Source organism: Rousettus aegyptiacus, unplaced genomic scaffold (genome assembly GCF_014176215.1).
Source record: "Rousettus aegyptiacus isolate mRouAeg1 unplaced genomic scaffold, mRouAeg1.p scaffold_m13_p_5, whole genome shotgun sequence".
Classification (NCBI taxonomy): domain Eukaryota; kingdom Metazoa; phylum Chordata; class Mammalia; order Chiroptera; family Pteropodidae; genus Rousettus; species Rousettus aegyptiacus.
The window spans coordinates 23,957,479-24,101,657 of record NW_023416308.1 but is presented as its reverse complement, the minus strand read 5'-3'; the positions used below and the strand labels follow the sequence as shown (position 1 = coordinate 24,101,657).

The 144,179-nt window shown below is 43.0% G+C and overlaps 4 protein-coding genes, 1 non-coding gene and 2 pseudogenes across 8 annotated transcripts; 4 read left to right on the top strand and 3 right to left on the bottom strand.

The window, feature by feature from the left end:
- The first annotated feature begins 6,300 nt into the window (after positions 1–6,300).
- On the top strand, positions 6,301–7,281 carry LOC107505948 (olfactory receptor 8B4). Its single transcript, XM_016136379.2, has one exon. The coding sequence runs from the start codon at positions 6,341–6,343 to the stop codon at positions 7,268–7,270; it is 930 nt and encodes a 309-aa protein (XP_015991865.2). The 5' UTR covers positions 6,301–6,340; the 3' UTR covers positions 7,271–7,281.
- Positions 7,282–41,778: 34,497 nt separating this feature from the next.
- LOC107521841 (olfactory receptor 8B3) lies at positions 41,779–42,888 on the top strand. Its single transcript, XM_016166901.2, has one exon. It carries the CDS (start codon positions 41,785–41,787, stop codon positions 42,727–42,729), a length of 945 nt encoding a protein of 314 aa, XP_016022387.2. The 5' UTR covers positions 41,779–41,784; the 3' UTR covers positions 42,730–42,888.
- Positions 42,889–43,148: 260 nt separating this feature from the next.
- On the bottom strand, positions 43,149–45,043 carry LOC107521842 (annotated as a pseudogene).
- Positions 45,044–93,593: 48,550 nt separating this feature from the next.
- LOC107521839 lies at positions 93,594–96,148 on the top strand (annotated as a pseudogene).
- Positions 96,149–108,188: 12,040 nt separating this feature from the next.
- Positions 108,189–114,837, top strand: DGCR6L (DiGeorge syndrome critical region gene 6 like). Of its 3 annotated transcripts, none has more exons than XM_016166959.2 (5): positions 108,204–108,444; positions 108,520–108,680; positions 112,698–112,798; positions 113,636–113,776; positions 114,452–114,837. In XM_016166959.2, the coding sequence occupies exons 1-5, from the start codon at positions 108,335–108,337 to the stop codon at positions 114,464–114,466; spliced, it is 528 nt and encodes a 175-aa protein (XP_016022445.2). In that variant the 5' UTR covers positions 108,204–108,334; the 3' UTR covers positions 114,467–114,837. The 3 variants fall into 3 exon arrangements, with proteins under 3 accessions (XP_036077003.1, XP_016022445.2, XP_016022443.2); XM_016166957.2 differs by having other exon boundaries at positions 108,211–108,444; positions 114,294–114,837; XM_036221110.1 differs by having other exon boundaries at positions 108,189–108,680; positions 114,294–114,837.
- On the bottom strand, positions 111,128–111,233 carry LOC118603270. The gene has a single exon (XR_004951151.1). It is a non-coding gene; the product is annotated as a U6 spliceosomal RNA (small nuclear RNA).
- Positions 114,838–115,427: 590 nt separating the features above from the next.
- LOC107521859 (proline dehydrogenase 1, mitochondrial) lies at positions 115,428–136,511 on the bottom strand. 2 transcript variants are annotated; one of them, XM_016166956.2, is made up of 14 exons: positions 136,471–136,511; positions 131,810–132,018; positions 127,015–127,049; positions 126,463–126,612; positions 125,302–125,366; positions 124,978–125,094; positions 124,460–124,539; positions 123,675–123,756; positions 122,221–122,313; positions 121,972–122,118; positions 120,950–121,125; positions 119,704–119,802; positions 116,145–116,233; positions 115,428–116,070 (listed from the first exon to the last, which is right to left on the bottom strand). In XM_016166956.2, exons 2-14 carry the CDS (start codon positions 131,965–131,967, stop codon positions 115,883–115,885), a joined length of 1,479 nt encoding a protein of 492 aa, XP_016022442.2. In that variant the 5' UTR covers positions 131,968–132,018; positions 136,471–136,511; the 3' UTR covers positions 115,428–115,882. The 2 variants fall into 2 exon arrangements, with proteins under 2 accessions (XP_016022442.2, XP_016022441.2); XM_016166955.2 differs by having other exon boundaries at positions 136,209–136,475.
- Positions 136,512–144,179: the final 7,668 nt, after the last annotated feature.

The following is a 144,179-nucleotide window of genomic DNA, read 5'->3' as shown; positions in this document are numbered from 1 at the left end:
ACATCACAGGGATATGAGAAAGTTGCTCCATAGCCAGGAATGCTTTCTCTGTCTCCACTCCCTACCCACAACCCCCTTAACCTTCAGACCCTGTCCAGGATTCTTGACTGAACATAGCAGAAGTTGATCCTGGTTAACCAGCAAAAAGGGGTGTTAATTAGCAAGAAATGGAGCAGTTCATAGACTCTTAGAGAAAGCTAGGGAACCAGATTTTGGAGCCAGGCAGGATCTAGGGGAAGCCCAATGGTGGAATTGCAGCCAAGTTACACCACAGAACCATCTGGTCAGGCTGTGCTGCCCACTCCTGCTGACACCACCAAAACTCAAAATTTGTCATCTATTAGTAGATTTTTTTTGTCTTCATTTTCCTTTGCCAACGTGAAATATAAATTGTTCCCATTTCTTTGTGTCACTTATCCTGAACTCAGAGTCCTGCATGGAAACATGCCTGGCTGAGTCAGGTCTTATGTACTCTGGAGAGATTTCACAGAAGAAGGCCAAGTCCTGGCTCCAACCAAGGCTCACACAGGAGCAGATTCCCAAGGAGGTTCAATCTTTCCCTAACACAGAAGTAGGTTCAATGCTGGACAGTCACAAACAAGCAACTCTTTTTATCCTACTTATCTTTCGGTTTTAACAAGTATTATCCCTACTTACCTTTTAGCTTTAAACTTCAATTTCACTTCCCTGTCTTCCAGACTCAGTAGGACATCCCTGTTAAATGGTTTCATAGCACCCCAGAACTTCTTGCTAGCACACTTATTTGCATTTATAATTAGTTATATGTAAGTATCTGTTTATTCTAGGTTTCTCCATCTAGATTATATATTTGAAAGAGCAGGTACTGTGTTTGTTTTGATTGTTACTTTATTCTTAAAGCAAAATACAACGCTGAGAATGTGGTAAATATTCTCTATATATCGGATGGAACTTTTCTATTTCTTCATTTATCAAATTATATTTCTAAATCATACTTTCTCTCCCCCTATTTCCCTCAGTTGATGCTGACTTCTGGATAATTTCTTTAGGTCTACCCTCCAGTTTATTTATTTTCTCTTTAACTGTGTTTAATAGGCTATTTAACATATTCATAGAATTTATAATTTCAACTATCATGTCTTCACTTCTAAAAGTCCTATTTTACTCTTTTAAAAATCTACTTTGTTAATTGTGATGGTTTCTTCATTATATTTTCAACTTGCTCTTTTTTCTTTAAACATATTAAGTACTTATCCTCGATAAGCCTAAAAATTTTCCAGGTCTTGTTCTGTAGAACCAGAATTCTCTGCAGAACTGCAGAATCATATTCTATTCTTGGTGACTCATTTTTTTGTTTAGTGATTTCCATTAAGAGCTCATGATCTTTGGATATTTACCTGGAAAAATTCTTTAATATCTATATTTAAATTGTATTCTTCAGGGAGGATTTTTTTTTTGGGGGGGCGGTTATATATATAATATGAACTTTTTTTCCTGGAACACAGGGGTGCTTAGACATTCTCAGGAGGCAGTTTATCCTTTGGTCTATTCTTGTAGAGTCAAGACCAAGTCAGATATGTATCTTTGTCCTCTTCTTCTGTGGACATTTTCTTCCTCAAATTTAGCCATAGATGTTTCCTTTTGGGGATTCCAGTATGATGAGTCAATAATGGTTCCAAACTCTCAACTTTCCTGAGTCCCAGGCTTTATCGCTTATGTCCTATATAGGCAACCAAATTAAATCCCTGACTCTGAACTACAGGGAATTCGCTAGTTCCCCAAGTTCAGTGCTTGTGTCCCCCTCTGGATTCTTACCTTTTTAAATCTTTTCTCTTTTCCTCTCACAGGAATTCACTTAGTTTCTGCCAGCTCAAATATTAACAAATAGAGAACTTATAGATTTTATCATTAATTCTCAGTTTTGTCATATCAGGAGAGATTTTTTGGAATATAAAGTTTGCTGGAAATAGCTGGCCTTAACAAATACTTATTGGATGATGAACAAATGAAAAAGTTAACTTCTGCTCTATTGAACAGAAATAATTCTTTCTTACTCTTTCATTGCTAGGCCATCACTACACATCTGCTAAACTGTTATTTGAGAGAAGGAAATGCAGTGGGTAAGACAGTATGTATACTAAAAAGAAATGCCTTTTTCTTTATAAAAATAAACTTCAAAAATATCATCTAAATATGAAACTGGAAGATTTCTGAGGAGTGAGGGGAAACTGGACTGAGTAATCCAGACTTTTACTAGAAATTTCCTTGGCCATTTCCCTGGAGTATTTGTCCTGGTGTCCACCCACTAGCATGGAAACCCCAGAAGGCTTCTGCTCCATCTCAGTATTGGATAAATGACTATAAACTTGATGCTCTGTGGCCTATCTTGAGACAAGGTCAGAGGGTTCCAATATGACTGTCTTGAAGACTAGGGGATGACAAAAGTAAAATAAGAGTAGGGAGAAAGAAAGAGAGAAAGAGAGAGAGAGAGAGAGAGAGAGAGAGAGAGAGAGAGAGAGATTAATAAACCTTGGAAGTCACACAGCATCACTTCTGCCATACTCTATTGGTTGGAGAAATCCCAAGTTCTTGCCTAGATGTAAAGGTAGAAAACATAGGCCCCATCTCTTTATTGAAGAAGTATCAGTCCCATTGTATCAAGAGCATGTGAGATGCAAGGGGTGTGTGTGTGTGTGTGTGTGTGTGTGTGTGTGTGTGTGCGCGCGCGTGTGTATGGCTATCTTTGGAAAACAATAATCTGCCACATACATGTACATTCTATAGTTTTTGTAAACATAATATTATGTTAGAAAACATCTAGTATCATACCAGGCACTCTGTAATTCCTTCATATGCATTAATTCATTTCTTTTTGATTTCCTCCCTTCATATAAGAAAAAGGGGGTATTATTTTAAGAGACACAAGATAGGCAAGAAATAAAAATGATATGGATTTTTTAAAATATTTGCTACCATATTGAATTGTTAGGTAATAAATCACCATTTTACAAATGAGGAAATTATGACTCAAAGATGTTCAGTAATTTTGGTGTTAGTTTCTTTATATGATTTATTAAAACATTAATTTGTTTTTGTTCTTCACTTGTTTTAAGTAAACTTTAAATTTAAGTGTAACGTAAGGCTAGAGCTTGATGAATTTTTACAAACTGAATACATCCACGGAAACAACACCCTTATCAGAAACAGAACACTATCAGCAATGCTGAAGCACCCCGAATATTTCTTTCCAGTTACTAGCCCCTAACTGCCCAACCACGAATAACTTCTATCTGACTTCTAACATCAAGAATTAGTTTCCTTGTTTTTCAACTTCATATAAATGAAATCATTAAGTATGAACTCTTTGTGCTTGAATTCTTTTGCACTATAATAGGTTTGTGATATTTATCTATGTTATTAACTTTCATAGCTGTATGGAATTCTATTTTATTAATGTCTTATTTTATTATTGGTGTATAGTTGATTGATATGTGGGTTGTTTTCAAGTTTTGGCTATTACGTATAATGGTACTGTGAACCTTCTTGGCATGTCTTAAAACACATGTACTTATTTTTATTGGACATATATTGAAGAATAGAAGTGCTGGGTCAAAATGTATGTATGTGCTCAAGACTGTTAAATACCACTAATCAATTTATTATGTCACATACAATCCTATACAACAATGCTGTACTATTGTACCCATGGTTACAATGTAAAATGGCACCAATCTTTATTCCTTGTACCCATATAATTCCTCCCCCTTTATTCCTCTTCCACCTATTTTAGGCAGGCATCTAGGGTTTCAATTCTTTGCTTTAGGGTTTTAGGCTAGATATAAACTAGCTTGCAGTTAATGCTCTTAACATTTTTGAACCCTAAACTTACTGAAGAAATAGTACTGGTTGGTGAGGAAGAACAGGTTCGGTTAATGAGAACTTTGCGGGCAAGGAGGGTGAAAGACAGGGAGAGACTCCTTTGTCAGAATGGGGATGGAGGTCAATGGATCTGGGAGATGGCAGGGTCGCTAGAGGACATGGATAGCTACTTATGCTTGTTTTTAGTAAGATAACTATATAATTCGCTATCTGAAACCAGACACTTTTGAGTTTCATAGAGTGAGCTACTAATAATTATACAGAGATAATGGATTTAAATCAGGACTTTTCCAGGCACACTGGGATTATTTTAGGCAGCCTCAGTGGAAAGTTATAAATGCAGTTGCTCACATGTCTTTGAAAATTTCTTAGAATATTTTTTAGAATATTCATGTAACAGATCATATGGAGAGAAGCTTGGTCACTGGAAAATGACAGGATTAAAACCTTTAGCTAAATCTCCTATTATACCTTGAGCCTGCACACATCTATAGAGTAACTTCATGCAGATGAGTGTGTGTGCTTCCTTGCTTACTGAGGTGATATTTCAATTATCATGTGTAGTAAAGGTTTGTCTGCGGCCCTTAGTAGAGCTGAGGGCAGGTGGCGTTTGTGGTAGTGCTGTGGTGTCCCCACTGTTCTGAGCAGCTCATGGTGTTAGAAACATGTTGTCCTAGGTGCTCTCTGTGGCACCTACAACTGTGATCTAACTTTTTTTGGAGGCGGGGTGGGGGGGGTGGGTTATATCCTCAAAACTCCCTTTGAAGATTTGGAGATGGTGGCTAAAATAAGTCTGGAGCCATTCTTTTTTAAAGTCAAGCTTAAGTGCCAAGAGTTAATGAAAAAGAGGAAAATTGAACCCCAAATCTCAGCACAGGAAGGGCTGAAATTTATGGAATAAAAGGGAAGTTTGAGTGGAACACTCGAGTCCCAGGATGCTGGGTAAACATCATAAATCTGGCTGTAAACAAAGGCAAAGCAACTTCTTCCCTGTAGGGACAAGTATGAGAAATTCCATGGGGATGTTGTGCCTAATGAAGTCCTCGAGATCATTAAATAGCATAAAGTTCTTCATGATATGCCAGCTGGGGTTCTGGTGAAATTGGTGTTGCTATTTTTATCTCCTGAAGTTGTTGTATATCATCTGGGAAAATCCACAGACAGAAATCTTGGTTTATCCCTAGACAACCTGGAGACTGGAATGCAGAAACTCTGAATCTCGGTATCAGGGTAATGCAAAGTTAGCACTTGAGGCTGTTTCTTTATGCACTAATGCCATTTTTTCCTTTGGGCTAATGGAAAAAGAGGCACATAGGGCTCAGCACTGAGGGGACCAGGTATAAGGAAAGTGAATGTCTGAATACCATCTTCCCTGAAGGGTTTCTTTTAAGCCCACAATCAAGAGATCTGGGATGTATTGATTCTTCCTCTGCTATCAACACTGACTTTGACATGAGATGGAGTAAGGGGCATAGAGGAGGAAGGTAGAGGACACTGTTGGCTTTCTCCTCAGGTGGCAGAGAAGAGGAAAGAAGACCCCTTATCTGGCTGGGAGAGGGAGGCAGAGAATGAGTGGAGAAAATGGGGGACATGAGAGCTCTCAGTATATCCTGAGGCGGTGGGCTTCAGGTTGTACTCCTGGCCCTTGGGGTGTGTTTCTGAGAGTCCTTGGGCAGCCAGTTCAGGTATTCAATCTCCTCATCTCTCAAGAGAGGACAGAATTATTGCTGTCCATGCAATAGTTCACGATCACCTAGATTCACGATCACCCCACAGGAACTGAAATGTAGTGACAGACGTATTCTCAGTAGCTCAGTTGGAGGAATAGATGAGAGAATGTTACCGAACCAAAGTCTGTATGCTTGATATTTCAAAAGGCCAAAGATCAAAACATCAGGGCTTGGAGTAAGGAAAGGTTTATTAATTGAGAAGATGCCAATAGAGAAAATGGGAGAGATAGTGGTGCCTCAAATCCATCTTGTTTGCTAGACTGTGTTAAGGGTTTTTAAGGAACTATGGGGAACAGGTATGCAGAAGTGCTGGTGGGGCAAGCGTTAATTGGAAGACTTTGGAATTTGGCCATTTATGGTAAAGAAGCATCAACATCAGATCTTCCTGGACAACAGACCCTTGGCTTCTGAAAGGGTTCTGGCATTCAAGTTCTGGTTCCATGAGCTGAAGAGAGGGAAGATGAGACTTTGGTTGAGACTTTGGTTCCAGGCACAGCTGGAAGGCAAAGTTCTCTCCTCTGCACATACTTTGGCTGCATGACTTGTGGTTTTGGTCTGTTGTCTCTAAAAAACAACTGAGCACCTTGTCAAACAAGATAGAACCATTTTGAGCTAGTTCTTTGGTTACAAGAAGAAAGGCAAAAGGGGGGGGTGGTATCCACGCAGTCTCATCTCTTCCATTAGCCATGCTTGTGCCTCATCAATCTATGCATTTTGTTCCTTGCTTACACAGATAGTTCCCGCGGAAGACAATGAGCCTGCGAAATAGCTCATCTGTGACTGAGTTTATCCTTGTGAGATTATCGGAACGATCAGAGCTCCAGCTCCCCCTCCTCCTCCTGTTCTTAGGAATCTATGTGTTTACTGTGGTGGGCAACTTGGGCTTGATCATCTTAATTGGGCTGAATTCTAGCCTTCAAACTCCAATGTACTTTTTCCTTTTCAACTTGTCTTTTATAGATCTCTGTTATTCTTCTGTCTTTACCCCAAAAATGCTGAATAATTTTGTGTCAGAAAATATCATCTCTTATGTGGGATGCATGACTCAACTATTTTTCTTCTGCTTCTTTGTCAATTCTGAGTGCTATGTGCTGGTATCAATGGCCTATGATCGCTATGTGGCTATCTGTAATCCTCTGCTATACATGGTCGCCATGTCCCCCCAGGTCTGTTCTCTGCTGGTGTTTGGTTCATACATGGCAGGGTTTGCTGGGGCTATGGCCCACACTGGAAGCATGCTGAGACTGACCTTCTGTGATTCCAACATCATCGACCATTATTTGTGTGAAGTTCTCCCCCTCTTACAGCTCTCCTGCACCAGCACCCATGTCAATGAGCTGCTGTTTTTTATTGTTGTTGGAGTGGTCATCACGACATCCAGTATCAGCATCTTCATCTCTTATGCTTTGATTCTATCCACTATCCTCCGTATTCCTTCTGCTGAAGGCAGGTCCAAAGCCTTTAGCACGTGTGGCTCCCACATGATTGCTGTTGCTCTGTTTTTTGGGTCAGGGGCATTCACCTATTTAACAAACTCTTTTCCTGGGTCTGTGAACCAGGGTAAATATGTCTCAGTCTTCTACACCAACGTTGTCCCCATGCTTAACCCTTTGATCTACAGTTTGAGGAATAAGGATGTTAAATTTGCCCTGGATTTAACCTTGAAAAGAGTGCTTTTCTGATGGTTCTGTTTGTATCAGTTAACTACTGGGAAGTATCATAGTATATTTTTAGCTACAGGTGGGAGAATTTTCATATTTTTTCTCAAGCAGAGTCTTCTTTCCACTTTAAAAAATTGGAAGTCTCTTGCTTATACTCTTCTAGAAGATTATACTATTTTGTACCACTTAAATTGGTTCATTGCATGTAATTTAACATCTATTACATGCCTATTATTTACTGATCTCTATAGTAGGTCCAAGAGATAAATAAGATGAGGCTGTATGCCTTCCATTTTTTTTGGGGGGGGGCAGGAGGGGTAGGCTAAATGGGTTTGTCCAAGTGATACTTCTGGCTAGGAGATGGGGCAGGTGGTGGTATGAGGGTCCAGGAGAGTGACTTTAACTTTTCTTTAGTTATGGAAGGGAGCATCCTTACCAAAGACCAAATGTGGATACCTCAAGCCATGGATAAGATAGTCTCCCAGTTCCGGGAAAGATCGTTTGGTTAGGAAGATTGTAAATCGTCTCTTTTCCTATACACACATAAACATACAAGAGAAGACCTCACTCAAGAGATCTTTACATGGTCTGAAATGTAAAGACAAATCAAAACTAAAATATTTCATTTTCAAGTTTCAGAAATCGTAAGCCTTGGGATGGATAGTAACCATGGGGTAGGCAGTCTGGTAATTGGACCAATTTCTTGGGCTCTGGATGCTAAGGCTGAAAGCAGAAGAAGAGCGAAGGAGAAACTCCATAGATGTTCATGATTATGTTAACTGCTACCTCTAACCTGCCCTGGAGATACTGTGTACATTACAGGGCATTTAGGAAAATTCTTGTATTGTTAAAGTAGATTTAGAATTGACTGCCTCTAAGAATGTCTGTATGTGTATGTGTGTATTACAGTTAACTATTAAAGAATCGGGAAATCATAGGAATAATATCACACTTTCCATTGTCAGGGAGACTTGAAAGAGATCCAGATTTCGAGTGCCATAGACCATTCTGTACACTCTGCTGCAGATGCTGCTATTCTACACTAAATAGCTCAGATTTTAAGGAATACACCCTCATAAACTGTTCTGAACATAGGCAGGAAGGTGAACCTAGGGCCAGTCCAATCCATGTGAAGAGATGGGGGTAGAGACTCATGGTATGATCAGAACGGGGTACTCTCTGAGCAGAGCCTAGAACTCGGAGTATATCTGTGAAGAGTATTTGGTACTTTTCTTTTGGATATGGAGAGAGTCATATAAACTACCAAGTCTATATATTTTGCTTTTGCTTATATTTCTCTAACTCCTTCATAAAATTGGGTAGTTGTAAAGTGTGTGTTGGTACAAGAAATAAGAAAGAGAAATAAAGCCTTCCTCACATTTTCTGCTCTGATGGCATGCATGTGGAAGTAGCAAGATCATACTAGGAAGAAAGATAGTTCAAGTGTTCCAGGTCAGGGCCAGAAGCAAGACATACAAAGACAGAGCTGACAGCAGCCAGAGAAGCCCTTGCAGCATGGAACTGACTAAGATGGAGACGTAAGACAAACCTTATTTTCTCCAAATATGCTAACAGGAGGAGATCTGTGAAGAAGGTGGGAAAATCTGATAGTTGGATTATGCCTAGATTATGATAATGATATATAACATTTACTGAGCATATAGCATAAGTTTGGGCACTGTTCGAGGTGCCTTACATATATTAGCTGTGTTGGAATTATGTTAATACTGTAATGAACCATGGCTAGTCAGTTCTCTGGCCTACCTGAACTCCACCCTCCAGAGGTCTGTCTGTGTCTAGGCACTGAGCATCTTGGAATATTAGGAGTGAGTCAAGAATGAGGAAGGATAAGAGTAAATATACTTTGATACAGATAAATAAAAAAACAATTCCGTTGGTATAAATGAGTAGGAACAAAGAATAAATCAGAACTATAAAGGAATAATTATGAAATAAATGCATTAAAGCCCAAGAATAACTTTCCTTATATTCATTCCATGTTGCTTTTTGGGTGAGTAAAAATGAAAGCATAAATTTGACTTAATGAAACACTGGCTAAGATCTTTTGGAAAGCATTCCCTTTGCCACTAAAGATCTGAAATGACAAAAACTCAGAGATACTTTTCTTGGTTCTTACAACAGCCAGATAAGAGTCATTTATTTCCCTGACAGAAAAGGTAACATTTTATAAATTCCAAAGATCTTCACCTCTCTCACAGACCAAGGGCAGGTCATTTTACATATCCTTTTAGGCTAATGTTGAGGAATTGCTGGTTCTCAATGGTCAACAAATAGGAACAGGTTTGGGGGACATCTGCTTTATAGTAGCTAAGAGAAATGAATTGATACTCTGTGTCAAATGTCCTAAAGTGAATCCCTCTGCCACAATATTGCATTCTATCACTTCATGACATCATGACATTTTGATTTTCAGCAAAGGCATTTTTTTCTTTAGGAAGCATTCTTATGGTTAGGATTCCTCTAGGTTCATTCCTTGTTCTACTTCTCTTCTTTGTTCTTCTTGAGGCCTCTTCCAGATGCTGTGGCTTCAATAACCATATATTTGATGGTGACTCCTAAATGCACAATTCTGGTCTTCACCTATGGTCATAATCCATAATCAGTTGTAAATTAGAAATATGAAAGTGTTATCAACATTGATGTCCACGTAGAATTATGAATAAATTAGGTGGCACAATTTTGGTGTATAAGGAAGAATAAACTGTTCATGATATCTATACATTCTCCTATATTCTGCTCTATTCTAGCAGGAATGTGAGTCCAAGGAGAACTTTTGAGTAGAATTTGGGAGGGGCAAACCAGGTTCTTTCTTATACTCTGTGGAGCAGATGAGAGGATATCTGTGACTGTGGTTCACTGCTGGCCCTCACCCTTGTGTCAGAGAAACATATCACCCTCTCTCTCCTCACACTTTCATAAACAAAATTCATAATTTACTGATTGTTTAGCTGCCAGTAACATAAGTCTGATCGCAGTGGCTTAAACACATGAGGGTTATTTTTCTCTATCAAACAGCATCTTGAGGCAGGCAGTCCAGGACTGAGATGATAATGAGAGTCGTCCAGGACTCAGTCTCTCTCTCTCTCTCTTCTCTTCTCTCAGTAGCGACTTCATTCCCATGAATGTATCATGGTTTCCATATGGCTGCTAGAGTTCCTGTAGATTTGTACACACTCGAAGCAGCAGGAAGACAAAGGGTGAAAGAAAGCAAAGGGCGCTTTACTTATTCAATGAGTAACTTCCACTGACATTTCATTAGTCACCTCTACTTACAAGGGAGACTGAGAAACTTAGCATTTAACTTCAGAACGTTGCCATCCTGGGGAAAAAAAAATTAGGATTTTGTTACTAATTAAGGAGGGGGAAATGGCTATTGGGTAGAGAATTAGCACTCTCTAGCAGAGGATAGAATTGGTTCTACTTGCTAGGAGGGAGCAACTCAGGAGTGAGCACTTTCCATGCCTATTTTTTGCTTTCTCAGTCCACTCTATGGGAGGAGGATAGATAAATCTGACAGATAAGAATGAAAAAGGCTGACAAGTTGGTTATTGATGGAATTGTGCCCAGTGCCTCTTCATCACTGACCTGTTGGTACTGAAGTAAGGCAAACTCTTAGCAAGTACAAGCCAGAGTTGTGCTATTTCATTTTTAACTTTTCCTCCTATCCCTTACTGGGTGAAGTTGGGGTCCAGTTTCTGGAAGAATGGTTTGTGTCCTGATATATAGCCCTCTTCACCTATGCTATTATTTAAGATGCAATGGTATTTTGATCCTCATCTGGCTCCTTGTACTTGTTCTCACTAGTTAAATCTCGTAGGGGATGGAGATTGAGTGATTAATATTGCTAAAACTCCCACATTATGGTTATCTTTGCACTACTAGCATGAGCTCTCATTTTCTTATGCTTTAAGATGCTCCCCCTTGATCTATAGTGGGTTATTGGAAACTATAAGGGAGGAAAAAAGTCTTTTTCCTCTATCTTAGGTTCATTGACTGGGGCTCTAAAAATTAGAATGACAAAAGACAGAAAAACAAACAAACGTATATTAATACATGCATTGTCCATATATTTGGGAGTACTCAGTGATGTGAATAACTCCAACAGGTGGTTAGAACGTGGGATTAAATAGCGACTTAACAAAGAATAATAAATTTATAGAGAAGAGCTAAGACAAAGAAGAGGGTCTTTGAACTTCTGTGTGGCAAATTGTGGGAAGGTAAATATGTGGAGCAAACTAATGGAACATAAGGACTAATTGTAAGGTCTGTTATGTAGATTCTGTAGTCTCTCTCAACTTAGAAAGGTCTCCAGTTGTCTCCAGTTGTTAATGTCTATTATTCCTGGAAGAAAGGAGGAACACCTTTACAAATGTATGTCCTGCTTTTAGGTAAATAGGGGAAGAGCAAAGGGATTACATCATACTAAAAAGTTTCAACAACCATCAACAAAAGGAAAAGGCAATCTACTGAATGGGAGAAAATATTTGCAAATTATATGTCTGATAAAGGGCTAACATCCAAAATTAATAAAGAACACATACAACTTGATAGCAAAAAAAAAAAAAGCAAACAATAACAATCAGATTAAAAGATGGGCAGAAGATCTGAATAGACATTTTTTCAAAGAAGACATACAGATGGCCAATTGGTGCAGGAAAAAGGTGCTCAAAATCATTAATCGTCAGGTCAATGCAAATGAAAAACAATGAGATATCACCTCACACCTATTAGAGTGGCTATCATCAAAAGGACAAGAAATAACAAATGTTGACAGGATGTGGAGAAAAGGAAATTCTAGTGCACTGTTGGGATTGTAAATTGGTGCAGTCACTATGGAGGTTCCTCAAAAAAACTAAAAACAAAATTACTATATGTTTCAATGATTCCACTTTTGGGTAGTTACCCAAAGAAAATGAAAACACTAACTCAGAAAGATATTCCCCCATATTCATTGCAGCATTATTTACAATAGCTAAGATATGGAAACAACCTAAGTGTCCATTAATAGATAAATGAATAAAGAAACTGTAGCATATATTTACAATGGAATATTAGTCATTTGCAAAAAGAATGAATGAAACCTTGCCATGTGAAGCAACATGGATGAACCTTGAGAGCATTATGCTAACTGAAATAAGTCAGAGAAAGACAATGTATGGTCTCTTAATATGTGGAATCTAGAACACAGACATACACAATATGCTCATAGACATGGAGAATAGATTGGTGGTTGTCAGAGGCAGGGTTTGGGGAGGTGGAAGAATGGGTGAAAGGGGTCAAAAGGTAAAAATAAAAATTTACTGGTGAAATAGCCAATAGAACCTATTGTCCTACGCTGAAATTTTCCTTATTTTCATCAAAAGAAGTATCATTAATTCAGCCTTCCTGGAGGCATTTAAATGTAGAGAAACATCTGATTTATACATTAATTATCTAAAGTGTGTTTTTATAAATTTAAAGTACACACAATGACTAGAATCAAGCTAGTAGAGGATCATAGAGGACCCACTGCTTAATTAATGAATTAAACAGCTTTATAACTACAATTTAAAATTTCCATTCTGTCAGCAAATGGTTATTGAGTTTTACTACGCCAGTTTCAGAGATAACTGTAGATATAAAACTGTACACAGATGATGGTAAGGTAAACATTTAAAGATGTTCTTTGAAGTCAGATTTATTTGCTTCATTTTTACGTATATCCTTATTTTTATTTAGTTTTTAAAGTATATTCTTTTTTAAAAAAATAGGTAATACTAATGTAAATTTACTCTAGTCTATGAATCATGATAGTTAATTCAGTCTGAATTAGTGAGATTTCAATATGTTTTCAAAAGTGTTGAGGTTAATCTTGGTAAATCTAAATATATATGTATATATTATGTATATATATATTTATATTTATCTAGAGAGTGTCTGAAAGTAAAAGAACACAAAAAATAAAATAAAATTCTGTAAATGTAAAATGAAAAGCCACAACATAAAATATTATGATAGAGTAAAGCAAACATATATTACATAAATATAAATGTCCTAACCTCTCTATTAATTGGAAAAGAATCAAGTTGGATCATAAAGCAACATACAAGTCCATGTTAAATAGAAAAACACAACTAGAACTAAGTGCCTCAGAAAGATTGAAAAAAAATTGTGGCCAAAGATATATCAAGTAAATGCAAACAAGTGAACAAATAAACAAATAGCCAGAATGGAAGAAAACTTGATAATGGCAGTAGGGTACAATTTACAACGTGTATATAAAGTCATGATCTTATATGCACCAGTAAAACATCAGCAGCTCAAAGAAATAAAACACACTAGTTGAGGAAAGATTTTTTAATTAATTAATTTTTTATGGGGATATTAATTAACAAAATCTGGTAAGTTTCAGCTGTACACTTTAACAGTAAGGCATATATACATTTACATTGTGTGTTCACCATAGTTAGATTTCTTTCTGTCACCATATTTTTGACCCCTTTTACCATATCTACCTCCCCACTCTCTCTACCCCCTGCCTTCTGGTTACCACTAGTCTATTGTTCATGTCCATGAGTCTCTGTTTATTTGTCCTGTTCATTTGTTGCTTTTAGGCTTATATATCACATATAAGTGATATCATGTGATTTTCAACTTTTTCTGTCTGGCTTATTTCGCTTAGCATGATTATCTCGAAGTCCATCCATGTTGTTGCAAATGGCAGTATTTCATCTCTTCTTATAGCTAAGTAATATTCCATTGTATATATGTACCACAGCTTCTTTATCCAACCATCTATTGTAGGACACTTGGTTGCTTCTTTGGGATAAATACCCACTAGAGGGATTGCTGGATCATATGATAGTCATGATCTTCTATGCACTTCTTAGTTTTTTGAGGAAACTTCATACTATTTTTCATAGTGGCTATACCAATTTGCAATCCCACCAGAAGTGTAGGAGGGTTCCTTTTTCTCCGCATCCTCTCCAACATTTATTACTTGTCCTGCTGGTTATAGCTATTCTAACAGGTGTGAGATGGTATCTCATTGTGGTTTCGATTTGCATTTCCCTAATAGGTAGCGATGCGGAGCATCTTTTCATGTTTGTTGGCCATTTTTATGTCTTCTTGGGAGAAGTGTCTGTTCAGGTCCTCTGCCCATTTTTTGATTGGATCGTTTGTTTTTTTGTTGTTATTGAGTTGTATGAGTTCTTTGTATATTTTGGATATTAGGCCCTTATCGGAAGCATTGCTTGCAAATATATTTTCTCATTTGGATGGTTGTCTCTTTATCTTTTTGACGGTTTCTTTTGCTGTGCAGAAGATTTTTAGTTTGACATAGTCCCGTTCATTTATTTTTGCTTTTACTTCCCTTGCCTTTGAGGTCAAATTCATAAAATCCTCTTTAAGTCCAAAGTCCTTGAGTTTAGTTCCTATGTTTTCTTTTAAGCATTTTATTGTTTCAGGTCTTATATTCAGGTCCCCAATCCATTGTGAGTTAATTTTGGTGTGTGGTGATAGACAACAGCCTAGTTTCATTATTTTGTAGGTGGCTTTCCAGTTTTCCCAGCACCATTTATTGAAGAGGCTTTCCTTTCTCCACGGTGTGTTTTTGGCTTTTTGGTCAAAAATTATTTGCCCATATAAATATGGGTTTACTTCTGGACTCTCAATTCTGTTCCACTGGTCCATGCATCTGTTTTTCTGCCAAAACCATGCCATTTTGATTATTGTCGATTTGTAGTAAAATTTCAAGTCAGGAAGAGTGATGCCCCCAGAGTTGTTCTGTTTTCTCAGGATGGCTTTGGCAATTCAGGGCCTTTTGTGCTTTCATACCTTTCTCAGTCCATTTAGATGTAGTTTACAAAAAACAAGAAGGGAAAATGATATAGAAAATCCTAAATAAGATAATCAGTTAAATTTAATTTATATATATGATTTACAGTATATATAAATGTAAGATACATAAATATATGTATGTATATGTGCATGTGTATCTCTGTGTCCTTGAAATTAGAAATTTACCTTCTTATGAAGATTTCATGACAGTTACATAAATTGAATGGATATTAGGTCACAAAACAAACCTCAATAAATTTCATATATTACAAATACTACAGATAATGTTTTTGATCACTGCAATAAATCTAAAACCTACTAACAGAAGTTATTAATAAGCAGAAAACAAAAATCCTTTATTACTTGGATATTAAAAACTCTATTTAAAGCTACTTGTGTAGGTGAAAGAAAAAAATGCAAAACTGTTAAACATTTAGAAAATAAATATGAAAATGTGACATTTCACAATATATAGGACATGTGTACAGCTAAAGCAGAAAAATAACTCATAATCTTAAATATTGTATCAATAAGCAGAACAATGAAAAGAAATGAATTAAGCACTTAATAGGTCAGGAAAAGGAACATGATAAAATTAACTAAAAATAGAGAGTAGGAATTAATAAAGTTAAAATCAAATTATTGAATTAGAAAACAAAATAAAAATAAAATTAATAAACAAATTCAACAGCTGGTTCTTTGCAAATTTGATAATAACTCAACTACTATATGTTCTAAATTCAGAGAAAAAAACAGAACAAATATTAAAATTAACAAATACAGGAGAAACAAAAATAGAGGGAATAAGTTCAGCTCTATTCAAATGAATTAAAAAGTCTGAATGAAATAGACCATTTTCTAGGAAAATATAATTTAATAAAACTAATGCTGGAACATACAGAAAATTTAGAGAATCCAATTCTATGCAATAAATAAAGTTGTCAAAGATTTATATCATGAAAACTACCAGTTCCAGTTTCACAAAAAAATTTTACCAAGAACCAAATCCGTTACTATTTAAACTGATATAAAGCTTAGAAAAAGAAGAAAAACTCCAAAATTATTTTTATGAGATGAGCATAACTTTGGTGCCAAAATCTGACTAGATCACATACAAAAAAGGAAATTACAGACCAACCTCATTTATGAACATCAATACAAAAATGCTAAGTAAAGTATTAGCAGATATTTCAGCAGCAGAGAAAAAACAGTAACTCATCATATATAAGTAGGTTTATCCATGGATGCATGGATGGTTCAACATTAGCAAATGGAATAATATGATGTATTAATATAGCAGAGAAAAATCATATTATCATCTCAAATGCTGAGATGTTTACTAAAATTCATCATACCATCTTCATTAAATTCATCTCACAAAATAGGACTTGATAGAACCAATTTGAAGTTTGGATCTCTCTTTTCCTTCCCTCCTTTCCCCTCCCCCTCCTCCTCCCTCTCACTCTCTCGCTCTCAAAACCGTATTGGCTCTATTCCATTCACTTTTATTTCTAGCCATATATGGTGCCCATCAAACTGCCTGTTGAACTATCCATGCACTCATGGATAAACCTAATTAGATATGATGAGGCGACAGTGAAAATGTTACATTTACCTAATATAGCGGGAGTCACTCAGGGCCTGGGAAAAAATTTGACAAATGAGAAGTCTGCGCAGTCGCAGTCGAGGCCAAGGCCCTAGCGCATGCTCAGTAGGCCCAAGATGACAGTGCTGCTCATTACCCCCACTCCAGGAAGGTCTTACGGCTGTCAAGCCAGGTAGTGTGCACCGTGGGATGTGAGAAATTTGGGGAAATTTTGCGGTTGGAAAGTTGCTTAGCTAAGCCTTTGAAAGTAGCTGAACTGGATGGTACTGGATCTAGCGATTAAGAGAATGGATCGAGCCCTGTCCTTATCTGTCTCCGCTCCTTTTATTTTGTGGCTGTTTCCAGGTTCTGGACAGATAGTCTGGGTTTCATAATTTTAAGAGCAAATAATAGTATATTATCCTTAGCTAAGGACAAAAGGCTATCCGCATCATGAAGTTTGTTTTCTTAATTGTGCAAATATAGTTCTAGTGAAAAAAAAAAAGATTTTATTTCTCTTTGAAAAATAAAAGAAATGCAGCAGAGAAACTTAGGAGTGAATTGAATACTTTCCCATGTAACTGGACTTGTCTTTTGCTTCTTAAAAGATAGAAGTAATTCGTATTCTCCTGGCTGTCATCTTTTACAGAGGAGTAAACTGAGTTTCAGAGTTAAATAATCTGCTGAAAGTCACCGGAATGTGGCAGATCCTATTTTTAAACCCCGCTTTACCTGGCTTCAAGTCCTGTGCATATTTTTTTTTTTTGCACTAATACATATCACCTGGGAAGGAATAGAAAGAAACAGAAATATGAAATAGAAAAATATTGAGAGGAGAAAATGACAATCTGGAGAAATAGTTGCAAATTAAAATGGAAGAGAGAGTAGACACAGTAGTGATGTCTTAAATCCCTGTGAGTGAGATATAGTCTGTATGGGTTTCTATTCCAAAGTGTCACTGTGCTGGCATCCAAAAGACCTCAACATTTCTCAATACCTAAACCTTCACAAGCTATGCTTGCTTACAGGACTGAAAAGGATTGCCAAGTGCAAAGACCAAGATGGCGATGGGCCAGGTGTGCAAAAGGACCATATGCAAAGGGGCTGAGTGCAACAGAAGGATAACTATGCATGCCTAAAAGAATTTAATCGCTTCATGCCACAGCCTCTAAATAAATACAGAAGGTTCCTTCCACTCAAGGAGGCAGTGTTATTAGAGCATGAGGTCACTTTTCTCCATTTCTTGATCAAAGAATAAAAGCTCAGTCTCATTCCACTGGTGCAAACAGCACTGGGAAGAAGGACCTTGGTTTGGGTCCTGACACAGAGAAGTCAATAACAAAAGTGGACAAATTCTTTAAAAGTTTGTCTCTGTGGCTGGATGGAGGAAGTAGGCTACAAAGGAACATTTAACTTTGGTTTATTTTCAACAATAACTCAGTAAATAAGGGAATGGATCAACCTCATTCTAGGAATATTCAGAATACCCATGGACATCGTATATAGTTCAAAATCTTTAATATCATATAACTGTACATTGAAAGTAAAATAAGTACAAATAATTTCATAATGCAGTTTAGTAATATAAAATATTGTCAAAAATACACAAAAGAATTTATCTTCTTGGCACTATTTGTTCTAAATGATGACAAATAAGGCTGTTCCTTTGTGTATATATATTAGAATCTTGGGGATTCATAAAATTTAAATTTTCGCCAAATGGTTTTAAGATGGTTGAAAACACTTGTTTTAGAAATAAATTTAGACCAGAGACTATATTGATAAGCATTTAAAACTAGAAATTATATTAAAAAAACTAATTATGTTCATAGCACTTTCTACAAACATTTATTTCATAATTATTAATTTATCAAAATTTTCATTTACTCCATAACTATTTATTGTACTCCTACTATATTCCAGGTGTTGGGAATAGAGCAGTAAACAAAACAAAAATTCTCGAGCTAACATTCTAGCAATTTATTTTATTGACATAATTTGTTTATATTTGTGTATATTATTTATATTGTGATTGTCATGTCTTATCCATGCTTTCTTCATGACACAACACAGTAAGTGCCCGATAAGTTTCACATATTGAATATATTCAACATATTTAAATTTTGCTCTGAAGAACACCTTTTTTAAAAGTTTATGTTTTAATAATGAGTTGGATTTTTATATAAGAAGTTATATAAAAATATAAGTTATATAAAAATCCATGTATACATTTTAGGGACCTAAGAAAGATGCAAAATATAACCTTAAGCAAAAAAAAAAAATTTTTTTTTTTTTTTTTTTGTTTAAGCAATGTTTCTGAGTCATCAGCACAACCTGGTGGCTGCTTAAATGAACTGCTTTGTTCAGTATTTCTTTTGGGTGATTCCATTCTTGTATTGGCCTGGCCTTTTTTTTTTTTTTTTTGTCTTAATCATATTAAGAATTTTATAACTCTTGTAATTAAAATTTACACAACTTTTTGTAAAATAAATATATGTATTTAAAATTCTCATCCTCTGATAACAATGTGATTAGAAGATTCATCTCCCTCCAAAGTTCATTTCTAAAGGGCAAGAAGAGTGTTGTACACGTTTTAATTATACTCCTGCTCCTCTATAGGAACTTAATATTTTTGTAAGATAAAAGCAATTACTGTTTTACTTCTTTGCATCATTTTAAAGGGTTTATGGGTTTTTCAGGTGATTGATGACACTTTTTAGAGCCTGGGAAAAGAACTTTTGTTAAATCTATGACATCTGTAATTTGAGGAAACAGAGACAACCTTTCCTCCAAGTGACTATGGCTAGAAATATCTGAGCAAAGCTGAATAATCAGCTGCAAGAAATGTCTTAAAAGGCATTTCACCATGGATTGGGGTGGTTGCACTGGAAGACCTCTGATTCTAAGATTTTCAAATGACCAATGATGCATTAAAATAGATAGGTTTCATCTGCTTGTGCCTCCACAAACTAATGAAGGAATTCAGATCCTGTGAAGTTTCCTTAAGAATTTCTGGGAGTCTCTAGAAGGATCTGGTTGTGCTCAAGAACCAGTCATCTCACTGACAGAACACTACTCTTCCAAGCCTCCACTGATCCTCTCCTGCAACCTCCTCCTCTCCAGAGGATACAGAGCTCCACAAAGAAGAATGACGGCTTGTGCCCCTGAGTTTCTGTCAGATTTGCCTGCTGCCCTCTCTCACCAGAACTCAGAGAGCAGTCCATGGAGGTACAGACATATTCTCTGAGGTTCTGTTACCAGCTCCTGACACAGAATTCCATTTCCTCCATTCTTCATTTCCCACCTCCTACACTCATCTGCTGCTTTTTGGATACTGGCAACTTTCCTTGCTTTTTTCTTTTTCACATATTCATGTAAAAAGCATCGAAATGAGCACCTATGATGTACTGGGCCCCGCATTTGGCACTGGGGATACAGTACTGAACTATGCAGATATAGTCCCAAGTCTCATGGAGTATCCATCCCAACAAATACAGATGAATGCAAACAGATCACCTCACCATAAATTAATGAAGCCCACACTTTATCAGATTTTGTGAATCTCCTTTGGGCTTATTTGGACTCCTGTTAAATAAGTTACCGATTTTACTGACTTTGGTAAACAACACAATCTTTATCGAGTTTTGGATGAAAATGTAGGCTTAATCTAAACAACAGCCAGCAATGATAGTAGTCCATGTGACTCACAGATTAAAAACATATTCTCCATGCTATGCTAAAAAAAATATCCATATATGTGGGCGTACATGTATATATGTATTATTGTTTCCAAGTTCTGTATAAATGCTCTTCTTTCCAGAATACTTTCCCTACCATGTTCCACGCTTCCTATCTGACAATACACATGTCTCCTTTTGTTCAGTTAACTCACTTTCTTCTGTTTTCCATGTAAATATTACTTTTTCTAGTAAGTCCCCTAGCCTTTTACCAATATTATGTGCCTGAGTACCAACATATATATTATCTCAATGTAAACAGAAAATTGCTTGTCAGACTCTATCATAAACTTTAACTTTTTTCAAAACAAGAGCCATGTTTAAATTATTTGTCACAGTATCAAGATGTCAGGGGTGTTTTTGATATGTAGGCAGCAGGTTTCTAACCTTGGAAATACTCAGAAGAAATTAGTAGAGAGCTGAAAAATGGTGTGCATTACCTGGCATGTGCTGCCTTGTTTATTAACTCTCTTCTGCTCTACTTTTAATCTTGAATAAATATCATGGGTTCCAGAGTCCATAGTGAGTAAAATGAACATTATATTGAATTTGACTGGGCACTGAATTGCCATGGTATCGCTAAATATCCTGAGAATGTGATTCGAATATAGCCCAAATTAGACAATCCAGGTGAACTAGGTCCTTTTGATGCTGTCTTCCCCATATTTTTTAATAGTAGTAAAATTTGTATGTAACTTTCCTCTAATAGTTTTTAGTGGCAAAACACCCCAAATTGTAGCAAATGATACTGAGGTTACAGGAAAGATGACTCATTATTAGGAAAGCTAATGATATTTGTTGCCAGAGTAGGAAAGCTAGAAGTTTCTCTTTCGATAAGTGAGGTACAGGGAAGATTGCAAAAACTACTTCTTTCAATTATTAATTGTGAATCAAAACACCCTGAAACCTTTCTTTTCACAATGTTTTAAACTTTTCACATATATATCTTTTGCCAGTTAGTCCACGATTTGGCTTATATGGATGCAAGGAGAAAATACTGTATCAAAGTTTATGTTGACAAGGGATAAGTGACTCTAGGGGTTTATAGAAAGAACTTGGGGATGCAGAGACTTGATGTGAGACTATAAAACCACCCTTGGAGAACAGACAGAACCAAAGCAATCCCAGAGGCCGAAAGTAGAAAGTATTTCATTAGGAACGGTCAGGCCAAAATCCCACGCCCTTGCTTCAAACAACTGACACAGCCCTTGGGCACTGCTGGAGCCACACAAATGGTTCCCAGCTGTATCATTGTGTCTGCTTCATTCCCATTGGCTTAATTTCTCAGGTGGGAGCATGCAACTGACTGAGCCTAGATTAATGTACCTATTTTCTGGGTGCCAGGGGGCTGAGGGAGGGGTTTTTTTCCTCTATGATTTCTGTAGTAGGAAGGTGCATACTGAATCTCATTAACATGATACTGCCTGGAATATTACCCCCAAAAGACATATGCTCATACAGTTGTTTTCATATTTATAGAAGGAAAGAACATACATTTTCAATTCTGGTTAGTGGTTTGTTTACATAATAACAAATATGACATTTGGAGGTGGGGTGCTTGGTTTTTCATTGTGTCATTAAATTGACACCAAGGGAATTCAGGTCATTTTCCTCTAATTTGTTTCAATTTGTTTTCATATTTTTAAAATGCTTTTTATTTCTGGCAGCACCATTGAATGTTGGTAGAACCGAAGAGTAAGTTGGCTGGCAAAGTATAAGTGTGAGCCCCAGTAGCATGAAGAAAAGTATAGAGGGATAGAATTGAACTGAGAGATGATTTAAACTTATATGAATCAAAGAAATCAGTTCAATTAGGGCAATTTGACAATGTTTATCTATATACCAACATACATACTATTAGATTTAATGATTGCACTCTAAAAACATATGCATGCCTAATGATTTATGTGTTGTTACTCATTATAACTTTGATTGTAGTAACAAAAAAGTGGAATTAACCTAGTTGTCTATCAAAAAGTGACTGATAAAAAATAATTCTTCAGACATTTGTACAAAAAAAATATTAAGTGGGTGAATAAAAAATAAGATTATCATTATGTATGAATATGAATGATCTTCAAACGATATTGCAGAAAATGTAAGTGGAAAACCCGTCTCATCCCACTATCCCAGTCTACACTGGTTGCTTTTGAGGCTAGTGGCACAGCTATCATCCTGGGACTTCACTACCCTTCTGAATTTACTCTTTCCTGGATCCTAAGTCTTACTCATCCTCTAGTTGTTTCTCAAGAAATGGTATATACGAGACAAATAGTGAGTTAAACAATAGTGCATATAGTATACTACCATTTGTGTAAAATTACTGGGATAATATATATGAATTTTATTATATATGAATAAAATATCACTGACAGCACAGATAGTAACTAATAGTACTGGTTTCCTGCTGGGAGCACAACTGGATGGCTGAGGCATGAGAGTGTAAGGAATACTTCACTGTATACCCTTTCTGTACCTTTTGAATTTTGAACAATGTAAATGATATCATGAACTCAAAAACTAAATAACTAAAAAGAACCCCAATGCTAAGAAGCTTAGATAATGAGTCCTAATCCTACTTATATACACAGACAATAAAAAAGGAGGAAAATCTAAGTAGAGGTGGTGGTGGTGGTAAGAGAATTTGGTAAAAGGAAACTTTCCAGTGGAAACGGCATCTTAAGAAATAGAAATGAAAGGTCTAAGCAGAAAGAGAAAGCATGGCATCAGGAACAGTGCTTTCATAGGAGAAAATATATATTGATGTGGCAAAAGGCTCCTGAAAGCATGTGATCAAAAATAGAGTGTGAAACAAAGGAAAAAATCAACAAAATGAAAATGCAATGTATGGAATGGGAAAATTTTGCAACCCAAGTAACTGATAAGGGATTGATATCCTAAATATATAAGGAACTCAACTCGGTAAGAGAAAAATAAAAAACATGATTTAAAAATGGACAAATGACCCAAATATTCATTTTACAAAGAAGATATACAATGGCCAACAGGTACATGTGCTCAACATCGCTAATCATCAGGGAAATGTAGATCAAAATCACAATCTTTATTTACTTTCTCACATTTGTAAGGGTGGTTATTATCAAAATGACAAGAAATAATAAGTATTGGACAGGATGTGGAAGAAAAGAAATATTTGCATACAGTTGGTGGGAATGTAAATTGTTTCAGCCACTAAAAACAGTATGGAGATTTCTCAAAAAATTAAAAATAGAATTAGCATATCCAGCAATCCCACTTCTGGATATATATCCAAATGAAAATCAAGATCTTGATTTTGATACATATCCAAATGAAATCAAGATCTTGAAGAGCTATTTGTACTCTCATGTTTATTGCAGCATTAGCAAAGACTCCATCGATAGGTCACTACAGAAAATGTGAGATAGATAGATAGATAGATAGATAGATAGATAGATAGATAGATAGATAATAGATAGATAGACACACACATAAAAATGGGATATTATTCAGCCATAAAAAGAAGGAAATCCTGCCATTTGTAACAACACAGATAGAATTTGAAGACATTATACTAAGTGAAATAAGTCAAATACAAAAAGACAAATACTGTATAATCATATTTATATGTGGATCTTAAAAAGTCAAACTTATAGAACCACAGAGTAGGACAGTGGTTACCAGACACTAAAGGGTGGGGATGTGAGAAGACATTGGTCAAAGAGTGCAAACTTTCAATGATAAGATGAATAATTCTGGGGTTCCATACTTGAACTTTGCTGAAAGTAGTTCTTAAGCATCTTGACCATAATGGATGTGTTAATTAGCTTAATTGTGGTAATCATTTCACAGCATCTCTCTCTCTCTCTCTCTCTCTCTCTCTCTCTCTCTCTCTATATATATATATATATATATATATATATATATATATATATATAAAATCATTGTGTTGTACCCCTTAAATACATACAATTTTCATTTGTCAATTTCCACCTCAATAAAACTGGGGAAAAAAGAGTGCATAACTTTGAGCCTAATATCACACCAATTTACCCCTAAATATATCTGCAGGTGCAAAAAGACTTAAAGGTAATACACCAAATTATGGATGGTCATTTTACCAGTGTGGTATCTGATACCTAACATTCTAGTAGTCAGAGATCACTTTTAAGGGCTGTCGGTCCTCAAGGAAACAAAATGCAATCAATTCACCATGGTTCAAGCCAAGCCTGAGGACTGTGCCCAACAGCAGATGTCTCTGCTCTGCTTCTGCTGCTGCCCCAAGGCAACAAAATCTCATCCACCATGATGAATTTTTGTCTTCTAAAAGTACCACACCACTTTGCATGCACGAACAGCTACTATATTTACTCGATTTTATTATCTTCTACTGACATAAGCTTTAGATTCAATTTTGAAGACTGTTTTTTAATTTCACATATGTAATAAGTAATTCAATACACCCCCATTTCATTTTAGTTTCTGGAAGTAAAATTGCATGTTTTTCCTAATTTATGTTTTAATCAAACCAAACCAGTTTTGTTGTTGTTTAAAGGAGATCCAAGTTCTTCAGACAGAACAAGTTATTCTGCAAATGAGAGTGCTTATTACTCAAAAATATTAGTCAATTTTAAAGACACATTTGTTCTACTAGAAAGGATGGCATTTCTTTCTATCGTATCAAACCAGACTCTTTTTTCAGTCTCAAAGATTTTATAGCCATGAATTTTAAAAAGCTCATTTTCTGAAAAACATGTTAGTTTTTATTAACACAAACTTATAATTTGCCTTAGTGAAAAACTAATATGAAACAAGTTCGAGCTACTAATTACATGAATTTTATTTTGCCAGATTCTAGTCTAAGCATGTGTAGGAGAAATAGGAAGATGTAAACACCAGATGGTAAAATTCTACTTGATAAGACAGAGATGTAAACACAATTATGATTGCCTGACATATATATCATATATCTCTGATGTTATTATAACAGAAGTCAGATTAAATTAATTAGGTTCATTTTCTCAGTGACTCACTGGTATTAACATATTCCATACTTATCCTTATATGCTAATACTTGTGTTTCTTTTTGACTAAGCATAAATATCTCACAGATAGCACAGAGTCTTGAGTTTTCCAATCCCTGATGCAGTCCGTAAGAAAGTATCTTTTTTTGACCCTACTAAGAATCATCAAAGGAAAGAAATTAATGTTGTATCTCTGTATATACATAAAACAAGAAACTTGGTAGAGCTCTGGTGTTTTACATTATGAAAATACTAGGTGTTTCTTTTTCCAAATATACAATATCATAATAGTTAGTTCTCATTTAAGTATTCACAGATTCTGTCATTCGTTGTCACATTATACTAAATTATACTATACTACATTTTTATAAAAAGTCAGATTAAATATTTCTAGACACATAAACATATCTCCAATTTAGCATTAGAGATTTTATCGACCATCCTTCAACTAACAGGGATTTTTGGCTCAGGGTATCTTTCCTACCCTCACTTTCAAACTGTTTCTAAAATAATTATGTGGATTTTTATCTTCCTTCTCTTTATTATTTTTTCAATTAGAGTTGATATTCAATATAATTTTATATTAGTTTCAAATGTACAGTCTAGTGGTTAGACATGTATATAGTTTATGAAGTGATCTCCCTGATAAGTCTAGTACCCACCTGACACCATACATAGTTATTATAATATTATTGACTATGTTGCCTGTGCTATACTTTACATCCCCACTATTATTTTGTAACTACCAACTTGTACTTCTTAATTCTTAATTCCTTCACCTTTACCCAGCTACCCAACCGCACCCCAATGTAGCAACCACTAGTTCGTTCTCTGTATCTGTGAGTCTGTTTCTCTTTTGTTTATTTATTGTGTTCTTTAAAGTTCACATATAAGTGAAATCATGTGATATTTGTTTTTCTCTGTCTGATGAATTTCACTTAGCATTAAAGGACTCTCTAGGTCCATCCATGTTGTTGCAGATGGTAAGATTTCACTCTTTTTAATGGCCAACTAATATTCTAATGTACATGTGTAACACATCTTCCTTATCCATTGATGGGCTTCCTTGCCTTATATTTCCCATTTTTTCCTTTAATTCCATCCTGAGAAGAAAATGATAATGTGGAAAGAACACAAGATTTGGAATTAGATGAATTGGATGCAAATCTGGGCTCTGCTATGAGCTTTTTATGTGACCTTGAGCCGAATCTCTGAATCTCAGTTTCTCCAACTATAAAATAGAACATTAAGACTTAGATTATAAAGCATTTATGAAATGATGACTCCCGGTAAGAACTCAGCAAATGTTAATTCTGTCTTCTCCAAAGTGGAAGTTATAAATTGAAAGTAAAAAGCCCTCCATGACAAGTTTCTGTCCATTCTTGTCTTTATGTCTTGAACAGAACTAGAAAGACTCTCAACCTTTGCAAAGGGTTTTTGTGTGTGTGTGTGTGTGTGTGTGTGTGTGTGTGTGTGTGTGTGTATCTGGGCAGAGAAGACTCATGTTGAACCTGTAACTTTATTTTGAAACCAAGGATACTCACTAAGCCATGAATTTTATTTGATCTGTAGATCCTAAAAATATTAGGAGAAAAAAGCTGACTAGTAGACAGGACAGTGACAATCCTTTTTGTGTTATATCAGATTATTTTCCCAACACTTTGAAACATAGCCTGTTTCTCAAGAAATGTAATTTTCCTCATTGAAGAAGGTGAGCAAGTTGGTGCCCCTCACTCATTCTTACCCATCCTCAGCACAAAAGAAGAAAAAGACCCAACAAGTTATCTTTCATATATAGTAACCATGTCTAAAATAACTCTAAAATTATGGAAAATTGTTTGCTTTATAGTTTAATCTCTTGTTGTAATACAGTAGAAATTCCTAAAAGGCTTAAAAACAGAAAGGACCATATATAATTTGCAGGGGGCGGCGGGAGGGGGGGAAGGGAGAGACAAAGATGGCATTTGTCTAAAAGATGGTATTTCACTATAATGTTTGCTTATATATTAAAAGTATATGGAAAGAGGTAAAGTGGGAGGTGGCCTTAAAAAAGAGTAGGAATTGAGATCGCGTCTCTGGAGCATGCTAAGAATGAAGGTCAGTTCAGTGAGTAAGCGTGGAACCAAAAATAATCATGTGATTCAATAATATATTTGTATGTTTAAATATGCATGAGAGAAAAATGTATTTAAAGCTAAAACCCTGTTCTGAAGAAAATTGTGAGGAAACAAACACACAGTTTTCTACTTAGTTTGCAGTTCTCTTTAGAGTTTTCCTCAGAGCAAGTCTGATATCTTGTTCCTTAGACTATAGACAGAGGTTCAACATGGGCACTACATTGGTATAAAATACTAAGAACTTCTCCTGGTCCATAGAACCATCAGAATAGGTCTCAAGATATATAAACAATCTAGAACCGTAGGAGAGGACAAACATGGGGGCCACAGATGCTGAAAACTTTGGGTCAACCCTGAGCTGATGAGCTGTGAATGATATTAGAGTGGATCTAAGCACAAGAAATGAAAATAATGAAGCTGGATATCATAACAATTGTGCTCACAATAGTGGAATCCACCAGCTCACTGGTATAGGTGCTGCTGCAGGAGAGCTAAAGGAGGGGGAAGATGGCAGACATGTAATGGCTGATGATGTTGGAATTACAAAAAGACTATCCGACTATATCTCATGTGTGGACCGTGGCATCAGCAAACAGCATCACAAACCAAACATCAGCAAAGAAAAGACCTGAGGGGACATGATGCTTACAGATGGCCACATAGCGATCAAACGTCATAGCACTCAGAAAGGACAAAGAAAGAAAAAAAAAATCTCATGATTATTTTTGGTTCCAGCTGAGTCATACATCCTGCAAAAAAAGATAATGCTCTTCTCTGAAACAAAATTCAGCAGTAATTTAGGGGTACTGACCTAGGAGTGACAGAGATCTATGAAGATGGGTTGAAGATGAAAATGTACATGGGAGTGAGTATAAAGGTAAGAATTCAGGCATATTCAATTAATTAAGCTCAAATTCCAGAGTGAACATATAGTTCAACAAAAGAGAAAGAAGAGGGCTAACTGGAATTGAAGTTAATCTGTAAATTCTGCCAGGATGAACTGTTATTGAAGAGTTATTTTCCATAGTCATTAACTACAGGAGTGTGGGGAAATGAGATAAATGTCACATTAGAAAAGAATTCAGATCCTTTGTTTCTAGACCGGGAACTAGTATTGTCACTCAAGTACAACTATCAAGACAGCACTCTGGAAAAAGAGCCAGAGTAAGGACTCCCTATCTTTTAACTTTCTTCTCTCATTTGGTCCTTTCCTTCCATGTTTTCAAATCTCAACTGTAAACTCCTCACCTCCCCTGGGCTGACAAAATCCAGGATGAAGTCTTTTATCATGGGCTCAAAGGTGATATTCACATTTGAGAGATAAGGAAACAACATCTTAAAGAGATGAATAGGCTGACCAAGTTCATACAGCTAGAAAGCAAAGAAGCCAAGAGTTGTAATTGGGACCATTTCCTATGGAAATTCCTGAAGCTCTGAGACAGTGAAGGCTTGGAGATCCCCACTGCACCCATTACTCAACCTACTCTCTCACTCTTACCTTCCAGAAATTCAGTACCTGGCTTAGGGAAAGTGCTGAGTGTCCCCTCTGGCCCTGTACTCCTCCTACCCATTCCTTTCATCCAATCTTACCTCAAAATCATAGTGAATTGTTTAGGAAAGACAAGTGGGCTCCCCACACCTTTCCACTGCTGTAGATTTTCAACAAAATCAATGTTCTAATACTTTACATGTAGTATATAATTTAACCCACATGACAATTATTCTTTTCTTACAGACATGAATACCAAGGATGAAAGAGGTTACATAACTTAAGTAAAATCTCAAAATTATGAAGTGGAATTTAAATCCAAACAGTCTGATTTCAGAGTCCACTCCCTTAACTACCTTGCCATGAGAAACCACAACTTCAGCCTAGTAGAATCATTGGCCCTCTCTGCTCTCCTGACACTGTACCATATCCACAACTATGCTGCTGGATGTGGGTACTTCCTACTCCTCAGAATTGAGTGAGCATCCTTTATCAGTGGCAGCACAGCTGCTGGTCCTCATGGCCTGCTCAACCCTTGCAGAAACTCTGTATCTACCAAGCTGGGGGTGGAGGGTGTTGATAAGAGGAGCCTTATGCAAAATAACACAGTCTCCCATTGTTCTTACATAAAGTTCAACACTTTTTTTTTTTAAAGCATCAATATTTCTCAGATCATAGTGAGCTTTGGTTGATTTCCAGAGTGCTAAAATTGTTTTTGCCAATTTTGTCTAAGTTTTTAGAACTTCTGTGAAAAAATGTTGCTGACCATCTCAATCAGCCATAAGTGGAAGATCGATCCACTAAAGGTCCTTTTATTTCACTTACCCACCTTTTCCAAGAAATATAAACTAGGTTTGCAGCTTACTTCTAATACTTATTAATGGAAAAATCCAAAGTTATAACAAATGGGTTGATGTTATGTGAAACAGGACTTGTTATTGGGAAAGTTAACTGTAACATTGTTTGCCAAAAAGAAAGCTACAAAAATTACACAAATTTCAATGATTAATTTTGAATTAAAACCTCCTAAAATCTTGTAATGCAAAGTTTATTCATTTTTTTAAAGGTTATTTATTAATTTAGATACTGGGTGAAAATTATGATTTTTTTTTATTTTGATGATAAGAGTATACATTTAAGAAGCTTTCCTCTCTCTCTCTCTCTCTCGCACCCCTGCCCCTTTTTAAATTCACTATTAAAGCTTGCTGGTTCTAAGCAATTTACTCATATTTTTAGCTTAGACTGTAACCCATTTGACAGCTATGTGTTTTGTCAATTAGTTCGTTATTTGTCTTACAGATGTGGGGAAAAAAATATTGTGTTAGGGTTTATGTGGACAAACAATAGAAAGTGACTCTAATACAGTGTTGTGTGTCAATTGATGTCTCTAGCTCTTTTAAACAGAAAAAGAGTTAACAGAAAAAATATTGGGAATTAAGAGTCTTGGTGTGAGGTTGTAAAACCAGAGTTGGAGAATAGGCAGAGCCAAGGCAACTCCAGGGGCCAGAGCAGGAAGTATTTCAGAGGAACTTGCCCTGATGCTGCAATTTCCCCCACACTATTCAATACCACAGCACCTACACACAGCTGCAGCTACACAGATGGTTCCCATCTGTCCCATTTCATTTGTGTCATTTGCTCCAGATTTTATCTCATGCAGGAGTATGGGATTGGCTGAGTATAGGTCAATGTGCCTGTCCTCTGTTTACCAGAGAATGTAAAAATAGAGTTTCTCTCCCATGTAGCTTTTGTAGTGGGAGGTTGAGAACTGCATCCCACCCAGATGATGAAAATGGGATTCTCTCTAAATATAAGTGAGCCTCTTGTCCATTACCCCCACAAAAAAATTGTGTGTACAAATGTGTTACATATTTATAGAAAGGAAGAAGTTATGTTTTTGAAAATAGAGAGGTTTATTTACATAAAATCAGGATTACATTTTTGCGGGGTGTGTTAGTTGTACTTTTTTATATAAACTTTTTATTTTAACATAAGTTTAAATTCATAGAAAAGTTGCAGATAGTGCAGAGGATTTGTGTATATACAGTTCACCCAGATTCCTCCTAGTTTAAATTTCTTACATATCCATAGTACATTTCTTAAGACTAAGAAATTAACTTCAGTACAACACTATTAATGAAAATACTGGCTTCATTTGAATTTCACCAGTTTTTCCACTAATGCCATTTTTCCTGTTCCCAGATCCAATTTAGGATGTCACATTGCATTTAGTTGATATAGTTCCTTAGTTGCCTCTCATCTGTGACAATGTCTCAGTCTTTGTCTTTTTTTATGACTATAACAATTTTGAAGAGTATAGGTCAGATATGTTGTAGAATGCCCTCATTTGGTTTTATATGATGATTTCTTATAGTGAGACTAGAAGAATAACTTAGAGTCAAGTGTCTTTACCATTGCATCATATCAGGCAGGGGCTACATGGTATTGATGACGACTTGCACTGGTGACATTAACTCTGGTAAATTGGTGAAGGTGGTGTCTGTCAGGTTTCTCCAATGTAAATTTACTATTTTTCACATTCTGTACTTTGGAATGAAGTCACTAAGTTCGAGAGAGAGAAAGAGGATTTAAGCTCTACTTCCTGGAGGGAAATTATCTAGATAAGTATTTTGAAATTCTCTAAGGAAGATTTGTTCTTTCTCTCCCCTATGCTTATAACAATATGGACTCATTGGATATTTACTTTATTCTTTGGATTCTAAAAATAGCATCATTAATCATTTTGTTGTTCAAATAGTTCCACTCTGGTCCTTAAGAGCTCTCAGGGTGGATCCTAAGAACTTTTGACCATAATTCCTTCTTCTTTTTAAAATCTATTCTTTATTTCTGAAACTACTAGATGCTTCAGAATCATTTCATAATTTCCCAGGTCCAGCCCTAAAATGAATCATTTCTAAAAGGAGCCTTGGTTCCTATTATTAGAGAAAGTTATTGGAAACCAAGATCTGGGTGCTGGATGTGTTCATTGCTACTGGTATACCACTACTTCTGGACCCTCTCAGTGGAGAGAGGTAGGGAATATGTGTATGTATGCAAACCTTTGTGTATATCTTTACCTGTCTATCTATATATGTATTTATCTGTAATTATTTCCATATCCACCTATCTTTATATTTAATGTATAAACATGAATTTATTATCTCCAATTCAATATGGCATCACAGAGTTCACTGTAGCCTTCCTCTTTTGTGTATTTATAACTTACTTCTGTGACAACTGAAAACATGGCCTTATTATTTATCATTTGTTTACTTATTTGACCATATTGTAAGGCTAAAGAAAAAGAATTGGATATAAACAATAATATATTGTTTCAAATAGTTCCAAATATATTTACATATTAATATAAATTAATATATTATTAATATTGGATATAAACAATAATATATTGTTTCACATAGTTTCAAATATATTTATATATTAATGTAAATTAATATATTAATAATATAACATAATAATAATAAATATAGTGTAAATATCCTAAATTTGTTTCTCACATTAAGTATGTTCGCAACTCTGAAACTTTATTGCATGATACTAAGATTGAATAAATAATAATAAATTATAGATAATAAAAATATCATTGTACTCAGTACCGTTTCCTGACTGATTGCTTATGACTAATAACGATAATGTTGTGGGGAGCAAGCACAACGGCCTCTAGGGCTACCTACCTGATCCACCTGCGCAACTCCACACAGCGACTGCCACAGGAGCCCCCACACTCACCTCCACAGAGCAGCTCCACACACTGGGCAAAGGGCCCATCTTGGCCCACTGGGTGGAAGGGGCTCCCCTCCTAGGCGTCCTCTGAGCGTAGGGGCAGCCTCACTGTCACCTTCTTCAGAGAGTCTCAGAAGCCTGGGCCAGGGGCAGCTGAGCCATTCTGGAGAGGATCCACACCCACAGCTAGAAACATCACGGAGTTCCCCCCGCCCAAGGCCATTCCCACCTCAAGCAGGCCTGAGTTAGGCTGCCCACCAGCTGCCCGCAGCCTGGGCCCTGACATGTCCAACAAGGACAAATGTTCGGCCATCTTCTCCATGGGCAACTTGGAGACACAGGTTGGCTGGGGTGCCCTCCACCAGCCAGGCAGAGGAGTGCGGTGGCTGTTGTGCCACATGGAGAACACACGCAAGAAGGAGCATCTACAGCCACTTCCAGATCTTCTGCAAAAACGGAGACTGGTGTGGGGAGCCAGGGGAGGGCCCAGCAGAGAGGACATCAAGAACAACAAGGTGAACAAGTACCCGCCCAAGATTCTGGGTTCGTCTAAAGTAAGAAGTAAGTCTCCTGGCCCACCAACCCAGACCCAAGTGCCCGCATCACTGCCACCCATCAAGCAGAGCACCTGACACTCATACCAAAACAGTTTGGAACCTGGCCAAGCCCAGCCAAATCTTGGCTCTACATTTTGGCTCACCCAGTGGATGCCCTACCCCTGCCCTTTGACCTCTCAACACTCAGTGCTCCAGCCCCTCACTGCCCCATGCCTCACTCCCCCAACTCCTATCTCTTCTTAGCACCTCAATCTTCGTACCCTCAGCTCCTCTTCTTAGGCATCTACCTCCACCATCTTTTTGGGCTTCAAGTCACCTCAGTGACCCATCTCTTTTGTACCTGAGTTCCCCATCTTTCAGGGTGGGCCCATCTCTTTGTGTCTCAGACCCCCATTCTCTCAGGACCTCGTGTCTCAGGGATTCTGTGTTCTTAGGGTTCCTGTCTGCTCACAGGCTCCTGGCTATGCTACTTCTTCACTCTGCTGCTTCTTCGCTGTCTCCTGGCAGCCCCATCCACTCTCGCAGGTGCTGATTCTCTCCCACTTCCATCTCAGGTGACTAGGGGCTCACTTCCTGTCCTATTTCGATTCTAGTCTTCTGGCTACTTCCTTCCCTGCCTCCGGCACCTTTCTTGATGGCCCATCCTTTTGCTGTGAGGAAGTAGAGTTGGTTGCAGGAAGTTTGTGAGGGAGGGCTGGAGCCAGACCCAAAGGGGAAGTATAATAGGGTAGGCCACTGGCAAGAGGGCAGGGTTCAGAGTACCTCTGAGAGGTTGCCCTGCAGATGCCAACTAAAGTGGACCTGGCCCATTGCTCCAGGAAGGCTCAGGCCAGCAACTAGGCTCTACAGCACAATAAAATTCTGTCTGGATGGATGGTGCCCCTGCCTCAGGGAGGGTCTGTAACATGCCCTGACAGACACACATTCACAGGTGCCATCCCCATCCATACCTGGGGCTCAGTGTGGAGCACTTACTCTTGAACAAGTGAGGGCAGAGGAGGGAGTACAGTGGCTCCAGCTCCAGCCCACTGCTCTGAGAAATCCTGGTGTCCATGAAGTGGGAGTGTGGTCCTTGCCCTGCAGGCACCCAGCAGACCCTCAATTCCACCCTGTTGTTGGATCCTTTCCTCTTTGTCACTAACCTGCTTAACTTTCTTTAATCTTGTTCACCTCCAGAGAGTGACTTTGATGTGGAATGACACATTTTGGCATCAAATGCTTAGATAGTCCCTCTCTGTAGGTGCTAACACTGTGAAATTAGTGTTTCTGCTATTTCTTTTCTGTTAGTTTTTATTTTTCTTAAAGATTAAGAAATCCCAAAAGGGAAAGGATTTAAGAAACCAGGCCAAGAGCCAAGGTGTCAGTTCTGACTCCCAGAAGCAGGAGTAGGGAGAGTGGTAGAGTTTGGGGAGCACTTTCAATTTCCAGCAGCTCTTGGGTTACCAAAGCCCACTGCCCACATATGGGACAGCAGGGACTTTTGTACAGGTGGAAAAAGTCACTGGGCAGCCAGACGAGCTAGAACACTTCTTGACCTTGATGTACTTGCCGACAAGTTTGTTTTCATGCAGGCTTGTATATCACTGTTCTGAGAGGACCAGTCTAGACCTGTTGCTAGAAAAGAACCCTCATGGGAAGGAGCATTCTGCTGGCAGAGAGGCCAGAGCCTGGGAGCCCAGCCAGGGCCCTCAGAGCCTCCTCCCACATCTTGCTAACTAAGACATCTCCTAAAATATGATTCTGCACATTTTGGTATTAACAAAACACACAAACACTTACACAAATACAATGATGATATTGTATGCTTTCACAGAGTAATAGTGGGGCATATCTTGTGTTTCCCTGTGTTCGACTGCTTATAAGACCAAATCAAATTCTGGGTGTCGCAGTCGTTATTCTTGGAGGAGGGAGGATGAGAGCCTTGACTCATGTTGGCTTAAAGAAAATTCCAAGGTGCATGAAATCATTATCATGATGGAATAAGAGTTTTGCACTGTCTTCCTCTAAAGGAACGCCAATTTAGACAAGTACCCACAGGTGAGAGAGCTTTTGTGGAAGTCCAGGAGTCCAGTGGAGAAGTTCCAGCACATCACTGGAGCAAAAAAAAAAATTCCAAGATTGGGCATATTAAAGATCGTAAGAGGAACATTTTCACTTGACCCTTGCTATGCCTCTCCCAAGGTGGCATAGCTCAGTGTCAAGAGACAACTTCTTGACCCATGGTTTTTCCAAACAGGGAGAATATGTGATTGAATGCCTGGTTTCCTCAGCTGTGAAGGACACTGCAAAGAAACCAACTTCTTTCTCACCCCAGCCAAATTGCTGAAGTGTGCTGTGTCACTGAGGGGTGGGGAATATCAGACATCAAGAGTCTGAGCTATCAGAGGGCACCAAAGAGACGCAGATCCTACTAACTGTGTCAAGGAAGCTTGCCAATGAGCTGCTAGGGATGCTCTAGCTCATGGGCACCCCCACACTCTGTGTACCTCACCCCCATACACCCACATCCCATGGACTGCTCCTTGAATGAGCTTTCCGTGAGAGCAGTCCTTTTCAAGGAGCACAAGCAGGAAGTCGGCTAGATTTTGTAGACCTGAAATAAACCACAAAGTTGAGCATTCAGCACCACCCTAGGGAAAGTACAAAAGAGGCTATCAACTGATCTGGCTTTCCAGTATGGAAACAAGGCATACAAGCTTAAGAATTCTGCAAAAAGATGAAACAAGAATTGTGGAGCAGATGTGACCATGGAAAATATCTGCCTCAGAATCACTAGCAGGACTGAAAGAAAATAATGGTCTCCTAAAAACAGACAGAAAAATTGGAGAAGACACCAACAGTGCCTTCACAATGTCTTTAAGGAATATGAAAATTCAGGGAAGCATGACGCTTCCAGAGGAACACGATAATTTTTGAGAAACACACCCCAAAGAAATAGACATCTGTAATTTGCCTGATAAAGAATCCAATATACCTTTTTAAGGAAGCTCAGTGAGGCATAAGAAAACACAGAAAGATAATTCAATAAAATGAGAACAACAACAATTTAAAGAAGCATCAAATGAATACTGAAGTTGGAGAATACAAAGAATGAAATGAAAAATGTCATAGGCAGTATCAGCAACAGACTGTATTAAGCAGAGGAACAAGTCTGTGAAGTAGAAGACAGAATCTTTGAAATTATGCAGTCACAAGAGAACAAAGAAGAAAATGAACAGAGTGAAGAAATCCACATGAACTATGGGATGCTGTCTGATAGTGGAAGAGAGGTATAATCACCACCATATGAGAAAGTATCTCAAGACAAAAGAATAATGCAGGCAACTGTATAAAATATAACAGAAGTTATGATAGGGTGGTCTACTTACAGGGATATAGGTTGGGAATGACAGATGACCCAGCAACCTAGAGTGTCCATCAATCTGCAGATATTCTCTGCTAAGGGACTCCTGTCATGATACTTTTTTTTCATAGTATAACTCAGTACTAATGCTTGCCAAGACAAAGGGACAAAGAATGCAGTACATGCCAGGGGCTATCCCTCTTGGTGGTCTCTTGATGGATAATTGTTTATGATAGATACTATCACCAGTCTGATACATCTCTCACTTGGATGTCTCTCACTTGGACGACTTCGTTGTCATGCCATTCTGGCCATTAGTAACAAAAATATTTATGGCTACATCGTGTAATTTTAAAGAATACAAGTAATCAACTAGACGGCTTTGGTAGACTTGGTTAAAATTCACATCCAGGACACAAAGATGTATTTGGTTTCTGTTCACAGCTGTATCTATGCAGATACCATTAAGAGAAATGATGTAGCCTCCTAGAAGAAGAAGAGATGCAGAAACGAGCAGAAAGTTTGTTTAAAGGAATAATGACCAAGAACTTCCCAAATCTGGGGAGAGATTTGAATATCCAAGGTCATAAAGCTCATACTTAAAGAATTCCTCTCAAGGCACATAAAAATAAAACTGCTAAAAATTAAAGACAAAGAGAGAATCTTAAAAAGCAACAAAAGCAAAGAGACTCGTGACTTAAAAAGGAATCCTCATAAGACACTCACCCGACTGTTCAGGATCTACTTTGCAGGCCAGGAGAGAGTGAGATGATATAATCAAGCTGCTGAACGAAAAATAACTGCCAACGCAGAATACTTCACTCGGCATAGTTTCTTTCACAGATTAAGGTGAGATAAAGATTTTCCTAAACAAACAAAAGCCGAGGGAGCTCATCAACACTATACCTGCTTTACAAGAGATACTTGAAAGGATTTCTTCAAGCTAAAGTAAAAGGATGCTAATCAATTACACAAAAACATAAGAAAACATACAACACACTGTAAATACTCACAATACTCTAATACTCTAATATGATGGTGTGTTAACCACTTACCTCTACTAAAGGTTAAAGTACAAAAGTATTTTAAAATTCCTATAGCTACAATAATTCGTGAATGGCTACATAGCATAAAAAGAGGTAAATCGTGATATCAAAAACAAAATGTGAGGTGAGGAAGTAAAAAGGTACAGTTTTTGTATACGATCAAAGTTATCACCTTAAAATAGAATGTTATATCTATAAGCTATTTTATCTAAGTCTCATGGTAACCAAAAAGCAAAGCCTATAGTAGATACTGAATGAATGAATGAATGAATGAACGAATAGAAAGGAATCAAAGCGTTCCACTATAGAAAATCATCATTTCACGAAGGATGTCAGCAAAAGAGGAAGAAACAAGATTACTACAAAACAGCCAGAAACTAATCAAAATGGTACTAGTCAGTTCTCACCTGTTAACAATTACTTCAAATGCAAATGGTTTGAATTCTCAAATCAAAAGGCATACAGTGACTGAATGGATTTTAAAACAGAAAAGACAAACCATATGCTGAGACTTACTTCAACCTTAAGGATGCACATAGACCGAAAGTGAAGGGATGAAAAAAGGTCCTTAGAACAAGTGGAAATGAGAAAACATCATGGGTGATATAGCAGATAAAATGGACTTTAATTTAACAGCCGTGGCAAGGGCTAAAGAAGGTAACTATATAATGATGAAGAGGGGACATTATACCTGATATCACAGTAGTACAAAAGATCATAAAAGACTACTATGAACAATTATACACCAAGAAATTGGATAACCTAGAAGAAACGGATAAATTCCTAGAAAGGTACACTTACTAAGACTGAATCATGAAGACATAGAAAATCTGATAAACACATAACAAGTAAGGAGATTGAATAAATACTTGAAAACCTCTTACCAAAGCAAAACCGAGAACCAGGTGGTTTCCCTGGCGAATTCTACCAAATAGGTAAGAAATGATTAATGCCAAACATTCTTAAGCTTTTCCAAAACTCGAAGAGAGGGAACACTCTTAAATACATTTTATGAGGTCAGAATTACCCTCACACTCTTGTCAGGTAAGAACACTACCAGAAATGAAAACTATAGGCCAATATGTCTGATGACTACAGATGCAAAAAATTTTCAACAAAATTCTAACAAATTTAATTTAACAACATATTAAAAGGATCATATACCATGATCAAGTGGGATTTATCGGTGGGATGCAGAGATAGTTCAACATACACTAATCAATAAAAGTAATACAGTAGATTAATAGAACACAAGAAAAAAATCATTATCATCTCAGTAGATTCAGAAAAAGCATTTGAAAATTTTCAACATTCTTTTATGGTTAAAAATAGGACATGGTATGACTTGCAAAGGTGATGGAAAGGCTCTATAATTTGGTCATGGTGGTGGTTACGCAGCTGCATAATTTTTTGAAAGTTATTGAACTGTAGTCTTAAAATGTGCACATTTTATTGTGGGCAAATTATACTACAATAGAACTGATTAATAAAAGAAAATGGCAACAAGAACCAGTTTCAACTGTGATCTTCTAGGTTCTGCCGCGGAAACATTTTCCATTAAATAAACCAGATTTAGTTTTGTATCAACCCAAGAACCCAGTAATTTTTAAATTCCTACAGAGGTTGAATAAACTAGCGTTGTAAAAAATGGAATTCTACTCAGCAACTAAAGGAACAAATTATTGATACATGTAAAAACTGGGATAGACTTAGTAGCATCTTGCTTTGGGAAAAAAAAACAAATCTAAAAAGTTACATATTATATAATTTCATTTATTGTCCACCAAATGACTCAATTATAGAGATGGAGAAAAGGCCAGTGGTTGCCAGAAGGCAGAGATAAAGTTGGGAGAGCATGGATGTGACTAATAAGGAGTAGTACAAGGGAGTTCCTTTATGGTGGTGGAGCATTTCTGTATCCTGATTGTGGTAGTGCTTACTCGAATCCATACAAGGAGTCAAATTGCACAGAACTACGCGCGTGCGCGCACACACACACACACACACACAAACACACACACAACACAAACATGCAGTGCATGTAAACTAATGAAAGCTAAATAGAGTCAAAATTTTGTAGTCTAGTTGACATTATTATGCCAATGTCAATATCCTGGTCTTGCTATTGGGCTACAGTTGTCAAAGATCTCATCATGGCAGGAGCTGATGGATTTCAAGGGACTCTGTGCATTATTTTAGCAATTTCCTCTGAATCGATAATCATTGCAATTTTTTAAAATTAAATACATTCTTAACAGCATGATCTCATGTTAATACATATCCGGGAATTCTAAAGTTGTACTTTCTTGAAGTGCAAGCCTATTAACAGTGATTCTTACAGATTTTATCTTAATTTATTAAAAGCAAAGACATCTTGAGTTAGAAGAACCCAAGGTAATTTAAATTTCTATTAAGTAATAGATCATTCTTATATTAAATAATATTTTATTAAACAATAATCTCTTAAATAAATTAAAAATATCCTTTTGTTGTCTCCAAAAAATATTCATAAACACTGATTATTTAAAGGGACTCAACTATTTTAAAAGCTGATAATAAACTTTACTGTGATGTTCATAAATCTTTATGAACTCGAATCCTAAAAACCAATATGTTACCTAGAATTATCATTAGTAAAATTTCCAATAACATTAATTATTTACACCTTTATAGCAGAGAATTCTTTGCCCCTTGCCCTGGGGAATGTATAATCTCTGATGGGAAATTATCATTCGTTGTCAAAATTAAAGTGCAAACACAGACATCAGTTTCCTCCCTGCAGAGCTTATCATGATGAGAACATCCTAGGGGAGAACTACAACTGGATATCTAAGCAGGTCCAAAAACATTATAAGCCTTAAGCAAATGTCATGTGTTCTCTGACATGTTGTTTCACATGTCAAGTCCGTGGTTTCCTTTTACGCTCTCCTTGTAAATTTATAAACAGAGGTTTGATCTACACCACAGAATGGCTCTTGGGTCACCCAGACTTTGAAATCCATGCTGTGACTCTTTTGCTAACCAAAGGAGATTATCTGGCTACAACTGCTCAGGTTTGATACTGGAAAAGCCAGCTTTTCTTCCAGGGCGATGGAGGTGAAAGACACAGAAAGGGTCAGCACTGAGTTCTCTTAATGGGAGGAGAACGAGTTAATCGGGTTCCTATTTTTCTCTCGCTCTCTTGCCGGAAAATGAGGGCACATATTTAAATTGAATGATAAGACACTCAGAAGTATGGAGCGCTGACTCTACTGCAAGCATTATTGTCAGCACACCTCTGGGGGCTTTGCCTCAGTCTGCTAGCACACAGTTATAGCAGTTCCAACTGACACATCAAAATACAGCAGCATCAGAGGAAGAAGAGGAGATTTTTCTCTTTCTTCAGAAAAAAATTTTAATTGAAGTGTACTATAAATATAAAAGAGTTGAACTGTTGTAGGTTTACAGATTAATACATTTTTACAAACTTAATGACTAATTTAATCATTGCCGACTTAATTGTTTTTCTTTCATGCTCTCCTACAGAACCAAGGGAAGTACATTCACCTTCCTTTCCTCATTCTCTGTCCAGCTAGGATGGAATAGCAGACCAAAATGTGTAGAAACGTGGGAGTGTATAGTTAATTATAAATCTATAAGCTACCAAGACTCTCGTCAATATCTGTTATCAATTATTGATTTCATAAATCCTAGGTGTAAAGTATCTGGAACCCCTATAGGCTGTGAGAAGCTGCCTTCCAGGAAGCAGAATACCTGTATAGTCTCAGCTCTGGAGGAATTCTCTCTTTCTTGGTAGTCATCTTAGGAGAACTCAGGTATCTAGTACAGTAATGGAAACATAAGCCAGAAGTAGGAAGTGGAAGTTTAGATGAATAAGAAAGAGAGGTAGGGATACATCCCCAGACACAGTGATTTAAATATTGAGGACCGTGTGTGGCAGTCCATTCAGACCCTTGAGATCTTATTTGATTACAGCCAGGCTGAGTGCCCTTCTCGTGAAAGGGTTTGTGAGGAGAGAGATGGTTTCTCTATTAATGGAATTTTCATTTGTTCTCACAGATTTCCGAAGTTGAGAATGCTGGCTAGAAATAACTCCTTAGTGACCGAATTTATTCTTGCCGGATTGACAGACCATCCAAAGCTCCAACAACCCCTCTTTTACCTGTTTTTAATGATCTACATTATCACCGTGGTGGGCAACCTTGGCTTGATCATGCTTATTGGTCTAAATTCTCACCTCCACACCCCTATGTACTACTTCCTCTTCAACCTATCCTTCATTGATCTCTGTTATTCATCTGTTTTCACCCCCAAGATGCTAATGAACTTTGTGTCAAGGAAGAATATCATCTCCTATGTCAACTGCATGACTCAGCTCTTTTTCTTTCTCTTTCTTGTCATCTCAGAATGCTATATGTTGACCTCAATGGCCTATGATCGCTACGTAGCCATATGTAATCCATTGCTGTATAAAGTCACCATGTCCCCTCGGGTTTGTTCTGTGCTAAGTTTTGCCGCATATGTGGTAGGATTTGCTGGAGCATCTGCTCACACAGGTTGCATGCTCAGACTAACCTTCTGCAATGTTAATATCATCAATTTTTACTTGTGTGACATCCTCCCTCTCCTCCAGCTCTCATGCTCCAGCACTTATGTCAATGAAATAGTAGTTCTCTTTGTCGTAAGTATTAACATCACAGTACCCAGTGTTACTATCCTAATTTCTTACATCTTCATCCTCACTGCTATTCTTCATATCAAATCCACACAAGGAAGATCAAAAGCTTTCAGTACCTGTAGCTCCCACATCATTACTATTTCTCTCTTTTTTGGATCAGCAGCATTCATGTATTTTAAATCTTCTTCTCCTGGATCTATGGACTTGGGGAAAGCTTCCTCTGTTTTCTATACTAATGTGGTGCCCATGCTCAATCCCTGGATCTACAGTTTGAGGAACAAGGACATCAAAGTTACAGTGAGGAAAGCCCTGTTTAAAATCCAGAGAAGAAATGTATTTTAATTAGAAGCTGCAATAACATAAAAATATTTTTAATCTTTTATTTAATTTTTATTGCTGTTTTTCAAAAAAGGGTTTTGTTTATAAGAATGTTGCTCCTACAGGTCGTATTATGTGTGGTTTAATAGACTTGTCTTATCATTTCCCTTATAGCTGATCTTGTCCCATGTTTTGCCCCTCTATCTCTTGAACCCTGTACCATTTACTTAATAAGAAAATGTTCATAAACAGAACAAATATACTGACCTTTTTCTGTTTGTTTTCATTCATCCCACGAGAAGCCATAACTTTGTTAATGGTAGAAGCAGTACAAATTTCAAACCAAGCTGCAGTTACTTTTTTAAAACACACACACACACACACACACACACACACACACAGAGAGAGAGAGAGAGAGAGAGAGAGAGACAGACAGGAGACCTTGTTTTTAGATGCTTACATTGTTAATTCCATAATAGCACTTACAATGTCATTACTATTATTCTTCAGGGTGCGACCTGCCTCTGTTCTCAATACATTTACTTGTGACATGAGCAATTCTATATCCTTAATTTCCACACCTGTTTCATCAACCTCCTCTTCTTTTCTCTCCTCTTGTACAGTTGGAGTCTGTGTGTATTCCTGCATGTTTGAGACAGCTTTACCTTGAACGTAGAATTCCTCAGCAACTGCTGGCTGCGCTTGCTGAGATAATCCTTGGTCTTGGCTTCCCAAAAAGCTATGTTGGTATCTGAAGCTGGGCTCTTACAGACATCAGGTTTTGTGATGACAAAGAGGATGTTCTTAGATTTCCCGATAATGACCCTGTGACCCCCGTATTTGTCGTAGACCCAGTTTGGACCTAGCCTTCGATGCCTTGTTTTTACTCCAGCTCTGTTTTGCTTTACTGACTGGCTCTTCATCAATTCCAGTTGCTGCTGCCAGTTGAGCTTGTACGGTTGCCTGTTTGGAATCTTGTTCCTCAATCTCTGGTACTATTTCATTACTGTCAGATTTTATTCCAGGCCCCGTCTCAGCCTGGGGCTGTGGCAACTTCTACTCTGTAGCAGGACAGTTTCTGTGGCTTCAGAAGGCATTTCTGCGTGGGGACCGTGGAACCACGATGTCAGCAGAAAGAGCTAAGCTGACTTTTTTTCCCCATTACTTTTTTGTACTCAGGTCTCCCTGGCTATTCCTAATCTGCACAAATGTGGTGAATTTTATAAGGCACGCAACATTAAAATTACAGCGTGCTTACCTAAACACAGAAACACCAAATACTATAGAAGCATTTTCATTCTTATTAATATTATTGCTGGTATAGGCAACAGGATTCAGAGCAATGTCTTCATTAGAAACTATCTATATAGTTTAAGATATATTCAGATATCGCGATCTTGTCCTTTTGTTCTATTTTTTATTTCATTCAACTTTCTTTTCATTTTATGTCCTTTCTTGTTCCCTTTGAGAGTGGCAAAATTCGTACCACACATCACTTGTTTTTGAGAGCCCCTATCAGCTCAGGTCATTTAATATTGAAGAGAATACATATAAAGTTACCTTTTATTGCTAAAGATAGCATGATTAAAGGAATACTACATATGTATCTTAGAGTTCTAATGGGGTAACTCGTTTATTACAAAACTTGGATCAATTGTCATTTCATAACATAAAATATTTCTAAAAGAACATATAGTAGTTCTTACTTTAGAATTTATTTGTCATCTAGATGGAAATGTTGCATGTTAAGTTAGAAGAAATATGTTAGACATCGTTTTACTTATCTAATGAAATTTATCATTAAAAAGTATATGCTAATAGTAGCAAACTGTATTCCTAGCAACATTTTGTGAGCTTATTTAAACCTGTTTCTTAGTCCGGTCAGGCCGCTACAACAAGATACTATAGACTAATTAAACAACAGAAATTTATTTCTCACAGTTTGTAGGCTGGCAGTCCAAGTCAGGGTGCCAGAACGAATGGGGGAGAGCCATCTTCTGGGTTGCCTACGTTTTATTATATCCTCACATGGTGAAAGGTGCTAGTAATCTCCCTGGGACTTTTTTATGAGGCACTAATTCCATTGATAAGGATTCTATCCTCATGACTTAAGCACCTCCTAAAAGCCCTTCCTCCTAGTATCATCACCTTTGAGGGTTAAGGGTTTAAAATTTGACAGCAGAGCACCTGTCTCATCAATAAGATAACAAACATATTTAAAGTAGATGCTATTTCCTATAATTTCCCTATTTCTTTAATGCTTTTCTTGTTTTAGATTTAGAATATTAGATATACTTAGAGGACAAGAAATTCTTGTTTTATTGTGTTATATTCATTGAATAACAACAATAAATTTTATTGTTATAAGTAGTATTTAATAAAATATAATAAAAATAATCATAAACAAAGAAAACAGAAAAAACTTTGGAGTATCAGACAGGATCGAGCTTGTTCAGGGTGGCATGGCCATAGGCAATCCAGACAGATAGGATTTTAAATAAAGATAGACAATTAAATTATGGTAGAGGACAGACGATTCAGAAACAGATCTTCTCTTATACAGTCAAATGATTTTTAGGCTAAGAAACATTAAAGGACAGCTTTTAAGCAATGATGCCAGACATACTACCTATTTATGAGAAAACAATTGAACTGGATGTCTACTTCATACTAGACACAAAAAATTAATAGCGAATACAACAAAACCGTATACATAAAGCTTAAAGATAAATCTTCTAAAAGAAAACATAGGAAAGCATGTTGGTGTAGGTACAGAGTTCTCAGACATATTCTAGAAAGCACTAAACCCAAAAGAAAAACAGATACAGTAAACTTCATTAAAATTAGAACATCTAAAAATCATAAGAAAGCCACAGACTTGAATAATATTTGCAATACATCTATCTGATAAGGGTAATGTATCCGAAACATGTAACAAGTTAAAATTAAATGCTGTCTTAATAATAAATAAATTATAAGTAGGCAAATGATTTGACAGACATATCTCAAAGGAAGGCGTGCAAATGGATTAACAGTGCACTGGAGTTCACTTGTCTTCACAACCTCAACAGCATTTGTTATCTCCTGTTTATTTTTGTTTATTTCGATCATAACCATTCTAACAGTTGGGAGATTATATCTCAATGCGGTTTTGATTGACATTTCCTTGATGGTTAATGATGCTTATCACCTTTTCATATAGTTTTTGTCCATTCGCATGTCTTCTTTGGGAAAAAAGTCTATTTGAGTCCTTTGCCCATTTTTAAATCAGATTATTTTCTGTTTTTGTTGTTGTTGTTGTTAGAGTTAAATAGGTCCATATTTGTTTTAGATATCACTGCCATATAAAATATATGGTTTGCAAATATTTTTCTCTTCTGTTGGTTGTCTTTTCATGTTGATGATGATTTATTTTGCTGTATAAAAGCTTTTTTAGGTTGATACATATCCACTTGATTTTTTCCGTGTTGATTATATATTTGGTGTTATATCCAAAAAAAATTATCACCAAGACAGATGTCAAGGAGCTTATTCCTTGTTATCTTCTAGGAGTTTTACAGTTTCAAGTCTTAGGATTAAAAAAATTTTTTTTTCCTGTTTTTTCTTTTAATTGAATATTTTCACACAAAACATAGTATAAGTTTAAGGTGTACAATGTGTTAATTTGAATCAATTATATATTGTAATACAATTGCCATTGTAGCAATATTTAGCACCTCTATCATATTCTATAATTATAGTACGATATTGTTGTCTATAGTCATTGCACCCTGCATTAGATCTCTATGGCTTATTTAATACTTGTTGCAAGTTTGCACCCTCAAACAACATCAGTCCCCTGCAATATTGTGACTTTTAAGAAATGTGTATTCGGTCATTCAGAAGACCAAAATATATTTCTCAGATATAGTTTGTCTTTGTTTAAAATTCCTGGCTCAGGGCTCCCAGAACTATTGGAATTTCCTAAGTGTTGTTAAGAGTGAAAAAGGTGTCTTTTGTTTTGTTAATAAGATGTCTTTTGGAAAGCAAGGAAGGATAGGGGCTGGTTGCCCAAGGAGCCAACCAAGCAATTAGAGAATTGTAACTTTCAGTCCCACCCCTGGACCTCCTGGCAGGGGAAAGGGGCTGGAGGTTGAATCAGTCACCAATCATGCCTATGGAATAAAACTCACATAAAAACCCCAAGAAGATGATGGGTGTGGAGAGCTTTCAAGTTGGTGGAACATATGAAAATTCAGGGCGAGTGGCATGCTTAGAGAGAGCATGGGAGCACCAAGCCCCTTCCCATATACCTAGACCTTGAAACTCTCCTATCTGGCTATGCCTGAGTTATATCCTTTCACAATAGACCGGTGATGTAGCAAGTAACATCTCTCTCAGAGTTCTGCGAGCTCTCTAGAAAATTAATCAAACTCGAGGAAGGGCTTGTGGGAACCTCTTATTTATAGCCAGTCGATCAAAAGTGCAGGTAACGACTAGACTTGCAATTGGCATTCTGAGTTGATGTGGGTCCTTGAAACCTCCAACCTGTCCTCAGTTGGTCAATAGCACAGAAAGCCTGGGCTTGCTGCTGTTGTATGAAGTTTAGGGGGTGAGAGGTAGAGCCTCGGAGAACTAAACCCTTAACCTGTGGAATCTAATGCAATCTCCAGGTAGATAAGAGTCGAAATTGGGTTGAGTTCTCGGAAGGCCTGTTGGTGTCTAAAAATTATTTGTTAGTGTGGGAGACAGCCCCCATGTTAGAATTAAAACCAGAAACTCAATTTATCTTCTACACTCCATCCCCCATCCCCTGGTAACCTCCATCATACTCTCTGCTTTCCATTTGGCTTTCTTAGATACTATCTACAAGTGATAATGTCAATACTTATATTTCTATATCTGACTTATATCGTTAATGATATACTATAATCAAGTTCCTTCCAGTTGTCACAAGTGCACATGCAATAATAAGTAGATCATTCATTGAGGGTTTCTTCATTACAGTAACAACAAAAAGAAATGTAAAGGGGGAAAATAATTCATAATAATTCACTAAATGAATCAAGACCCAGTAAACCACTAAGTAAATGAGTGAGTGAGTATGTGTTCGAAGCAAGGCAAATGTGAATGATCAACTGTTCCATAAAATTTAAAAACCAATTGATCTCAAGAATCAACGTCATTAAAGTGGCCATACTCCCCAAAGTAATCTATAGATGCAATGCAATCTCTATCAAAACACCAATGACGTTTTTCAGAGAACTAGAACAAACAATCCTAAAACTTATACGGAACCATAAAATCAAACCACACTACAGGGCAACGGTAATCAAAACAGCATGCGGTGGCATAAAAACAGATACATAGGGCCACTCTGCTAACACTGGGGGACATAGAAAAAAGCACAGAGAGGTAGCCAAAATGGGGAGACAAAGAAACAAACATGTCTCAAATTAAAGAACAGAACAAAGGTCCCCCCAAAAACCTAAACAAGATGAAAATTAGCAATCTATCAGGTGCAGAGTTCGAAACACTGGTTATAAGGATGCTCTATGATCTCAGTGAGAACTTCAGCAAAGAGATAGGAAACATAAAAATGGAGATAGAAAACATAAAAAAAAATCAGTCACAAATGAAGAATACAATAACTGAAATAAAGAATTCATTAAAGGGAATCAACAGTAAATTAAATTAATCAGAAGAACAAATCAGCAATTTAGGAGATAGGGTAGTAGAAAACACACTATCAGAACAACAAGAAGAAAAAATGAATCCAAAAGAAAAAAAATTAGGAACATCTGGGACAATATCAAGCGTACCAACATTCACATTATTGAGGCACCAGAAGGAGAAGAGAGGAAGCAGGGAATGGAAAGCCTACTTGAAGAAATAATAATAGAACACATCTCTACCCTGGTGATGGAAATGGGCACACAACCCAGGGAACCTCAGAGAGTCTCAAACAAGATGAACCATAGAGGCTCTCGCCAAGACACAGCATTATTAAAATGCCAACGATTCAAGACAAAGAGAGAATCTTAAAGCAGCAAGAGAAAAGCAGTGAGTTACCCACAGGGGAGCTCCAATAAGACTGTCAAGCTGATTTCTCAACAGAAATTTTGCAGACCAGAAGGGATTGGCACAAAACAGTCATGGTGATGAAAGACAAGGACCTACAACCAAGATTAGTCTACTGAGCAAAACTATCATTTAGAATCAAAGGACAGTTAAAGAGCTTCCCAGATAAGACAAATCTCTAGGAGTGTATCAACACCAACCCAGTATTACAAGAGATATTAGAGAAACTTCTTGAAGAAGGGGAAAAAGAGATCAAAAACATGGGTAATAAAATGGCAATAACTACATGTCTATCAACAATTACTTGAAATGTAAATGGTTAAATGCTCCAATCATTAAATAGGGTGACCGAATGCGTAAGAAAACAAGACCCTTACATATACTGCCTGCGAGAGACTCCAGATCGAAAGACACACCAGACTGAAAGTAAAGGGATGAAAAAAGATGTTTCACAAAAATGGAAACAAACAAACAAAAACTACTTACACCAGACAAAATAGACTTTAAAACAAAGGCTATAATGAGAGACAAAGAAGGACCCAGTAATCCCGCTTCTGGATATTCGTTCGAAGAAATCCAAAACACTACTTCGAAGAGACGTATATATCCATGTGTTCATTGCAGTATCATTCGCAATGGCCAAGATATGGAGGCAACCTGGGTGTCCATCAATGGATGAATTGATAAAGAAGAGGTAGTACATACATACCACGCAATATTACTCAGCCATTAAAAAAGAAAAAAGAAATCTTGCCATCCGCAACAACATGGACAGGCCTAGAGGGTATTGTGCTGAGTGGAGTAAGTCAGACAGAGAAAGACAAATGCCATATGATTTCACTTACACATGGAATCGAAAGAACAAAATGAACAAAACAGAAACAAACTCATAGATATTGCTCACATTTTGATGGTTACCTCAAAGGAAAGGGGTTGGAGCGAGTGAAAAAGGGGAAGGGATTAAGAAATACAAATTGATAGTAAAAAACTAGTCGTGAGGTTGTCAACTATAGCATAAGGAATAGCATCAATAATATTGTAATAACTATGATGTCAGATGAGTACTAGATTTATTGGGGTGATCACTTTGTAAGTTATATAAAGGTCAAAGCACTACGTTGTACACCTGAAACTAATCTAATATTGAATGAAAAAATTTTAAATTATTTTTAAAGAAGATCTCTATCTAAGAAGCAGAAATATTTTCTCTATCTGTTCTATTATGCTTCTTATTAAATAATATTTAACTTTATATCAAATTTATTCTGCTATATGGTATTGATTGAAGATTTATACATTTTTATTTTTTAAATTTATTTATTTTAATCAGTTCCAAGTATTATACATTTTTCTTTTTAAAAATAAATAACTCCTCAGTTTTTCTTCGCCACTTATTGAATGGCCCATACTGGCTTATACTGATTGTAATGCCTTTTATAATATCTGTTGTCATCCTAAGATCTCTATTTGGGCTAATTCTAGCTCATCTTTTCCTGTACTAGAACCATACTTTTAATATAGCTTTATAATATATAACTAGTAAGGTACATTTTACACATTCTTTTAAAAAAATTAGTTAGCCTTCCAGACTAATCTTAATAACTTTCTCAACAACGCTGCTTGGGTTCTGATTGAAAATCTGCTAGAATTAAAATTAGGAAAGGTAAACATCCTTACAGTATTTGGTGTTCTCTGGAATTGTGGTATTTTCTTCCTTTTTGTCTTTTTTAAAAATTAATTTGATCTTTTATACCTATTCATTCTGTATATTTCTTAAAGATTGGTTTTTTTTCTAATTTTAGTTACTTTTTTGGATGAGATTTTTTTTTAATGTATAGTTTCTAAATAATTCCTAGAAAGTAGAAAAACAAAGGTTCTGTGCAGGAAAGACGGAAGGCAGGAGGAGAAGGAACACAGACTTCTGTCCTCAGCCCCACCTGGCACAGGTAGCCGAGTATTGTTAGCATTGCCCCTAATGCGGTGCCTTTACTGCCCCAACACAGACACCACACACTTCTGCTTCATGCGGAAAGTCTTTCCTGACGGCATAGTGCATGCTAAAGGAAGGGCATCATGTCTAATGAGGGTAGCTGTGTCTGCGCATGTCTGCATGGCGCTGCCAGAGAATCTGGTGGATGATTTCCCTTATCTTGGGAAACTTGGAGAAACCAAGACCACAGCCACCAGTGAGGGTTCGACGGTGAGAAGGACCAAGTGTGTGGATCTTTAACATCTCACAACGAGGGGAGAGGGACTGAGGTGGTACAGGGAATTCACAAGCACAAACCTGCTGACCACACATTGCTCCACAATGCAGATTTCCGAAGGGAGCGGCTAGTGCTGGCAAACATTGTATTTAAATGTTATAAATGCTCTTTCAGACTTTCAGTGCTGATGGAGTCCCATAGTTCTTGACTTGTGCTTTCTTCGCCTTCAGGTCCACATTAGCCATCTGTATTAGACTGACAAGCTTTTCATTGAGTCAAGAGAAGCCCAGCACCCAGGCAGCCGTGGACACCCTTCGGTATCCAATCTGTCTTTGGAAAAGCTGTGGGGAGGTCCCAACAGACTACAAGCGGCCACTTACGCCTGTATAAAAGGGCCTCTTGCTCAGCCTGCCCTCGAGGAGCTAATAAACTGAGTGAATTTTCTGTTCTTCTGCAGCCCTAGTGACAAAGGATGGCTGTCTCTCCTTGGCTCTTGTGTCGGAGAGAAGCGGGTGCTGACCCATAAGGCTGTGTAGTATTGTGTCTCTGAGTCTCCACCCCAGCAAATTTTGGCAGCACATCACCAGTAGTACAGAGCATTTCTAGACGTCGATCATCATCTTTGTCTCCTTAAACTTAAAACCTTTTATACTAAACTTATCATGAGTAATGCACTTTCAGTTTCTTCTGATGCAGGTCCTACAGAGACCGGTGGGGAACCAACAGGGAGGGTTCAATCCTGAGCTGAGTTCTTCTTTGTGAAGACAAGCTCATGTACCAACAAAAATCTGGGAGCAGTAGGAAGGAGGGTGGGTGTGAAGGGGCAGAGGGTGCACTCTGCAATTTGTACCTGAGTCTAAAGCAACCGCAAATGTGGCAGGCGGGTGGCCACACAGCTAACAGCACGGACTCTACAAACTGCTACCCAGAGTGCGGTCTGAGGATCAGCAAAGTTAGCTCCACCGGAAGCTCATGGTCATGCAGAATCTCAAGCCTTACCCTAAACTGTGTGACTTCCCAAAGCTGTGGTTTGGGAAAAGGTTTTAAATGGACAACTTTTTTGCTGCCTCCTGTGTAGATTCTGACACAGCAGGTGAGGGTGAGGTACAATAACATATATTTCTAGAGCTCTCCCGCTGTGTTTTCTGTTGAGCCAGCTCGGGAAACACTGCTCTTTATGTCACAGGTAATAAAGTTATCACATGTGTGCTTCATCCTTGAAAACACATTCTTTCAAAACATGGAAAGCTAGTATTAAATAACTTAACTTCCAGGGGAGTTTCGGAGGGACCCAGACACTGCCAGAGTGATGTTTCGTTTCCCTTTGTAAACAGTGCTAAATGCATTTGTTTTTTATGTGTCAAGATTTGGAACAGGCTCATGTAAATATGTACAGGTCCTAAAATAACTATGACAGTGACACCTACCTGCCACTGAACCGTTCCCTCCATTATTTTAATTTCACAGTCATGCGAGTAAAACAGGAGCGGTCTGGGTCCGCATCCTTCTCACCCATCCTTCTCACCTATCTCATCCATAAGCTGTACATTTTGTTGTAATGATGCATGTAGAACAGATTAAATGTATAATCGTTCTATTTGGCAACACAGCTTTTGACTTCAGAATGTTTTTGCCAGTGAGTAAGTTCTATGCACCTGTAAGACTCATGTAAGTCTCCATAGGTCCTGAATCTGTTACTACTCTAAATGGTCCACACAGTCATGAGGCTGCTGTGTGAGAATAATCATTTAGTGGATAGTGAACATAGGTGATGTGGATATGTGACCCTCTCCTCAGCTTACCCATGGGGCAGAGTCACTCGGTCTTGGCGTTGCAAGCTCTGGGTCACCTTCCACCCAGCATCGATAGACTGCACCCAACGATGGTGCCAACGGATATCGCTTGTGATTTATACTTTATTAAGATAGCATTGCTACTTGGAAACCTAAATCCAGATTTCAACTTCTCCCCTAGAAGTATCAAAATGCTAGCAGTGAGACAGCTCCACAGGAGACTTTTCCCCTAGATTTTAGTCACAGAGGTAGTTGACCCAGCAAACTTAACTAGTTCTATAGGCCTTTAACAGCACGTTAGTTTTATGTTAATTAAACCACACGAACGGGTTTGAACGTGCCCCAAATCTTGATAATATGGAGCTGATTTTTGCAACTCTGATAATATTAATTGTGCACTTGGAATCTGTGGATGGATATAAATGAGAAATCTGTGACATAAAAAGGCACAAACAAACTTCAGGTGCACCAAAAAATAAAAATAAAAAATTCAGGTGCAGGTATGGCAGGAAGACTCTTGCATTGAGTATTCCCTGATTCAGAAAAAGCAAGGTTGACTCCAGATCTTTGAATGAAGTGACATTCCCATGGGTAGGACCCTTTGTGTTTCTATAGTAAAACATTGCACTTGACTAGACCTGAGAGACTCGGGGCGAGAGGAGTGATGGGGAGCTGCACCATCCATCACTGTCAGCCTCAGGACTCTCTAGTACATGCAACTGTTCTGAAGGTGGGATTCAGGCTGAAGTCTACAGGTTAATTTCCAGTGTCAATGTAGAGCAAATGAGAAACACCTCCATAAGTTAACTTCTTCATTGACCAGGCCTGGCTATTTCCTGGACCTTCAGAGATAACATTTACTTCGTCTGTCTATAATTCTTTAATACTCAGGAGATCTCATATGGCCAAGTGCATAGCTATATTGTTCCAGTGGCTATTGTTCTCTGGATTGTGGAACTGAAAGATGATCGTCAGGGACTTGAGGAAGATTACTTTATATATACTCTGATCTGGGACAAGGCAGCAGTCACCTCTAATGACCTCATCCATAGCCTCACCCAGTATCTCTAGCCCTTCAGTACAACTAATAGTGTGGTGACGATATTGTGGCCCATTTTAGTCATGAAACATTCTGGCTGCAGAGAAGGAAGGCTTTCAGCAATTAGTAAGTCCGACAGGAAACAAGGGAAATGGTTTTGTATAAAAGATCTTTGTCCTTTTCCATGAACGTGATGGGATTTCTTAGAAAGTCCAATAGCGTTAAACAGAAACTTTTTTCTCTCATTAGCCAGAAAGCTATTTTATTTACTTTTAGGGAGAGTATCACTTACATATTTATCAGTTAAGCTTTGCTAAGACATTTCGATAGAGCATCCTACCAATTATTTAGTGAATTCATGTGACTTCATCTGTCTTGAATACAGAGACAGTTTAATAGAATACAATTGGTTCTAGATTTTAAAGGAATGTTTTATTTTATGAGCATACATATGACATATGCAGCACATATATGATCGAGTACTACAATATTAATGTTAAGGATCTTGTCAAGATTTTCCAAATAGACTGCTCCGCTCATACTTCAAACATGTGACATATTTAGGATTATTTGCTGAGTTTTGGCATAGCTCCTAAAAATAAATTTTTTTAAAAATATATATATATTTTAAATCAGAGCATGAAGTACAGTGTGATGGGAGATATAAGTCTGGTGGAAATAAACGAGCCACAGGGACTGACAGATTGAGACCTGGTGAATGTTATCACATACAAGGAGCTCTAACTTCAGCTAGGCGCTAATCGGTTTGTGATGTTGCCTAAATTCTATCAACTTAGGTTGCTCCAGTGGGATGGACAGATTCCAGGACCCCTACCAATCTTTCTGGTTCTTAGAGCCTGCAGTTCCAGTTAAATCGGAAGAATGGAAACCATCCTGAAACCCCTCTGATGTTAGCTTTTGGAATAATTAGCAAGAAATCTTTGGACCAATCTCCAGCATTGATGGTCTTATCTTCTGTGGAGGTTTAGTGTCATTATGGGTGAGCAGATCTTTCAGCCCAGCCCATGTGCGGTCTGTGAGAATCTACACCTGCGATTAAATGGGCAGAGAAGCCAGCCAGGCCCTCCACTAGGGCACAGTGAATTTCTTGGAATCCTTACACCCCTCTGGTCTAGTGCCTGTGCCAACAAGTGTATTCCTTTTTTTGTTGTTTTCTGAATTGAAAACTTTTCCTCCCTGTCATCTGCTAAGCTCTGACATTCTTAAAACAAACTCTAAACCTAGCTGGAAAAAAGGGGGCATCTATTTCTTGCTGATCCAGCAATAACTTTTCACTTGCATGTCTACCCAACAGGAATATGGTTTTAAAAAGAAAGCACTGACTGTGTTTGGGGAGAGTGAGCAGTTTGTGGTAGAGGCACAGTATGGGCCAGCATGAGACAGGGGACCTTGCCCCTGAGTCTTATTTCATTGTTGGAGAGACCAGTCAAACACATGGAGAATAACAAATTGGCCAAGTACGAGACTGGTACCAAATCAAGAGAATGGTCTGGGCTGGAGAGAATCCACAGAGATCATTGCATTTGAATAAGTCTGCAGGGGGAGTGAAACATTAGAGCAGGGAAGGGAAGATGGAGAACTCTGTGAGGCAGACACACGGGTGGTCGTGATCTGAAACAGGGAGCAAAGCCTGGTTCTTTAAAGGCTTTTGTTGAGAAAGTAAAGATAGGTTTGATAAGGTAGCCCTGAGTTATGGGTAATCTAGAAAGTTATCCATTTCTTTATCTTCCAGCTCTGCCTCTTTCTGGTGGAAAGAAAAGAAAGGAGAGATGAAGGGAGAAAACCTAGGTGCCCATTTGTGCTCCCGGCGGGAATCCTAGCAGTACACGCCTTCAAGAAACCATTCTTCTTGGAGCCTCTAGGTAACTGCCAGCCCTCAGAGTACTTACTTTCTCCTCATCCTGGCCCAGCTCAAGCAGAATCATCTCCCTTAGGGAGCTGCCTTCTTCACCAAGGCCTTTTTACATGCCTCTGTCCTTCAGGAGCTCTCCTCTTTGGCCACCGTGGGGAGCCCCAACATGTGGATTCTGGTGTGGGTGGGTGCCATGGGAGGTCCCAAGGAAGGTCAGAATGGGTGCCCTCTGGGCTTGCTGGTAGCTTTGGGTGGGTGGCATGAGTTGGATTCTGGCAGGAGGGCAGTACTTAATGCTACAGAACTTTACAATTAAAATGGTTTAAATGGCAAATTTTATGCTATGTGTACTTTCCACAATTAAAAAAACATTGGGGAGGTGGCTCCATAGTGTAGTGGTTAGCATGTCTGATTTACACGCAGAAGTTCCTGGGTTTGCACCCCAGGTGGAGTCATGGACCATACCCCCAGGGCGCCAGGCCCCAAGTGCGAGCAGTGAGCAGATGGGAGGAGACACCCCACCTTCCGAAATCCAGTTCTTAAGGGGAGATGGCATATCAGCAACATCCATAGGTCAGGGGTGGAAGTGGGGGGTAGGGGGATTAAAGAGGGGAAAATAAATAAATAAAATAAATAAACAAACATTGGTAGTATGCAAATATATATTTATGTGTGTGTGTTTGTGTGTGTGTGTGTGTGTGTGTGTGTGTGTGTGTGTATATATATATATATATATAATCTTAATGGCTTAGAATGGAAAAGTTTTAATCCAAACAAAGACTAATCACGTGTTAAATACGTGTTAAAACATGGAAGAGCCTTGAAAACGTGCTAAGTGTAAGAAACCAGACATAAGGAATCCATATTATATGATTCCATTTACGTGAACTGTTAAGAAGAGGCAAATCCACAGACGCAGGGAGAAGATTAGTGGTGACTAGAGGCTGGGGGAGGGTGAAATAGAAGCGACTATTTAATGGGTACTGGGTTTCTTTTTGAGGTGATGAAATATTCTAGAATTAGACAGTGCTAATGGCAGCATAACTTTGTGAATATTCTAAGAATATCGCTTTTTAAAGAGTGAATTTTATGGTATGTGAATTAGATCTCAACTTTTTAAATGGTGCGATGAATAAATAAATGCATTTTTTAAAAGTCAACACATACTATTCTGCATGCTTTATTTAGTTCCCACTTTACTTAACCTCATAGAGATAAACACAGACCACCCACATGAGAACAAACACTATTCAGAGCCTGCTCCGCAAAGCAAAAGAGTCAGCAGCATCACTTGCCTTTAGAGACTCAAACGCAAACGGAGAAGTGGGAGAGCTTGTTGGTGGAAAAACACGAAGACACATCCTGATCCAAGGTTGGGATGCAGGGAGGCTGGAGGTGGGCTGACTTGAAGGCGGGCATCCTACCTGATTGCTTATATTTGGCTTTTCCCCGTCTGGTTCTAATTGAAAGGGGGGGGGGGGTCTAAAAATGAGAAAGCTGTCAGTCATGGACCGTTTCCCGAGGAGATCCGGAGAAAACTATATAAAAACGGCCGCCAGGTAACGCAGAACTACAGACGAAGACTGTATCGGGACAGATCTGGGCCCGCGAGGCCTTCAAGGGCTTATTTCTAGGCATCTTGTGAGCCTAGGTCTTCGCGGTTCCCATTAGAAAAAAAAGAGGGGGAGACCCTGGGAAACCCTTTGCAGTCTTCCCCGCCTCAGTCATCTGAGCGGTCCCCAGGTCCAGAAGCGGGGAGGACTTCGTAAAATTTGGAAGTCCCGAGAACCGATATCCACGAGGCGCTCTCCCCATATGTTCCGGGCCAGTCCCCACCTCCATCCATGTGGGACGAGTAAAAACTGGAAACGGAAACTCCGAAAACAGGGAGACCCTCTCCGTTTCCCTGCGGAGGCCACGGATGATTCGCGCGTGCGGAGGGGCACCACGCGTGCTGATGACCCAGCCGGGGCTCGGGGCTCATCATAACCCGATACCTGCAGACCTGATCGCGGGCGAGTGGATGCCACGCAGACGCCCTGGCACTGCACGGACGATCCTGCTAGCGCTGCGGGCAGCCTGGAACTCTGTCTCCGGCACCGCCGTCAAATCTCATCTCTGCCCATTTCGCTGGAGCCCGGAAGGATAAAAAGCAACCACCAGATGGCGCCAAACAACCGGCACGAAGGTCAGAGGGATGGATCGGAAACCTCGGCTGGCGAGGACGCAGGGCCGAACAGGATCCCCGCCCTCCTCGGAGCGCGTCTCTCCCATCGAGTCCTCCCTCATGCGTCGGGTGAAAGGCGTCAGGAGTCAAACCAAGCGTCCTCCTTGAGGCTCTTGGCTGACACGGTTCAACTTATAATTTTTTCAAGAGGTCCCTGGGATCATTATCATTCCCCTCCAATGTCAACAAACAAGTGTGGGAAACATTTGTAAAAATACATGAGCAAGATAATTGATATAAGTATTACTCAATATAGCACCAACACTGGGGGGAAACAGCCATTAAGAGGGACCAGGTAAATACATTCTAGTAAATCCATACAATGCAATACTCTCAAGTAGGTTTACTTATATTTTTTAATGAGGCATTTCTATAGGTACTGACATGAAAAGATGTTGAGGAACTGGCAAATGAAATCTAGCAAGTTGTAGAATTTCCAGAGGTAAAAAAAAAAAAAAAAAAAAAAAAGAAGAGGAAAGAAAAGGAAAAAAGCCTATTTACCTTTTAAAAATACTTATACATAAGGCAAAAGAATTAGAATAGCTAAAAGCAATTTTGAAAACAAGAGTAAAGTCTTCCATATATACTGGTGTCCGGAGTCAAAAAGAAGAATCTTTTTTGAAACTATCAAACTGTTTAAGTATAGGCTATAAAGACTTAAATATGTTTAAAATTAGGAAAAATAATGACTCCTCATTGCTCTCTCTTGCCCGACCTCCCACCTCCACCCCAGCCCCTGAGACCCTAGACTCACCTGATTAAACATCTGCTTCCCACTGATCTAGAAACTTGTGCTCTCACTCATCTCTGTCCCTTATGCTCACCATATGCCTAATGCCGTTATAGCCACTAACATGGTAAATTAAGAACAGCTCCAATTATTCTGTGAGCAAGGAGGTAGGATGGAGCTATAGGAGAAACACAGATTATTAAAGCTGCGAGGTCCTAAAAAAAAAAAAAAAGAAATGGAGAGAAAAGGACACTTCATCCTACAGGAAAGGTTAGACTGGAACTGTCCTAACATACAGCAGTTCCCGGAGCCATCACTGACTTGTGAATCTAAACCTGTCTTTTCTCATATCTGGTAATGAATGTCTGATTTGTGTTGAGATGAGAGAGGCAGCCACTGCTGACCCCAAGTTTCATATAAAGCTTGTTCAGTCATGAAGAACTTTGGAGATTCTACCAGGGTTCTTTGAAATTTAATGATATACCTGTAGATTTTAGTCATCAAGCTTTTGCTGTATAAGAAGCATTTCACCTATTAGCTCATTTACTTGCTCAATACAATTAGAAGTTATTTAACCATTTCACACTTAAGAACTGTGAGGGTTTGTAATGGAGAATAATTTTCCCATTGTCACAACTGATAAGTGGCAGATCATGGGTGTTGCTTGCCTTGTACTTAGTCTATAGATTTAATTAAAATTTTGGGGGAGCAGAATTTATTTACAAATTTCCAAGTACAAATTTTATAATCACCAGTCTGGACATCAGAATTAACATTTTGTTATGAAACGTTCAGGTTACTTCACATTACACCTAATGTGATCTTCCTTTATAGTGACTTTATTGTGTAGTCAGAGTATGCATATCTCTGTGGTACATCTAAAAGGTATATAGATACTTTATCACAGATACCCATGATTTCCTCTTCTGCTTACCTATAGAGAATGTTGCTGAATTGCGTTAGAAACCCATGGCTCTAACTTTATTCAGATTGAACAGACTCTATTTGTAAGAAATACTGAACCAACCAATGTGGCACAGACAAAACTGAAGGCTCAAAAAGCTATGCCTTCGACCTCACAGACCTCGTCAGAGCACTTCCGCTCAGGCCAGAGTCTGCATAGGTTGAGGGAGAACAAGCCCAGGCCAGGGGCCCAGAGCAGGCATTTCATCTCATCCACCTTCTCAGGGCTCAAGATAGTGGGGTATCATGTCAGGCAGAGGCAGCCCCTGGCCTCTGAACCCACTGCCTTTACAATCCATCATGAAGGCATTGTTTCTCTGCCAGAAAAACCAGTCTTTGAGGCAGAAAAACCAGTCTTTGAGCGCATGTTACACAAATACATAAATTCATTTTCAATAACTTTCTGGTAAACAGCAAAGTCCAAAATAACTCAGGATTCTGAAAGTATCAGAAGCTTCTGAAAGTATCAGAAGCAGCTTCTAGTCAGATATTTTTTGTGAAGGATGGACTCACGGACCTTTCTAAATGTGTTCTTGGTTATTTGTCCCAAAAGAACACATTGTCTTTCACTGTTAAGCATTTGTCTGCCATTTAATATCCAAGTATTTATTATTCTTATAGATATATCAGAGATCTTCAAACTCAATTGGATTTATAAATCTACCATCCTAATACACCAAATAAGATCTCACTAATCATATGGTCTTCTTCACTTAAATTGTGACATGGGTGACACAAGCTTTGGGGTTTTCTGGCTGAAAAATGCCATATCGAAAAAATGCCTGAAATCAGTGTGTGAAAATGACTGCTCCTTAATCAGACTGATAGGAACACAGAAAGGGAGTGTTCTGGCCTATTTAAACTGATTCTGAATATAAATTATACATTTCTTTTTTATATAATGTAAAACCTAGGGACAAACCCAACTCTGGGAAATAGTTACCTCTCTCACTTACTGAAGGTATAAAAAGATGCCACTTCAACTGCATCAGAATAGCCTCCTGAAAGCAAGGATTCTTTAGCCCGCAATGTCAAGGGAGGAGCTGAAACCATAGATTCTCCACAGAGCACTGCCAGGGGCCACTTTAACGACCATTATTTCCCCATGACCATAAACTCTGCTGGAGTGGACGTTTCCTTGACATAACACGGGTGTGGCTATTTTGGAAAGGTCATTTGTGGGATGTGCTCCTGAAGCTCCAACTTGGAGATTAAATGTTTCAAACTTAGGTTGTGAATTTATTCTGTCTTCATTTTATTTAATCCGGATTTTCAGACCAAATTTCTCATTTCAGGATCCATTAGGATACTGTTGACTCTCTTTGGAAAATAACTTCAGGTAGCAAGTTTCAAAAGATAGGAGGCCCTGAGCAATGCCAATAATATGAATAAAATGAGTGAATACTATCAGTAGTAAATTATACTGGCTCACTTTCTTTAAATGTCTGTAAATTGCTTTATTAAAAATGTTTGTATGCACATTGATTTCTCAATAGAACTGTCTCTGAGCTCATTACTTAAATAGAATTTAATAGATTCTATTCTTAATAGAATCTTAATATTCTTATTTAATTCTTAAGTAGATTTTGTTAGATTCTCTAGGTTAATCTCATTGCACATCTTTGCCTTGGTCTTTGCCATCTATATTTGGCAAATCTATATTTGGCTGAAATGTGGCTCTGGTCCTTGCTAAAACTGGCCAGCTAAAAGATGGCCAAGGCCAAGGAATCAGACATAACAAAATGCAAATACAAAGTGTACTGAAGAGATTCAGAGAAATTTAAATCCTAACTAGCCTCAGGGTGTAATCTGTGGACCAACCAGCCCTTGGAAGATTCAATAGCCATTTCCAGCTGCATTCTGGAGTCTCTGCCAGATCAGCAAACACTGCCAAAGTCAAAGGCGATGCCTCCAAACCAAAATGCAAGCCAAGTAATTACATAGTTTAAGATCTTCTATTTTGAGGCACAGAAATATATGGCAGTTTTTGTAGCTGATACTAATTCAGATGGGTGCTGTATTTTAGTTACACTGCGATTATTTCTTGTGTGAAAGAAAGCAGCAGGCGGATTCTTCTCCCCAGTATAGTAAGAATGGCACATTTGGCGTCTCAGTGTTCATCTAACCAAGATGACTGGGAGTAATGAAACCAGTTTTACCTTTATTCAAAAGAGGTTTAATTCCAAGCGGCAAAATTCACTGAACATACTATTTCTCTAGAGCAGAGATTAGCAAACTTTCTACGACGGTCCAGAGAGTAAGACTTGGCCATACGGTCTCTGTGGATCTGCTCAGCTCAGCCCCTGGACCTGGAAGGGGAGCTTGCGCCTAGAGGAGTAGCCTCAGCCACTGCGGCCAGCAGTCCCCGAGCTGCTCCTGGTCTTGGGCGCAGGGAAAGCTTGGAAGCAGGGAGCACGGAGAGAGGGTGCCCGCGACTCCTCCGCCTCGGGACTCAGAGGATCCGCCCCCGCGCGGCTGAGAACCGCGCTTGGCGCAGACACCTGGGCTGTGCGATGCATCCTCCTCTACTCGCCTACCTCCGTGCCCAGCCCCAGAGCTTCTGCTGCCACCACTGCAGGAACTTTGGATGCCTGCAAGACGGGGTCGGCGGCCAGGGAGGAGGAGGGCGCCGATAGGCGTTATTCCAGCGGCTCCTCCTGCTCCTGGGGGTCGGCCTTTCCCTCCGGGAATAAAGGGTCATCCCCGAGCTGAACATTGGGGCCACCGCCGTCCTCGCCCCCCTCCTTCAGAGGCCCTGAGCCGTCAGTTCCTCGAGAGGCGGGGTCTCCCAAGGGAGCAGGCGGATGCCTCCAAACTTAGCAGTTGTGCCCTGAAACTTGTCCGGGTCGTGAACCTCCTACTCTGGAGTCAATGCCTTGGGCACTTGAAGGAGCGTGCAGCGCGGGTCCTGAGCTTGAGAGGAGAATGCAACTCCACTTGGGAGACTCCAGCTTTCAGCTGCAGCTGCCCAGGGAGGAGCAGGAGAAGGATGAGGGCCTGAGGCGGCCTCTGGCGAGGCCATCTGGGCTTTGAACCTGTCCGCGGCAGAGGAGGGCCAAGATACCCGAGAAATGGAGTTGAGAGTGGGACTGGCTTTCTGGAAGTCGGGGTCTCGGTGTTAACAACACCTCCCCCCTCGCCGCCAATGGGGCCGCACCTGTCCTCCCGAGCACCTGGAATGGATACGTCGGCTCGACTCAGCTTCCGGAGACACGGGGCTGGACAAAGTCTTCCTCCTGCCCAAGAAGTTGACCTCCAGGTCCAGAGCGGTCTGCCCTCTCGAGGGTCGCAAAATGGTCTCCTCCCGGAATTCGCATTGGCCTAGGGAGTCCCCGAGGCAGGCAGGCGCGCAGTTGAGGATAATTTGCCTCCTGGGAAGCTGGGAAGCGACTCCCTTTCTTTCTATTCCTTCTTTCCCCGAACTTAAGGGTGTCAGGGATACAATCCCACTCGACCGGAGCACTTGCCTCATGGCACTTTGAAAGCCAGGAGGCGGAGCTGCCGCCAGTAGTTGCCAGGGATGGCTCTGGCAGAGTCTGAGGTGGGGACAGTGAGGAGGAGCAGGCAAGCTGCAAGGCAAGAGCAGGAGGGGTTCCCACCAGGCCAGGAGCACGCGTCCCCGCTCCCTCACTGCCCAGGGCTCCAGGAGGAGCACCCGGAGGAGCCCTGCTAGCTGGCACCAACGCTGTGTGCACCCTCTCCCACCGCTTAAAAAAGGCGTTCAAGTGGCCTTTACTTTTAAAAAAAAAATTTTTAATTTTCCAATTATAGTTAGCATATAATATTATATTAGTTTCAGGTATAGAACATAGTAATTAGAACTTTATGTAACCTAAGAAGCGATCATACTGATACATCTAATATCCATCTGACACCGTACATAGTTATTACAATATTATTGATGATATTCCTTATGCCATACTTTACATTCCCATGACTATTTTGTAATTACCAATTTGTACTTCTTAATCCCTTCCCCTTTCTCACCCATCTCTCTAAGCCCCTTTCATCTGGCACCATCAAAATATTCTCTGTATCAATGAGTTTGTTTCTATTTTATTTATTTTGTTCTTTAGAGTCTACATGTAAGAGAAATCGTACAGCATTTGTCTTTCTCTGTCTGATTTACTCCGCTCAGCACAATACCCTATAGGTCCATTCATGTTGTTGCAGATGGCAAGATTTCATTCATTCATTCATTCATTCATTCATTTATATGGCTGAGTAATAGTTCAGTGTGTGTGTGTATCATCTCTTCTTTATCCATTCATCCATTGATGGACACCCAGATTGCCTCTGTATCTTGGCTATTGTAAATAATGCTGCAATGAACATATGGATGCACATGTCCCTTCAAAGTAGTGATTTGCATTTCTTTGAATAAATTCCCAGAAGTGGGATTACTGGGTCCTTTTTTGTCTCTCATTATAGCCTTTGTTTTAAAGTCTATTTTGGATGGTAACAGAATTGCTACCCGAGATTTTTGTTTTTCATTTTCATTTTTATAATATATCTTTTTCCATCCCTTTACTTTCAGTCTGTGTGTGTCTGTGATCTGAAGTGAGTCTCTTATAGGTAGCATATGTAAGTAAGGGTCTTATTATCTATTCATTTTGATTGAAGCGTTTAATTCTTTTTCACATAAACTACTTATTGAAAGATACATAGGTTACTGCCATTTTATTATTCATAATTTTGATACATATTTTTTTCTTCATAAAGAAGTCCCTCCAACATTTTTCATAATGGTGGCTTTGTGCTGATGAACTCCTTTAGCTTCTTCTTGTCTGAGAAGCTCTTTATCTGTCCTTTGGTTCTAAAGGATAGCTTTCCTGGGTAGAGTAATCTTTGGTTATATGTCCTTGCTTTTCATCACTTTGACTATTTCCTGCCAAACCGTCTGGTCTGAAAAGTTTCTGTTGAGAAATCAGCTGACAGTCTTATGGGAGCTCCCTAGTAGGTAAGTAATTGCTTTTCTCTTGCTGCTTTTAAGATTCTCTCTTTGAATTTAAACTTTGGCATTTTAACTATGATATATCTTGGCGAGGGCCTCTTTGGGTTCATCTTATTTGGGACTCTCTGAACTTCCTGGAGTTGTATGTCTATTTCTTTTACCAGTTTAGGGAAGTTTTCCATCATTATTTCTTCAAATACATTTTTATTTCTTGCTCCCTCTCTTCTTCTGGTACCCCTAGGATGCAAATGTTGTTACACTTGATTTTGTCCTAGAGGCCCTTTAAACTATCTTGATTTTTTTTTGTATTCTTTTTTCTTGTTGCTATTCCGATTGAGCGTCCTCCACTACCCCATGCTCTAAATCGTTGTTTTGATCTTCTGCTTCACTCAATCTATTGATTCCCTCTAATGTACTCTTCATCTCAGATATTACATTCTTCATTGCTGACTAGTTCCTTTTTATGTTTTCCATCTCCATCTTCATATTTTCTATGTCTGTTGCAATTTTCACTGAGTTTATCTACTCTTCTCCTAAGTTTATTGAGCATCTGCATAACCAGTGTTTTGAACTCTGTACCTGGTAGATTTCTTGTCTTAATTTAGGTTAGTTCTTTTTCTAGAGCTTTGTTCTGTTCTTTCATGTGGGACATCTTTCTTTGTCTATCAATTTTGGCTGCCTCCCTGTGTTTGTTTCTATGTATTAGGTAGGGTTCCTAAGTTTCCCAGTCTTAGTAGAATGGGTTTACGTAGTAGGTGTCCTATGAAGCCCAGTGATATAGTCTTCCCTGGTCATCTGAACCAGGTGCTCATGCTATGTTCTTTGTGTGGGTTGTGTGTGCCCTCCTATTGTAGTTGAGCCTTATTGCTGTTTACACATTGATGGGAAGGATTGCCTACACCCTTGGCTGATGGGTTGTGAGAACTGGCCAATGAGGGGCCAACTCTACTAAGCAAGGTTCACTTTAGCAGGGCTTCGGTGCCCACCTTTGGGTGTGCCCTCCTCAGGTGCAGCCCTGAGTGGGGCTCCAGCTCCAGTTCTGGTCTCAGCAGGCCACCAGGTGTGCTGGCCCAAGAGCCTCCTGAGAGAAGCCCAGCTGAAAACCAGATTCAGCTGCAGCCTGTTCACTGTCGGAGCCATCTAATAAGAATAACCAGGCAATCTGCAGATGGCTGCCACCTATGTTGGACTTTTAGTTGTCTCAAGAGGCCAAGCCAGAAACCAAGGCCAGCTGCCGCTAGCGCCAGGCTTAGGGCTGCTCAGCAAGATATAAAGGGCATGCCAAGGCCAAATACTGCTTCTCTGGATTTTGTGAGCCTTTGAGAGGTTTTTGGAAAGTCTGCAGCATGAGCCAAGATAGGCCATTTGTATGGAAGGGGAAAAAAACTGAAGGCAGCTTGGGTGGGCCTACAAGTTTGGAGAAGCAGGGTCACTGGGAATCATATGGGCGGAGTGGCCTGTGTTAACCAGGTTGATGGAGACTCAGCTATGGCAGCTGCCTGCATCTGCATGCTGGGAGTGAGGAACTGCTCAATAAAGGAATAAATGGATTCTGCTAGAATGTCTATCCTAGAAAAAGGCACCCTCCAGCCCTTACTTTGAAGCCAGACAACTCAGTTTATCTTTGGACAGCCCTGGCATTCCTCGTGCAGATACCCCAGCACTGGAGGTCAGAGCAAATGAGTTTATCACTGAGTTAGTCCTCATGTGAGCCCTTTAAGAGGAATGTCCGCGACTCCTGCAGCCTTCTGTCTCATTCAGCCACAATCTCGGCTGGTTTTCACAGCCAGAGGTTGTGGGGACTTCTCTTCCTGGCACTTGAACTCTGGGCTAGGGAGCTCAGTGTGGAGCCAGGATGCCTCACTCCTCAGGTGGTTCCTCTGCCAATTCTCAACTGCCACACGCAGTCGTAGAACTAGCACATTTCATGTCACCAATCTCGAGATGACCTCTTATGTATGTTCCCAGTTGTAGGATTTCTCTGCCTTTACTTTTTAAAAGAACATTTGGACACACAAACACAAGTAAATCACAGTCAAGTCTGGGCAAACATTTCCCAAAAATGACCTCAGGTTCATCTACTTGCTGCTGGTGAGCCAATAATTGAGAGAAAAGAATTGGAGGGAGGAAAGCAGGTTTGTTCAAGAGTCTGCACCCTGAAAATATGGCAGACTACTGTCAAAAAGATCATCTTGCTCCTTTAGTGACCACAAAGGTTATTTTAGGGGGCTGAGTAAGAGACGAGGGAGAAATTCCAAGCCACATCATAGAAGGGAGGGGGAATGTCTCTCCACCAACTATCTTATCTTCTCAGCCTTAACTTATTTCTCATGCTGGAGTCAAAGACTCAGAGTTATCCTATGTGGCATGCTCTGATAAACATCCCGGAGCTGGTCAGGTAATGGTCTGGGAACCAATTCAGCTTCCTTTGAAGTCTGTTCCTGGGGTTCTCAAGCAAGCAAGCTTTTATCTACAAGTTACACATTAGTTAAGAAGGCATTTTTATATGTATAAAAGTGAGAATGAAATTGTAAGGACAAAAAAGGAAAAAATGGCTACAAACTACAATAAAACAACAATCACAGTTACAATCCCAGTAAGAGAAAAAAATCACCTGGCTGGCTCTTACCTCCACCAGGTTTTCTCTGAGAAGCAGATGAAGGTGCAAAGGCTCAACACCTGCACCTGGAGTCTGGAGACATTCTTGTGTGTGCTGTGGCCTGCTCAGTCTGAGGGTGTCTTCAGCAAGCCGCAACATCTACAGTTGAAAACAAATTCCAAGATTGTATAACCATGCTCAGGACTTAAGGGGCTTTTTAATGGAGAAAAGCTTGAAAAGCTTTCAAAGTTCCTAATGCTCAAGGCCTTGGAGGTTTGGGCCTTGGGTCTGAGAGAGAGGGGAAGGCCAGGTCACTAAGATAAGCCCAGCTTGTCAGGGGCTGCTCTGCTCCCAGTCCCTTGCCCTATTGACTAGGAATAGCACTAGAGTTGTTTTTTGTTTTTTTTTTTTCCTTAAAAAAAATCCCATGTCCCCACATTGATTTGTTTTAGTTTGAAAGTCATCTATTGCATTTATTTTGACCTGGGGCCTTTAGGCATCTGCTTATTTACAAACAGATGATTGCCTTACAATAATGTTTTCTACTTTACCCATGTGAGGTCAAAGCTGAGACTCTAGCTGGTTTTGAAATTCCAAATCATACAGCTTCCCCAGGAATCGGAGAAAAGGCAAACAGAGTGAAAGGTTTCTGAAGCAGCTGCCTGGCCAGAAACATCTAGTACAAGAGACACCACTTGGAGATACACAAATGTTCTCTAGGCAGGGCCTCCTGACTTTTCATCCCCACACAATACCTGAGAGCCTGTCTTTTACTGACATCACAGGGCAACAGCAATTGATTACCTTGTAAGGGAGGTGAGGGAAGCAGCTGTGAGGAAGGTGAGTATCAGGACTGCAGGGGAGAACATTTTAGTCCATGCAGGGCAGTGGGGGGCTGTGTCTGGCAGAGTGGAAGATGGAAGGGTAGGGAGGGGCCGGATATTGGAGCTTAGGCCAATGAGATGGCACTGAAGAATTTTGAATCATGAGTATGACTAAGTACATTTAAGTTTTGAAAAGCTCATTCTGGATGCTGGATGAAGAACAAATTCCAGGACCAAAATAATGTGTGGGTACCCATTAGGAGGCTATTACAATTGTTTGAGTGAAGGGTGATCAGACCTAGGTGTAGAGTGCGTGATGATGGGGCGAACAAATCTGAAAGCTATGTAGGAGCGAAAACCAACACAACACATTTATGGACCAATATAGAGGTGGTGGAGGGGGAGGGAGGTGCCAAGATAACATAGGATCAGGTATGAGGGGTTGGACTGAGGCAGCTGCAGGCACTAGGGCAGGAAACATGGAGAAACAGAGAGAGGGCCCAAGCATGAATCCTAATTTGGACATGTGAGCTTAGTCACACATTGGTCTAGAGCTTGAGGGGAAAAAAAGGAGGGGCAGGCCCAGGACTGAGCTTTCAGCAACTCTGATCTTTAAAGCCTAGGAGGAGAAGGATGAGGCTGCAAATGGAGAGAAACCAAGCAGCCAGAAAGGCCTGAGGAAACAGGAGACAATGGTTCCTTAGAAGCCAGGAAAGACTTCAGAAGCAAGAGAGGTAAGCACCCCGCTTGGGGTCCACGGGGACCGTAGGATCCTCTCCTTTGCTCCTGAAAGGTGTGGGTGGAAAAGTGTGGTCTCTGGCTCCCACACCACACCTCTGCTCTGGCACACCGGGTGGTGCAGATGGCTTCTCTCTTAGGCTAGCTGTTCCCTAAGGTTCCACCTGAGACAGGGACCAGGCCATTTCTAGTCTGCAATTCAGATCCCTGAAGTTAATAATTAAATGATGTCACGTGCAAAACACCTTTTGAAATTTAGAGCACACAGCTCCCTAAAATGTGTTTAATCCTATTTCAAATATCATGTGAATCAGCTGCTAAAATATTTACCCCAGATATTCAGAGCCTCCTAAATTTACCATAAGTTCTAGTTACCTATTGCAAATGATAATAATAATAATAATAATAAAGCAGTTGCTTATCAATTCGATCACAGCATTTCGGCATTTATTCTGTTCATGAATATGCAAGTTGGGCAGGGCTCCCTATAGAACTGATTGTTCTCCATTTTTGGTGGCTTAAAGACTAGGTCTGGAATCATCAATCCCCAGGTCTGGAGCATGGTCTGGGAAGACTCAGAATGCTGGGGCTCAAGTCCGATGCTCCTTAGGCATTTCTCTGTGTGGTCTCCAGCAGAGTGGCCTCGGGGCTGCCAGACTTACAGAAGCTGTATCACTTTTAATGACCAACCTCAGAAGTTTCCTGGTGCGTCTTCTGCTACATTCTGCGCTTTAGTAGTGAGTCACTAAGGAAGACACATCCAAAGAGTGAGAAATTAGATATGACCTTTTAATGTAAGAGGGTCCAAGAAACTGCAGGCGTATTTTTAAACTACCGCACTATGATAGAACTGGACAAATTAGAAAGAATCCAAGAGAGCTCAGTTAGTTTAAACAACAAATTTTTTCAATGTGGAAGCTGAGGCGCAAAGAAGAGACATGAGTTGCTGAAACTTTTCACTCAAGGCAGGAACTGAGCAGGAATAAAAATATGCCCTTGACTCTTACTTAGTCTTTGAGACAGTGACTCAGGTTAAGACATTTTCTACTTAAGATAAGATCTTATTACTATTGGTTTTCTTTTGTGATGCTTAAACTTATCAATATGTAATCTGATATTAACATAATATGAAACCATATGTAATATATGTAATGTATTACAAGAGCAGAAGCATCTTAGAAACATTTTTCCAGACTCTTCTTTCTCTTTTTGAAAGCGATTGACTTGCTTTAATTTAAAGTCACATTGATTTTTTAGGGGCTTAAATGTCATGATGGAAACCAGTCTTTAAGACAATTTCTAAATTTTGCCCCCTTCGTGGCATTTTTCTGGATATACCTGGTCAGTAATCACAATCCTCTCAGAGGCAGATTTACATACAGTCAAATGACTGAAGCCAGGGTGTTCATGGACCCTTCCTGATGTTCGGATAGTCATTCTTTTATAAATTTGCAAGAGTAAGATATTTTAACTGCAATCAACTAAGACCACTGGGAGTGGCCAGTGGCACTCTTGGGATCCAGATGAGGGGCAGCTGGGTCGGGGGCACATTGAATTCAATGTGGGTGTGTTTAGGCGATTTGCAGTTGCCTGTGTGCATATCTAAGGCACTGTTAGATGTTGGAATGGCGTTAGAACGGCTTACAGGATGCTACTGTGACCCATTGTGCCTACTCAGCCAACAGCGTGACAGCAAGGTACCAGGCTAGAGTTCACAGTAGCACATAAAGTTGTCCTAAGGCTCTGTGACAGGCAGTTCCACCAGGGCTCCCAAGAATCCCACCTCCTGGTATTCAGGCCTTGTGCAGTCTTCTTTCCTGGGTGTGGTGGGGCCTAGGGGTTGCCTTCCTACCGAAAACTGATGAGATGTCACTTCTGTGATTAGGTTACCAGAGTATGGGGCTAGCATGCTCTTGCTAGCATGTTCTCTCTTACCCTCTTGCTTACTCCCTCTGACGAAGCCAGTTGCTATGCCGAGAGATATTTGATGGAGAGGCCCATGAGGAAAGAACAGATTTTATAGAAATCATGGGAAATAGAATTTATAAGAATCCTGTGTGTGTAAAGAGGTATTTCTCACTTAATTGGCCAACATTTCTAATCAGTTCTTTTTTTTCTCTCTCTCTCTCTGCTTCTGTAAACACACCTGCTACATAGTACAAAGACCTCCGGATCAACTGAGAATTCACCCTCCCTTTAAGATATATTGCTTTTAGTGTTCAGGCCACTGTATCTCTTTCTTTTAAGATGTATTGTTTTGGTGCTAGTTAGAAAAGATGTATTGCTTTAGTGCTTGTTAGCAAATCCTGTGCTCTGCAACTGCCTGTAGCCCATAGCAATTTCAGGGGTCTGTAAATCAGCCCATGCCAACGGAAACAACGCGGGTATAAAAGTGAAATTGCCCCTAAGCTCTGGGCCCAGATTTTCAGAGCACTAGCTCTTCTAGGACCGCCGGCGAAATAAAACTGAGTTCTCTTTCTCTCTGGGTTACTAAACAGCAAATATAGCTTTCATAGTTAATATATGAAAGACACTTGATGGAGGGTTTCTAAAATTTTCCTGCAAAATTACAGGGGAAAATGTATTATGGAGGCATTTCAGGTAATTAATAAAAAACATATATGATTTCTGGATTTTGTGATGTTTGAGGTATATTCCAGCTTTTTAAAGCTGTACTTTGTTGCTTATTTTCTCATTCTAAATATTCATTTTCTCACTTAATTTTGTACTTATAATTTTGTATTGTTTTCCTTAAAGAAGTCTCCTTCCATTTTATAAATTTTAGGCCTCATATGACCAGGATCACCACTTTCCCTCTTTTTTTTTTTTTACTGGTGCTGCCTTTATTTAAAATGTTTAGAGTTTGTTCTTCATAGATTTCTTGCTTTAATTTTGATTTTTACAAGATTTACTAACATATTTATCTTGAGTGCTTAGTTTTATGAAGCTGCACCATTCTCCTCACCCTAGTCTTGGTCCTGCTTGTCAGAAGTGATTAAAAAGTAACCTGAAAAACAGGTCCTTCCTGATTTCTTAAGTTAAGATTTAACTTATTGTAGTTTTGAATATTTTAAAAATGTTTTTTCATGTGCTTGTATGTGTATGGAGTATCACTGGAAAGTTATCCCAGAAACTAGTAATATAGTTTGTTTCAGGAGAGAGGAAATAGGAATGACAGGGAAGAAGAGAGGGAGACTTGATTTAGACAATATATTTTTAAATTTTTAAGAGAAATTTTATTAAGGTATTTTTTTCCTTATTACAAAAGCAATATTTGTTCACCATAGTGTTTTCATTCATCACTTCAACACATTTATCACGTACCTACTATGTGGGGACACAGCGGTCAACAAAACAGACCTAAATCCCTGCCTTCAGAGAGTTCACATTCTGATATCTGGGAGTGGGAGAGAAACAATATACAAATAAATATATAAAATATATGGCATGCCTGACAATGATACCTGCTACGGAAAATACAAAGCTTCTCAGGTAGTAGTAAGTACTCTTTAGACATGTGTGGATTGAGTCATTTTCTTTCCTCAGCTTCCCCTCTCTTTCCCAAGGTTCCCTTTCCAATGTGATTAAATGACGTCCCCAGGGCCTAAACTCTTGAGATCAACAGTAAAGACATCATGCAATGGATCCTGGAAAAGGCAAGAAAGTGCTGCAGCACTGAAGAACAAAGTCCAGAGTTCATGCAACATTTATATCTATGACGTCGGAAGACACCAACGAGTGTTTTGATGAGAGTGTTCTTCCAAATAATCACTTTGCACTCAATTGTGATCAATAGGAACTGCACTGTAACATCAGAACAGTAAACAGCCAGCTCTCGGGCACTGTCTGGGGTGAGGAGTCAGCAAGGCACTGGCTAAAGAGCATCCATAAGCCCTGTGTGCCCAGGTCTCCAAGTAGTGTCTCCTGACATACAAGTTCCTGGCTGCCTCTGGTGCAGGAATCTTTCTCCTTGTTTACTTTTTCTCTGCTCCCCAGGGGTACTTTCTGTCACCAGATCTCTGACTAGAGCCTCAACTTTGATTACATACGTGGTAAGGCAAACATCTCTTTGCAAATAAGCAGATGCCCAAAGGCCCTGAGTTAAGATGTATGAGCCCAGGCCTAAGAATGTGGGCATGTGGGTAACTTTTCAAATGGAAAAAAAAAATGTTTTAGAGCCACTTTTCCATAAGCATAAGCTTTCCATAGCATATTCAACACTGACAAATGTGAGTTAATTTATTCTAGCAATATTCCAATATCCAAACATTAATATATTAGTTTACACAAAATTAAGCCTTATATATTAATTTAAAAAATTTTTATTATTGCATTATTATGATGATTGAAATTTCTCAACAGAAATCATTTGCTATTAATCAGCATAGGATCTGCTTTAATACTACTTAATTTGTGTTTATCAAAGTTTAAATTAAGAGTTGTATTATTCCCTTTTTCCAACATATTTTCCACAAATGCCATAAAACAAATCTATGACTTGTTCTATGTAGTAGGCAGTTTCCAAAATAGTCTCCAGTGATCCCTACCTCCTGGTATTCATGCCCTTCCCAAGACCTGTGCAGTCAATAAGAGATTGTGAAAGTGATAATGTGTGACTTCCTGAGGCTAGGTCATGAAGATAGTGAGGATTCCCCTTGCCCTCCCCTCAAGCACTTCCTTTGGAAAAGCCACCTGCCGTGTCGTGAGAACACTCAAGCAGCTCTGTGGGGCAATCAGCATCAACTGGCCAGACCTGTGGGTTAACCTCCCTGGAAGTGGATGGAAGCCTTCAGATGACTGGCGTCCTGGCTCAGGCCTTCAGCGCAGCCTCATGAGAAACAGGCAGATCCACCCAACAAACCACTCCCAAATGCCTAATGCTCAGAAATTGTAAAATAAATGTTCATTGTTGCTTAAGCCACTACATTTGAGGTAATTTGTTGTGCAGAAATAGATAGCTAATGCACTGTCAGTACATAAATGTCTGTTCCTGCACAGGGAAAGTCTAGAAGGACATGCATGGAGAACGTGGAGGAGTTGGAGGGCATGGAGCAGGACCAAGGAAATTAATAAGTTTACCTGTATTGTTTCACTTCTTTCTCTGGATACACATATGTATGTTTCAATTATGTAATTAAAAAGGAATTTAAAGTCAAAACTTGGAAGCAACCAAGATGTCCTTCAATAGGTAAATGGATAAACAAATTGGTACATCCTCACTATGAGGTATATAGGAAAAACCAACTATAGGAACAGCCAGAGATTCCGGAGGAGGTAGGAATGAATAAGTGAAGCACAAGGGGTTTTTAGGGCAGTAAAACTATACTATATGATACTGTAATTGTGGAGACCAGACATATATTTTTCAAAACCCATAGAATGTGCAACATATACAAGGAACTCTAATGTAAACTATGGGCTTTATGTAATAATAATAATAATATCAATACTGCCTCAATTATAACAACTTGACCACTAATGCAAGATGTTAATAATCTGGGGGAAGTGGGTGGGACTGGGGAGGAAGGATTGTTGAAAAAGTATATGGGAGCTATACTTTACATTTAATTTTTCTATAAACTTAACATTGCTCCAAAAGTATTTAAAAATAAATTTTTAAAAAAAAATCAACAAAGACAATCATACAAACGTCTAATTAGTCAGGGAACCAAATCAGGGCCAGCTGGAACAGTAAGGTGAGAACATTGATTTGTCGCCCTTAATTCTGCAATTTTTTTTTATCAGAAAGCAGAGGCATATAAAAATTCAAAATCGTTGACTTTGAGTTGAGGAATATGCTAAAATTTAGGTAGGCCCCTTATATATAGGCTTGTATTGTTAGAACAGGCCCGAGAAACAAAATGCAGAATGAGAATGGCCTGTAATGTTCCAGGAGGATCTTTTAGAGCCAGGGTGTTAGAAAGTCTCAAAGAATGTCTACGTCCTAGGGGCGGAACTTGGAAAAATTCCCCGAAAGCGCCTTCAACGTCCAGACCTCACGGGTACTGCGGTCGCCCCAACGTCCCTCACGCGACCGCCCATGCCGACCCCATGGCCAGGCCCAGGGTGTCCTACGCAGGCGATGTGGGTCGGTCACCGTGGCGAGGGGACCTGCGTGTGCTGGCCGACCGAGACACGACTGCAGTGCGATCTCTGGGGACGTCACTCCCCGCATGAGTGGAGTCGCCACCCGGACGATCCTGCCTTCTCTGATTTCCTCTTAGAACTCTGCCTGGATCACCAAAGCTGGATCCTCTCCCATGAACGCTTTTCCCAGAGTTAGAGAAAAGCGAAACGATTCAGGTATAGCAGCACCACTGGTGCGGAAGCCACCGGGATGGATCTGGGTCCCTGGGCCAGCGAGGGCTCACCCCCGGGGGTGTCATCGTGGTCCCCACCCCACCCACCCCCCGCTGCCTCGCCGAAAGAAGATGGGGAAGCCCGCGAGGCTGTATCTGTGACGTCTACCTCGACCATCCCACTATGGTCCTCAGCTCCAAATCAGAGGACTTCTAAATATTTGGCAGAAAAAAAATTCCTGCGCCTCACACCGGACGGCGTCTGAACCCATGGCGCCCTCCCCTCATCTCTCGCAGGAGCCCCATCGCCGGAGAGGAACTCGAAAAAATCGGGTGGAAGACCCTTCGAGCGGGCCACACACAGGACGGCGTCTGGGAGCAGGGCACGCCCCCCCGCCCCCCTCCGCTAAGGTCCCGCTGGCCCCCACGGTCGGCGGGGCACCGGAGCGTGCTGGACGACCCGCCGGGCCAGTCTTCCCAGGAGAGCGGCAGTGGTCTCGCCACTATACTGTTGCCTGTCCAGTCTCTGGCGAATGGTTGATGCTCCAATGCCCCATCGGAACCAGGACGATCCCGGTAACTCTGCCGACTTCCTGGAACTCTGCGACCTGCTCCGCGGCCCGATCCTACTACCCCTTTGACGTTTTTGCGGGAGCTTCGGCGAAAAAGTACACAAGCGGCCGCCAGGCGGCGCCCGACAACCGACGCGAAGGTCAGCGGGAAGAGTCCGGATCGCGTGCGGGTGAGGGGGCACCGCGGGCAGCGCGGATCGGGTCTCGCGGCCCCTCGGCGTCCTCCCAAGACCTCCCGGCCTTACTGCCCAGCACAACGTTACCCTGGCAACGGAAGGGGGACCTCGAAAAATTTTGAAGTTCTCACACAAGGACGGCTTTCAGGAAGGAGACAGACCGCGCGCCCACGCCCCGCCCCATGCAACACCCAGCCAGAGTGCCCTGTTCGTGCTTCCCAGAGCTGCACGAGCGGTTTCTGTGTTCCTGGGCAGAAATTAGAAAGCTTTTTAGAAACTTAGAAAATTCGAAAATTCTGCCAGAGCTCAGCTGGTGTGGACTGCAAGCTGAAACCTTGAAAATACTGGTAGAGAACATGGATGAATCGTTTTAGTCTAGAATTTCAGTGTAGAGGAGGTATTTCTAAAGCATGAGACAAAAAATAAAATTAAAAAAAAAAAAAGACAGAGCTCTAAGGATATGCTTGGTAAGCGATCACAGGATGTTAAAATGAAATAGAAGCAAGGTTAAAAGACAGTAAATGTGTGGAGAATATTAGTGCAAACACATTTGGTAACATCGATTTTGGCATTACTTACAATAATAACAAAAATTGGGGTGAGAGGGAATAATAGCCATTCCTCAAGAGAAAAGTGTGTTAAATAAATTCCAGCATATCCTTACAGTGCAATACTATGAATTTATATGTGTGTTTTTTTTAAAGGTAAATGTTGGTGATGAACTGTTAAATGAAAAAAGCAAATTATAGGACTTCCCTTGGTGTTAAAAGAAAAAGTATGCATATTTATCTTTAAAACAATAACAACAACCTTTAAGGACAGACAAAAACACTAGACTAGCTCAAGCAATTTTGAAAAACAAGAATTAAGTTGCCCCTATTTCAACACTTATTATATACCTAATAAAGAACATGTGATATTGACATAGGGATAGACTCATTAATCAATGAAATAGAATAAAGACCCAAATATGGCCAACTGATCTTTGATAAAATTGCAAAAGCAATTCACAAGAGGAAAGATAACCTCTTCTTCAAACAGAAATAGGACAATTGCACATCCATAGGTGCGCATGCACACACACACACACACACACACACACACACACACACTTTTGACCTAAACCTCACACCTCATATAAACATTAACTTGAAATAAACGGCAAATTTCAAAGTAAATTGTAAACGTATAACAAACTTCAGGGGTAGGAGGGAGGAATTATAAGATAAAAGTTTGAGATCTAGGACCAGAAAAAGAGATTTTAGATTTGACACCAAAAGTATGATCCATAAAAAGAAACTGATACATTGGAAGTCATCAAAATTTAAAACCTAGTTTCTGTGAAAGACCACAGAGATCAGGAGAAAATATTTGTGGACTACTTATTTAGCCAGTATTTGGAATGTATAAAGAACCCTCAAAATTCTTCGATAACTTGATTGGGCCAGGCTCTCCCCTACCTGGCCATCCCTGGTTGGGAAAGCAGTTCTCCGGTTCCCGGGCTCTCCTACAGACTTAAAAAATTCCACAGAGTCCACAGAATAACTCTACATCCATGAGCAGCATAGGGGCACAACATTTTTTAAAGACGCTGTATTTGACCTAATACAGTTGTCATCCATTGCATGAGACGCACCACAAACACCTAAACAGCAGAGAATACAGCAAGGACAAGAGTGATGTGTTGCATGGAGGGCATGGTAGGGGGACAGTGTCAGCCACACAGCTAGAAGAAGCCTTCCTAGGGGAGATGGTATGTAAGCTGATGTTGAAGGAGAAGTGGAATTTCAGAAGAGGAGGAGGGACAGGGGAAAGGCAAGTGCTAGGTCAGTGCCTTCCTCACTCTTCCTTCTTGTCCTTACATTTTTCCTTTTTCTCACTCACCATGGTCATGGGGACTGAATCCCTGAATTCCTAGTAATTACTCTCATGGAGAACTCAGTGTCTTGCCGTGCCTGCCTCTCCAGATGACTCTTCTCTTCCTTGTGACTACTACTATCTCTTGGATGCTTCTTTCCACCCAGACAAGTCTTACACCCTAGCCCTGAATTGATCACTGACTGATGGTTGAAATCCTGCAGTGACCAGCCCTGAAGTCTGACTCAGGAAATTGAGATGTTTATTGGGCCATCGGGAGGGCATCCAAAGGAATGCAGCCAACCTTAGAAAGAAAACTTGTATAGGATTTAAGGACCAAATTAAACTTTGTCTATACAAACTTGTTCTAAGAAAATTTAGGTCATTAACAAGAATCAGCAGAACCTCTTCAGCTTCCAGAGACTATCATGTGAAATATCTTATTGCTGAATCTTGCAAAGCCACGGGATTTACAAACCAAATTTTTCAAATCTCCTCTAAATATTTAGTGGGTATAGGTTTTAGTTTTGTTTTTACCTATCACTTTATGATTTTCGGTCATATGATCAGGTTTTATTTTAGTAATCACAAAACTATCATTGGATGAATTCAGCTTCTAGTTATTATGAACTAGATAATTTGGAGCAACCTCCTACTGAAGACAACAAATAAAGCTAGAACAAATATTTAAAGGTGTTAAAGCATCAAAAAGATAATAAAATACTGAGAAATTACTGTACAAGATCCAGGAGAGACCTAACAGAGCCCCAAAGCGAAGCCAAAGCGTGAAGCAAAAACAGACAATTCAACTCATAAAAATTGGATGCTTCAATTCCACACTTTCAATAATGGATAGAACACTTAGATCAACCAAGAAATAAAAGACTTGAACAAAATTATAAACCATCTAGACCTAACACACACCTATAAAACCCTCCACCCAACAATAGCAGAATACACATTCTTCTCAAGAGCACAAGGAACAGTTACCAGAAAAGGCCATATGTTTAAAAATAAAACAAGTCTCAATGAATTTAAAGGGAATGAAATCATGCAAAGTATATCCTCCAACCACAATGGAAGGAAATTAGATAACAATAACGAAAGGAGATTTGGGAAATTTGAAAACATGTAGAAATTATACATTGTCCTGTGAACAACTGTATGCCAACAAGTTAGATAGGCTAGATGAAATGAAAAAAAATTTTTCTAGAAAGATACAAACTACTGGAACCGAGTGAAGAACAAACAAAAAACCTGAATATAACAATGAAATAAATTGAATGAGTAATCAAAAAAGTTCCCATAAAATAAACCCAGGACCAGATGGCTTCATTCATAATTTTTTATCAAATTAAAAAAAAAGCCAATTCTTCACAAACTCTCCCCAAAAACAGAAGATAAAACAGTTCCTAATTTGTTCTCTTAAGCCAGTATTACCCTAATACCAAAACCAGATAAAATATCACAAAGAAAACTATAAACTAATATCTCTTATTAATATAAATGCAAAAATTCTGAACAAAATAACCTGGCATTGTACAAAATTATTATCTTCCATCACTAAGTGAGATTTATCCCAGGAATGCAGAGTTGGTTCAACATATAAACATATCGATTAATATACTACACCACAATGACAGGATAAAGAATAAAATCACATGATCATCTCACTAAATGCAGGAAGGAAAAGCACAACAGCCAAATACAGTGGCCAAAAAATTCTCAACAAACTAGGAATGAAAGGGAACTTCCTCAACCTGATAAATGGCATCCGTGTAAAACCTACAGCTAACATCATGCTTAAGGGTAAGATTGAAAGTGTTCACCGTAAAATCAGGAATAAGACAAGGATATTTGCTCTTGCAATTTCTATTCAACATTGTAATGAAGCTTCTAGCCAGAGCAATTGGGCAAGAAAAAGAAATAAAAGGCATCCAGATTGTAGGAGTAAAACTATGTATTTGCAGATGATATGATGTTATACTTGAAAGATGCTAAAGAATCCACAAAGAAAAAATTGTTAGAATCTAATAAATGAGTTCATCAAGTCTGCAGGACACAAAAATCAATGTATTTCTATATGCTAACAATAAACAATCTGAAAATTAAATAAAAAAGAATTTTATTTACGATAGAATCATAAAGAATAAAATACTTAGAAATTTAACCACAGAAGTACAAGATTTGTATACTAAAAATTACAAAATATTGCTGAAAGAAAATGAAGAAAATTTAAATAAATAGAAATACACTTATGGATTGTAAGATTTATCATTGTTAAGCTGGCAAAATTCATAATTTATATACAGTCACTGAAATTCCTATCAAAATTCCAGCTGCCTTTTCTTTTACAACAATGGACAAGCTGATCCTAAAATTCATATGGAATGTAAGGGGCTTACAATAGCCAAAACAATCTTGAAAGTAAAGAAAAAAGTTAGAGGACTAATACCTCCCAACTTCGAAGTTTACTGCAAGCTACAGTAATCAAGATAGTGTGATGCTGGCAAAGGATAGACATACAGATCAATGGAATAGAATTGAGGGTCCAGAAATAATCCCATTAATCTGTATCAATTGATTTTAAACAAAGGTGCCAAGACCATTCAGTTGGGAAAGAGTAGTCTTCTCAAAAAATGATGCTAGGAAAATTGGATTTCCACATGGAAAAGAATAAAGTTGGACTCTTAACTCAAAAATAACTCAAAAATAACTCAAAAATGGATCAAATACCTACATGTTAGACCTAAAACTATAAAACTATTAGAAGAAAACATAGGTATAAATCTTCATAATCTTAAATTAGACAATGATTTCTGAGATACAATGTTGATAGCACAAGCAATAAAAATAAAAAATAAATAAATTGGACTTCATCAAGATTAATAGAACTCTGTGTTACAAAGAACACTACCAAGTACGTGAAAAGATAAATCATGTAATGAAGATAACGTTTACAAATATAAATGTGATAAGGGTTAAGCATCCAGAATATATAAAGAACATTACAACTCAAAAATAAAAAGTCAAATAACCCAATTTTTAAATGGGCAAAATATCTCAATAGCATTTATCCAAAGGAGATATATAAATGGCCAGCCAATAAGCACATGAAAAGATGCCTAACATCATTTGTCATTAGGAAACTGCAAATCGAAACTACAATGAGATACCACTTCACACTACTAGAATGGCTATACTAAGAAACAATGGAAAATAACAAATGTTATGAGGATGTGAGAAATTAGAATCTCCCATCATTACTGAAAGAAACGTAAATTGGTACAGCCACTATGGAAAACAGTTAAACATAGAGCTACCATATAACTCTGCAATTTTACTCCTAGCAAAGAGAAATGAAGATATGTACTCAAATACTTGTCTATAAATGTTCATAGCAGTATTACTCATAAAAGACAAAAACGGAAACAACCTAAATGTCCATTAACCAATGAATGAATCAACAAAATAAAGTATATCTAAACAATAGATGTTATTTGGCAAAAAAAAAAAAAGAAAAGAAAAAAGAAATACAGTACTGATACATGCTGCAATGTGGATAAACCTTGAAAATGTGATGGTAAATCTAAGAAACCACATACTGTATGATTCCATTTATATAAAATGTCCAGAATAGGCAAATCCATAGAAGCAGAAAACACATTATTGGTTACCAGGGACTGGAGTATGTGTGTGGGGTGGGGAGTGTTTGGGAATTGGGAGTGGCGGCTAGTGGGTACAGAGTTTTATTTTGGGAAAATTAAAATATTCCATAATTAAATACTGGTGATGACTGCACATCTTTGTGAATATACTAAACCATTGACTTGTACACTTTAAAATAGTCGATGTTAATATTCGAATTACATCTCAATTTTTTTAAAAGAGTTAGTTTAGTTATTCTCTAAACTAGCATAGGGAACATGGTAATATATTTAATTGATCCAAAATAAGCAAACAAGGATCAAAAAAGGAGCTGAGACTAGCAGGACAAATAATAAACACATAATTGAGATAGTAAAACTTTATCTAAAAATATTAATAAATACATTAAATAAAAATGGTCTAAATACTTCCATGAAAAGGAAGATTTTCAGGTTGCATTAAAAACATTATTGATCTTGATATATGTATATGATGTTTACAAAAAAAAAACACATTTAAAACTAAAAAATTTAAAGTAAAAAGGTAGACAATATATACTGTCCAAATACTAACCAAGCAAAAGCTGGTATAGCCATGTTAATGTCAAAAGCAAAAAGCATGTTAAAAAAAAATTGTCCCGTAATGACAGCAGACTGAGTTCCACTGAAAGATAAAACAATTCCAAATTTGTGTGCATCTAATTACTTATCCTCAAAATACGTAAATAAATTCGGCGGCTCTGTTACAGAAAATAGACAAGGTCCAAAACATAAAGGGAAATATGGGCACAACTCAGCAACTAATGAAACCTGTTATTCCTTCAATGAGGATGAGCGACTTCACAGTCACGTAACTGGTTTTGAGTTGTTTTATTTTTGCAAGTTCTGGAGTGTGGTAGCAGATTCTATATTGAATCCCAATATTCACACCCTTGTGTAATTCCCTCCCCTTTAGAGTGGGCTGGCCCTAGTTACTTGTTTCTAACAAGCAGAACACAGCAAAAGTAGTGGGCCGTCACTTCTGAAATCAGGCTATGAAAGAATGCAACTTCTCTCTTGCACACACTTGTTTTCTTTTTGCCTCTTTTTGCTTGCTCACATTGGAAAGGCAGCTTCCATGTTGTGAGGGGCCCTTAGAAAGGTTCGTAAGTCAAGGAACTGAGGGCAATCTGCCCCCAACAGCCCATGAGAAGCTGACGCCTCAGTCAAAAACCAACAACAAGCCAGGAGCTAATCTTGCCAGTGCCTACATGAGTGAGCTGAGAGAATCCTTTCCCCAGCTGAGCCCTGAGAAGACTGCAGCCTGGTCACCAGCTTAACTTCAGTCTGGAAGAGACCCTTAGCCAGAGATTCCAGCTAAGACACATCTAGATTTTTTGTCCCAGAAGTATGTGTTAGATAGTAAATGCTGATATTTTTAAGCCACTGAGTTTTGAAGTTTTTATGCAACAGTAGATAACTACTACACCTTGGATGTTCTCATAGCTCACTTTGGTATTTGATAAGTAGAAAGAGATGATAGATTGACCAATAGATAAATAAATAGACAGACAGACAAAGATAGGGTCTTGGAACAAATTTTTATCTTAACATCCTGTTACAGACATGCTCTGCATTTAAACTCCCCTTTATAAGGGATTCAATAAAGCAATGATTTTATGCCTACACAGTGGAATTCTGTGCTGCTCTCAAAAAGAGTTTGATGATGATGATGATGATGATGATGATGATGATGATGGTGATGAACATTTACTATGCTCCTAGATGAGAATTATTATCATTGGCTTCATTTTTCACATGAAGACAGAGAAAGATGATATAATTTTCCTAAGGTCGCTCCCCTGTAAGTGTTGGAGCAGGGATTTGATAGGTGCTAAATCCCGACTCTCATCTCATAGTACTGAGCTGCTAAATAAAAGTTTCTTCCTTTCTCTTCTTCTCTTACAGCTTCACCTCTTCCTGCTCTGCTCCTTCTCATACTGGATCTTTCCTTTATCTTCTCCTATCCCAGCCCATGCAGCTCCTTGAATCTTTGTCAATATAAACAAATGCTTCTGTGTCCTCAGTCTGTTTGCAGAGTTAAGTCTCTGACTTGGTTCTGCCTTGAGGACATCACAGCTTCTTCCATTCTTCAAGCCTTGCACTCCTGGGATACAGGTGAAGTTGGGAATAGGCGCCTGCTGGCTCCCCGCTACTACATCCAGGCCCTTGTCTTCTGAGGTAGGAAGGGTACTCAGATGTTAGGTAGCCATGGAAATTGTCCCGCATACATATCCTGGTCTGAGCAAATGACAGTGATGACATCTGTGAAAGTGCCTAGTTCATTTTCTAGCACAAAACAGGCATCAGGACAATGGGGCTTAGGAGGTACATGTAGATTTTAAAAGCACCTTAGGAGACAGATAAAGATTTCTTCAGGAAGAAAAAAAAAAAACCCACTAACCCAAAAGGAAATGATTGATACATTGGATGATAGTAAAATTAAGTTTTTCTTTTCAACAATAAGTTTTCAAAAAGATAAGTCACCGATGGGGAAATATATTTGTAACATACATAACAAGCAAGGGACTCATGACTAAATATATAAAAAATTCTACAAATTAATAGAAAAATGAGCAAAAGAAATGAAAGAAAAAGAAAAAAGGAGGAAGGAAGGACATCCAAATGATCAAAAATCAAATAAAAATATGCTTAACTTCATAAGCCATCAGACAAATTTAAACTGCAATGAGAAAACAATACACGCCTACCAGAATGGCTAAAAGAATTTTTTAAATGTTAATACCAAGTATTGACAAGAATGTGGAGTAACTGAAACTCTTCTACACTGCTGGTGAGAATATAAAAAAGCACAGCCACTTCTGAACACTCTGGTAAAGGTGACCATAGTCTTGATCCCAAAATTTCATGCCTACACATAGACCCAAAAGATATTTGTACAATGTGTCCTGGAATGTTTATAGTAGCACTATTCACGATAACCAAAATGTCCATCGACAGGAGAATGGATAAATACTTTGTAGTATATTTACACAATGAACTTCTAATCATAGTTGATAAAATGTATAACAGACTTTAACCTGGACTCTGTCCTAGGTGAGAGCCCTACAGGAAGAATTCTATTTACAACAGAGCTCTATGGTTGTGACAGCCCCTCCTCTGATCTTCCTCTTTCCATCTATAAAGTACAGTTGACCTTGAACAACACCGGTTTGAACTGTAAGGGTCCACTTACAGGTGATTCTTTTCAGTTAACCCACGCAGTTCAAACCCATGTTGCTCAAGAGTCAACTGTGGATCGATTGGGAATCCACATATGCAGAGGGCAACTGTAGTTATGTGGGATTACCTTTGACTATGGCAATGGTGAATACCCCTAACCCCTTCACTGATCAAGGGTTAACGGTGTTTCCTCCATCTTTGTCTGAGTCAGTGTGTGCACATGGCTTGTTATGTATGCATGTACAGGATTGGAATCCTTTCCTTTTCAGAAATAAATTTTTTTAGGCAATGGAATACCTAGTCGATTCTGTTTTACAGTAGATATAGTGAAAAGGGATTAACGATTGCATTCGCAGTTGATGAATCTCACCAACATAATGTTGAGTGAAAGAAGCCTGATACAAAAGAGTGCATTTCCATTATATGAATTCCAAAACCAGGCAAAAGGAACCTATGGCATTAGAAGTCAGGACAGTTATTATCTTAGTACTTGGGGAGAGGGCGGCTTTGGTAATATTCTATTTGGAAATCCCTTCCACACCCTTCCCCATTGCCCCTCTCAGTCCCATCTAGGCATTCACCTGAGAGGCTGGCCCACATATTCCTTTCCCAGCAGTGGCTGGACTCCCAAACAGGCTGCAACAGGACCCAACTGTGGGCCCCACCTTGCTGCCCGAGTGCCAGCCCAGATATTTATAGCATCCCCTACGGCTGCATGGCTTCTCCAGGGAGAGACCAGCCTGAGTTAAGATGCAGAAGGCAGTCCCTACAACTACACATTTTGAGTTATAACTGTCATGTTTCTGTTTTGCTTATTACTTGCTCCCGGTTGCTTCCTATCTTCCAGAAATTTATGATTAACTCTAGTCTATTGACCTCCACCAACTCCTTTCCATCCCCTATAAACTCTTCCTTCCAGTCTCAGATACACGACTGGAATAATCACAATTGTTGATTATGACATATTTTCATCATTGATCCCATACATGGCCATTTATTTATTTGAATGATGTAATATCCACAACCCTCCCCCCAGGAATCACTCATTCTACAAGGAAGTTTAAATCATGACAATAATTTGCATCTACCTCTCCCTGATTGTGGAGAGCTAGTCAGGGCGAGACTTCAAAGAGGGACCCAGACCTGGAGCTCCAGGTGACCAGGTTCTTGTTTTATGCTGCAGGAAAGAATTCAAGGATATGACAAACAGCAAGCAGGAAAGCACAAGTTTTATCTAAGCGAAAGCACACACTTAAGAGAAAAGTGTGGGCAAATTTGGAGAGAGTTTTGCCTGGAGCTGAATTACTGACTTTTGTTTTCTTGTGGGGTGGGGGTGGGAGGGGAGGTGCTGGATACATGGTAATTGCAATGCAGATATTATGATACTGTGATTAGCCAAAGCTGAACAAAGGACAAGGGAAAGACTCCAGAGCCTTACTCTGGAGGGGAGGGGCTGTTCCAAGGCTGTCCATTCTGCCTCCAGGACCTGGTTTGTTGCTCAAGCCACCTGGAGGGGAGGAGGCAGCCCAAGGATAGCTCTCTTGTCTCCTGGCCTTGGCTTGTTTCTAACAGAGTCCTAACTGGGAGAGGGCTGAGTAAGGGATAAAGGAAAAATTAAGGAGCCCATCCTGGAGGGGAGGAGGAATGTCCCAAGGCTAACTATCCTGCCTCGCCTCCTCTCATCCCTTTTTCTCTTTCCCAAATTCATGTTTACCTTCCCCTTGTTTGCTTTTTGTATAGTTTTATCTTATCTATGTGTATTTCTTAAAAATACACGTTTTTTAGTTTTTTTATTTGTCTTTATTTTGAAATAATTATAGATTCAGAGGAATGTGGAAAGCATAGTACAGAGAGAGCCCACGTGACATCTTACACTTCCAATGGTTACATTTTACATAACAGTACAATGTCAAAAGCAGGAGATTGACATTGGCGCAACCCCTAGACCTCATTCAGATTTCTGCAGTTTTACCTGTCCATGCAAGCCTGAGTGTGCCTGTGTGTACACAATGTGTGTTTAGTTCTGTGCATTTTTATCACATGTATAGGTCCATATACTTACCGCCACAGTTAAGGTACAGAACATGTAGACCATCACGAAGATCTCTCATGTTGTCCTTTTAGAAGCATACCTACCTCTCTTTGACCCTCCTCTCACTCCAATCCTTAATCCCTGGCAACTGCTAATCTGTGTTCCATGTCTGTAGTTTTGTTATTTCCAAAATGTTATATAATCGAATCATGTATGTAATCTTTTGGTACTAGCTTTTTTCAATTAATATAATTCCCTTGAAATTCATCCAAGTTATTGGGCATATCAATAATTCATTCCTTATTATTATTGAGTATTATTCCATGATTTGTTCAATCACTCACCCATTGAAGACACTTGGGTTATTTCTGGCTTGGGGCTATTATTATAAACTTTCTATTAACATTGGTGTATAGATTTCTGTGTGAACATAAATTCATTTCCCAAGATAAATGCCCAAGAATGAAATTACTGAATTTTACAGTAATCATATGCTTATTTTTATATAAAACTAGCAAACAATTTTCTAGAGTGTTTGAGACGTTACCCATTACCACCAGCAATGTATCAGAAATTATTTCTCAGCATCCTTGCTAGAATTTGTATTATCACTATTTTTATTTTAACTGTTCTAACAGCTGTGTGGTAATACTGTGATTTTAATTTGTATTTTCCTAGTGGCTAATGATGTTAAATATCTTTTCATTAGCTCCTTTGCCATCTGTATATCCTCTTCAGTGAAATATCTGCTCCTATCTTTTCTTGTTTTCTAATTGGATTGTATGTTTTCTCATTGTTGAATTTTAAAGTTGTATTCTGGATTCAAAGCCTTAATCAGTAATCTATTGTCAAAATCTATCTTAATGTCAAAACTACGGTCTAGATGGCCATAGCTTTAGAATAATTCCTGAAATTACGTAATGATAGTCCTTCAATTTTGTTCTTTTTCCGAGTTATTTTGTCTATTGTAGGTCCTTTGCAGCTCTACAGAAATTTTAGAATCAGTTTGTCAATTTACACACACACACACACACACACACACACACACACACCCTACTAGGATTTTGATTGAGATTGTATTGAATTTATATAAAATCTGTTTTAGATTATGATATCTTGATAATGTTGAGTCTTCTGATCCATGAACAAGATCTATCTCCCCATTTATTTAGGTCTTCTTTAATTTATCATAGTAATGTTTATAGTTTTCAGTATTGAAGTCTTTTATATTTTTTGACAGATTTACTCCAAGTATTTTATATTTCTATGCTATTGTAAATGTTGATTTTAAAATTTCAATTTCTAACTTTTCATTGTTAATACATGGAAATACAGTTGAATTTTGTACATTGCTTTGTATCCTTCAACCTTGAAAAACTCACTTATTATTTCTAATAGCTTGTTAGTAGAGCACATCAAATTTTCTATACAGATGATCATATAATTTGAGAAAAGTTGACTTTTTTATTTTCAATCCAGATATATTTTATCTTGCCTGACTGCACAGTCCACTACAATGTTGAATGGAGGTGGTGAGAATAGATACCCCTTATTTGTTTCTAGTGTTAGGGGAACGTGTTCCATCCTTCTCAGTTAAGTACGATGCTAGCTGTAGGGTTTTGGCAGATGCCCTTTAGAAGACTGAGGAAGTTTCCTTTATTTCTAGTTTGCCTGAGTTTTTATCAGAAATGGATGTTGGATTTTGTTAAATGCTTCATTTGTACAGAGATGACCTTATAATTTTTATTTTTTAATTTTTTATGTGATGGATTATACCGGTTGATTTTAAAATGTGAAATTGACTCTGTATTCCTAGGACAAATTCTACTTGATTTATTTCTTGAAGTGTAAAAGAGGTAACTAATTTGAGACCTTTTTTTCCTAATATAGATATTTCATGCTCTCAATTTCCCTCTAAGTATTGCTTTAGTGGCAGCCCATGAATGCTGTTTTTTATTTTCATTCACTTCAAAATACTTTCTCATTTCTCTTTATTTTTTAATTTAATTTTTATTTCTCAATTAAAGTTGATGTTTAATATTATTTTGTATTAGTTTCAGGTGTATGATATAGTGGTTAGGCATTTATATAATTTACAAAGTGGACCTGCTCTTGGTTTCATTCATGGCCGAGGTCTCAGGGAATCACAGAGGTAAAAGCAATCAGATCTTACCAAGGCAATGCAGAATCAAATTTGGCCACATGGAGGGGAGGGCTCGACACAAGGAAGATGGTAGGCGGCACAAGAGGAGGACTCAACAAAGAGACAATGGCGGCTGTCCCTCTAGCCCTCTCCCTGAAGCCACACAACTAACTCAGTCTTTCCCTATATGTCTCTGGCACCTCTCTAACTGCTGTCCTTCTGCCAGAGTCCAGAGTGAGCGCCTGTGAACAAGTGAGTCTGCGCATAAGCCCTTTAAGAAGACATCTGTGTTTCCAGTTGCCTTTCGTTTCGCCCAGATATTTGGAATTCCCACTGATTTTCACAATCGGATTTCATAGGGACTCCTCTTTCCAGCCCTGGAATTCTAGTCTAGAGAGCCCCGGTGTGGGGCTGGGGCCCCTCACTCCTCTGAGAACTCTGCAGCCAAGATATCCCTTTTGATCCTCAACCACCACATGTGGGTATGGGACCACCTCGTTTCACCCCATCTCCACCCCTCCTACCAGTTTCCAGTCTTGATGTGGCCTCTTATTTATATCCTTAGTTATAGGACTTCTGTTCAGCTGATCTTTGGATGGTTCCCCAGGTTAACTGTTCAATAATTTAGTTGCATTTTTAATCTGATTGTGGGAGGAGGCATGCATAGTATTTACCTACTCTGCCATCTTGACAAGAACTCTCTTTAATTTCCCTTTAGATTTCTTTGACATACAGGTTATTCAGAAGTGAGTCCTTTAGTTTCCAAATATTTAAGAATTTTTAAAGATTTTTCTGTTATTATTTTTCGCTTAATTCCATTGTGGCCAAAAACATACTTTGTAAAAAACTTTTAATTTTATTGAGATTTTTTTTGATGGGTCATAATGTATGTATCTTCATTAATGTTCCATGTGCACTTGAAAAAAATTTGTATTCTGCTGTGGTAGGGTGGGATGTTCTATAAATATCAATTAGGGTAAGTTGGTTGATAGTGTTGCTCAAGGCTACTATAGTCATGCTGATTTTCTGCTATTCTATAGACTATTGAGAGAGGAGTATTAAAGTTTCCAATAATTGTGAATTTGTATATTTCTCCTTATAGTTCTATCAGTTTTTGCCTCTCATATTTTGGCATTCTGTTGTTAGGCGAATACACATTAAGGGTTTTCATATCTTTTTAGAAATGGTCCCTTTATCAGTATGTGATGACTCTCTTTATCTTTGATAACTTTGTTTGCTATGAAGTCTGCTTTTTGTGAAATTTATATGCCTACTCCTGCTTCCTTTTGATTAGTGTTAGCATGGTATATCTTTATCTTTCTATATACTTTTAATCTATATGTGTCTTTATATCTAAAGTGTGTTTCTTATAGACAACATATAGTTGGGTCTTCTTTTTTGACCCACTATGACATTATCTTTTAATTGGTGTACTTAGGTCATTGATGTTTAAAGTGATTATATATAGTTGGATTAATATCGCCAATATTGTTATTGTTTTCTATTTGTTGCCCTTGTCCTTTGTTCCTACTTTTTCTTCCCATTTTTCCTGTGTTTGTGAATTTTGTCAGCTTTATCAAGGCATAATTGACAGTAAAATTGTAAGATACTTAAAGTATACAACACGATTTGGTATATGTATACATTGTGAAAAAATTCCTTCCATCAAGTTAATTAACACGTCCATCACCTCACATATTTACTTTTCTTTCTTTCTTTCTTTCTTTCTTTCTTTCTTTCTTTCTTTCTTTCTTTCTTTCTTTTTCTTTCTTCCTTTCTTTCTTTCTTTCTTTTTGGAGGACATTTCTATTCTACCCTCAGCAAATTTTAGTTATACAATACCATGTTATCAACTATAATCACCATTTTACACATTAGATCCTCAGACCTTATTCATCTTATAACTGAAAGTTTATACCTTCCACTAACCTCTCCCTATTTCTTCCACCCCCCAGCAACAATTTTCTACTGTTTCCATGAGTTCAACTTCCTTTCCTTTTTTTTTTTTTAGATTTCACATATAATAATACTATGCAGTATTTGTTTTTCTTCATCTCGCTTATTTTGCTTAGCATAATGCTCTCCATGTTTATCCATGTTGTTATTACAAATAATAGGATTTCATCTGTTTTGAAGGCTGAATAATAGTCGTGTGTGTGTGTGTGTGTGTGTGTGTGTGTGTGTGTGTGTGTACATATCAATCACATACTTTGGCTATTGTGAATAATGTTGCGATGAACATGGGAGTAGATGTCTCTTTGAGATACTGGTTTCATTACCTTCAGGTATATACCTAGAAGTGGGATTGCTGGATTATATGGTAGTTTTGTTTTTAACTTCTTGGGGAACTTGCATACTGCTTTCCATAGTGACCGTACCAGTTTACATTCCCACCAACAATGTACAAGGATTCTCTTCTCTCCACATTCTCACCAGTATTTATTATCTCCTGTCATTTTGTGTATGTGTGGTTTTAATTGAGCAATTTGTATGATTCCATTTTCTCTTTTTTCTTAGCATATCAGGTGTTTTTTTTTTTTTTGCCTTTTTTAGTAGTTGCCTTAGAGTTTGCAATATATATTTATAACTAATAAAACCCCACTTTAAAAACCACTGTGCTGCTTCACAGGTAGTGTAAATACCTAACAGGTACAAAATAACTCTAATTCCTCCCTCCTGTCCATTGTGTCATTGCTTTCATTCACTGCACTCGTATACCAGCATACATAAGAAAGTGTGGGGGCCCCAGTGAGGAGGGTCTAACTCTCAGACTTGTCCACACTGAACCTCCAGCAATTTGTTCATTACAGTTTGCTTTCCTTCCCAGCACCAGTTCCCTGGGAGGTTTCTGCTCCCAGCTTCTGCTCCAGTAAGCTATGAGTCTCTGTATCTGCCTGCATCTCCGATCTGAGGTGGGCAGTGGTTTGTCCTGTGACCTCACTTCTTACATATCTGAGAACTGTCGATTTTCCAATTTGTTCAGATTTTCACTTGGGAGGGTGGAGTGGCGACTCTAAGCTCCTTACATGTGGGAAACCAGAGTCACTTTCTTATTAGATTTTGACCATTAGTTTTTCCTATAACATTATTTTCAAATTGAGATAATATAGTCTTATGTTTCATTAATATTTTAAGTTCATCTAATATACCTTCAAAATTACATTCTCTAATTCATTGTTAGCAAGAGATAGGCCTTTAATAATCATGAAGCTTTATGTATTGTCCACAATTTCCCATGGCAAGGGTTACTATCTATTTCTTCTTAGTTCAAAATATCATACCATGCTGAAAATTTGCATGACATTGTAATTTATTTGCACAAATATGCTTTCGATTTTAACATCATGTTTCATTTGATATTATGTATACTAGTGTTTGATAAATGTTAGTATTTTTAGAAGTGTCCTAATTATGTTTATTACACTTCCCAGCATGGCCCAGAGGGGGAAATTTATACATCTTATAACTCCCAAACATTTCTGTAGCACCCAGTGGATCTCTGCCAAGATCAAGTCAATGCCTCCTGACCCATGACACGAAAATGCTCTAATACAATTGTGGCAAGTAAAGAGCCCCGGGGAGTGGCAACTTCCTGGCTGTCCAAACATCTCTCTCTGCATGACCTTGAAATATAAATGCACGGACAGACTCAAAACAGCACAGGCCAAAGACAGAAAAAAATGAAACTAACACCTGAGCTTCCCTAGGTTTCTGGAGAGCAAAAAGAAGCAGAGTTTCTGGAGAGTCGTGGGTCTCAACTGGAGGAGGCACCTGCACACGCAAGCGCCTCTCCCCTGGCCTGTGGCAAAGGGCAGTCAGTCTTCCAAGTACCCAGTAAGGAACAGCTTTGTGAGGAAAAATGGAATTCAGAAATCCCGTTTCCACTGCATCTTGAAATCATTTTGACATCACAGTCACATAGCTATGAATATACCGACCCCATATTCTCTTCTTAATAACATTCAGACTGTCCAAGGGTAATTAGTTTCATAACTTTGCCTAAACTGAATCTGGATATTGCTCAGCCTCTTTACGCAAAGATCATACTGGCATCCTACTGATATAGCTGTTTTTGATAGTCATTTATCTTAAAATCATTTCAAACTTGTAGGACATTGCAAGAGCAGTACAAAGTACTCTTGATCTTTTCAGTCAGATTCCACAGTGTTATTACTTTACCACATTTTCCAATTTCTTTAAAATACTCCAGCGTATTTTCTCCAAAAACAGGGACACACTCTGAGATAACCACCACATAACTCCTTAATCAGGAAGACAACATTTTTTCAACGCCACAGGCCCATTTCAAATTTACCAACTGCTCCACCTGTGTGAAAATGTCTCTCTCTCTCTCTCTTTTTTTTATTCTAGGCCAGTTTTTTTTTTTTTTTGAGCTGTTCCCCACACTCTCTCACATTTTCTTGTCCTTGACAGATTTATAGAGCATAGATGACCCCAGCCAAGCCTTCCCATTGTCCCCTCCTGAGCAGACTCAGGCCCTGTGTCCTCAGCAGGAACCCCCAGCCTGATGCAGGGCTTCCCTCAGTGCAGCCCTTCAGGGGACTGTCCCTCACCCAGCACTGCTGAGGCCAACTGGATAACTGTGTGACATCTCTGCCAACCTTCTCCAAACACGCAGAGATTTGTTTTTATTTTGTATGAGTGGAAATTTATGGGGAAATAGTCACAGTTTCCATCAATTTCATATTTCCCTTCCAACTTTCCCCCACCAGCCTTGTTATCCATTAATGATTCTCGCCTGGATCAGCTACCGCTATAATGGTTGACAAATGGCAATTTTTCCATTTCCATCACTGCTCCCATATTTACTACTTGGTCTTCTACTGCTCCCTAATCATTTATCCAATGTTTTGTAATCTGTTATCGTTATTTATTTTGATGCTCAGATTTGACCAATAGGATTCCCTTCGAGATGACTACATCAGGCTCTGGGTAAGTCACCTGTGCTTGGTCCAGCTGGCGTCCAAGGAGGAAAGATTCCATTATTGCCGACCCTTCCCCTAACTACAGTCCTTTTAGAGGTGTTATTTCTTTCATCAAGCCATGTGAGCAGCTATCTTTGAATATTTAAAATTCACCAGTACCCTCCTAAATTTTCTCTGCATTTATTCTCTATTCCTTACTTCAATTCATTCTGCCTCTATGAGGCTCCTTTTACAAACATAAATCTCATCATGTCACTCTCCTGTGTACGGCTCTTTCTGTTTATTTTGAAAGGGAGGAAATACATTGTGCAGGAACTGGAGATAAATTTGTTCAGGAAAGACTTTTGCTTCAAGAATAAAGAGACTGGAGGAGTTTACAGGTGGGAGAGACTGGGGGGAAAATGTCTCCACAATATGTAGATGTGGAAGGGAGAGGTGAGGGTGCTGGGATGCCTGGAGACTTCAGAAGTAGAAACACAGGAGGTGTCGCCCATCTTTGTTTCTGGGCACACTCCTTATTCTGGCTCCTGACAGTAGGATCTTCTCCTTTATTCCTACTGTGGACCAAAAAAAAGGGGCGGGGGGGAGGGTATGGAAAGTAACTCACAGGGTGATTTGATTATAAATTCCTAACTGAGCAGATCATGGTGTGTAGTCATGCCCCAGGCATATAACTTTTAAGTAAAAGGTTTATCCTTGCCCTAAGCAAGCCCTGTCCATTGTTTCTGTGCACCTAGGTAAACATACCTTTGAAATAAGCCTCAATAAACTTCAAGAGAGCACATAATTTTGTTAACTATCCTGTAATCAAATCCGCACCTGCTTTTTCCCACCTCCATGTAACCTTCCTTAGTTCCCTCTTTAATTTCAAATGCATAAAAGAAGCTGCAAAAGGTATTCTCTAGAGCATTTGAGATCTTGCTCATCAGCACTTGTCATCGGTTTGGTTCAAATAGATTTATAAAAAAATTGCTCCAAATTTGGACATGTTCTTACAATTACACTACCTTTCCCAATGCTTCTCTACAGCACTATTTGACAGCACAGGCTCCTCTGGGTGTTAAAATTTGAAGTGCACCTGTAGGTCCACCCTGGGCCTTATTTTTTTTTATTGCTATGCTTTTTTTATTTTTTATTTCTTTAAGTGAGGCAACCCTTGATTGACCTCACAGATTATTGCAAGGACCTTGTCAGTTTACAATCCCTTATTTTTTATGCCTGTGGCACCTGTTCTTCCTAGGTAATCTCCCATCCAAGTACTAACAGGGCTGACCCTGCTTAGCTTTTAAGATCAGAGGGGATCGGGCTTGTTTAGGGTAACATGGCTATAGACTACTATGCTTAAAAAAAAAAAAAATAACCTATGAGTTATCTAGTTCATTTTGTTGACTGAAAAATAATATCAACTACGTGTTTCATCACCAAAAAGGATTTATATGGGAAAAATAAAGGGTTCCAACCCAGTGCGTGCAGACGTGGCCATAAGCCACGTGCATACTCACTTGCATGCCAAGATGAAGGGGTATTTATAGAAGGGAAAATGGAAGTTAAGGGAGGAGGATAGTAGAACCATAGAACTTCATTATAAAGAGTTCTCCCAGGGCTGGGGAGAGTGCCCCATGCCAGAGGCTGTGGTAGGGTCCCAGCACGTTAGGCTGAGGGCTTGAGAAAGCCCAGAGGCAAACTCACAGTGGAGACTCCATGGCCAGGGTAAGAGAAACCGACTACACTTGGCCAGGAGCTGGTGCACTGTGAAGGTGGCAAGTTCTGAGCTGCCGCCTGACTCCAAAATCCGCCTCTGGGTGGTCCTGCCCATCGTCATCATCACCTTCTTCATGGGCGTGATCCGCCACCACGTGTCCATCCTGCTGCAGAGCGACGAGAAGCTTACCCAGGAACAAGTCTCCCACAGTCAAGTCTTAACTCAAGTAGAGTCCTCAGGGAAAATGGAAAATACATTCCCAGTCTTTCTTGATACAAAAATATTACTCAACAACCCAGAGAATGGGTTTTTCAAAAAAATTAAAAGGAATGTAGTGCCTTCTTCTTCCGTGACCGATCCCACTATGCTCATAGGCATGATGAAAGGCAATGTAACAAATGTTCTCCCTATGATTCTTATTGGTGGATGGATCAACATGATATTTTCAGGCATTGTCACAACCAATGTCCCGTTTCCACTGACCCTCCATTTTAAGCCTGTGCTATAGCAAGGAATCAAACTACTCATATTAGATGCATCCTGGATGAGTTCGGTATCCTCATACTTCCTCAATGTCTTTGAGCTTCGGAGCACTTACTCTTTGATTCTGGGTCAAGATAATGCCACTGACCAGTCACAGATGATACAGGAGCAGATGACTGGAGTAGTCATGGCCATCGCCAGAGACACCAACAAAGCTCTTAAGCAGAGTGGGAAGCTTTGGAGCTGACAGATCACCAGTAAGCGCTAGATAATGTCAAAGAGGAACTCATGGCCAAAGACCTCCACCCTGAAGGCATATTCAAAAAGGAATTATAGACCTCTAATTTTTTGAAATAATAATGAAAGTCAGAGAAAGGGAGAAGACTCAAGCTAGTGATATTATATAAAACTTAGCAAAAAATACAGTCTTTGGGAAAAGCATTGTCAATTATACCTAATTATTATATATAATCAGCCTCACTTCTAACCACGGTAGATTTCTATTTTCTTGGGATCTGAACATCCTGCATTTTACCTTTAATTTTTCGTTAGTAATTTTATAACTCTTTACTGAAGAGAGCTATAAAAATTTAGGAACTGTGGATGAGCAAAATAAAGCTTCCTGAGTTGTACATTTTGAGCCCAGAGAATAACATAAAGAGCAAATGTGTCAAAATCTTATTAAAATAAACTCTTTTTAGAGTGAATACCCAGGGCTAGGATTGACTTAGCAAACCTTCTTTAGCTCATAATACTGTCCAGTGAAAATCCATGACTGTGAGACATTGCTGGATTCTCAATGCCTTTGGGATCATTAAAGACAGGTTAAGTAGTGTGAGGTCTTGATCTAGAGTTCAGAATATATCAAATCCATTGACAAATTAATGGTGCTGTACGTATATGGCTACTCAAATGAATGAAAAACTTCATTCCCCAGTTATTCTACATAAGAGAGAATTTATGTATCACTAATAAGGGAGAAAGGGCAATTGCTGGCAGACACATAGTTAAGGGTTGCCCAGAAATAATTCCAACTGGATTAACTCTCAGTGAAGTGGCAGGGTGCCATTTCTGTACTAAAAGATGAATGTAATTTGCATGTTGAACACTGTAGTAAAGAATAAATGACTCTTGACTCTATAAATTAAACCATCCTGCTTCCCTTAAAAAGAAAAAAAATACAACAGAGTTCTTCCTGTTGGGTTATAGCAATTACGTAGAGTGTAAGAACTTATATAAGCCCTAGTTCCTCCCATAGACCCTCCTGACTGATAATATTTCCTTAAAGTTCTAGTTAGTCTTTATCAATTTCTATGGCATTTGTGATGAACTCAGTGCTTATAATACATCCCAGATTTTATCTCCATCCAGAATTAGATCTCCAGCAGCCTAATTGGTTTTCTTTTCTGACTTGAATGCTTCATAGACATGACATATCACAAAGAGGCCAACCCTAACCTTGGCCATACCCTACACCTCCCATCTGAATGGATTATGCCACTCTTCAGCTAGTGACCTGGCTTCAAACTCTGGTAGCATTTCTTCATCCTGTGTCTCCCATGTCATAGACAATCCATTGCCCAGTTTGTTATTTTTCCTCTGGTACATATCTCCAAACACATCTCTTCTTTTCCAAGACAAAGGACATCCTCCCCCACCCTGCCTTAAACCACTTATGTTTTTGTTTTGTTTTGTTTTCCAATATTGGGCTGTTAAAAGCAGAGCTGCTAAGAACATTCACATCCAGGATTTTGTGTGAACATAAATGTTGTTGGGCCCCATGGTGGAGTCCTCTAGGGCTTGATGCCTCACTGTAAGGACTCACAGGACTCCACAAAGCTGATCTCCTGGAAGTCAAACTGATACCGCTGCATGGCTCAGGGCCCTCACCTCATCATAAATCACTGTAGACCTAAACTACTCAAGCCCTCGGCTAACTAAAGACAGTTACCAGGCAGGACATTGCAAGGGCTTAGAGGTTTCCTCCTGGGCTCATGTGAAGTCAGAACTTTCTTTGGAATGTGCACGTTCTGAACATCCTGGACCTGCTGAGTCAGCCCTTTACGGCACAAATTTTATTTCTCTGGGATGAATGCACTGGGGTTGAGTTACTGAAATGTGTAATAATTGCACGTTTTTGTTATTGTTTGCTTCCTTCCTTCCTTCCTTCCTTCCTTTCTTCCTTCCTTCCTTCCTTCCTTCTTTCCTTCCTTCCTTCTTTCCTTCCTTCCTTTCTTTCTTTTTCTTTCAACAGCTATACTGTTTTCCAAAGTGGCCATACCATTTTATATCACAACCATTGATCAATGCATAAGCGATTAGTTTCTCCACATCCTCACTAGCATTCAGGGCTGTTCTTATATTTACTTTAAGCTGTTCTGATAGATGTATCATGATATCTCACTATGATTTTAATTTTTTCATCTGCTTATTTGCCATCTGTATATCCTCTTCAATGAAATGCCTGTTTGTGTCTTTTGCCTATTTTATAACCAGACCGTTCATTTTCACTGTTGCATTTTGAGAGTTTTTGTACATTCGGATATTATCTCTTAGTTGGATATGTGGTTTGCAAATATTTTCCTCCAGTGTGCACTTTGTCATTTACTCTTTCAAAAAGCCTACATTTTAAATTTTAATAAATTCTAATTTATCCATTTCTTTTTTATGAATCACCTTTTCAGTGTCAAGTCTAAAAATCTCTTTACCTAGCCCTAGATCCCCAGCTTTTCTCATATAATTTTTTTCTAATGTTTTACATTTTACACATAAATGTGTGATCCATTTGGAGTTAATGTTTGTATGAGGTGTGAGGTGTAGGCCATTAGGTCAAGGAGTTTTTGTTTTGTTTTACTGTGGATGTCCCATTGCCCTGCTCCTTTTTGATGGAGAAGACATCTTTCCTCCTATAAATTGTTTTTGCACATTTGCCAAAAACCAGTTCCACATCTTTGTTTGGGACTCTATTCTGTTCCATTGATCAGCTTGTCTTTCTCTCTGCCAACATCCCACAGAGTTCATAGCTACATAATAACTGTTAAAATAGGGAAGATTTTATTCTGGTTTTTCAAAATTGTTATCCTAAATCCTTTGCCTTTCCATGTAAGTATTTTTTAAAGGAAAGCGCATATATTAATTTTTTCAAGAAGTTCTACAACTTGCTTTTCATTTAATAGTCCGTCATCAACATCTTTCCATGTCCGTACCTATAGATCTATTTCATTTTAAAAACAAAATAAACCAAAACACAAATTCATAGTGGTGCATTGTACTGATGTACTGGAATTTATTTAACCTGGTCCCTCTTAATGGCTATGATTTTCTGTTATAATACGTAATGATGAAATCAATATTCATATTACACATGTATTTGCACAAATATTCTCCACACTTGTTTGTTGTCACTTGACTTTGCTTGTGGTATATGCAAAGATCAATTTTGTCTAAACTTTGCTCAAATGTATCAATCATTTCCTTTATGGCTCTGGGCTTTGATGTTTTAGAAAGACCTAAATTATCAATAAAAATCATTCATCCGTGTTTATACGAGTACTTTCAAAGTTTCAGTTTTACATCTTCTCCCAGCCGAGTCCCCAAAGAACTGACAAAGTCCACCAGGAAGCAGGGAAACAGCTCAGCCAAGCCTGGACCGAGCGCCTGATCTGCAGGCTTCTCGGGGGAATCCCAAGTCCTCTCCGGAGTCCAGAAATGGCCTGCACCAGCCTGGAAGTTGCGCGGCGGGGAAGTCTGCCCGCTTCCCAGCAGCCGCCCGAAAACATTTTCAAGTTCCCGTTGTGCTGCCGGGGTGACGCCCTGCAGGCCAGGAGTTCCGAGGCGGACGCCGGGGGCCGCGCCGGACGCCCCGGCGCCTTTCCCGGGCTGAGAGGCGCGAGGTGCGCTGGAACGGGAGCCGGCGGCCGGCGGCGCGCCCTCGCCGGCCCGCGATCCGGGCCCGTTCCGCCGACGTTCGCGCCGGTTTTCGGGCGCTATCTGGCGGCCACTATTACGCAGTGTCTCCGCTCCCGAGTTCCCACGAAAACTGCAAGGGATGAGATGTGGCCACGGTGCCCCAGGAAGCGTTCCAGAAGGCCGGCGGCACGAGCGGGATCGTGCCGGTGGTGTCGGAGCGTCGGCGTGCCACTTGTTCGTAGAGACTGGACGTGCAGAAGTGACGGGCGTGCCCGTCGCCGCTGTCCTGGGCTGGCGCACGGTGCCGCAGGGGAGGCTTGACCGGCCCTCGCCGTGCCCGCCCCCCCGCGGGACCGACCGCCCCTGACGCCGTCCCATGCGTGGTCCTGTCATTGGCCCTTCCATGTGACCCGCTTTTTTCTAGTTTGGTCCCGAAGGTTGGGACGCGGCTGTACGGGGAGGAGAGGAGAGCCCGTGATAGGCTCAGTTGCCGGTCCGCATGGATCCTAATTATCAGAGACGCCTCCTGGAAATATTCTCAAGTGTCTGTTCAAGGTCGTGGACCTGCACGAGTCGTCTGTGGGGACGGGGACGGGGCCCTGGCTACTTCCACTCCAGCAACACGGACCTGCTCTTGGACACGGGACAGTCCAGGGCGAGGGCGGCGGTGGATGCTTGAGCAGGGTGGGTTGGCCTTCCCCAGGCGGGGCACTGGCCTGCGAGGATCCTGGCCTTCGGATTGGACTCCCGCCAATCTTTCCTGAGTCCATTCGTGGAGGAGGGAACCAGCTCGAAGGGTAAATCCGTTTAGGGCGCCCATCCTGAAAGCGGGTCTGCGTAGTACTTGGTGTTGGAAACATCCCCAAATCCAGGTACCCTTCCTGGAGCTGTGGCCTGACATGATGGCCAATGCGAAGAGGCCTAGGGCAACCACTAATCTTTCTCTTTGTCCATAAGCTCCATTTTTGGTTCCTTTTGTTTCTAGATTACACATATAAGAGTGCACAGTATTTATCTTTTTCTGTCTGACTTATCTCACTTAGCATAATGTCTTCATGATCCATCTATGTTGTCACAAATGGCAAGATTTCATTCCTTTTTATGGCTGAATAATAATCCATGCAGTCTAAGAAATTTTCTAAATCCACTGGGGAGCCTGGGAACGTGTTTGCTCCAACCTCTGAAGCCCTAACCCACAAGCTTACAACCAACCTGAAAAGCCAGACCACAATCTCTGTAGCACTTGGTTCCAAACCGTCAAGACTTGATCAATGGCAGACCGTTTCCTGCCATTTTGTCCCCACTTCTAACTTAGGACCAAACCAGATAAAGTCATATTTGCTCCCCTTCACCACTCATGTAGGACGGTCCTCTTGTAGTCAGCCTGACCCTCCAATCAAGACATGCCTTCCTTTTTCTTTTTTCCCACCATGGTGAAAGCTTTCCCACTCCTCCACCTGCTTTTGGGTCTGCTGAATGCAAATGGTGGTGCCAATCCGATGCTATATAGAGCAAACTCCAAATAAATAGTGCTTGTTCTCATTTGGGTGATCTTCTTTTATCTCCACAGAAATTGGTAGTAATGGAACCAAATAAAGCACTCAGAGAATCATATCTGTTCCTCGTGTTAACACTTTTTAAAAAATGTATGTACTCTTTATTAATCACGTGATTTAAAAAGTCGAGATATCATTCACATACCATAAAATTCGCCCTTTTAAAAATCAACAATTTGGTGATTTATAGTCTATTGACAAAGTGCACAATAAGCATCACTATCTAATTCCAGAACATTTTCATCACCTTGTAAAGAAATTTTTTCCTATTAAACAGTCACTTTCCACTCTGCCCTCTCTCCAGGCCCTGCCAACCACCAGTATGCTTTTTTCTGTCTCTACAGATTTGCCTGTTCTGGATGTTTCATGAAAATGAAATTATACAATATGGCCTTTTCTGTCTGGCTTCTTAATTTTAGCATCATGTTTTTGAGACTTATCCATGTGCCATGGGGCTAATAGCCACCCAAAGGGTGCTTGAAGTATCAGTGGCAGAGAGAGACACTGTTCGGAGACTTTAGAAGCTCACGCGGTGAATTGCAGCACAAGCCTGTAGGATTTTGAAGGCCTGCCATCATCTGCAAATAAACTTCTCTCCTTTTGAGAAACTGCTCTCAGCCTGCTATTGGGCCTTATAGAGACTGAACATTTAACTATAGCCACCAAGTTATTATGTGACCTGAGCTGTCCATCATGAGCTGGGTGTAATCTGACCCACTAAGCCATAACAGTGGGTGTGCACGGCAGCACTATGTCATCAAATGGAAGTGCTATAAATATGATTGGGCCTGACCAGACCCTGAAGACACAAGCGTTATATGAAGAAGTGGCCCAAATGCCCTTCGTCCTCGTTTCTACTACACTGCCTTCTCGCTCCCAGCCTATACCTCTGGCCTCATGGGGAGTTTCCTAAAATCAGTTGATAGAAGAAGAGAAGACTAGAGCCCAGCTCATAGATGGTTCTGCAAGATATACAAGCACCATCTGACAATGGACAGCTGCAGCACTATAGTCCTTCTCTGGGACATTCTGAAGGATGGTGGTGGAGGGAAACCACCCCAGTGGGCAGGACTTCAAGCAGTGCCCTGGTTGTGTACTTTGCATTGAAAGGGAAATGGCCAGACATGTGATGATATAGTGATCCAAGGGCCGTGGTCAGTGGTTTGGCTGGATGGTCAGGGACTTGGAAGGAACGTCATTAAAAAACTAATGACAAAGAAATTTGGGGAAACAGGTGTGTAAATAGACCTTTCTGAATGGTGATAGATGATAGATAGATAGATAGATAGATAGATAGATAGATAGAGCGTGTGTGTGTGTGTCCCGTGTGGCTGTTCACCAAAGGGTGACCTCAACAGAGGAGAAGTTTAATAATCAAGTGAATAGGATAATCCATTCTGTGCATTCCAGTCAGCCTCTTTCCCAGACCACCCTTCTCATTGTACAATGGGCTCGTGAACAAAGTGGCCATGGTGGCAGAGGTGGAGGTTACACATGGGCTCAGCAAAATGGATTGCCACTCAGCAAGGCTGACTTGGCTACACCTGCCTCTGACTGCCTAATCTAGCACTCAGTTAGCAGCAGAGATCAACACTGAGTCTCCAGTATGGTGCCATTCTCTGGGGGTGATCAGCCAGCTACCCGCTGGCAGGTTGATTACACTGGAACCCTTCCAACATAGAATGGGCAGCATTTTGTTCTTACTGGAATACATACTTACTCAGAATACGAATTTGCCTTTCCTGCACAGGGTGCTATTGTCAAAATTACCATCTATGGACTTACAGGATACCTTATTCACTATCATAGTATTCCACATAGCATTGCTTCTGATCAAGGAACTCACTTCACAGCAAAAGAAGTGCAGCAAAGGGCACATGCTCATGGAATTCTCTGGTCTCAACATGTTCCCCACCATCCTGCAGCTGGCTTAATTAGAGCAGCAAAATAGCCTTTTGAAGACTCAGTTGTAGCGCCAGCTAGGAGGCAACACCTTGGGGGACTGCTGCAAGGTTCTCCAGAAGGTTATATATGCTCTGAATTAGTGTCCAATTATGGAGCTGTTTTTCGATAGCCAGGATTCATGGGTCCATGAATCAAGGGTGGACATAGTAGTGGCCCCACTCCCGTTACCCTAATGACCCACTATCAAAAATTTTAATTCATATTCCCATAACTTTATGCTCTTCTGTCCTTTAGGTCTTAGTTATAGAGGGAGAGCGACTGCCACCAGGAGACACAACGATGATTCTGTTGAACTGGAGGTTAAAGCCTTCACTGGCCACTTTGGCCTCCTCATGCCTCTGAATCAAGAAGCAAAGAAGAGAGTTAAGGTGCTGCTTGGGGTGACTAACTTTAACTATGAAGTGGAAATTAGACTGCCACTCCACAGTAGAAGTAAGGAAGAGCGAATGGAATGCAGGCAATCGCTTGGGGCGTCTCTTAGTATAATCATGTCCTGTGATCAAATGTCAGTGGAAAACTACAGCAACCCAACATAACTATATTTGGGGATAGAGCTTTTAAAAATGTAACTACATTAAAATGAGTCATTAGGTGGACCCTAATTAGATCAGGTGGACCCTAATCTAAAAGGGCTGGTGTTCTTCTTATAAGGAGAGGAGTTTGGGACACAGGCACACACAGGGAGGACCAGGTGAGGACACAGCAAGAAGGTAGATATCTACAGGCCAAGAAGAGAGGCCCCAGGAGAAAACAACCCTGCCGAGGCCCCGATCTCAGACTTATAGCCTTCAGAATTGTGAGAAAATAAGTCTCTGTTGTTTAAATTGCCCAGGCTATGATACTTTGTTATATCAGCCCAAGTGCCAAATCCAGTGATCATCTCATGATCTGGGTGTTCATGTTTTCATTATAAACCCGGTTACAGTGGCCCTGAAAAGACAGAGCTCCCCCTACTATACTGTCCATGGGCACTTAGGAGATGACAGAAACACATTCACTGTGTCACTGTGACTATAAAGACCATTTGTGTTGACTCCCAGGTGGTCTTTGCTAGCTCTTCCTCCATGCCCATGTCATTGGCACGGTCATCATGGCCACGATGGCATTGAGAATGGGGTAGTCATTAGGCAACGAAGTGAGGTCCACTTCTTGTCATCCACAGACTTGTGGGCTTCCTCATGTGCTGTCCAGGGGAGCCAAGCCCATGTCTCATTTCCCTCCTTTCTCGCAGCTGCTAAGTGCCGACTGCAGAATATCTCAGTGTTACTGTCACACCTGACCCACAGGGAGAGTTTTATCACTAGTTGGAGCAAAGCAGTTTCATTTTCTCTGTGGTGCAGGAGGGTGAGCAGCAACCACAAATGCTTTCCTCAACTTTAGGGATGTCTCCTTGTTTTATCTCTAACCATCAGTGTAACTCATCCGGGCTCTCTGGTACAGCAGTCAAGGACCACTCGGCCCCTAATCACCAAACATTTTGGCAACCAGGTTTACCATCTGAAGGGTCCTGCTCTGCACGTGGCAAGTCAGCCTTCAGAGTCTTCCATTTTGTTTTTTACTTTTTTCTTTCCAAAGACCATTGTGAGACTGTCAACCTCCAGGAGGAGAGTGAAAGATCCGGTGGTATCAATCTGTTTGGAGCACATGGGGCAAAGATCCGTGGTATATGACATCTTTTCTGCAATACGAACTGACTGACATACTCTTGCATGAGTTGTGGCTTTTGCATCGGGAACATAAAATTCTTTACTTTGTAAAAGACAGGAGTTGTTCTCTGCCTGACCAAGGAATTCAGGGCTGTGAGTCTGCCCACGGCATTTCAGAAAAGTCTACTAAACCAGCAAGGCATCATTTATACAGTGAACACCTTGCACCTCAGAGGAGGGGTTCTATCTTCATGAACACCTACAGTGCGTACTGACAAACCAATTACACTTTTTTACAACAATACCTACTGTGAATCAGCCCAAGCCTCACTCGCAAGTTTCCTTTCACTTCCTTTCCTTTCTTCACAGGACATTTTTAGGCCAAATTCTGTTTTTTTTTTTTTTTTTAATAGAAACACAGGCCCCAAAGCTTTACAAAGCACCACCATAGCAGCTGCTCTTGACCATAATCTCCTAGTTGGAAGTCCAGGGAATTGAGTGGGAGGGAGCTGGGCCAAACTTCATGGGGTCCCAACTCGGTTTTAGCTTTGAATGGCCTTTTGCTTGGTCTCAACAAACACTACCTCTTGCCACTGAAAAACATTTTTTCAACAGGCGGCACAAACTCTTTCTTAGGCCTTGGAGAGCTGCCACTGCAGCTCCCTGAACTGGTGAGACTGAGGGAGAACCTATCCTCCTCCCTCCACCCAGCACTTAGGCAAGAGCTGTGCCCAGGAGTCATCTCTCCAGCCCATCAGCCCACATAGCCCCTTGTCTTCTAAAAGGCACTGTAACTCTGCCAGCCCATTTGTAAAGCACACCCAGACATGCCAAGGCCAAGGCCTGACCGATCTGACCAGTAAAGTTACAATGAGTTGTGTTCAATTCAGAGTTTATCATTTACATACACAGGAGAAGGAAGAGTGGCATGAGGTGATTGCTCCCCGTGGTCCTTGTCCAGCACAACAAAAAAATGGCACAGAAACAAAACGGCCAGAAACTAAGCATGAGTTTTGGGATATCCTATTGCTAAGGAGCCCATTATAGATGGCAGATGAGGATTTTATCAGCTGTAGCCCTGTTTTGAGGGACTGAGCAGGGAAGCTCACATCTCAACAGGACCCCAGGGAGTTAGGGAGTAAGAAGTGACCAGGTAGCTCCAAGTATGATCCTGTGTCATAGTCTCAGCCCCCAGCAGAATGAGTGAGGGGACAGACAGACCCCAGCGTCACCCCATTGCTTGGTTTTTGATGGTGCATGAGGCCAAAGTTTCTCTGGGCTGGTGATTCTTGATCCTCTGAAGGACCACTGATGAACAAGGATCTAGCAGTGGCCACAGCAGTAGAGCTGCCCTCTTTTCCTTCTGTCCTGTAGCCTAACTCTATCACCCCCTCCTGGGGCCAAGCCACTGTGTGCAGAGTATTAAAAAAAGCATTATTCGGACACTTGTTCAAATGGTAAAGAAGACTTTATTCAGGACTATTTCCATAGGTGCCAAGGCTATCACAATGGAGAAGAGAGATCTGGCTCAACTCCAAATATGGCAAAGACAGCTAGGAATTTATGATCCTGAGCAGAGCAGGAGGGTCAGTGGATGAAAACTTACTAAAAGGAGACATCAAGTGTAGGGGGATCCTTGCTAAACTATACAGAATTCTTGCTGAAGGCAAGTCAGGGTGATCAGATATTGAGAGTAGGTGATGAAGAATTTGATCAGACATCATGGGTGATCAGATATCAAGGGTAGGAGAGTCTCTCTAAACAGACTTAGTAGGTTTCTTGCTACAACTAGTCTAGGCAGACCAAAGATAGGGCCCAAGGCCGAGGCCTAGTCAAAAAGGGGAGCCTGCTCAAAGTTTGGTCAAGTAACTAATATAGGAAAGAGTCATGAGAACTACACAAATTGACTAAATATTAAACCTGGCTGTATTCAGAGCTGCTAGATGTGGGGGAACCTGGTTGATCTGCATTTGGTCAGATCATAGGGAACCTATAGGAAGATTCCTGCTGAGATTACTAACAACTTCTTCCCCATGCCTTCAACACTGCATACCCATACCTGGAAAGGAAAACATTTAAACTGAATTCCTTGGACACTTGGAGTCTCTCTTATTTTCTGTCTTTGATGGAGAACATGACTCTGTCTGTGGAACGTTATTCCTTCTCTTATAAACTTTCCTTTTCTTTCTTAACTCTGGCGCCCACTTGCATTCTTTTATGTGCACAGTCAAGGACTCTCTCTCTCTCTCTCTCTCTCTCTCTCTCTCTCTCTCTCTCTCTCTCTCTCTCTCTCTCTCTCCACCACCCACCCCGGGGGAGGGGGGGGGAAGAATGGGGTAAGTTCACCCAATCCTGCATCCTAGGAGAGTCCCTAAATTAGCTGACTCCTCTCCTTGCACCTGACCTTACAGAGCCCCCAAAAGTCTGGACATTCTATCCATGGCCACTTGGATTCGTCCTCTCAAGTTGGTCACACGAGCCTTCTTTCTGGACATTTCCCCCCCAAGATTCTATCTACTTTTGCATTTTGCTACACACCAGCCCCCTCCCAATTTTTGACATCGCTGGACTCCCTCCCACTGAGATGAGGAAGGTATGATGGTAGCTGAGGCAGGAATCTCCCGCTTACTGCTGGCCAGAAGAATATTCATCTGTCAGATATTTTTGGGGGGGTGGGGAGGGTATATTTTCGTAGTTAATAAAAACTGTAATTAGGGATTACTGGCAATTTATTCTCAAGGTTGGAATGACGCATTGGACCGGGTTTTCTTCATGCTGACGATGCGGGGTGGAGAGGGATGATAGGGGCTGGAGGGCACCGCTGCCAGCCTGATGCCAGGCACTGCTTCCCGCGTGCAGGCCCTGCCTGGAGCTCCCAGACCCCAGCGGGGGCGGTGGGGAAGAAAGGAGACACTTGCTTGACCAGGTGGTCTGGACCAGCGTCCCATGAATGGAAGACAAGGAGACTGAGACCGGAAGGTGACAAAACCGGCTCAAGGTCACGCTGCTTGAATTGGTGGAGCTCAGGGCTAAGCGACTCAACCAACTTTTGCAGGGAGAGACCAGGCTTTAAGAGCCGGGGCCTCAAGCTGCCCACAGACGCATGCGCAGGACCGCGCAGATAAACGCATCAAGACTTCCGGAGGAGAGGAAATTGAGACCCGGACCTCCATCCACGCCGACTCCGAGCAGGTAAAACGGGATTCTTCGAAATCTCGCGATTTCAAGGTAGTGCGGTTGTAGCTCTGAGGTTGTGAGGGCGGGACGGCGGGATAAGGGGCGGGGACAATACGGGACTGTCCTAGGAAATTCCGCGGAGCGACGGAGCGAGCCTCGTTCTAGCTGACTCGGAAAGCTGGCCGCGCCGTGCTCAGAACTGTCGTAAAAGGGGCGGGGTGCACTGCGCCCGGGACTGACGTAGCCGAGGTCGTGTCGTTTCGGTCGGCGGCAGGCTGGGCGTGGGCCCCATGGAGCGTTATGCGGGCCCCTTCGAGGAGCCGGTGGACGGGGCCAGGCAGCAGGAGCGGCACTATCAGCTGCTGTCGGCACTGCAGAACCTGGTCAAGGAGCTGCCCAGGTGCGCGGCTGCGGGGCAGGCGACTGAGGCAGCTCCAGGTCCTGCCCCCGCTCACTGTGTCCCCTCTGTCCACAGTTCTTTCCAGCAGCGCCTGTCCTATACTACGCTCAGCGACCTGGCCCTGGCGCTCCTCGACGGCACCGTATTCGAGATCGTGCAGGGGCTGCTGGAGATCCAGCACCTCACCGAGAAGAGCCTGTACAACCAGCGCCTGCGTCTGCAGAACGAGCACCGAGGTGCGCGGGGGTAGCGGGACGACGCAAGCTCCTCGGGGAGGTCAGCCTGGCCCGGGAGCTCTCGGTCTCTGCGGGTCTGGTCCGTCCCTGGTGTCGCTCGGAAAAAGTGCCTAAAATTGACCAGATCAAGGACACGGAACCTTTGCTAGCGCTTTTTTGGTGACAAATGGGTCAAGCCAATTTTTTGTTTTTGTCAGTTGCACCACGGCCTCTTTTGAGCATAACATCCCGAAACTTTCTGTTTGGGCCCGCTTGCGCCCCCACTCTCCTCCAGGCAAGATGGCCCAAGGTCTCGGTGCTTGGTCAGCTCACCGACAGATTCCGGTGGTGGCTGTTTGTGTAGCGGTTGACGGCCCCCAGCGATGCCCTCCAATGTCACACAGCTATGCAGTGATATTTATGGCCAGTCCCCTACCCCAGATGCAGAACCCCACAACAGCTGTGCATCGAATTCCCATGCATTGTGCCCAGTGCACCCTCTGGGACCGGAAAACTTACTCACTTGAGCCCCAGCTTGGCCAAAGTCTGGTGAGCCTTGGCCCCTCCTAGGCATCCCCTCTGTGGGCAAAGGGGCTCCTGAGCCTCTTCCTGCAAGGTATGCTAGATAGCTAGCTAGATACCTGTCCCATCAGATTTCCCACTTTTGTTATTTTATTGTTACCCCCCCTTTTAAAAAAAAATCAAACATTCAGACTAGTGGTCCCCAACCTTTTTCGTACCAGGGACTAGTGCTCCTATGAAAATCTAATGCTTGATGATCTGAGGAGGAGCAGAGGCAGTGAGGGGAGTAACTGCAAATACAAATGAAAGTTCCCTCGTTCACCCACTATTCACCTCCTGCTGTGTGGTCCAGTTCCTAACAAGCCACTGACCAATACCGGTCCATGGCCTCGCGGTTGGTGACCCCTGCTCTAGACCATGGTTTTCAAGCATAGCACTGTTGACACTTGTGGCTGGACAAGTCTTAATGGTGAAACAATGTCCTGTGCATAACAGGATGTTTAGCAACATTCTTGGGTTCTACCCACTAGATAACAGTGACATCCTCCCCAAGTTGCAACAACCAGAAATATCTTCAGACATCCTTGGGGGTCAACTTTAGCCCAGGATTGAGAACCAGTGCTGTAGAACAAGAACACTCTTATGTAACCACTGTAGATAGCCTTCTGAGAAATTGACCATTCTGGGCTGTCTTCTGACCTTCAGTTCACAGTCACATTACCTAGGTTGTCTCATATTGTCACTTTATAAGGATTCTGTGTAGGTTCATGCATTGTTAATTGGTTCCTTTGGTCTCTCTGCTTCTGGAACAGTCATCAGCATTTGTTGTGGCATTGACTTTTTGAGGACTGCAGGGCATGCTACCTATAGAATGTCCCCACTCTGGATTTGTCGCATTGCTTCTTCGTGCTCTCATTTAACCTGGTTCTCCACCCTGTTTCCTGTAAAGTGGACAGCAGGTAGAACCTGATGATATGCAAGTTAAATGGTTGTGGCAAAAATTTCTCTAGTGATACAACGTCCATTCCCTGTGGGGATAGACAGTACTTGTCTGCCCCAGAATTAGTGTGTTTCTATCAAGAATGGATGTTGCATTTTGTCATATCCTTTTTCTGCTTCTCTTGAAATGATCAATAGCTTTTCAATTACTATGGTGAATTACATTTTTTTTTTTTTTTAAATCCTGGGATAAACTGCATTCCTGGAATAAATCCTACTTGGTCATGATTATTCTCTTCTTGTCTCTGTTGGATTTGATTTGCTAAAATCTCAAGAATTTTTGCCCCTATATTCATGATGGACATTGATCTGTAGTTTTCTTTTTATGTCTGTCTGGTTTAGGTATCAGGATGATGCTGTCTTCATAAGATGAGTTGGGAAGTGTTCCAGGAGAGTTTGTGTAGGGTCAGTATTACTTCTTTTCTAAATGTCTGGGTGGTTGTCTTTGTAAACATTTTTATTGAGGTATAAGATGCATAAAGTCACAAATTCAAAGTACATAACTTATTCTTTTTAATGCTCAAATTGTGCTGGCTCTTTTTGATGTGTCCCCATCATTCTTTGAGTACTTCCTTGCTTTCTGGTAGAGGAAGGTGTTATGGCTCATCTTTTCTTGTTTCCATGCCTCAGACCCTCTTCTAGTCAGCCCATCTCCAGCTTCCCTCCACCAACACCCTCTCATAAGGGCAAACCTTCCCCTTTGGCCACCATAAGGCTTTCTCACTCTCTTGCCTTTGATTCTCTGCTGAATGCAGGAAGTTGTGGCACACTCTTGCTGTCAATAAGTAGTGCTTGCTCTTATCTTGGTAGTTGTATCTCCACAGAAGTTAGTAGTTTTGGGAGCAAATAAAGCACTCAGAATAATTTTTTAAAAAGGGAACCCGCCATTTCTCCATGGAGCATTGTTTCTTTTTTAAAAAATAAATTATACTTCATCATATTTATTCATAAATATGGAACACTTCACAAATTTGCATGTCATCCTTGTGTAGGGGCCATGCTAATCTTCTTGTAGCATTCCGATTTTAGTACATGTGCTACCCAAGAGAGCATGAGCCTTGGTTCCTTTTAGTGGGCAGTTTTTGATAACTCTCAAGACACTTTGGAATGTTTGGGTAGGTTTTAGTGCTGCTGGCTATGGGCAAACATCCTGTGACTTTTTGCTTTTCCTTTCCTCTGAATTAGCAAGTGGTGATTGGCAGCTGTCACTTTCCTTGGCCATTACTAAGGCCATATCCCTTCTGCCCAGGTAGCAGGTGCAGCTCTCCTCTTATCTCTGTTTGCTCATCCAAGTGGCATCTGGGGATTGACTTGGGATTTGTAGCAACATTTGATAAACAGGGAAGAAGATGACATTTCCCTGCATTTATCTCTCTCCTCGAATCCTGCCTCCACATGTTGTAAACGTTAACTTTCTTGTCCTTATGTCTCAAGTGGCTCTTAGTTTCCAACTCATTTATGTGATAAATGCCATAGCCAAGATGCGCACAGAATGCCAAGCAATAAGAGACTGGAGAAGGCTATGAGCACAGCAGGTGCCAAACTACTGGCAGGGAAACTTCAGGGGCCCTCCTGAGAAGAGCTGTAATGTGAGGTTTCTGCCTAGGACAGAGTGTTGGGCTTGTGTTTCCTTATGACCAGGGATCCCACTTTATGGGAGAGATGTAGGCTCTTGACACTTGTTGGGCTGCTTAATGTTGAGTATTTTGTGATTGGTTTCTTTCTATCCTATGATACTTTTCTCCTCTGTCCAGTCCTAATCAGACTAGACAATTTTGCACATGCTCGTATTAATGGTACAATTTAGTAGTGGGGTCCTCTCAGAGCAATATAGACTCCCCAGCTGGGGCCTTTGCTAGCTCATCTCAGCCTTGGGCTTTCCAGGGTCTGTACCCTCCCGACTCCCACTGGGAGTTGTGGATGGGGTGGGGTGGGTCTGAAGGGTAGCACTGACACTCCCACACCCCTGTGGACAGATGCCATGCCTTGCTCTGGCAGTGTGACCCATCTCCTCATCCTCCTTTTCCAGGCCTTTGGCTGGGTGGTCTCCTGGTCATCTCAGTGGGTGTCCTATGGATGATGATCATGCCATGCCCAGGACTGATGGCCTGTGGACATCTAAGTCCAGAAGCCCCCAAATCAAAGTCTCCTGCCCCGTTGGTCTTGAGTCTGGGCTACAACCCTGGCCCCTCCTCCACACCAGCCTGCCCTGCCTCACCCTCTAGTGCCTTGCACCTTCCTGAGTCCCCTGGAACCTTGCTGCTGGAGAAGGGCCCTGCCCTGGGTGAGGGTGGGACCAAGTGGGTTGGGTGACTGCGTTTCCCCTGGACTTCCACCCAGCTTCCTGTGCAGGGCTTCAGGAGGGCTGGGTCATCAGGCAGGGCCTCACATCTACACCTTTGGCCTGGCTACTCTGGTGGGACAGCTGGAGCAGGCACTGAGGAAGGAGCTGTTCCCTGGTCCACTCCATGTCACCCCTGCTGCCTCCTGATGGACTCTGGTATTGTCCCCTTCCAGTGCTCAGGCAGGCGTTACGGCAGAAGCACCAGGAAGCCCAGCAGGCCTGCCAGCCCCACAACTTGCTCATGCTCCAGGCAGCTCAGCAACGTGAGCAGGAGGTATGGGTGCAGGTGGGGTGGGTACCACCTGGGCTCTGCTGACAGGGTGTGGTGGAGGGGCTCAGGATGGCTTGGGAGCTCATCAAGGCCTGGTGAGTTCTTGCATGTGGCTTTTCACTGTGAAGTGTTGGGGTATGCTGGAACCAGGTGAAGAGTATGTGATGTCTCCTGCTCCCCAAGACTGCAGGTCCTGGTGGGCTGGTCCTGTGCAGGGCAGATGCTAAGCAGGAACCATTGTGGTCATGGCCTTCGAGGTACCAGGGCAATGGTATATAGTGACAGGGACAATCAGCAGGGGCCTATCCTGCTCAAAGACAACCAGGAAACCCTCATGTAACCAGGAAGCCACAGGTGATAGGGATGCATGCAGAGATATGTGTGAGGTCCTGAGGCAGCAAACCTGGGCCTACTGGAAGGAGGTGCCGAGCTGGGGTCTTAGGCAGCCCCAGTGGGGAGGTAATATATACAAAGACCCAGAGACAGTGGCCAACTTACTAATAATCAGAGATGGAGCCCATGTCTGACCAGCTCATGGTGGTCCTGAGCTGTCAGCACTGGGCAAGGCCTGGTACAGCAAAGGGAGGACACCTCATAGGAGCTCTTAAGAGGGGAGAGCATTTGGGGGAGGGCCACCTAGCTCCTCCATAGCGTTTGGTGTCACCGAGAAGGGAGTGATCCAGGTGCAGTAAGGGTGCTATAGTGGTCTTGGAGTCTGAGCTTTGGGTGGGGGTGGGGGCGGGGGTGGGGGTTGGCGCCTGAGGAGGTGGCAGGCTGGAAGCCTGTGTCTGAGGCATTGGTGGGTCAGGACTGAACTCCTGAGCTGCCCCACTGTGGCAGGCCATAGAACACCGGATCCGTGAGGAGCAGCGGGCAATGGACCAGAAGATTGTCCTGGAGCTGGACCGGAAGGTGGCAGACCAGCAGAGCACACTGGAAAAGGCAGGGGTTGCTGGATTCTATGTCACCACTAATCCGCAGGTCAGCATAGCCCAGGGGACACTAATCCCTAAAAGCCAGACCCTATCTAGGGTTTTGGGGCTAGCTTCTGGGGGCCCAGGCCCAGGGTGTGTGGGGTGAGGGGAGGGGGAAGGAGTTCGGCTCCAGGAAGGGCTTCTGTACAGCACTCAGCACAGAGGCCTGTCCCACTGCCTCTGCCCACAGGAAGGCGAGCCAACAGGCTGCAGAGGTATTGCCCACCTTCCTCAGGCCCATTGTGTCCCTGAGGGCACTCATCTGTTCCTCCCCTGCGTACATCTCTGTGTGCCCCAGGCCAGGACAGCTGCAGTCCCAGCTGTGTAGTGGAGTCCAAGCCTTGGCAGGCTGTGTCCAAGGCTTCACTGGAAGTCAGCACTGTGGGTTCACTGTTTGGCACACTCTAGGCCCTGATATCTGCTTCTGGGCCCTTGGGAAAAGGAGGCTTCTGCCTGGGACCTTTGTCTGGGCAAAAGGGGACCAGGTGTCATTCTGGCCTCACCGTCGCCCCTCTGCATCCCAGGAGCTAATGCTACAGATGAACCTGTTGGAACTCATCCGGAAGCTGCAGCAAAGGGGCTGCCAGGGAGGGAAGGCAGCCCTGTGACCAGGTGGGGTCCTTGCCAGTTACCCAGTGCCCATTATGGCTGAGAAGACAGCCCTGTCCCGCTGTTGCCACAGGTAGCAGGAAGCTGAGGAACTCGTCTTCCCAACATCTGGCCACCACCTTCCCAGGTGCCTGCAGGAAGGATCACCCCACTGAGGAGAGGCAAGGCGGACCCTGGGTGTGTCTGCCGCCCACTTTTGTCTAGGTTATGTCTAAAACTAGGGTAGTATGGTAAAGGGAGTGGGCCCAGCCTCCTCGCTGTCTGCCCGAGCTGGGCAAATGGTGAGGCTAGAGGTCTTAGCACCTTATCATTCTACCAAGGACATCCCAACCTCTGCCAGGTCCCAGGCTTCCTTCTTGTTTTGGTCTCCTTGGCATGTGCAGCCCCCAAGTGGGAGATGTTCCAAGGCCAAAGCCCTGTGTGACTCAGAGAAATAAAGATGACTCAGTATGGCCTACACGTGCCTTGTGTGACAGCTTTGTGGTACCTGTCATGACCAGGGCCCACCTTGGGCCCTTGCCTGGTAGTTCCATGGTCTACAGAACCAGCAGGGGCCCCTCCCTAGAGCTTCTCTCATGCAGCTTCAGGACAAGCCCCACCATCTTTCCCCTAGGGCATTAGCAGCACATCTAGTCTGCTCTACAGGGCTGGCAGCTGAAGAGTGTGGGGTGGGGGCAGCCGTAGACCTGCTGCTATCAGAACAAGAACCTGGTGTGGGTCATGGTCACAGAGCAGCAGGGTCTGAGAGAGGGAGAAACCCAGGGTGGGGAAGTACCACCCCTGGGAACATCCAGTCTGCATTGGTCTGAGCCTGAGGGCCCTGCTTTTATCTTGGGTTGTAGAGTTGGGGGTAGGGGGCAGCAGGCAGGTCCAATACTACAGCCTAAAGGGAGGTATGGGTCCAACCCCCAGAGGCACATGATTTGGGAGAGGCAGAGCCTGAGGTGAGATTTCTCAAGCCATCGGAGATATTCCCTCTCTGCTGTTGACCCACCCAAGGGCTCCACAGGATAGAGTGTTTTGGGCACAACACTGAGGGCTCTTAGCTACAGATATAGTGGTTTATTGATCAGATTGCCTTCCCCAGCCTGTCTATTATCCATGTGTGGGGCTTAGGTAAATGAGATGGACTCTGGTGGAAGGCAAGCTTTCAGTTCCAAGGTTGTGGGGGTGAGCACAGATGGGGGCAGTGCCCACTTGTTGAAGGGCAGTTCCTGACTGCCAGGAGCTCTAGCAGGTGTCCGATTGGGCTTACACCTGAGTATCCACATCCTGGGCAGGGGCCAGGGGTCAGTGAGGCCCCACTTCCAGCAGTTCTCATAATCTTGGGTGTAAGAAAGTGAAACCATGTGAGGTTGGGCTTCGGTCATAGTTGCAACATCGGCCTAGGAGCCACCCAGACCCCCCAAGATCCCTGCCCCAGCCTGAGGACCCCAGAAGGCTGAGTCTGGCGGTGAGTCTGGCGGTGAGTGCTGGTGGCGGCAGCAGTGGCCCATGGGTGGTACTAGGCTGGGCGGTAGAAGAGGCTGCCTTTGCTGAGCCTCCGCCTGAGCTCCTTCCATAGCAGTTGCCGCTCCCGCTGGGCACCCTTCATGACACTGCTGTTCTCCAGGGCTCGGCGGGACAGGTAAGGCAGCACCTCCATCACAGGGCCGAAGGGCACATACTTGTATGCAGGGAAGCCTGCCTGGCCTGCATGCACAGGCAGAGGCAGTGAGTCCCAATCTCGATGCCCCCAGCCCACTCCCCAGGAGGGCCCAGCTCACCCAGCGGAAAGCTGATCTGATCACACATGCCCAGCAGCTGTCCAAAGTACACCTGGCGATCAGCGGGATGCAGGCCCAGTTCCTCCATCCTGTGACCAGGCAGGGCAGTGGGTGAGCCCCTGGGCTCCCTGTGCTAGATCTTAGCCCCTCTGCCCCCCAGACCCCCATCCACACACTCTAACTAACTTCCATCCCCTGCAGTGTGGGGCATAGGTATAAGCTCTGTCCTATCCAGATTAGGTCTCTGCCCTGCTGTTCCCACCTTGGCTCACGGCCACCAAGTTCCCTCCTTCCCTAGCCAGCCTCCCCTCCTGCTGTGCTCATTTCCCAATGGCCCCTTCCCTCCTGCCTTCCCAAACCCGTTGCTGGTACCCTGACCCATTGAGGCAGAACCCCCAACAGCCTGTCCACAGTGTGGCCCAGGGAAGCTCAACCCTCCCACTGCCCCTTTCTCCAGCCCTCGTACTTAGGTGGCACATCTCAAGTCCTCCCACCCCAACCTTGCTTCTTGTCCTCCCCTTGCTGGCTGCTCCATCCTATATGGCAGCCACCAGCAGCCACTGAGTCTTTGGAAGGTGGCTGGTGCTACAAGTGTCAAACATGTGAGACTGTGAAAGAGTATGAAAAAAGAATGCAGAATATCTTTTTTTTTTTTTCTGAAATACTGAATACATGTTTAAATGGTAATATTTTGAATATGTTGGGTTAACTGAAATGCTTTACTAAAATTAACTTCATCTTTTTCTTTTAATGTGGTTACTGGAACATTCAGAATAGATGTAGCTCCCACTTCTATTAGCACCACTCAGATGTTATGGGGTACAGGGGTGAGGCAGTTCTGCCCAGCACCCTCTCCTGTTCTCACACCTCCACTCACAGGATGTTACAAATATTCCAAGGATTTGAAATACCTACTTGTTGATGATTTCATTTTTATTTCCTGCTTCCTACATCTATTTGTCCAGACTTGGTCTATCTGTACCAGCACTCTGGGGCTGCTCCCACTTTCCACTTAACCCCAGAGGTATGTTCAACCTGGGTCCTCCTCACACCCACCCAGGCCAGGCCTATGCTTCCCTGCCCCTGCCCCAGGGGACTTCCTCACCCTGTCTTAGGGCTCTGCCACCTGTCCTCGGTTCCCAGAGCACCAAGGGCACGAGGATCCCTAGACCTCCAGAAGGGTCTTGCTCAGGGCTGAGCTCTTATGTTGGGACAAACCAGTTGAAAGTAGCCTGATCCCCATGATGTCACCCTGTCTCCAGTTCACACATCTCTGTCCCCCACCAGAACATGACCCCATGAGTACAGGGCTTTCGTCACGTTGCCTACTGACTTGGTCAAGTGGCGTCCTGCAAAAATGGCTGCTGACCCCCACCCCGTCGGTGTCCATGCCCTCTCCCGTGCAACTGCAGCTTTTCCCAGTGCACAGATGGAGGCTTTTGCCACCTGGCGTCTGGACTGGGCCTCGTGACTTCCTTTGGCCAAGAGGACAATAGCAAATGTGCCATGGACAGAGGCTTGCCCTCTTCAGGGCTTCTAGAAGACTGAGCTCACCATGTGGCAAAGCCTGGGCTCAACTGTTGGACAATGTGTACATGCTGCAGCCCCCTTTGCTGCCCCAACAACGAATGAAGCCATTTAGGGCCAGTCAGGCCCTAGCTGAGTGTCCACACTGCTGGCCCACAGAACATACTGCTGTTCAGCCTGAGTTTGGGGTTGGTTTGTTAACTTGGTCAAAGCTGACACAGGCTGTCTGACTGAGGTCCCTGGTGTGCAGCGTCAGACACCTGCGCTGCTTCCCAGGGATGATGGGCCCAAGCTGCTCGGGGCTCCCTGACCAGCAGAGCAGGAGCCCAGAACTGTGGCCTGTTGGGGCTGGGCCTTCCCCATGATGGGTATTTGTGGGGCCTGGCATGGGACCTGGAGGCTACGAGAAAGGAGAGAGCACTCGGCCGGCACTCAGGACAGGGGAAGCTGCATTCAGGGCAGGAGGCTGCCATGACCAAAATGGTGAAGACAGATGTGTTCTCAGTGGGAAGATACAGAAATCAGGAGACAGGAAGCCTTTCAGAGGTCAGATTGTAAGTTTCATAGTTCTCTGTCCAGTCAGTGTCTGAGTGGACTAGACTGTGATTCCAAGCAAAAATGTGAGTGGCCAAGAAAGTCTGTAACTGAAACTTAAGAAGGTGGCGCCTTGCACACAGCTGGTTCCCATCAGGCACACCACTGCAGGGGTGCAGGTTCCCGAGTGCTGGGCCAGGGGTATGGGAAGCTCTGCGCATAGATCATCTAGCGGAGAACCCTGGCATGAGAGGAATCAAGCCTTGACCAAGGTTCCATCACACAATATTTTCAAGCCTAAGAGAAAGCCAGGTTTTAAAATTTGCAGCTCAAGCATGTGTTCATTTTAAAAGTAAGAGAAGCCAGAACTAATCTTTGCTGGGCACAAAGGTGGCCCTCTGACATCAGGTGACAAGGATTGGGCATCCAAGGTGGGAAATGAGGGCCTGAGAAGTCCCTAGCGATGAAAGTAAGAAGGTGGACCGGTCCTGCTCGATTCCCGCACCCCCACGGAAACAGCCAGACCCCAGCCCATCCTCGCCCACCCTGGCAGAGATTCTCGGGAGGGAGCCTTGGCGCCCATGTTCCCAATCGTAACGGCTGCAACTGCTGTGCTTTAGAAATTATGGTTTTCGGTTGCAATTTCAGACTGAAAAAGCCGCACCACCACAAACATAGGATAAGTGGCAATGTTACTGAATGGGTTTAGAATGACCGGTCAGCTCTCCAGGCAGTGCCTAGTCAGGCAGCACCCTCACCCCACCTGCACCTTCACTGCTCCTTCAGAAGCCCCATTCAGCAGCAAGCCTGCTGTGCGACAGGAACCCCTGCTTCCTGGGAAAGTTGAGGGCCATCAAGACCAGAACAGGGCCTAAGCCCCAAGAAGGCAGAGGCTGGGGAGAGGCAGGGGAACTAGGCCCCCTGGTGTGGTGCTGCTCAGGTTAAGACACGAGACATAAGAACATGGTGATAATACTGGAATATTTAAGAATTTACTCCACCTTATTCCTACATCTGAGTTGTAAGGATTCTGCCAAAGTTTTGTTCCACAGGGCAGGCATTTAAAGAGAAAACAGACTATATTAAATTCCAGATGAACTTTAAAATGTTAAGAGAAATTGTTTATAAATGAGGCCTCCTAAGGCATTCCAATATTACACATTGTATTTATGCATTTCAATTAGCCATTTAAGTCACCTAATGAAATTTATTCCTTGAATTTTAAACTTTAGCAAGTCAAGTATTAATTGGAAAAACCAAATTAACTGCAAATAGCCATTTTGCTACAGCAGTGGTAATGCCCAGCCAGACCTGGCAGGGCAGGAGTCTGTGGGGCGCTAAAGCCACCACTCAAGCTTGTTCCACAGATGTTCCCTGCAAAACACCCACGGTGCCTGGCAGGTTACTCTGCACATGCTTCCAGGGTGCTCACCAAGCCCCTTCCTGACCAGAGGACCTCTAAACAGCTGGGGCGGGGATGGGGGGGCGGTGCGCCTACCTGCGCAGTGTGAATTGCACTGTATCCTCATTGTGGGAGGCCACCATCACTTCAGCTTTGGCGTTGTGCTTCAGCTCCTCCAAGACATAGTTGAGGCACCTGGGAAGGTTGCCACATGAGCCTGGGCCTGGAGAGGTCCCCACAGGGGCAGAGGCCACAGGCTGTCCAATGAGCCTGCTCCTCCCAAAGGGGCCTGTGACAACAGGACCAAAGAAAGGAGTACTTGTCCCTCCTCAGCACCCTGTGAGTAAAAACAAGTGAGCAGCACTGGGGCTAAACGTTCACAGGGGACTAGCTGAGGTACAGTGTGCCGTGCGCCCAAGACATGCAGCTCTGCTTCAGGAAGGGGTCTGTAAGGAATTTAAAAGCCCGGGTTGAGGGCTGGGACCCCCTGTGGCATGAAAGATGCTGCCATCTGGCAGTGAAGACAACATTCTCTGACCCAGCAGCTCCAGCTCCAGGAACGTGTTAACAGCTGTGTCCTCACCCATGCGTACAACAGACAGGGACAGGTTGTGCCCTGAGTCACCCTTGTAACAGCGGAACACCAAACCACTTGAAAGCTTGCAGGGATGCACATAAGCATGGGCACCCCACGCTGGCCATTAGGGTAACTAACAGTCTGCATGATGACCTGGGGGATCCAGGTACAGCTTTACTGGAAAAGCAAGGAGAGAGGACTGAGCACACAACACCAACCATGACACAGTCCGAGCAGCACCGACAGGCACAGCAGCTCCGGGAAGGAAGCAGGGTGCTGCCGGGGAGAGTACAGGTGGGTTAGGGGGAAGCACTCAAGAGTCAATGTGAATTTACAACACATCCACACAATCTCAGAGAGAAAAAGCATGAAGTCAGCCTGTCTATGCTGCATAACAGGCCACCAAGATTTAATAGAGCAAAAGAGATGCAGAACAATTGATGGTCCCCGGAAGCCAACGAGCTGGGGGGAGGGGCTGCGCCAGCACCAACCGGGCTGTCGGGAGACCTGCGCCAGTTTAAATTTTGTTCAGTAGACATTTCTATATTTAAAAAACCACCTTAATATTTTTGAGAAGTTAAAAGCAGAGAAAATAACCACTTCTGGCCTCAAGGCTCCTACCAGAAGCTTCTGACCCCTAGGGCTGTTCCCCCATTGGATGGGGGTTCTACTGGGTCAGCTCCAGCACCAAGGCAGTATGTTTCCCTTTCCCTGTTTATTCACTCCTCTCCTTGAGGCTCTGGGGCCCAAGGAGGGCTGGCATACCTGTGGTACATGACGTTGGTAGCCTCGTACGTAGGGTTGATGGGGTCCTCATAGCCAAACTCCTTAGCACGGGCCCGCTCCTGGGCCATGTATGCACCTCGTACCAGCTTCGCCCCAAAACACCAGCCCTCACGGCGAGCCAGCTCCATGTCCACAGTGACGTTGTCATAGGCATCCTACATGGCCAGGGCCAAAAGTCAGTGATCAGGGCGGCCCCCATCTAGCCTGGGCGTAGGGGCTCCCGAGGTGTAGTCAGTGCGGGGTACCAGGGTGGCAGCAGCTGGCTGAGGGAGGTGCCCTGTGCCCACCTGTGGATTTTCAGGGGATCTAGGAGACAGGTGTGGGTGAGGGAAGCCTTTTGACCTGTTCCCATGGAATGGTGACAGTGGGAACACCTGCAGCCCCTTCTGTGTGGCCTGAGGACAGTCCTTTGAAGGGACAGGGCAGGTACTCACAGCCATGGCGCATGCCAGTCCCCTAAGGCTGACTTGGAAGTGAGCACCTGCCTGGATACCCCCCACCCTTACAGCCTTGATGCCCACCCCACCCCATGGCCTCTAAATGCTTTGCTGGTCCCCAAGCAGTCCAGCCTAAGTTTGTGCTCAGGGATCCCACCCTGAAACATCCTGGGCCTCAGGGGAACATGCAAAATTCTGGCCATCTTTTCCTGGGGAGGGGCCCAAAGCTTTCATCTGATCCTTAAAGGGACCTAAAGTAAAGGAGGTGGTAGAAAATGGTCATTCCTGAAGGCTTTGAAATCTGAAGATTCAAGTACATTAAGAGGCTCCTAAATAAGCTTCTTCATCTTCTTTCTACCCTTCAACACCCTTGCCTGGGATCTGGGGCCCAGAGTAGAGGCCAGCACACTGGGTCATGGGTCCTGGGGGGCCTTTCATCGTGCTCAGGGGCAGTCATGCCCAGCCAGCCGCAGCCACTGGGCAGGGGCCTCCCTCAACAGCAAGGCTCCAATGGGGGTGTGTCACCGCCTAAATGGTGGGGGGAGGGGGGTCGCTGCAACATACCCTGAGGTAGCACTGGTACGTGTTAAAGATAAGCGGCTTCTGCACGTTGAACTTGCGCTGCATTTCCAGAGTCAGGCGGCTGATGGCGGGCTGGAAGTAGGTCTGCTCAGCGTCCACCATCAGCCGCACACCCACCTCCGTGGCTTTCTTAGAGGTCAGGAGAGGAAGAGAGGGTTTGTCTGGGGCTCAGGTGAGACAGGTTCCCACCCCTACACACACACATGCCCAGGCACATCCCAGGCCCACGACCTTGGCCAGAACGCCCATCCTCTGCAGCAGCCTCATCATCTGCTGCTCCTCCTTCTCAGTGAACCCCAACAGCAGAGGCTCCAGCTGTCCTGTCTGAAGGGGGAGCATGCGATTAGGCCACAGCAGGGACCCAGACCATCCTCTCTCTAGGCTAGTGCCCCCCTGCCCAGAGCCTACTGATACCTGTTTCCTGGTCCCCAAGACCAGTGAGGCTGCCTCATCTTGGTCCTTCTTCCACCCTGTTTATGCCTGAAGATCAGTGCCCTGCCCTGAGGCTTGATGGTGATACAGCAACGAGGCCACGTGGAGGCATAACCTTGCAGCCAGCCAGCCAGCCAGCCAGCATGCTCCTACTCACAGAGCCAGCTGCCTCAGGTCAGGCCTGCACCAGAGCATCTGCGCCCACAGCCTCCCCAATACCCTCATGGGTTCTCCTTTCTGCTTCCACACAATGCTAAGGAAGCTACCCTTGAGCCATCCAATCACCAGGAAAGACAGCTCCAAGCAGCAAGAGGGCTTGGAGGAAGAATCATAGCTACAGGTTCCCCTGCCACACAGCGGGGGATGGAGGCATCATTCCCAGATGGTGGCCTTTAGGGAGCTGGACAGGTCAGCAGTGGGCTGGTGCTCAGAGGTGATGGGCACCCACCCTGCAGGCCTGTGTAGCACTGGAGCCCTCTGCTCACCCCACTTGTCTACTAACTCTGCCAAGGGTGCTCCCAGCGGGGCCTCCGTGTCTCAGTTTAGGGGCTGAGCTCTCAGCTGAGGCTTGCAGAAGGCAGTGTTTGGGGACGTTTTCTCAAGGCACACCTGCTGCTGCATTACATCCCAGCTTAAGGGACAGTTTCAAATATGGACAGAAATTACTGGATATGCACCCATGGACAGAGTCTTATCCCTCTCCCCTTGAACATAGGATCCTAGTCCGAGTGACTTGCTTTTAACCAATGGAATCGGGCAGAAGTGATGCTGTGAGACTTCTAAGGCTAGGCTAGAAAAGGTGACAGAGCTTAGCCTGGTTTGTGGGGACACTCCCACTGGGAACCAGCAGCCAATGGTAAGGAAGCCCTGGCCAACAGCTGGCCATGTGAATGGGGACCCTCCATGGTGGCCCAGGCCCCGCCACCCTCTGAGTACAACTATGAGAGAAACTCTGAGAGAGAACCATCCAGAATCATGAGAGAGAATAATGTGTGTTGTGCTTTCAGGCCAGTGAGGTTTGGGATGACCCTCGATGATGTGTGGAAGGCTCCCCCAGATACCCTTCTCCTCATGGGTCTCTGTCCCACCCTGTGGGCCACCACTGTCTCTGTTTTCTTCCCCTGGACCACTGAGGTCTCGTGGGGCCAGGGAGGACAGTGGTCTTGGCCCAGAGCAGGCAACAGGGAACATTTCCCTTCCTGGCCCAACATCCTGAGACGAGGCTCAGTGGCAAAGGGGGTGGGTGGCATCACCTGCATGTTAGGGACCACCAGGTGCTTGGAGAGTTCAGTCCTCCTGTCAATGAGGCTGCTCCAGTCCAGCAGGTCCAAGGTGCTACAGGAAAAGGTGAGTGAGCAGAGCGGCAGGAGCAGCTCTTCCACCTGGCCAGGCAGCTTTATCCACAGGGGCTAGGATCTGCTGGGACCCAGACTCCAAACTAGCTCCAAACTATAAGAGCACCCACAAACCAAACCCTCAAAGAACCCGCCTCAGCATTCAGTTTCAAAAGACGAAATGTAAACATTGTCCTCAGTTTAAAAAATGGAAACCAAAACAGAAATGTGATCTGCATCGGGTCAGCAGCAACTATGAAAACTCGGGGCATGCACCAAGAACACCGCAGGCCACGTCAGGCTGGGGGAAGAGCCAAACATGGCAGGATTAGACAGCATGCAAGTGGACAGCACCCTGCTGCGAGCCCAGGGGCCCTGGTAACCTCAGTCCCAGCCCCCAGCCCCCTAAGAACGATGCTTGGGGCTCTCTAGGGTCTCAGCTACCCTATGCTTCACCTGCCTGCTGTGCGGGGCCCAGGGCGGACAGGTCCTGTGTCCAAGCTGCTGCCCCCATCCATGGACTCTGGCTTCCTCAACTCCCATTCTGTGTACCTCAGGGGAGCAGTTTCTTTGGTGCCAACACCCTGAGGCCCATGCACTTGGGGAGGGTAATCAGGACTGGGAGAGGCTGCTGGGACTCAGCTGGAACCATGGCAGAACCAGAACAGTTGCCCACTGCGTTCTCGGCCAGACACTGCTCTTACCCGGACACACCGAGGGTCTCCGCTGTGAACCAGTTCTTAATCTCCTTCCTCGATGCGATGCCCATCTTCGCCACACTTTCCTTGAAAAGTAAAAAGGCATTAGTCTGCTGGTGTCCTCCAGCCCCATTCACTAACATTTAGCGTCCCCTGCCTGTTGGTTTATGATCAGTTTTGACTTGATTACGCCGTCAGTGAAAACAGGATACAGTTCAGGCTTGTGTCTCTTCGCCATAGATGGGTCTATCCCCACCCATTCTTGATGCCCCTCCCTGTCCCTACAGTTCCACAGTGGCCTGTTACCTGTGAGGCCAGCACTTCCACCCCCCAGCCCAGTGCATCCTCAGCCTCTGGTCAGATTCTTTCCAAGCTGAACCCTAGCAGCTTCAGGGTGGGTTGCAGGCCCTGGAGCAGTTCAGGAAACTCACTTCAGATACCATCCAGCCAGTTCCTCCCAGGCAGGGCACCTTCCCAGCCCCACAATGCCCACCCGCTTCCAGCACCAGGGAAGGGCTGCCCACCTGCAGTGCCGCCACCTTCAGCTTCTTGTCCATGGCGGCCAGTCCGGTGTTCCCTTGCTCTGCAGCCATTTGGTAAAAGAACCGTCTCCATTTGGTCAGCACATCTGAGAACTGCAGCTGCAGAGGCAGGCCTGAGCCCCTGTCTTGAGTGCATACCCAGCTCCCTGCCCTGAGACAGCTCGCATAGCCCCTGGGACCCTCCCCGTCCCACCTGTACTCCTGGCTCCCAGCCCCAAGGTACCAGCACAAGAGCCTTCACTGAATGCCCACAGCAGCCTCTAGTTCTTGCAAACTCCTTCTGCACATGATGGCTCCCGCACTTACCAGAAACTGGGGTCTCCCCAGCGCAGTGAGCTTAATGGCTACGAAACCGTCATCACTGGCTGCACCTATGGGGAGCCACAGGAAGAACCTTTAGGGCTCTAGAGGGGGAGGGGGAGAGGGAAGGCTAGGAGCCTGTGCTAATCCATAACTGCAGTGTAAATAGCTGTGCCAGACGCCCCACCCCAAAGGTGGGAAGGGTGGCTCGGCAGGGTTTATGTTTGCCACATGAGTTAGGAAGGCGGTGCCCATTCCTACACAGTCCTAATGATCACCCCCTCCCCTGCCTCAGTTTCCTCTCTCGTGCCATTAGCACCCAGGATGCCCATGGTGGATTTACAGAACATAGAAACACAAAGCAAAAGCACAAGCTGGAGAGTTGGAAAGCACTCCAGCACCACATTTGTATCTCACTTCCAGAGTTTGTCTTTGCTTCTGCGGGACCCTCCAGTCTATTTGCCCCCAGGCAGAAAGGGCAGGGAGGCAAGGAAACATTCCTGGCCCTGGACAGTGGATGGCTGAGCATCTGCCTGATGGCTCGGGGTCTCCCCAGTACCATTCTTAGAAGGCTGCTTCTGATCATCGCTCATATACATTCCTTAAAGTGTTCAGAAGGCGTGGGACCCACTTTCCAGTCACAGGAGGGTTGCTGAGGACGCACAGAGGAGCAGCACTGTGACCTGGTGGGTTTCTGAAGACTAAAGGATGTGGAGGCCTCAGTGACCTCCTGACTTAACTGGCCTCCCAGGCAGGCACTCATGCCCCAACGTTGTGTGGGGAAGACTTCTCTACTAAAGAGGATGTGGCACCAGCTCCCTGTGCAGCCCTCAGCAGACCCAAGTACTAGGGGCCACTAGCCCACTGACAGCTTCTCCAACAGTCCAAGTCCAGGCACTTGGTACCCAGGAAAGGAGCAGGAGGCAGCTGAGTTCTCCATGGAAGTGCTGAACATAGATGCGACTTCAGCGTGACTTGAGCCTAGTCTGTGGCTCTCCCATGTCACCCCAGGTCATCCTCACAACACTCAGGACCACCCAGACAGAGAGGAAGCCCCAAGTGAGGGCTCTAGCCCTGGTTCCCATTTACCCACCACGCCTCCCTATGCCAGGTGTTAGCTGGGGCTGAGGCTGGCAGGTAGACAGCCAGCAAAGAGTGGGGTCCCACCTAAAGCCTCAATGCAGTGCAGGAATGTCTCCATGTGGCTGTCACACTTGGCTTCATTGGCGTAGGAGTAGGTGCGGGCACTGATGACACCGTCTCTGTGGTCTCCAAAGGCCTGGTGGGCCTGGTTCTGCTTCTCCCTCTTACTGGTGCCTGCAAATGGCCCAAGCACTCACCCAGCTATGCACCGTGCTCTGGTCCCAACCTCAGCCCCAGCACACAAGGAACTTCTCCAGGAAGCCCCACAGCACCCCTGCACTGTGCTGCAGGATGCCACCCAATACCCAAGCACCCACTGCTCTTTCTCCCTGGCTGAGCCCTAGTCGCATGGCAGACCCGAGCCAGGAAGGCAGAGCCCAGACTGACTGAGGGCCATGAGAATATGTTAGCATACTTGGAGCAATGGCCTAGTTGCCCATGGACACAGGGAGGAACTTGGCACTGCCCCTTGTTCCCTGGGCTCTCCTGTGTACCCAACCCAGGCCGCGGGCCACAGTGGAGGGTGGGATAGTAGGGGGAGAGCGTTCCTTGGTGAACAGCTTGCCTCTTACTCACCGCTTCCCTTCCTTTCTGCCTCGGAGGTACAGGACCTGCAGGAAGGAATAAGGCAAGGGTCTGGGTCACACCACCTTAGACACAAGTGATAAGTACATTCCTATCAGGGAGGCAGTAAGAGGAAGCTAGAGACTGAGCCCTGAACTTGACCAGCCCTGTGTGAGGGCTGGGTTAGCCTGGGCAGGTAAGAGTGACTCACTAACCCCACCCACCCAGGCCTCCAGAGTCACCTCCTTTGAGGTGGGAGGGGCAACAGCCTCTACACCAACCTGGTTTATAAACTTTATTCCCTGGAAAAGCCTCAGGCTGTCCATGGGTGGAGCCCCTCCCTAGCATGGGTAAGGGACAAAACTACCTAATAGTAGTAGAGAGTTCTCTGAGCAGCCCAGGGCACGGAGTGAGTCCCTGAAGCTAGCTAAGCTATGTGGTCATTCCTTCTGAGGAAAGTACAGGACTGTAGAGCCAGTCAGGGCTCATGAGGGATGAAGACAGCATACAAAATCCCCAAAATCGAGGTGCAAAGTCTCTTGCTTTCCCACTTGCCCCCAACATCCAGGCACTTCCAACCACTGGGGGCCCAAGGTCTGCTTCCTGCCCCTACCTCTAGACACAACTGCTAGGACCAGTACCTTGCTTCATTCTTGCCCATTAGGCTTATTTTCCAAGCAGCAACCCAAAATTTTCTTTTGAAATGCAAACCCTCCCATCATATCCAAATAACACCTCCAGGCCTTATGAGGACAGGATAGTGAGGTCAGCCCTTGGCCCTGGCTGTCCCCACCTCACCCAGCTCTGAGGCTCAGCCTGGCCACACTGGCCTCTCTGCAGTCCCTTAGTTGTGCCCTCACTGGCCCAGCCTGGCCTGCTCCCATCCCCACAGGCATCACGACAGACACCAACCTCCTCCTCACAGTGGCCACAGAGTCTGGGACAGCAAGTCATTGCTAAATCTCACCATCATCTCACCATCACTACCCACCAGGCTCAGGGTGGCCCCCCAGCAGCTCTACCATCTGACTTTGTATTTAAAGCCTCTTAAGTCAGTAACCACGGAGAGGGCTCAGCTGCAACCCTGCAACCATCACGTGACTGCCAAAATGCTACGGGAAGGGGCCTGCAGCACACAAAGGGTGGGCAGTAATTTTTCACCCAGGGCACTCTGGGCCAAGGTAATGCCAGAGAAGCCACTGGAAGGTACCTGCACCTGTGGTAGCTTCACATGTGTTAAGAGGCTGTGACAGCTTTTACCTTCCTGCTCCCAGAGTAAGTCCTAGGCTACCCAGCCACCCTCCAGGGGCCCGCCCTCCCTGCCTGGCTTCTGTGTAACCTCAGACCCTAAATCTGGGACTCTGAGCCAGAATGCCTAGGTTAAGACCTGGGAGTCCCAGCAGCCAGGCCAATTTGCAGGGGCAGGGGGCTCCCTACACAGTAGAATAGCCCACGAGGCCACAGCCTAGAGATGGGAATGGGAGCTAGGCAGGCAGCTGCTGGTCTGACTACCTCATGTGAACCAGAAAAAAAATGCTTGATGTAACAGAAGAGGATGAGGTGTATGACCATGTTGGCCCCCCACCACACGATATCCCTGCTCGGGACAAGGAGCTCCCCACCCCTAACCCATCCTGAGGCCCCCAGGCAAGGGTACCTACAAGCCCCAGGCCCTCCCAGCTGTGGCCCAGATACAACTAGACAAAAGCCATCCACTAAGACGGAAGCACAACGTGGGAACCCAACATGTATGTTAAGGCAGGAGCCTGGTCAGCAAGGATGGTGGCTGGCGGGATTCAGGCCTGCTCTGTGACCACACAGTCCTCAGCTCAGTTAAGGTAAGCATTAAGGATGCAGTCATCTGCCTGCTAGGCAGAAGGACTTCTATCAGAGATGGAAACAGTTATCTATCTGAAAGGTCCCCAGGGCCTGGGGACGTGTGAGGTTTCCTCCTGGCTGGCTCTGCCAGACTGGGGTAGGGGAGCGGTCTCCTTCTTGCTCCTAGCAAGCTCCATGACAAGAAAGCAACCGGAAGTCATGAACTTCCTGGGCATAGACTAGAAGGGAAGCAATTTAGAAATGGGCCAGGCAGAGGAGCCAGGTGGGACTGCACAGCCACATGGTCAGGTGGATGGGTCACAAAGAGACAAAGACAGCAGTGGTGAAGTTCACTTTACCACAGAGGGAAAGGACAGCACCCAGTGTACACACACACACACACACACACACACACACACACACACACACAAGCATGCATGCACACACATGTGCATGGCCCAGGACATAGAGGAGGGAACAGGGGACAGCTGGGGGCAGGCAGCAGAGAAGGAAAAACACTCATTCCCCCAGGGGGCCTGCAGAGGTGGCAGGAAGACCCCAACCACCCCTTCGGCTACCTCCAAGCTCAGCTCTTGGCAGCTATATCTTGTGATTTGTTGACTAGATGCCTTTTAGAGAAAAGCAGAAAGCAAGGGGAGACCAGGCTAGTCACCCTCACTCTAGCTCTCGTGAAATACGGGCCAGGTGGCAAGAGGAGAAAGAGAAGCCTGGCAAAGTCTGCAGGGATCATTCCTACCTGCACACCTGTCTCCCTGGCTTCCCCACACCCTGGCTCCAGGCAGCACCTGAGACAATCTGTGCACACTAGTCCCTTGCTCTGGGGACCAAGGCCCAAGAAGCCTCCAGTCATTCCTGGGTCTGCACAAAAGGGACAGACAAACCTGCCATCCACACTGTCCCTGGTGTCCTTACCATAGCCAATCAATAGTATCGTGCCCAAGGCCCTTTTTCCATGCCCACAGCTCCCAGCCTGCTAAGGGGACCATTATGGGGCTCCTCTCTTAGAGTCAAGGCCTGGGCCCCTGTCTTCTAACAAGTGTGAAAATCACCATCCCACCCCCTCCCTAGGTGGTCACTGTCTCCCTCCTGCACTTCTGGGCTCTCATCTCCTGCTTCCTACCCTGAGAAGCCTTCCTATGTCCCTTCATCATACCTTCAGGAGGCCTGCTGGGCCTCTTGCACATTCGGATGCCTCTATCTATGCCGTTCCTCTTACAGTTATGCTGAAGGCAGGCCCAGCACCCCACCCCACCCCACTTACAGCCTTAATTGGGGGTAGTGGCCTCTGTATCACTCCCTAGAGCAGAGTCCATGGCCCTTGTGTCAGAGTTAGGAAGACAGCTCTCTAGGCCCCAGCAGGACACAAAAGCAGTTCCCCATATGGCGCTGCATGGTTAGAACCACTCCTGGCCAGGAACACCCAGTGAGCCAGGCAGGCAACTTGATGGTGTGGGTGGTTGACCAGCTCCAGCAAGCCTGGTTTTGCACCTCAGCCCAGGCCCCTCAAAGCCACAGGGCCACCGACAGCAGAGCTGGGCATGCATCCTTGACACTTGCCACTGGCATCAGATGGCAGTCACCCTGTTAGGGCGGAGGACTGCCACTCATGTCCCAGAGCCCATTGAGCAGGGCTCCTGCAGGACGAAGGACACCAAGAGCAGGGCAAGGCAAGCCTACTTCCCCATGCTCCCTCCACCGGGCAGGGGGAAAGTCAGGTGGATTACCCTGGGAAAGGAGTCTTTTCATACCAGAGAAAGAAAATTCAATTGTGAAACCACCCAGCCCTCCCCCTGACATAGGGACACAGAGCCCATTAGTCGGTCAATAGGCAGCCACCACCCACTAAGAACAGAGGAGATGCTCAGCTGGAAAATGCTGCATTTAAGACAGCGAATCACTAGGCAGGGGCTGGGCTCCCTAAGCCAATCAGCAGCCACAAGGCTTGGACATTCTGTTCGCAGGGCAGGAACCTCATGTGATGCCTTTCACTTCTCTCTCCTCCCTTCCTCTCCCTGGGCCAGAGCAAACACCACAGCCTGAGATGGGAAGGTTACTCAGCAGGCCTGTTCCAAGCCTCAAGTGGGTCAGGCACAATTGCTGTCAGGACTCGGGGCCCCAGATGCAACCAAGGGCCTGGCTCAGAGGGGTGCAGGCACCAGCACAGGAACTGGGTGTTTTGCAAAGAAAGAGCTAGTCTTGTCTGGCCACCCTGTTAGGCCTTTACTCTAGGAAGCAGAGGGTGACCTCCAATTCTGACTCAGCAGAATGGGTCAGGGAAGTACCCACCTGTTCCCATACTCACTGTCTAGAGAATAAGCCCACAGCAAGTCAATGACCTCAGGCCAGCCTACCACACTGCTCCTGGCTGCACATTCCCTTTTCCATGGAGCCCTGGGCATGCTCCAAACCCACCAAGCAGAACCCAGGCAAAGGTGGGGCAGTGGGGACCCCCCCACCCAGCAGATGCAGGAAACCTCCCACGCCAGAGTAGACACATCATTTGTAACAACTGGGGAGCCTTACTCTCAGTCTTGCAGGCCATTTGGTGTCTGACACAACCATTCAACTCTATAGGGTGAAAGTGATTTGAACTTCATATAATTTTCACATGTCACAAAATATCATTCTTGATTTATTTCAACCATTTTAAAATGCAAAAACCATCCTTAGCTTGCAGACTACACAAAACCAGGCGGTGGGTGAGATCAGCTGCGGACCATAGTGTGCAGACCTCTATCTTTACCACTACTATGGCCTCTCTTGCATACACCAGGCCTCCTACACACTAAGCCTCTCATGAAAGTCCAGAACTGTCAGCCTCACAGTGCAAAAATGCAAGAACCCCAAGCCAAACCCAGGAGGGCTGTAGGTAATCAGGCTGACCAATCTCTCCTAGCCTTGGCCTCCTCCCAGGCCAGGCTTCCTTGGGGCACTTCTGAGATACCACCAGAAGCCGGGCAGGTCTTACTCCATCTCCTGGTGCTTCGCCTCCTCGGTGCTCAGGTCCTCCTCCACACCATAGTCCAGGATGCAGCCCACGCCGAAGGCCCTGTTGTGCCGGATCAGGGGCCGGATGGACTCCTGGTCCTCACCAGCCACAAAATGGCCATAGAAGGTCATCTTCATTAGTTTGTCGAACAGCCTTTGTCCCAGAAATCTTCTGGAGAGATGAAGCAGCTGAAAGGCAAAGGAAAGGAGCTGTCCTGGGCCACCAGCCTCCCATGTCCCCAGCAGGACATCCCACTTCCCCATTCCCTTTACTCTAACCACAAAGCCTTGACATGCTTTCCCTACGGCCAAACGCAGCTCGAGGCCTCAATTTTACAGTGAAGACCACCCAAAGCAGCTTCCTAGTCTGTTTGCAGCAAATGTCAATCACCCACTCCCCATGCAGGGCAGGTCCTAAGTGCTGCCGCTTCCCGCCTTGTATGCTGATAGATGATCCTAGTGGCACTCAGCAGAAGCCTGATCACTATGTGGTGGATAAAACAGAATGGCAGGTCTCTCTGGGAAGAACATTGCAAGTTTTCATAACGTTCTCTGTATGTATACCTCAGAAGGCTATGCTGGGGAAGAGAAGGATTTAGTGCAACTTTCTAGAAGGCAAACTCTCAGATTTTTCAATGTTTTGTTCACTGCTTATTCCAAGTTCCTAATACAGTGCCCGTCAAGGGGCCAACTCTCCAATGGTTGTTGAACAAATGAACAAGCACAAAATTCAGTATGAGTCTGAATTCAGAAGGAGTGAGGTGTAGGCTGATAATAAGCCAGGTGACCATCTACAAATTTCTGTGAAATGAGAGCCCACCCTGAGACCAGTGGGGACTTAGCAGTCATCCAGGGCCACAGTGGACCAGTAGCTCAGACAGATGTGCCCCTGAGGAAGACAACTGTCCAACATTCTTCAAACATCCTTTGAATTTCTGCCAACGTTCATTCAAATATCCTGAGCAGCTGCTTTGTGCCCCAGATAATTCTAGGCTGACCCAAACAGAGGAGCTCACATTCTACTGGGGAAGAAACCCTGAAGGAGGGAGGAACAAAGTAATTCCAGGAAGTGATTCAGAACAGGAAGATGTTTTGCTAACTTATACCAGAGAGGGGAACTTGCCAAGGTGAAAGGGTGACATGGAGCTGCCACAATGAGGACAACCAGGGCAGGAGAAATGGGACTACCGGAGGCCTCCTGGGCACACCCACCACCTGTCTGGCAATGCCTGTGTGTCCAGTGCCCCCACTCCCAGCTTCGACAGGAAAAGCTTGAGGTTTCTCAAACCCAATGGATAGTAGAATCCTCTATTTTGTGGAGGCCATTTCTTAAGACCAGGGTTTCAAGGAACAATCTTTAGTCTAAGCAAAAGCATGAGCAAGTCAAATATCTTCATCCCCGAATCATTCCCCAGCAGTCCACACTGGCCCCAAAGCAGACTTGCTCTGAACTGCAGGATGGGGCTCAGTGGAGACGCCTCAAGGCCACGCCTGTGGGCACCACAGGGTGTCCCAAGGACTAGTTTCCAGGCTATCATCTCTATTTTGCTGTAGTTTCCATGTCTAATTTTATTGCATCTCATTGTTTTTATGAAGAGAGCTAAAAACAAAACTGCCAACAGAAGAGGACAGGGCAAGCCTTGCCCCTACCCATCCTAGCCAGCTTCATGTGCAGCCAGGGCTAGAGCAGCCTCACTGGAGGGGAAGCTGTGTCTTAAACATACTGAAGGTCACCCCAGTGGCAAGCAGGGCAGAACAGCCATCATTCGGTTCTGGAAAAGAACCCCTGACAGTGTACATGTTGGCTCAGAAGACTGGCAGGAAGGCGCCATGTGTGGAAATATCTCTTCTCAGGTCGGCAAATTTTCCCATTCAGGGCCACGTGGTAATCCATTTAGGCTGTGTGGGCCACATGGCCTCTGTCATAACTATTCAGCTCTGCTGGTATAGTCCAAAAGTAGCCACAGCCATCACGAATCAAAGGAGCAGGAACAAGATTGCCCCTTTATTGACAAAGACAGGAAGGCTGGGGTTTGGGGCTCTGGGCTGATCACACCCTCCACTGCCTTTGTAATGACCTCCTGCTCCAAGGGCAAAGCTCATAGGGCATGGCCACCCAGGTCACCTGAGCTAGTTACGCACCCTCTCACCATGCCAAAGGGGAGGTTGGCCAGTCACGGGGCTGTGGAAGCATATGGGGTGGGGCTGGCAATTTTAAAGCCAACTCCAAAACAAAGTGGCCACTTTGCAACCATGTGGGCAGCACTACTTGAGATGAGAGTGACCCCACCTCTTCTCTGCATGAGGGTATCCTTTCTAGATTTAGAAACCTGAACCAGTAACAAATACACTCATTTTCACTGTAAAATATAGATGCATGCTGAGCAAGAACAGGTAGAGCCAGTTCTCTCTCCTCCCTGCCCCCTGTAGGGCCACTGTCACCATCTGTAGTGTCTCCTTCCATCACCCTCTTCTGCACTGGCTCACACCCAGGCACAGAAGCCTTTGTCATGAAAGACTGTGATTTTTTAAACTCTTCTCAGTTAGGTCCCCACTGGGTCCCAAGCCAATGCAGAGTTCAAACTGGGCTCTTTCAGGCTAACACTCTCCCCGGGAGCAGATTCGATGACCCCCAACACCCCAGCAAGAATTACAAAGACTGGAACTGCTCGGCAGGACAAATTTTCAGCAGGAGGAATTGTCACTGCAGTCCAAAGGACAGGGAAGAACAGGCGCACAACTCTGCAGTCTCTTTGGCCTTGGCCTCCTTTCCTCCAGCACCAGGCATCAAGGCTGCCATCATCAGTGGGACCACCAGCAGTGACAAAGGCAGAGCAGGTCCCATTGGGGGCATGCAGAGCATCGACCACCACCGGTGGGCTCTTCCAGGGCACAGGCAGCCTGTACCCACAGCTCAGTCCAGGTACTCTGGCACTTGCCCTTAACAGGCATCGCAGAGACAGCAGAGCTGACACATCCCTCCCAAGGTACTCTAGGGCCCCAAGGTCTGCTGACTTCTCTGCTGATTTTGAATCCAGCGATGGAAACTGAGTGTTGAGTCTACAGAAATTTGGCCTAGCTGGTTCCATGCCCTCTCTCTCCCTCCCTGCCATCCACAGAGGAGGCACCACTTCTCCACTGCTCATCCCAGACCCACCCAGCAGTCCCCGTGAAGCCCGGACTGTGGAAGCCTCATTCCCATCATTGAGTCCCTACAGAGACTCTACGGGCAGCCACCTTCTGACTCTCTACGTCATTCCTGCCCTCTCCCCACTCCCATTGCCTCCTCCCTCCTGACCTCTACACCATCAGTGCTTGCCACTCCTTTCTGGCTGTTCCTCAGTTGTTGGTGCTCCCCAAAGGGTCCTTATCACCTCCCACACCCCACCAGGTTCCTTTGCCTCGAGTGCACTCTTTACCAGTGGGCTGTCCACAGTCACAGCTTTACCTCAGAACATCCCTGGCTGCCACAAACATGAAATGGCTTTCCAGAGGCCTTCACTTCTCCAGTTCCACCCCTTCTTCCTCCATACCCCTCCCTCCCCCATTGGTCCTACACTCTAAATCTGACCGTGCAGTTTCCAGAGACATCCAGGTCAACACTTGTGCTGGCCTCACAGTTCCTTCAGAGCCACCCGACTCCAACTCTGTGGGCCTCTGCTCTCACCTTGTACCTGCTGTGGCCTGGCCCTGAGGTGTGGTTCGGTGTTCTTCCATGGTCCAACCACCCCCCGGGGCTGAGAGAGGAAGCACAATACCTTCCACACAGTCTCGCCTGAGAAATCAACACCACCTTCATGAAGAGCCCTTCCAGACCTTCGGCACCAACAACTGGAGCCTTGCAAACTGTTCCTAGGTTCACCTTGAAATAACTCTATCTCTGTACCCCAGAGTAGCAGTGGCTAAGACAGTGTTCTGTTTCTCCCCTTCCCAAAGCCCTCATTCTCTTCAAAGTTGCCATTAAACCTTTAAAAGTTGGGTGTCTGAGCTTCCCATTTTTTCTCCCAACGCGGTTCATCGTGGCCTTGGCCAGGAAGTCCCCGGGTAACGGAGAACTCCAGGATCCTAGGCTATGAACTTTTCAATACGACTAGATTTAGTTTTGGGTAACATGAAGGTCACTCAATTTTAAATTTTAGGTCACAACTTTTGTATTACTGCAAGCGGTATACAGCCTAAAATTTAAATTGTTCTTTATTTTTAGTTGGTAGCAAAATAAAAGGAATGCAGGAAACACCTCCCTTCCTGACTCTCCTCGCTACGGGCCATGCTCAAGAGACTCCAGCTTCACATTCTGAAAGTTCATAATTAATACCGGGACAGACAGAGGACCCTGTGAAGCCCTGCGCACCAACTCACCCATCCGACCACCCTCGCACCTGCTCGTGGTGCGCCAGCAGTGCAGGCGAGGCACACAGGCGAAGCACTAGCAGGCTGCGCACCAGCTCCCAGCTGCGCCGGCTGCGGTACGCCTCCTGCACGTTGCTGAAGTCCACGACGGGGAACCGCGGCCGCGCGAGCTCGGCCGCCCCGCGTCTCAGCATGGTCACCGGGCCCGCAGCACGCTGCTCGAAGGTCGCCGGTGCCGTTGACAGAGGGGCGAGGCGGGGAGCACCAGAGCACACAACAGACCAGACGTACCTCAGAGCCATGGCGCGGTGTCTGTTTGCCTCGGGGCTGCTTAAGTACATGCCACCGCCCAGCCCCTCAAGCCCCGCCCCGCATCCTGCCGCGCCCGCTTCTCTGAAGGGCCCGCCCCGCCCTCTTCCAAGGCAACCCCGCCCTACGCCCTCTCCACGAGAGTCTCCGCCCCACCCTAGCCCCCGCGCCTGCTCCGAGTGAGGTCCTTACGCCCTGCACGTTCCCGAATAGTCTACGTCCTCTGTTAGAGCCCGCCCACCGCGCGGTGCCATTTACGCCTGAAGCCCACCTTCTCAGCCCGTGGCCACACCCCCAAATAGGACCCTGTCTCCTTGGCTGCTCACCCCCACCCAGTCTGCCTAGTCCGCAGGAGACCCCGCGCCTCCAGGTACTAGGTCTGCGACCAGGTGTGCGATTTCTCTCGCGTTTCACAATTCGCCCTGCTGGCTAGGTGGGCTCAGAGCCCATGCGTCAGCACCGTCGCACACCTGCACACCTGGATTCCTCCTTGGTCTTTGAGCTGCATGGACTCACAGCTGAGGCTGGGCCTGCGGAGAACTGAGAATCTGGGAAGGTGGGAAAGTGGTCCTGCTTCTCCTGTGGTGTAAAGGGGCGTTTGGGAGCCATCCGTCCTCTCCTCTGGCCCCTTAGGAGCTTGCCCAACTCAGTTCCACGGCCCACCCAACACGCAGGAACGGACCACCAGGCTCCTCTGGGAACCCCTGCAGTTCCCCTGGTTTCAGCCCCATCTCCATCCAGTGCAGGCCCTCAGTGTCATCCTTAGGGCTGACAGCAAAGCCACCTGCTTTGCCACCTCCCTTGGGCCTCCCTTCACTCCGAATGGTTTTCCCACCATGTACCATTTAGCCTCTGGTGCCCTTCTTTCCAACATTGCATGGACCCGCCCTGACTGCCTGCTTCAGGACCCTTTCCCCATCACTCACTCCTGGCCCCCTACTGCATCTCCTGAAGACATCCCCCACAGGTCCTGTGTCTGATTGTGGGTAGCAACCTAGCTTCCGGCCTCACCCACCTTGCCCACCTGGTTCACCTGGCTCACCACCGGCTCCATGCATCTTGCTGCATTGGATGCCCTGACCTGTTCAGCACTGTTGACATTCAGGACCAAATAATTCTTTGTTGTAGGGCACTTCTGTGTATGGCAGAATGTTTTTCAGCATCCCTGGCCTCTACCCACCAGATGTCAGTAGTGTCCCTCCCCCAGACATTGCTAATGTCCCATTGGGGACATCATCGCCACCACTCTACATGAAGGGAGCCTTCCTGACTCAGTCACAGTTTTTCTGTCCCCTCTTCCTCCTATTGGATTTGAAGAGAAAATGGGAGAGACAAAAGGGACAGGTGAGCTGAGGTCCAAAGGCAGAAACTCAGGGGTCTCTCTGGCAACTCAGAAACTTAATTCATCGAGAGTAGGCTGACCTTTGCAGCTGGCCACGGCCACCAGACTCCCCCATTTTCCTTTCACAGATGATCTTCCCTCTTCCCGAAAACCCTTCAGGGACTCCTGCTGCCATCTGGACAAGGCTGCATGGTTCAGCCTGGCTCATCAGCCCCCGGTGGCCCAGCTCTTGGCCACACTCACCATACTTTTCTCACTGGCCTGGTCATTCTGCTGGCCCTTTCTCTGAGTGCCAGGCTGTTAGCATGCTACTTGAGGGCACCTATCCTTTCCCCTGCACCCCAGCCTTCTTTCTTCTCTTCTTCGGGGTCACCTTGGTAGGCACATCCCTGGCTGGGCACTGACTTGGCCACAACTCCCTCTTACACTTGTTGCTGGTAACCTTGATTGCATGTCTACCCATACTACCTCCTTGATTTGTTGCTGCATGAAGGAAGGAAGTAGTGTGTGTGATATGAGAAGTTTGACCTCAGGCTTTAGGTTAGTGACTATGAGTTGGAGACTGATTCTCCAAGCGCTGCCTGACCTGACCCCTTAATCACTCAGCTTTCACCCAGCCCTCGGCCAGAACCCTGGCTCCTGCTTTCCATGCAGACACCTCTTTGATGCTACATTCTCTCCTCTTGCGAGAACACCAAACTGGCCTGGTCTAGGTTCTCCCCCAAGAGTATCTTCACCTAGTTACTAGGATTGAACCTCGGCTCCCAGCCCTCAGCCTCTGCTCAGGCACCATGTGGCAGAAGAAACAATGCAACTGAGGCAGGCACAGCACACACCAGTTGGTGTTGGTAATGCATTCCCAGTTGACATGTAGGGCTGGAAAAGGTGGGAAGAGCTTACCCTAACACTAACCCAACCCACCAGGAGTTGCTGCTATGCTCAGCTCATTTTCAGGATAATCTGTTTGATCTTATGTGCCCCTGCTCAGTGACCTCCCTCTAATGCACTTGTCTTAGGGGCAGGGAGAGAGGGAGTATCTCAGCACCACTGCTGTGCCACCTCCCACTGCACTGAAAATGGAGAAGGCTGATAACCATCCGCATCACACACACTTTTGCAAAATGATTGAGCACATGAAATACTAGTGCAGCTCATGCACCTCTCCCCCAACATTCATAGCAAATACCAGACATCTCCATCCCTGCTGTGACTCCAGAAATACCAGGGCAGAGTCTAAGCCAAAACAAGTTCGAGGCAAGGCCAAGACAAAAGGTCTATTGTTCGGTGGTCAGTGGTGGAGCCCAGCCTGGCACCAGCACCCCAGCCACCAGGGACAATCCCCAGGGGTGTGCTCAGTCCTGCCTCATGAGTGAGAGGGTCACCCTGGGTCCCTCACCTCATGTCTTATAGTAAATCGTTCACTGTGTAGCCTGTGGCTCAAAAACAAGGAATTCAAGGGTGATAGCAGTGAAGACGGTGGGATAGGAAGCTCCAGGAATCCCTCCCTCCCACTGAACGACAATTGAACAGAAAGAAACTGTCTTAAGCAATTATTTCCACCTCTTGGAGCCTAGTAGACCACTTCCAGCCTCCAGAGAACAGCTTGATGAAAAGGCTGGTAAATTTCAGTTCATTTCAGTCAGTTTCCACTGTTAGCAGATCAGCTACCATCCCCCATTTCTCAACCCAGAGTCAAGCAGCTATGGGGACAGTGGCAAGTGATCCTTCTCATAGCAGCTCTATTCATAATAGCCAAAAGGTAGAAGCAATTCAAGTGTTAATGAATGAATGAATGGAGAAACAAATTGTGGAATGCAGTGGAATATTATTCGGCCATAAAAAGGAATAAAGTACTGATGAATGTTACAATGTGGATGAACCTAGAAAACATTATGCTACGTGAAAGAAGCCTGACTCAAAAGGTCACATGTTGTAAATTCTTACTTATATCAAGTGTCCAGAATAGAGGAATTTATATGGAGACAGAAAGTAGATTAGTGGTTTCCTGGAGGAATGGAGAGTGACTGCTAATGGGTATGGATCGTGGGTATGAAAATGTTCTAGAACAATATAGTGGTAATATTTGTTCAAACTTGTGAATATATTAAAAACCATACAGTTGTAATGGTTTTTAATGGGTGAGTGAAATGGGTGAGTTGTATATATGTATGTACCCTCAAAATGGTACATAAACTGTATCTCAATAAAGCTGTTGTGATACAAAAAGCAAAGTGCTCACGGTTACAGCATTTGCTTCAAGTAAGCCCATGGCCTGGGCATGGAGGCAAAGGCAAGCAGGGGCTGCCAGATTTGGGGCTGCAGAGAGAGGACACAGGAGCAGGGCACACAGTGTTCACTGAACCATCCGCTTACCTCCAGACTGAGGCTGGACAGGGATGAGCACCACGGTGCCCCTGGGTCCCCAGAGAGGATGATCTACCTGTGAATGTGCCTTTGGAGACGAGGCTGGCCTGAAAGATGCTAGCAAATGTGAAAATCAATAAAACAACTGAGTTTCACAGATACTCCATAAACACCAGGAAGCCAATTCTGCTGGGAATGGCTGCTGGCACATTTTAAAGAAGGGACAGCCCCCAGGACGAGAAATCCTGGTGAGAATTTGTGTGGGAATCCTCAAGAGGTCGGCCAGATGGGGGTGAGCCAGGGTTGGAGTTGGCAGATTGGGCTCCTGTCCTTAAGCTCAGGAGTCTGGGGTAGATCTGAGAGGGAGCCTTGATGGACTTGATCATGTGGCTGTCACCCAATAGTCACTCCCCGAGTTTGGGCCAGTCAGCAGAGCCAGGGGCTCCTGAGAAGAAGCAGTCAAGGGACAGACCTTAGTGGGAGACCAGCCCGGTCACCTCAGGATACTCACTGACCCCTTTTTGCCATAGCCATGTGACTGTCATGTGTGTGGCTCTTCCCAGACAGTCCTCTCTCTGAACTCCTCCAGTGTCTCATCTTGTATGGGTACTCAGTGAAATATGTGTTTTAACTTCAGCCATGAGCATGATATTGGGACTTTGTCAAAATTAGTATTTTGCTGTGTGCCTCTTACCCATATTTCCTGAAATATCTGTCTGCCATAATTTTGGCTCCCAGTGTCAGAATTCATTCTGATTTGTTACATGTTGCCACATGCTCTGTCCATTTTTAACTGATATATTTGCTCTGTCTGCACACAGATTCTGCCCAAGCTCTATTTCGCTATGTGATTTTATTCTTTTTTTTTTTCAGAGCTGGTAAAATATGATTGCATTTCCTGACATTAAGATCATCTATAGATCTCAGAACACTATTATGTTTATGCGAATGTAGTCAGGCTTTGCCACACCAGCCGTTTTGGATGGTCACTTTCGGCGAATATATGAGGAAAGGCATTTCGATTCCCCTAAGTCTTTCTTTATAAAATCAGGGTATGCTCTATATGCTGACAAGTGTGGCAATCATAACCTTCCCAGACAGGAGCTACGATTACTCCCCATTTTATACAGGGGAAACTGAAGCTCAGAGAGGAGGAGCAACCTGCCCAAAGGCCCGCAGCAGAATTTGAAGTTGAGTTGCTGTTTCCAGGTTGATTTTTCCACCTTTTCCAATTGTCAGGTGTTTGCTGGCACCAGGTTAGCCCTGGCTGGAGGCGTCCTTTGGGCCTGTAGGCCAGGGAGCCCAGCTAGGGTACAGGCCTTGAAAGGGGATCAAGCCAGAAGACCTGAGGCCCTTGGTGACAGAAGAGAAGGAATAATGACAGAGCTGAGGTGGGATAAACATGCATCCTTGTGGTCAATGCGGTGGAATCCTCTTGTAAAGAAGGTGCCTGGCTCAGGGCTCTGCAGGCCTTCAGCAAAACTGAGCAGGTATGTGCTTCATGAAGACCAGAATCACATGACAACAGCAGCAGTGGCAACCCTAGTTTCCCTTATTTCCTGGGCACAGCCCTGCACCCAAAGCACACGGACTGCAGAGCGAGGCCACAAGTGGCAGCTTTGGACCAGAGTTTGGGACTTTAGGGAGGTGAGAATAATAATAATACCCTCCCCTCCAGGAGTTGTTGCCAAGATATAACCCAAAGGTGTTTAGCACAAGCCCTGTACCCACTAAGTACCTGACAAACCATAGCCGTGCTCTCACCACCTGCACAGGGCACCTGAAAGGTGCAGTGACGCCTTAGGAGACCAGGTCCCCTGCTTGAAGATGAGCAGGTTATAGACAGCGAAGCCCCCACATGGAAGGAGGTACCCTGCTGGCATCAGTCCCAGGAACATAGATCTCGTGGAGGGCCAAAAGATCCTGGGCCAAGTTTCAGAGGCAAGGCCATCCTGGGAAGCTATGGCTTTGGTGCCCTTGCAGTTTCTCTGTGGGGGCCCAAACACACAGCCTATGAGTCTGGGGGCTGACGGCCTCAGATCTGGGCATGACGTCAGAGACGTGCCACCTGGGACCTGTGGGGTTGACCAGGAGTCAAAACACTTGTTAACACTGGGCCAGCCATACCCTCTCTGCTCCAGCATAGTGATGGTGACACCCCAGCTTGGGTGGAGACTTCCCCAGGGAGTGGGGCCCAGCCACCACACACGGCTCCTCCAGGGAACCCGTCTGGCTTCTCCTCAAGGACACAGGGCAGGACAAAAAACGATACCTGTGACAGGCTGCTCTTGTGGTCTCTGCACCTGCCCCAGGCCCAGTAGGGTCTCCCAGAAGGAGTGTGGTAGGGCAGATACAGTCACTTCTTATCTTATATACTTCTGCCTACTTTGAGCTTTTTATCCCAACAAGCATGTGTGACTTCTGTGAATACACACACACACACACACACACGTGTGTGTGTGTGTGTGTGTGTGTGTGTGTTTTAAGTACTTAAATAATAGCCATAGGACAAAAAGGCAAAGTAGTGGCTTCTGGTTGAAGTCTTACACATTCACAAGGGGCTGGCCCAAGTCATAATTATGTGACCAGGCCTTTCGTGGCTTGCACAGAGATAGAAGTGGCCTGGCCCTGCCATGTGCTTTCCATAAGTAAGACCTGCCCAGGTCCTTCACCTGCCTGCCCTTCCCCCAGCATGCGCATCAGAAGTTTCACCGGGGTCACCTAGATGGGTTTAGGTGGGAGATGGGGACAGAAGGAGGCTGCACACATCATGGCTGAGGGCTTCAGTCTCTCCTGCTGCCCCAGCACCTCTCTGGGGGCTATTGGCCTCCTATAGGGCTGTCTCCTTGAGCCACATGGGAGGCGTTTCAGCCCCAGGTCTCCCTGGGGGTTGGTTGCTTGGCGTCTGGGGCAGAGCAGGCCTAGCATGCTGAGTCCCTTCCGAGCGGGGTCTTGGGCTGTGGTCTATCACTGATAAGGAAGGTTTGGGACATCCTTAATGTCACCACAGGAGTTGATAGGCTGGGAGCACCGTGGGGCATGAATGTTTACTGGAGTGTTAGCCACATGGACACAAATTCCTGACACTCAGGGAGGGGAGCGCTGTGCAGGGGAAGTTGTGTGCCCCTAAAGGCCATGGGACGGGGTAGAAAGTGGGGCAGGAACCCATTAACCAAGGAGGGTAGCACTCGATAATTCTTGTTTTATGGTAATGTTTTTGCATCGATTGCTTTTCTATAAAGAGTCTCCATCATGTTTTACAAAAATAATAAAATAACACTACAGCTTACTTTGTAATGTGCAATAATCTGGGCTAGCCAGAGACTCAGGCCCTCAGGCTGCCGTGCACAGGTGCCCTTTACCCCAGGTCCTTAGGACTTACTGGCAATGGAGTCTAAGGGCTTGGCTGGCACTGGCCAGGAATATCTCTGGATTGCTGTTCAAGGCCTTTACCTCCTCTCTGGGAACCACCCAGTGCATAGTAAGCAGTTCTGCTGCAGTTGGGCAAGGAGCCCAGCCACCCCACTGGGGACATTCAGAGCCCAGATGGACAAAGCTGCTCTCCTGGCTGCCCCTTCCATACATCCCAACATAGATAGAAAGGTGCTCAGGGTATGTGGAGCCCAGGACGGCCTGGCACCCCCCAGTGCTGTCCCTGCCCCCATGTGTCTGTAGTTAGTCCCTCAGCACAAGATTGATTTTCCTTCCTCATTGCAAAGGCCAGGCGTTGTCGTTGGTACTTTCTGTACCTCTAGGTGCTGAGCAGTGCTGACCTTGGCCTTCCTACCTTCGCTGTAGAGCACACTGATAACGTCCTCCTGTCTACCTTGCTGCTCTCCACGCACCAAGGCGCAAATGACCCAGGCCCTATAAGCCTTCAAGGAGGGGCCTATTATGCAGAGTGAACTGAAGAAGGACTTTGGGCTGTGGCAGACCCTGTCGTCACAGACAACAAATAGTACAGAGGGTCCTCCTTCTCCTCCGA

What these genes read in the sequence shown, in the direction of transcription:
- LOC107521841 (XM_016166901.2), top strand. Translation starts at nt 41,785, where the DNA reads ATGCTGGCTAGAAATAACTCCTTAGTGACCGAATTTATTCTTGCCGGA.
- LOC107505948 (XM_016136379.2), top strand. Translation starts at nt 6,341, where the DNA reads ATGAGCCTGCGAAATAGCTCATCTGTGACTGAGTTTATCCTTGTGAGA.
- LOC107521859 (XM_016166955.2), bottom strand. Translation starts at nt 136,373, where the DNA reads ATGCTGAGACGCGGGGCGGCCGAGCTCGCGCGGCCGCGGTTCCCCGTC. An exon ending in TGCTGGCGCACCACGAGCAG is followed by an intron (nt 132,019 to 136,208) that starts GTGCGAGGGTGG and finishes TTTGCCTTTCAG; the next exon opens with CTGCTTCATCTCTCCAGAAG. An exon ending in CGTACCAGTGCTACCTCAGG is followed by an intron (nt 121,126 to 121,971) that starts GTATGTTGCAGC and finishes CTGGCCATGTAG; the next exon opens with GATGCCTATGACAACGTCAC.
- DGCR6L (XM_036221110.1), top strand. Translation starts at nt 108,335, where the DNA reads ATGGAGCGTTATGCGGGCCCCTTCGAGGAGCCGGTGGACGGGGCCAGG. An exon ending in TCTGCAGAACGAGCACCGAG is followed by an intron (nt 108,681 to 112,697) that starts GTGCGCGGGGGT and finishes GTCCCCTTCCAG; the next exon opens with TGCTCAGGCAGGCGTTACGG. An exon ending in ATGTCACCACTAATCCGCAG is followed by an intron (nt 113,777 to 114,293) that starts GTCAGCATAGCC and finishes TCTGCATCCCAG; the next exon opens with GAGCTAATGCTACAGATGAA.